The sequence below is a fragment of the Lonchura striata genome, chromosome 17, assembly GCF_046129695.1.
Source record: "Lonchura striata isolate bLonStr1 chromosome 17, bLonStr1.mat, whole genome shotgun sequence".
Lineage (NCBI taxonomy): Eukaryota > Metazoa > Chordata > Aves > Passeriformes > Estrildidae > Lonchura > Lonchura striata.
This window is the reverse complement of record NC_134619.1, coordinates 9380489-9515579: the sequence shown is the minus strand read 5'-3', so window position 1 is coordinate 9515579 and position 135091 is coordinate 9380489. Positions and strand designations below refer to the sequence as shown.

Here is a 135091-nt window from a genome sequence, read left to right as displayed (position 1 = left end):
CAGGCGGATAAGTAGCTCGTGACTGGAGTTCCAGTTCACATAGTTCAATTAAATCCCTGTTAATCTTGTTCAGACCTAATTTACTTTCATTCTCATACACAGGCCTCTCTCAGCAGAGGGATTCTGCTGAGGTTCCCTGCTGACAGGACTGCAGAGCCCCAGGCCCATCAGACACTGATGTTTGCAGAGTAGCCCCTTGTCGAGTCAATAAACTCAGATTATTTCCCAGCCTGTCATGAAGAATGAAAATACTCCTTCAGTGCCTGGGTTTAGGGAGGGTAAGGCTGTCTGGCAATGGTGGAGATGATAAGGAAGCTGTGGGAAGGGAGGACCTGCTCAGTATTTGCCACGGCACTGCTCAACCATTCCCCTGTGTGTGTTAATTTTTGGACAGCTGGGAGCTGGGGTGCTGGACTTCTCTCCTGAGAGCATCTCTTCCACACTGATACTTCTTTCAGGCAGAAGTTGTGTTGTTCACAGCCTGTGGCCTGCAGGGATTGAGATGACTATATTGATTTAGTTGTTTGTTTATTAATCTCATGAGGCATCAGAGACTGACTGCAGTGAGAAGATGAGATGAGGCATGGAGAGTGCTGGAGTACAGAGCATTGCTGTGTGTTTGATGATTAGCTCGATTGCTGGCCTTGGCACTGGGAAGGGATCTGACCCTCCTGTTCCTCATGCAGCCATGAGGGATGATTTGTTTGGGAAGCATTCCCTTTCTCCCTGGCCACACATGTGGGCAGTAATCAGTGTTTGCATTGCTCCTCCAGCTGACAGTCGCTGCAGGTCCAAGGTCCAGCTCTTCTCTGGCAGCTTGTGGCTCTTGAGTGGTGGTTTGTGAGGGTGTTTTCTGCTTTTTGCTACCCAGGCCACTGTGCAGTAGCTGCTCCAAGTGTCTCTTGCTTGGAGCTGGCAATTGCAGGGCAATGAAATTGGCTTCCTGCCTCTCCCTTGAAATTCAGCTGATTTTCCTATTTTGTGATTCTTCTTCCCAATTTGTGGCTTTTCTGTCACCATGGATCACTGCTCTTGTTGCAGCCTTTAGACTCATGTCCACTGCAGTAGTTCAGTCCTTGCAGACACATTTTACCTGCCAGTGACAGTGGGCATGACCTGCTGTTATCAAGGACTGATACAAAGAAGGAACAGGTGCAAGAGCACCCAGGATGAAGAAAGGTGGCCCTTTGTAAATTTTGGTAATGACTTTTTCAGCAAGCAGATGTAACAGCCAGGGAGAGAATTTTCCCTGCCTTAGGAGCCCCAGGTATGCGTGGACAGCTGTGCCAAGCACATCATCCCTGAAAGCCATGAGGAGCCAAACCCATCACACACCACACTTCTGAGCTCGTGATGAGTGGGTGCTGTGGTGCTGCCTGTGCCCCACACCACCCCTCAGATCCTGCTCCTCACCAGCACATGCAACATTTGTCTTGTGCAATCCCAAACCTCTTGCAGTGCCCACTTCCCTCCTCGCAGCTTCCCTGGTTTCATTTGCTGCCTGGAGGCCCCAGCGTGGCTTTGATGCTCCTTGCACTCTGCTTGCCTTCCCTGGCAGAACACAGTCCAGGTGAGGACTCGGCGATGCAGAGCAGGGCCTTGGAGCACAGAGGCTGATGGGCTCCCCCATGGTTTCAGTCCAGCCTTTCTGGCTGGTGGGTACAAGGTAAACCTGCTTTGGGTCACATCTGCTCTGCTTTTTTAAAACATCTGGTTAATGTCTCTTGTTGTGTGAAAGGAGCTCAACTCCCCAATGGGGGAGCTGTGGCTGCAAGGGTTGAAGGGCTCTCACTTCTCCCTATCTCCAGCTCCAGGCAAGGAGCTGTGTCTTCAGCATCATGCTCTGCTGGAAGTCCTGTTTGCACAGCATTCCTTCTGTGTGAAACCTGCACTCGGGACAGCTCCATGCTTCTTGCCAGAGGCTGTCCCAGCCCCTGAGCTGCCAGCCCTGTGTCAAGTTCAGCCAGTCCCAGTGCATGGACTGGGGCCATGGAAGGCATCAGCAATGGTCTGAGACATTTCCTATCTTGCCCAAGCTACAACCCAGGTGTCCCTGGCTCCAAGGCTTGTTCCTGCTGCTTCCCATTGGCTGCTGCTTGTGCAAAAGCCATCCCAAGCTTATAAATTCACCTTGCCATGAGCCAAAGTCCAGAGTACAACAGACACCATCGAGCTCTGCAGGCAAAGCCTCTCTTGCAGCTCCAGGAATCAGCTCCAGACGTTTCCTGCTGTTATTTGTGCCTCAGCTCTGGCTGCACGGGCAGGATCCATGCTGGGGCTGTGCTGCTGGTGGGGAGCTTGTGGGGTGGCATCCCTCTGGCTCCCTGAGGGCAGCTCTTGCCCAACACTGCAGCTGCAGGGCTGTGTGCAGGAGAGGGTCCTCATGGCTGTGGTTCCACAGAGCAGCTGCTTGTGATGCTGTGGTGGCTCCTTTGGTGAAGCAGATATCCCCCAGTGTCAGGCCTGGGCAGGAGGAGCAGATTTTGAGAAAAGCTGCAAGCAGTTCTCATCCCTACCTCCCCCCTCACTTAACTTGTTTTAAACTGAGCTGGGATCCAAACATCACATGGTTTAAGTTTTCCAGATTCAGACTGTGGCCTCCTTCGCCCATCCCTCGCTCCAAGGACCAAGACTGGATGATTAAGGGGAAACACCCTGGTGTCTGCTCCTGCTCTGCCTGCTCAGGCTGCAGGCAGGCCAGCAAGCAGCCGGGTGCTGGCAGGGAGGGAACATCCCAGCCCTGGGGCAGGGTCTCCTGGAGGTGGCTACCAGAGCTCTGCACCAACCAGCTGTCCCCTATTGCTCTGCTACCAAATCAAGCCAGAAGCAGGGCAATAAATCTCGTCTGCATGAGCTTCCCTGAGTTTTTCTGAATTGCCCTTGTCTATGGATACTAGACTGGCCAAAAAGCAGAATTTCCATGCTGGGAGATGCCAACATCTTGTGTGTGGCTTTCATGCTGAGCTGAGGCAAGAAGCAAAACGAGTCAGATTTTTGCCCAAACGAGCTTTTCCAAGATACTTAATTCAGATTGTACCAAAGCATATTTTATCAGTCATAAACCTGACAGGAAATGTTGTGCCTTTATTGACCATGCAGATAATTTCAGCCCACAGCTGTTGAACTCAGTGCCTCCTTATTAAATATTTGCATGTCACCGAGTCAGTGGTTTCCCCTGCAGCCCTTTCCCCCAGGGAATTTTGCAATGACACTTCCTGACAGGAGCTAAGGGCCCCTTTTGCATAGCAGATTGTCACCACGATGGGGGACACAACAGGTCCTGAGTCCTCCTGGTAATTTCTTCTCAGATAAACCTTTTTCCTATAACCTGCAAGATGCTGCTCGGCTCCTGCAGCTCTGATGCTCAGTGTGGGAGAGAATGGCCAAAATGAGCATTTCTAGCATGAAATATTGCCAAATGGCTCGTGCTGCAGGGTTATTCTGGTCAATCCCCCTTACTAAATCAGCTCCTGAGCTTGAAACTGCAGCTTCCCTAACAGGGCTGATGGTGCTGATCATTTCCCATCTCACACCACTATTTGCAGGGCTGTAAAGCTCAATGATCATAAAATCTCAGGGCAAGAGCCACGGCTGCCTCTCTCTCAGGCCAGCATCTCAAACACAACCATTACATTACTAATAGTAATAATTCCTGCAACTGTATTTGCAATTTGCAGTGAACAAAGTGCAGCCTCAGGAACAGAATCCAATAGACAAAACTTATTCACGCGTGCCAAGGGGATGCTTAAAAATAAAGCTGGCTGGAGATGAATAGATGTTTTGTTGTAAATCTGCAGTTACGTTAGGGAGCTCAGGGCTCAGATCAAATACTGGACACAACGAGCACCCTCTTACCTCACAGGAGGATTTTAGGAGCCCTGTGGAGCAGTTTGATCTGCACACCTGGAAGGGAAGGAGCCACGTACTTACTTACTTACTCATGAGCATGACAGCATCTGCCCACAGTAACTCTCATTCTTCTTGTTGCTGATGAAACTCGTGTAAAGGTCAGCAAGAAAACACAGAAATACCTGAGCATGTCTTAATTTCTTTTTCAAGTATCATTTCAAGACGTCCTGTAATAATCGAGCCACTGGAAATACTTGGTGCTACTTTTTGTTCAGATTGAAAGTACCTGGTTTTCAGTTTCTATAACCCGCTTCCTCTCTCTGGGGTGGGTTTTATCAGCGCTATTTAAAAGTGAAGAATCATATCAAGAAAATAAGTTTCGGACAAGAGACTGAAATCCCTGGTTGGGTGAAAAAAGCATCAATTTGCATTAGACTGCTTAAAGATAAGTATTTGGAGAGAGGCAGGAGGCAAAGGGAAGTGGGTGGCCAGGGGATATCAGGCTCCAGACCTCATGTCCGAGCCAGGAGTGTCCTGAGGTGAGCTGTGTTGCTTAAATGGTCTTAAATCACACTATCACCAGCAATTCGTGTTTAATGTCAGCCTTGTGAGGGCACATTCCAGCATTTGAGACCAAAAGATAAGAGTCTGGGTTTAGACAGTGTCTGTTTGTAATTTTGGATTTTCACATTGGCATCATCTTAGAGGAAGAAGAAGAGGTTGTGTCGTGGACTTGGTCTGGCTGTTGAAAGGCACAGCGCTGTGGGTGTTTGCCTTCCAGCCATGGGCCGGCACCGCCAGAGATGGGAACTCCGATTGGGAGGACAGCCTGGAGAAAAGAAGTTGATTGCAAAAGAGAAAAACAAAATACAAATATTTATAAGTCACAATTGCATCTTAGATTTGGGTCTGGATCCAGCAGAGGCTGAGTCATCCTCACCGGCTCGCCCGGGGCTGGAGCACCCGCGGGGTGCTCTCCCCTCCGGCAGAGCTCCGGGCTGGAGTGGGTGCTCCTGCCGTGGGGAGGGACAGGGGAGTGTCCCCGTGTCCCTGTGCGGCGCAGCAGGGTGAAGGTGACCCCCTCTTTCCCCCACGTTACAAGCAGAGCAGTTCCCTGACTGCCCCACAGCACGGGGTGAATCCATCGCAGAGCGGATGAGGAATCCTCCCCTCCACAGCTGAACAGCAGAGGGGCTGGGCTGAGAATTAACACCCCCGAGCCCCGGAACCAAGCGGGCTGCGGTGGGATGCTCCGGCACGGAGCAGGCAGGGCTGCCACCCCCCCGGAGCACACACGCCACGGGTGTCCGGGGAGCCCGGGCGGCCTCGCCCAGCCCTGGGACGGAGCCGAGAGGGAAAGCGGCTCCTGCCCGGCTGGAGGGACCTTATCGGCGCCAGCTCCTCCCAGGGAAGGGCCCCTCGCAATGCGCTGGCCACGGGTGATGGATCGGCGCGTGCATGACTCCTTGTTCCTGGTGACTCATGGATTCGCTGGCCTTCGCCAGTGTCATGGGAAATATTTTTTTAATAACTCAAAAGGCGGAGGGGGAGTGGGAAACAGAAATTTAAAAAAAAAAAAAACATCACCACCATAGTTCTTTAAAAGTTTTTAACTTCCCAATTTGTTTCTGAAATGTCGGATCTTCCTCAGAGGAAGGAGGGTTTTCAGAAAACCCCCGCGGAGTGGCTGCAGGGTTGGTCGGAGGGGTGGGCAAGGATGGCAGAGGTGGTGCTGGCTGTGGAAATACAAGGGTCGCTGCAGCCGGCCAGCAGCCGAGCGTGCCGCATAAAAGACCTAAATGTATGTGGGTTTAAGGAGTGGACTGCTTCACCCCCTTTCTTCCTGGAGGGTAACGTGACAGGGAACACTTCAATGGATCGCCGGTGGCTGAGGTGGGAGGGCTGCCAGCGCCGCTGAGCTGGTCGGGCAGCCCCGACGGGCTGGGTGCAGGCATCGGGGCACCCGGCTGAGCCCTGAGCCCGTGTGTGCACCCCGGAGACAGGGCAAAGCTGGGCATTTCCCACCTCCTGCTGCTGAGGAGCAAGGGGAACGACGGGTGGAACTGTTCCCGCGTGCCCACCTGCCTGAGTGGAACTCGGGGACACACACACCTGAGGGGGTGATGCTGCCAGCTGGAGAGTGCCCTCCCCAGGAACACCCGCAGCTCCGTTCTGCCTTGTTTTGGATCCGGCACCGGCTTCAGGGGCGACCGGGGCTGGGAGATGTTAACCCCTAAACCCATGGACGCCCCAGCGGAGCACAGACACCGCTGCGTGCCCGTGCTGCCTCCAAAGGGCCCCACAAAGTTCCCCGGGTTCCCAGGGAGGCCCAGGACGTGGTTTATCTTTGCCCGCTTTTCCATCTGAAGTTTTGCCTCCTTCCGACTTCAGAGAAGGGGGAACGTGGGTTGCAGCCCTCTGGGAAGCCGAGGTGTCCCTCCTGGGGATGGGGAGGAACACAACCTGACAAAACAGCATTTCCCCTGCAATTCGCCGTGTGTTAGAGCTGTTGAATAAAGCGAACCGCAACCCAGCCAGGAGGTTTCAGCCTCCTGAAAATCACTTTTGTGTTACCAGCTCCTGCTTCCAGGTAACACGCCGAGCCAGCCCGCCGGGACGAGCAGCGCTGGGCTCGGGTGGGAGCACCCCCAGCCCCTCACCCGCGGGGGGACGCGCCCTGAGGACCGCGGCCGCCGCTCCCACGCGTGTCCCCGGCGCAGCCAGGCGGTTCCCCCGCCGCGGGCCGGGACGCGCCGGCAGCGCCGGCGGCGGGGGCGGCCCCTGGCCCGTGCGCGCCCCGCGGAGCCCGGCTGCCCGGAGCCTTCTCCCTGGAAAAAAAAAAAAGCCACGGAGGGAGGGGAGGGGCTGCTGCTGCCTTTCCCCCCATCCTCCGTTTCCGGTTTGCTGCCATATTACTCTTTTATTTTTTTTATTTTTTTTTTATTTTCCCCTCCCCGTGGTGCTGCCCCCCGCCCCGCAGACGGGGTGAGCGGGGGCGGGCGAGGCACCAGCGCGCCGGGGCCGCGGCGCTGCGCGATGCTGCTGCCGGCGGCGCAGCGCTGAGCCCGGCCCGGCGCGGGGCGGCGCGGGCACCGAGCGCGGCGGCGGCGGCGGCGGCGGCGGCGGGGGGCGGCGGCCGCGCCCCCGGCGCGGAGACAAAGCCGGGGCCGAGCGCTGGAGGCGAGCGGCGGGGCGGCCCCGTCCGCGGCCAGGCGGAGGTGAGCGGCGGCGGGGCTGCCCAGCTCGGGGGCAGGCGGCGGGGTCCGGCGGGGGGTGCCTGGGTCCGGCCGTGGATCCGGCGGGGGATGCCCAGGGTCTGCCCGTGGATGTCCGCAGTGGGGAGCGGCGGGGCGGCGGGGCGATGCCCGCAATGGGATGCCCGCAGAGCAGTCCGGCGGGTCGGCGGGGAATTGCCCGCGGTGGCGCGGCTGTGGGTCCGATCGGGGATGCTGGCACTTCGGCAAGGAGGCGGTGGGTCCAGCCGAGCCTGCCCAGGCTGCCGTGGGGCAGCTGTGGGTCCGGCAGCGTGGGATACGCTGCCTGCGGATCCCCGCAAGGATGCTGGCGGTCTGGCGCCGGGTGTCAGTGGGGCGGCTGTGGGTCCAGCGGGATGCACATGGTGTGGTGGGTCAGCCGTGGGTCCGGCTGGGGGTGGCACTGCCTGGCGGGGCAGAGCTGGGGGCGCGGGGGTCCGGCGGGGCGGCCCCGCCTGCCTGCAACTCCCCTTTGTTGTGCTCGGGGGCTGTGGGGGACCCCCGGGAGCGCAGGGCGGGGACAGCTGGGCTGTATGTAGGCCAGGACATGAAATATTCATCGCCCCCCTGCTTTGATGTCTCGTGATCCGCTTCCCTTGTTGTGTTTGTTCACCGGTGATTCTGGGGCCAGTGTCCAGCCCTGGTGGACCTGGCAAGTCGTGCCCCTCCTGTGCCCCTCGCTGTGCCCCTCGCTGTGCCCCTCCTGTGCCCGCCTGGCTCAGTTGCTGGGGGGCTGCAGAGCTCTGGTTTCTCCGATTTAAGACTTCATCCAGTCGGGAAGTTCCTCGTTGCAGCCTGGGCAATCCGGCCCCCATGCGTGGCTGCAAGTGGTGGCAGTGGTGTGTTCCCACTGTCACAGCCCCCAGTGCCATGGAAGAGCACCGTGGGCTTTGCCCTGAGCCACACTGGGGTCAGGATGAGGTTTTATCCTGCTCACTGCCCAGAGAGGCTGTGCTGCATCCTGGGGCCACTTGGGATGGACACAGGAGGCAACCTGCAGGGATGGAACTGCTGCACAGGGCTATGTGCACGGGGACAGGTGTGGTAGGGGGCTGGCATCTTGTGGCACTGATCCTGGCATGGTCCTCTCTGGTGTCGGGCATCATGTCAGGGAGCAGAGCAGTCTCGTGTGAGACCTGCTGGACTGAGTGGGGATCTGCTCCACCTCCCTGTGCCCTGCACAGTGCACTCTCCTCTGGCATTTCCTCACCCCAGTGGCTGCTGTGGTGTGCCAGGGCTCAGCCCTGGACTTGGTGCCAGGAGGTGACTGTGGTCCTGGTCCCAGTCCCAGAGATGTTGAGCAGCAGTAAAGGTTGTAGGTGGCAGGGAGCAGGTTGTGCTTCCCTGTGTGTGCCATGGCCCATCCTCTGGCTCCCCAGAAGTGACGCAATGGAAGGGACATGATGTGACATGCAGCCAGGTGTCCCACAAGACAGGGGCATTAGGAGCTGGGGGCAGTGGAGGGTGCAGAGCACAGGGTTCCCTGAGGTGAGCTCCTGCCTGTGCAGCACAGAACATATCCAGCAGTGCTCTATGAAACTGCATGAAGGCAGTAACAAAAGACTTGATTTTTCTTTCTCCTGCCCATCTGGTGCTCCCAGAGGAGGAGGTGCTGGGGGTCTTTGTTGCTCTCCTCTCAGCCAAGGAGATACCCACTGCCAGCATGACCAGTGCAAGAACCGAGTCGTGACGAACCTTCCCAAGATCCAGCCATTAGTGATGGGAATCCTTTTGTCCCTGCTAGACTTGGAGATGCCCCTCAGAATCCAGTGGCTCAATGTGAGCCCAGGTCCCCCGTGCAGCAAGTGTTGGTCAGACAGTCACAGGGCTGCCCAGGAAGGTGTGAGGAAGGGGATATGGAGGATGACATCAGCAATATTGCACTTTAAAGAAATATCCTTTCTGTTATTTTTACTGTTGGGCTGCTCTAGACACCTTTGCCATAGAGCTTACCTGTGCTAAGCCATCAGCTTCAGCTGGCTCCAGATCCACCCAGAGCAAAACCGTGGCACTCGGTGTCTGAGCCGAGGCTTGTGTGCTGTGTCTCTGTAATCATTAGCCAGTTAATGCTGATATATCACGAAGGAACACCTTTGCTTAGGAGACGAGGGTCAATTCTCACTTCCAAGCTTTGACCTGGGAGCAGCAGGGCAGGGGCTCCTCTAAACACCTCCTGGCTTCACCAAAACAGCCCAAGACAGGATTATTTATGGGCTACACAGCAGCAGCAGCAAAGGGAAGTCCAATGTTCCCTGTCTCGATCGTTAGTGGCCTTGCAGTGCTCCCTGTGTGATGGAGATGCCCTAATGATAGCTCTGCCCTTTAATGACTTTGTGCCAGAGTGATGGAAAATCAGGGAGGTTCCGAGGGGAGGCAGAAAGGGCCATCCCAGCCCCTGGCTGGGGAGCAGGGGATGAGACGAGGAGAACGCTGCGGTGACCAACCAGTGTGGTGGCTCTGCTGCAAAGACAAGAGGGTCCTCTTCTGTCTTGGTGGCATGGAGGGGACATCAGCTATCCTGAGACAAGGTTGGCCTTTAGCAGCACGGGCAGGTCCTGCAAACCAGCATCATTTCACTGGACTCACTGAGGCAAGCAGGGGATGGACCATGGGACTCTCACGTCTTCAAAATCCCATCTGTCTCTCCCTGTTACTGGTGTGGGATCCTGCCCGGCCTTTGAAGTCATCACAGAGCTAAACTCTTATCTAATGAGACCTGAAGGACTTGGTCTCCAGCCTCTCATTTAAACAACCAGCAAACGCCTGTAAGATCTTGAAAGAGAAGAGGTAGGAGCAAGCAAACAGCTTGCACCTCCTCCCAGCATGTCTAAGCAGGGCATCCCTGGGACAAAGCACTGGACTCCTGGCACGGCTGTGGGAAATTGGAAAGCCTATCTGAAGTGCTATTGTTTCCTGTGCTGTCTATTTTGCAGCTCGGTTTCCAACTTGTTTCTTTATCTCTTGGAACACTTTCCCATCTGAGCTCACTTCCGCAGTGCTCCGCGTCTCGCCCCGAAGCCCGCCCGGAGATGTGTCCAGCAGGCATCCCATCGGAAACGGCCTTGTCAGGCAGCAGCACACCCGTGCACCTCCCTGCACAGGGCAGCCCCCGAATCCCATGCCTGGAGAGCAGCTCGGACCTCTGGATGGAAATAACCACCCGGGCATAGCTGTTCCTGGGACAGGAGCGCAGTGGGTTGTCACTGTTTCCAGTCCAAGCTCCTCTTCCCGACTGCCTGTAGCTGTGGGTGGTGCAGTCCAGCTCCCCAGGGCTCGTGTCTTGCTGAAGTTTCCACCCATCAGCAAAAAACACGCCGTGTGTCACGGGGCTGTTTTAAAGCCTTTGGTTCCTCTTCGCTTAAATGGGCAGCAGATTGGGAGATAGTCCAGTACATCACAGAATCGTGGGATAGTTTGGGTTGTAAGGGATCTTAAAGCTCATCTAGTTCCAGTTTTCCCGATCATCTAGTTCCAGACTTGCCCAGAGTGTGCTTAGGAGGTCCCCAGCTCAGGTTGGCACAGTGACCTTGGCACTGGCTGTGTTGGGAACCGGTGCTGTGCACATGGCTCTGCACACGCGCTTTGCAAAGAAAACCCTGAAACAGATTTCAGGAACAAATGTGGTTTGAACCCGGGCCAGGAAGCAGGACCTGCAAATCTGTGTGTTGCGCTGACTTCCCTGCAGGCGATGGATCTGCTGGCTGCTCTCACTGGGAGCAGGAAGGCGTTTGCTAGGGCTGGGGGCTGGCCAGGCTGCCGGGGGCATCGGCTGCTGGGCAGGGCAGGACGGGTCATTGGTTTTAACTCAGCCCTTAAACAGATCTGCCCAACTCTACGTGGTCTCAGTGGAGATGCAGCATCTGAAATATCCATAGGCTGGCACGTGGGATCAGTGGGCTTGTCTGGAGAAATGTGGAGAGTAGAGCTGCCTGGGTGTTTAAAGTAAAAAAATAAGAAATGGGGTCCATGCATAGCAAGTCTGCTCTCACCTCACAGCTGTGGGGCCCATGCAGGAGGGCACTGGGATGGCTTTGGGGTCTGCAGCCCAGGGGGACATGTGTGCAGGGACATGTGTGACTTGGGCTGTGCTGTGGTTCTTTCACTGTGCTGCAAGACTCAGAGGCTGGCCCTGAGTTTCCCAGCCCATGCTTGACCTGTTGTGGTCTCACTCTTGTGACTGTGAGGTTTCAGCTGGCCCTGAGCCCCCTGTGCTGAGGATGGATGGATGGATGGATGGATGGATGGATGGATGGATGGAAACCTGACTGCATGCTGTGCAATAGCTTCCACCCAGTGCAGCTGCTCCTATCCTTCCTGACTGGGGTTGGCAACCTTGGCCACCAAAAACCTGGGCAATGAGGATAAAAGCCATTGCTGCATTGCTCCCTCCACCATGGGAGAGGTTAACAAGCCCAGCCTGTCCTGAGCAATGTGTTCTCCTCCCATGCCAAGCACCACTTTGGGGGCAGCATGAGAGGGTCAGGTCAGTGCTAAATTGATCCTAAAAATATCTCACCTTGGGACACCCTTTTGCAGTAATTTGGGGTTGGAGGCGCAGCGCTGTGTCTGGGTTTCACTTCTCCACTTTGCTTTCCCACTGCATTCCTCAGTTTCCCCCAGGAGCACCTGAGGAGAAGCTGTCATTGGGATTGGTGAGGTTTTACACAGCGTGTGCCTCAGTTTCCCCTTCTTCCAGCCCTAGCTGCACTGCCCTACTCCATGCACACACGATGGGTAAAGCCTCCCCTTAGGCAGGGCAAATAGAGTCTGATCTCCATGAAGCACAAGCACCTTCCTCATCCTCAGCTGCAGCCAGTGCCAGCAGCAGCGGGGTCAGGCAGTGCTCTCCCTGGGCTTCTGAAGTTCCTGGGTTGAAGCATGTGCTTGCTGACTTATGCAGAAAACACTACACAAAAAGGCTCTTGGAGACACTCCCTGCTCAGACGGGCCCTTTCCTTCCCCTGCCCATGGGGCAAGTGCTGGTGGGGCCCTGCTGTGCTGGGAAAGGGATTGGGAATCCTTGGAACAGTGGGAGGGAGCTTCCAGTGAGCAGCCTGCTGCGTCAGGCAGGGAGGGTGACACGGGAGCAGGAAGGGTGCAGATGGAGCTGCAAAAGTCACTGTGACCAGGAGGAGTTCCATGCTCCAAGGCCATGAGCAGTTGAGCTGGGAAGGGTGTGGGCTGGGAAGGCTCAGGCTGCTGGGACCAGTGCAAGGTGGGCTGGGCAAGGAGGGCAGCTGACTGCACACCTGGCTGCCTGCACAGGTGTGGGTGTGCATGGGGGTGTGCACGGGTGTGTGCACACTCACCTGAGCCCTCTGGGTGATCTGGGGATGGGCACAGCTCTCATGCTCCCATGTGTGGTCCAGGAGGGCTGTGCTGGAGGCACCGTGAGCCACAGGTGATGGGAAGCAGAGGAGACGCCCTGCATCCCTTTGTCCCTGCATCCCTTTGTCCCTGCATCCCTTCATCCTGTCCCTGCAGGGCTGGAGAGATGCCTTGGGAGGGTGCAAGGTCCACATGTCACTGGCCACACCCTCCTTGCCCATAGTCCATCTTTGCTCCCCACCACAGCTGCAGTAAGCAGTGCCAGAGGTGTGCAGAGCCCAGCTCTGCTCCAGGAGCGACAGGGATAAAAGACACCAGCTCAGCATTTTTCTTTGTTTTTCATCTGCTCAGGTTGTTGATAGTGAGCACCATCAGGGGCTGCACCTCCCAGCCGGATCCTCTCTGGTGTGAGCATCCCACTCACCCGGGGAGCAGCTGGCAATCCAACACAGTGTTTTGGGCTTGGAAAAGCTTCCTGGGGCTGGCTGATCTCTGTCTGCCCCTCAGGACCCTCCCTGGCTGCTTCCTCTGACGCATCCTGAGCGATGCTTTGTTTTGGTGGTGCAGATGGGAGTGGCTGTGGGGACCAGCATCTCTCAGGGTTCTGTTGCCAGTGATGTCCTCAGTGTTCCAAGGCCAGAGCCACAGTCCCTGCTGTGCTCACTCGTGTGGGACCTGCTCCCAGTCCCATCCATGCCCACGGAGGTGAAAGAAGGAGCTGAGTGTGCATTGCTGGAGGCTGACCCTGACCATCCAGCCACACATAGTGTGTGTATATGAGGGCTGGTGGCCCCATGGTTCCCCAGAGTGGGAGGCTTGTGCTGGGCATAAGCCCCAAAGTCCCAGAGCAACACAGGAAAATGATCAGCATAAATTTGCTCTGTGGGATTCTGCTTATTTATTTGAAAATGTTCGGGGGTCTGCAAAGTGGGAAGTGCTTGAAATCCATGACAGAAGAGCCTTGGCCTCTGCTTGGCTTGTCCTTCATCCCCTCCCATTGCAGTGAACCCCAGCATGTGTCCTGCCAAGTCCCTGTGGCTCCAGCTGGGAGAGGGGCAATTCTCAGCTCCATGGTTTGTGTCAAGGGTTCCCATACCCACATACCCTCCCTGCGTTTTCCCTTTTTTCCCCCATCAGTGTTTCAGTTCCTGTTCTGTGGGAGGTTTCCTGCCATGGGGGTCCTACAGGACCCCTCAGCAGGGCTGATGGGGCTGTGGCTCTGGTCCTGGAGGGCCAATGGAGCCCTTGGAGCTCCTTGCCTGGCTGGACTGGATGGGCTGGTTTCTCTGAAAGTGGAAATGTTTTAGCAGTGACGCCAGCGTGGCCAGGGGTGGTTGTAACTTGCTCAGATGTGGAGCTTTTCTGCCTCCTGCGTTCCTTGCCCCCTTCCTCCCCCTGCCCTGGAGATTTGCCGCCTGCCTGCACTGCTGTCTCGTCCGGGTCAGGATGGGTGTGTCAGCCCTGCAGCCATGGCAGCCGCAGGTGGCACTACTGTTTTGTCCGGATCTGAGACACCTGTGAGTCACAGCAGCCTCCTGCTGCCACCTGCCCCTTCCCCAGGAACCAGGCAGGGCATGGAGTGGGCTGGGTGCTGCCACAGCTGTCCCCCCAGAGCACCCAGGCTTGATGTTCACTTCCAGAAAGCAGAAGGAAACCACATTTCCTGGAGCCTGAGGCTGCCTGTGCTGGGAGAGGTGCTGCAGAAATGGGGAAGAGAAATCAGCCCTTCTCCTCCAAGGGCCAGCTTGGGTCACCAGGTCTCCATCACCCTCTCCAGTGGGGCCAGTCCCTTGTCCTGGTTCTTCGCCTGGAGGAGGATGGGAAGAGCAGGGCTGTGATGGGCCACTGGAAACTAGAGAATTAAGTGGCTGGCAGTGGGAGCTCAGAGGTGCCAGCATGGCCAGGGGCCAATGTTAAAAGAGTACATTTTGAGGAGTGCAGAGCCACAGGGCTGTTCTGGGGAAGCATTGTCCCATGGCTCCAGGCAGTCCTGGTGGCCAAGAGCTCCAGCTCCTAGTGCCATTCCAGTTCGACATCAGAGTTTCCCTGCCCAGCATTGTCTCTTCCCAGCCCCACGGGCACTCCTGCCCTTGGAAGCATTTTCTTTCAGTTTTCTTCTCCTGGACTTGGCAGGAGGAGAGCGGTGTCCTCATCACCTGCCTGGGAGAAGCCAGCTCAGGTTAATGCAGGCCAAGGGCTTTGTGTGCCTTGGAAAGCATTTGCTGGAGCTGGTTGGGCAATTCCTGGCTTTGGCTGGTGTCCTGATGGGAATGCTGGAAGTGCAGGCTTGCATCAGGCTGGGAGGTACTGGGAGGCATCCCTGCTCTGACCTGGAGCACTGTCAGGCTGCACAACACCCAGCCAGCTTTGAGCATCTCCTGCTGGGGATCCCACCACCCCTCTGGTCCCTGTTCCTGTGCTGGACCACTTCAGGGTGAGAAAGCTTTGTTTTCCCTTCCGTGATTGTTGGATGCCCTTACAGTGCAGAAAGGATGCACCCACATGCTGACAAGATCCAAAACGTGGTCCTGTCAGTCCCCAGGCCTGCTGCAATGCAGTGACAGGGATGTGACAAGGTGTGGCAATGGCCACCTCCCCTTTTCACATCTCTGAGTGCAGAAAAGGCTTAAAACTGAGTGCTCAGCTCAGCACCAGCAAGCACAATGTGCAGCACTTTCCACTTCCTGCATCCAGCTGCTTGCACTGTTTCAGGGAGATAAGGCTTGTGGCTTTCTCCTGCCAGCCTTATGCAGGATGGTGCTTGGGGGTGCCCAGTGTCAGGATGCCCCTGTCCTTGCCTGGTTTTGGGGTGCTGTGGGGGTAGGGGGGGCACAGCCTGCAGCTCTCTGTGGTCACTGATGTTGGCAGAGCCACTGCCCATCGCCCCAGCAAGCCAAAATCTGCCTGTGGAGGGGCTGACCCTGTGATGGGTGGGAGAGCTCAAGCTCCCTACATGCTCCCAGTGTGCATGCTTGGAGTTTCCCAGTTTCTTGGCCACATGAACATCCAGAATGCACTTTTGTGCTTCTCAGGGAATGTTTTGGTGTTTTAAACTCCCTGTTTTGACATGTCTTTTCGGAGGCGTTTTGCATCACTCCTAACTGTGACTCTCCCCCATGCTTAGGGGGAGTGAATTTCGATGCTTGATCTAATTATCCTTTCCCCTTTCATGATGCACTGGCCTCTGCTGTCTTGGGCTGTGGAGCTTTAATTAAGATGGTCTTAATTTTAAAGGGAGTTGAGAGGGTCAGAGAGGAGGAGTTGGGACTTATATCTGTGGGGAGTGTGTAGCTGGGCCCCCACACAGCAGCTGCACTTCCTTACTCCAGCCATTCTTTCATCTGGAAGAGCTCTCCATCAGCTGGGGGGAGCCAGGGGAAGGCTGGACTGCTTGGCTCAGATGCCTTCAACACACTGAAGCAGAGATCAGGACTGGGGACACCTGCCTGTGGCTGCTCCTGGTTGGAGCTGAGAGATGAAGTGAGCATCCCTGCATTGTTCCTCCTGTTTCAGGAATCAGTGCAGGTGAGAAATGAGTGTCCTTGTGGAGGAGAAGGGCTGCAGGTACAAGCCAGACGTGTCCTCACTGCGTCAGCCGGGCAGGGACAGGGTCTGCAGCATCACACCCCACCTGTGGGGCTGGGGCAGCAGCTCCCCCTTTTCACAGCTCCTGGGACTCACCGCAGTGAGGCTGGTCCCAGCCTGGCAGAGACGAGCCTGTGTTCCCTGTCCTGCACTGAGCAAAGCCTGGTGGCATGGGCAGGGGACAGGAATTGTCACTGGCTGGACACAGTGGCTGTGCATGGGTGGCAGAGGGATGGTGGGCTGAGCCGGGGCAGCGAGGCTGTCCCCACAGCACCGGGGCTGTGCTGCTCTCGCTGGTCCCCAGCTGTGATGCTTGCCGTGGGAAAGGGCAAAACCGGGAGCATCCTCTGGGACAGAGGGGGAAGCTGTTCTGCGAGCATATCCGGGGCTGTGTGTCCTACTAAAATGTGGGGAGGGAGCAGAGGGCAGAGCAGGGAAGGGGACAGGGTGCCACCTTAAGATGATTAAAAGACCACCTCGCTGTGGCTGTGGCAGCAATGACCAGGCTGGGATTTCACCCACAGCACTGACCCCCACGCTGGCAGGGGCAGCCCCAGCAGGGGACAGGGGGATGACAAAGTGCCCTTTGACTGCTCCAGCCCGAGACCTCTGGTTTAATGGCCCCCCTTGCGGGCAGCTTCCATTGATCCCGCACGGATCTGCCCCGGCTGGCCCTGGCCCTGCCGGCAGGGGCTGGTGCTGTGCCAAGGGGATGGAGAGGCTGGCTGTGTTTGGGACCGCTGCTCTGTGCCTCTCCCCGTCCCCGGCTGCCATGGGCTCGGTGCCGCCGGGCTGCTTTGTCTCGCCCGCTTCATTTTTCAGTCTGCTGCGAGACAGTCGCCGTGATTAATCTCAGCGGGGCTGTGCGAGCGGAGGGCACGGCTCAGCTCGTCTCCCTCCATCGCTGGGTGGGTGCTGGTGCTCCCAGCCCCTCGCTGCCTCTCCCCCAGCACCCCCATCCTGCTGCCGGCAGTGCTGCTCAGCACCCCCGGCTCTGGAGCAGCTCCAAGGACAGTGCCTTTACTGCCAGAGGTGTTTCCCTCCCCAAAGCTCGGTGTCTGGTGTTGGGCCCCGGCTTGTCGCGGCATTTCCCAAGGTTTCTGCCTCTGCCGTGTTTTGTCTGCTCCCAGTCAGTGTCTTTTGTTGGTGTCTTTGCAAAGCGATAAAATCGCTTCCCCTCCGCTGCCAGCCCTTCCGTACCACGCCATTGTATCCTTGAGCGATCCGGGCAGAGCGACCGAGCAGCGGAGCGGGGCTCGCCGGGCAGCTGCCGCTTCCCTTTCCAGGGCATCTCTCCTCGGGGAGGTAGGGCAGAGGATGGAGCCTTTTCCTGCCACCCATCTTGCCAGTTAATTTTTGGGGGGAGGCAGCTTGGAGCGCGGGTGTTGGAGGCGCGGGCAGCCCAGGTGGCATTGCCAGCGCCGGCAGGGGAGGACGGGGATGCCGCTGCCTGGCGTTCCGTGATCTGATCCGAGCTGAGGTGTGCAGCCGAGTGTGCTTCATTTTTAATTGCTTTTGGAGAGGGTAGGACTGGGTTGGCCTCTCCTTGCTGCGGCCTCTGCCCCGGGGCAAGTTGCATGGCTGAGCTCAGCCCTGGCACCCTCCCTTGTGTCTAGGGAGGAATGGAGGCTGGGAAGACCCCAAAAGCAGAGCCAGCAGCTCACGGAGATGGGTGGGGATGGCAGTGCTGGCCATTGTCTGAGCCTGGCTATGGCCATGCCAGCGATGTGCTGCTGAGGATGGCAGCCCCACTGCCAAGCGCGCAGCAGGAATGTGCCAGGTTGTGCCAGATGTGCCAGGGAGTGCCAGGCTGCTGCCACAGCAGCCACCTGCAGCCACCAAACAGTCAAATCAATCAGTGAGGTTGCTGGTGCATCCATCCACCCAGGGACCTGCCATTCCCCATCAGCGGACCTGGCACCCCGCTGCTCAGGCACATGGCTGACCCCAGGCTGAGGCATATTTGGATTTTCCTCATGACATTTTTGGCTCTTTTTGGTCTAATCATTGTTGTGGGCCATGTCACAGCATGCCTGGGTGGCAGGGACACAGGCACCACGTGTGTACCCAACACAGCTTTATTTGTATGTGCTGCAGCCTGGAGTTGGGGCTGCAGCTTCCCCCCTGCATCCTGCTGTGCAATCATTACCAGCCAGTATTTGTCAAGTACAAATTACAAACCATTCAACATCTTAAAGGGCTGTCAGTCATCTCCCACTCATTATCCTAATCAAATGCACTAAAAATAGTGACAAAACTTATTAGTAGGGGGAAGGGGAGGCCATGAAAACAAACCTGTGGTGGGGGCACGGCCCCTGCATGCTGACACTGGTATATTCCCCTTATATGAGGTGTGAAACCCAGGATGTTGCCCTTGGATGAGGTGTGAAACCTGGGCTCCAGCTGGGACAGGAGCATGGTGGGATACTGCTTGGGGCCTTGAAGTAGGGTCTGAATCCCATCTGTTCAGGAGCAAAAGCCCCTCGGGGGTGGCTGAAGCCTCTCCCCAGCGCTGGTTGAGCAGGGCAGGTTGGAGGGATAATTTACATTCTGTAGAAGAAGAGGGAGCAGTTCCTGTAGGAGCTGGGGCTGGGAAAGGGTGGCAAAGCCAGGTGAGGGGCTGGCCTGGCTTTGTGAGCCCATGTCCTACTCTGCTTTCCACCTGAAGCTCTGCCTCGAGCTGCTGCTGCTCACTAGGGTCCCCCCATCACTCACACTTGTGACAGAAAACCGTCCTTTTTGAAAAATGTAGCTAAAATATGCTTTTCTGGATGAGTCAGGGCTTGAGCAGCACAGGCTGCTCCCGTGCCTCGTGCTCGGTTTGTGCCGTAGCTTTGTCTCTGCTCCTGGAGCAGGTGACTCCTCCCGGGGGACGAGGTCTCTGCTTGGTGGCCGACCATGCCTGCCGCAGGTCGTGGCTGTGCGGAGATGGAGCAACAGGGCTGGAAATGCTGGTGTGTCTGGAGGAACTGGCTTTGCTTTTCCCCTGAAAAATCCCTTGCTGGGCTGGGGGTGCCGTGCTCCCCTTCCACTCTGGGACGTGGCTTGGGGCGGCTGCAGCCGCCTGCTCTCCCGTCGCCAGTGGGGTGGTGAAGTGGGGCAGGGAATCGTCCCCTCTTCACACAGCCGGGATCAGGGCGAGCGGCTGCGAGCTGCCGGGGGGATGGCGAGGAGGAGGAGGATGAAGGCAGCCCTGGGCACTGAACCGTGCCGTGGGGGGAGGGTGTCGGAGCTGACGCTCCCTCTCCTCTCAGGCTGCAGCGGGAGCTGAGCCGAGTCCGCCGGCAGCCCCTCCGCACCCCGCGGCGAGGCTGTAGCCGAAGGCAGCGGTAAGAATGGCCATGGGCAGCGGGGAGTGGCTGCTCTGCCTTCCGGGGGGCTGCCAGCCGCGGCCGGGCTGGCCCCGAGCATCCCGGCGCGGCTGCGGCTGCGGGAGGCGCAGCCCTGCGAGGCATCGCACCTCGGGCCGGGGCTGCTTCGAGCCGTGCCCTGGCACTGCCCCCGGAGCGGAAGGCAGGAGTTCCTGCAGGCTGCGACGTGCCCGGGGTGCTAATCCCCGCCGCAGGAAAGCTGCCTGCCCGCCCAGCGCAGGGAGCCCCAGCCCTCTGCACAAGCCTTGCGAGGGCGAGAGGGGCAGCCCTGCTGCAAGGCAAGGCACGCCGAGCCTCCCATGCCGGCATTGTCAGCTGTGAAAAGCACGGCAGCAGGGCAGAATCCCACCGGGCATCAGCCAGGCTGCCCTGGCTGGATGCTGGTGGTGCTGAGCATCTCCGCAGCCTGCTGCATGTGGAAATGCTGTATTTATTAGACATAAATTTATTAGACATATACACGGCATAGCTCCTGGCAGTGGGTATTTTTTGCAGTCTGGCTGCTGTCCCACAGCTCCCAGTGATGTTGCTGGGGTGTGCTGGGAGCCACCACACTTCCTCCTCTGTCCTCTGACTCCAGGGGGAAGGGTTCATTGGCGACTGTGCCAGAGGCAGGGGGGTCTCTCCCTGGTGCCTCCCGAGGACCTGAGTGCACAGCACATTCCTGCTGTCATTAATCACTCCTTTGCCAGACTCTTGCACAACCCTGCTTTCTCCCAGGGGAGTCTGCACCCTTTCCTTTCCAGCTGCCAAGGGGATGTGGGAGCTGCAAGGGTTTTCTCAGGCCCTTCTCCTCCCTGGGGACAGGTGGAGAGCCACAGGGCTAAAGCCACATGGTCGTGTTGGCTGAGTTACCTGGGACTCTGATGGGGATGGTGTGAGGCTGCCAGTGCCCCTGGGCACAGTTTGAGGCTGCCAGCCTGCATTTTGCACTGGCCAGATTTCAGGCAGTTCGTGTAGGCATTCAGATGCAGCAGGAGAGCTGGGAGTGGGGCTCTGTAGCCCCTTCCCCAGAGAGCTGTGGGCTCCTGCCTCCTCCTCCTCCTCCTTTGTCTTTGGCTCCTACAGCCAAGCCCTGACAGCTGGATTGGGCCCTGTCAGAGCATCGTGTCCTGGTGACCAGCACATCCAGTAAAGCCCTTGCTGGGGAGGGTCAGCACCCCAGGGCAGGGTGGGAGCTCTCCCTGCCCAAACTGCTGCACCAGGAGGGATGAACTCACAGTTCATGGTATTCCTGGCCAGGACATGCCTGGAAGTTGCACATCCTGTGCCCACAGGCTCTCAGGTGTGAAGGTGAGGACCCCCCTGTTTTAGGGAATTGCCTGGGGGATCCCCTGTCCCCTCTCTGTGCTCTGCTTCTGGCTAATCTCTGGCATATTGACTGTTTTATACTTTGATTTCCTCAGCACACTGATAAATAATTTTCTGACCCAAGCCCAGAAAATGTGCTTGGGGGACACTTGTGTCCCCAGAGTGCTGCTAAATCCACCACCCTGGCTGGGGTGTTTTCCTGCCTGGGGAAGTACTGCTTCCAGGGGAAACTCTGAGCAGCTCTACTCTTGCTCATGGTCCCATGGGGAGTCACAAGCCACACGGTCACAGCCCTGCCATGCTCCCACTTTTCTCCCTGCACTGCCACTGGAGTGCTGCAGCCCCGGGCAGAGGTGAGCAAGGGGCTGGCTGGGGACAGGGAGGTGGGGGCTCCTTGTCATCACTCCTCAGGTCTAGCTCTCCCCTGCTGCAACAAACTTTTAAAGTGCATTTATTTATGGGACAGACTCCTTCCCCTTGGCTGCAGGAATCTGCCTCTGGATTGCCAGAAGTGGCCATTTGCAAGTCCAAAGCTTTTATTTGACCCTTATTTGGTTTGAGACCCCCCAAAGCCTGGCACGGATATGGGTGGACTAAGTAATGTGGCAGATAGAGGCATGGTACCTCCTCATCACCTGCATTCCACAGGAGGAAGGACAGCTCTGCTGCCCACTGGAGTGGCTGCTGGAGTCATACCCAGCACAAAAAAAAAAAAAATCAGTTTATTACATTTCCTAAACCATGGCAGGATCTGAGCCTGCCGGCATGGGTCACACAAGGACACTGCTGGTGCTCTGTGCAGTGTGGGAGCTGGAAAGCAGTAGATGGAAATTGTGTCTTTTGGGAAATAAGCCCTGATCGTCAGTCAAAGCCCTTGCTGTGGGAGGGGAGCTGGGGGGGGACAGGGAGCAGTTTGTGCCTGGCACCCCTAAGCTTCCCCAGAGCAAGAGCCAAGGGCTTTGCCCCAGTGACACTGGGGCTGTGCAGGCTGCTGGGGCTGCCCATGGCTCTGGGGGGCTCGGCCCGAGCTTCTCTCCAAAGCTGGGCTAGAAAAACCCTCAGCTGGATGGGGCTGAGCCCTCCCAAAGCCTCACGGATGCTGCATCCAGGTCTGCACCCTGTGGGCAGCAGCTGCCTGCTCTGCTGCTTCCCTGCTTGTTTTCTTATCAGAGATACTCTCCTCCCTGTTGTCTCCACCTCCCTTTTCCCTCCTGCCATGCGTGATCTTGCCTAAATATTTCCTTCCATAGCTTCAGGACACTGCTGAGTATCCTGCCATCTTTGGAGATTGCAAATAATTCCCTGCCTTCATTTATGTCATTACCTTGAAGGTATTTATAGAGCGTGGTCTTGAGTGGAAAGGAAGGCTATATATAAACTATTTGACTATATATAAAGGCGAGATCCCTTGGTCCTCAGCTGCAAACTGCCTGAAACTGCTCCTGATTTAAACTTTCATCCTGTTGGCTGCCTGTTTTGGACTTCAAAGGTTCATCTTCAGTACTTAAATCCCCATCCTGGTAGAAACGCATGTGTAAGAGGAAATACGTGGGGACTGAGCTGTGGCAGGTGCCTGGCCCCAGAGCTGCCACAGTCTCAGCATGTCCAGGTTCCATGCTCAGCATCTTTGCTCTGCACTCCCACGGCTCAGAGTGCTTCCCTCTGCTCCCAAAGCGTGTCCTGGCAGTTTCACTGGCTGCTGTGGCTGCACAGGAGGTGTCTCCATGTTAATGAGGGGCAATGATATCCCAGGGCAAGGGCAGGATGGCCAGACTGCCCAGCAGCTGCTGCTTGAACAGATTCCAGGGGTTGTTTCGTTTCCTGGTGGGCAGGCATCTGTCACTCGAGCCCTGGGAAACAACGTCTTATTATAAACAATAATAATTACAATAATAATAGCAATAATAATAATAATAATAATAATAATAATAATAATAATAATAAAAGAAGCCCTCTGTGTGTCCTCCAGCCCGGGACCATGGGGAGCAGCAAGAGCAAGCCCAAAGACCCCAGCCAGCGCCGGCGCAGCCTGGAGCCCGCTGAGAACGCCCACCATGGGGGTTACCCAGCCTCGCAGACTCCCAGCAAGGCGGCTGCCCCCGACGCCCACCGCACCCCCAGCCGCTCCTTCGGGCCCATGGCTGCTGAGTCCAAGCTCTTCGGGGGCTTCAACACCTCGGACACGGTCACCTCGCCGCAGCGTGCCGGGGCGCTGGCCGGTCCGTGGGGCTGCGGCTCGGCGGGGTGGGGAGGGTCTCGGGTGCTCTGGTGGGTTTGTGTCCGGCTGCTTGGCGTCTCGGGTTTTTGAGGGACTCTGGGCTTGGGGGAGAAGTAGATCTGTGTTACCAGGATGGTGGGAGGGCAGTGTCCCTGTAGCTGTGCCCCTCCTGAGCGCTCTTTGTCGCAGGGGGAGTCACCACCTTCGTAGCCCTCTACGACTACGAGTCCCGCACCGAAACGGACTTGTCCTTCAAGAAAGGAGAGCGCCTGCAGATCGTCAACAACACGTGAGTGTCCCTGCTGTCACCTCTGTCCCTCCTGTGGGGCCCCCAGCCCAGCCTGGCAGGAGCAGCTGTCCCAGGGATGGGTGCTCAGAGGGATGTGCCAAAATGCACACAGACACAGTGACTTGTCCAAGGACACTGACACTGAAAGCAGTCGTTTGCCTGCTTCCTCATCCTCCTGACCCTGCTGCTGGTCAGAGCCACATCCCCACCAGTCCCATCTCCATCCGTGCTCAGCTCCCTCTTGTTAGCCTGGACACATCCCTCAGCTTCATGGGTGCTTTTCCCTGTGCTTGTATGCTGTCTGTGGTCTCAGCTTCTCTCTTGACTCTTCTTTCTCTCCCTCCATGCTCTCGTTCAGGAGAAAAGTGGATGTCAGGTCTGTATTGCACATTCTTATTGTTATTATAAATAACTTCCATGATGAAAGCCTATCTGCTGCCCACTTGAGGGCAGGTTGGATGGAGCAGGGCTGGGAGGAGATGGTCTCCAGATGGTTTTGTGGTTGGTTGCATTTGTCCTCTTTAAATGACCAGAACAGAGCAGGGAGTCCCTTTTCATGCTGGGGAAATGTTCCATCCAGAGCTGTGTCTGCACCTGGGGGCTCTGAACCCATCCCCTTTCCTTGTCCATGTGTGGCTCCCCTCTGCACTCTTCTTTCCAGTTGGCTCTTCCCTCCCCCCTGCCCTTTGCATTTTTCTTTTGCATTTTTTAATTTTACTTTTATATTTCATGAGTAGCTCTGGCGATTCAAGTATTTCCCCAGGGCTCTGACCCCTTCGTTAGCTCCCCATCCTGGTCACCATAGCACATCCATCCCGTGCAGGGCAGCATGGGCAGCTGGAAGATGCTCCTAAAAATGGTCCTGTATTAACCCCATGTGTGGTCTGTCCTGACAGGGGCACACACAGTCCAGAGCCCTGCTGGCAGAGCCAATGTCCCCAGTGTCCCCAGCTATGGAGCTCCCACAGGGTCCTGGGGGTCTGCAGCTCCTACTCCCGTTCCACTGCTGCCTTCCAACCTGGGCACCCAAAACAGCAAAATCAAAGGCTGGAAAGACAAGGGAACATCCCAAGAGTGAGATTTTTCCTGCAGTGCAGGGCAGTGTGGCACAAACATGTTTTCAATCTGATCCTTGTTCTCTCAGCAATGTGTGAGCTCCATGCTTGAGTTCTGCTGTCTGGATGTTGCAAAGTGAGCTCTGCCTGTGGGGGTCCAGATCAGGTCCATATTATGAGGGGGTTTTTCTTTTCACCTTTTATCAATTCTGGGGTTTCCACACACTTTTTCCCCCCTCTACCACTATTTGCCAAAGGCTCAGTCAGAGGGAAGGCTCTGTCTGTGATGGGCTCTGCAGCATCCTGGGGAGCAAAAGGGCTTTTTTTGGTAATGCAGTCCTTTGGTGGAGGGTGCAGGATGTAGCTGCCAACCTTCCCAGTGCCTGTGTGGGTGAGATGTCCACAGGGAGAGAGGTGGTGGAGGAAGTTGGGCAGTCTGTGCAGTGCTCAGGGGTGAATCACTCTTCTCCATGACCTCCCGGAGATGCTCACACAGTCTGGGAACAGCTCGGGCTGCTGCACTTCGGGGACAGCAACAGAGAGATTGTGATGTCTCCTTCCTCTGGACTCCCTGGCAGGACTGTCAGTGCCCTGGAGCTGCAGGGAGGGGACTTGGGTTCAGTCCAGGAAGGGCTGGCAGGTGCTGGGCACAGCAGGAGCCCATGGCCAGGGTGGCTTTGCAGGGTGGCAGCAGGTTTTGGCTGGGGTTGCTCAGGATGAGATGAAAAACCTCTACAATGCTCATGTCCCTGCTCTGGGTCATCCTCCCAATCCACCCAGTGCAGAAGGACTCTTGTGCTACCATTTCCAGTGGGAAGAAGTCTCCTCCCAGCCAGCAGGCAGCCAGCTGGGATGTGGTGGGATATTTTGGGTAAGATTATGCAGGGAATTGTTGAAATGCTTTGTTTTGTTGCTGCTGATTATTATTATTTTTTTCTCCACTGAGACATTTTTGGAATAGTTTGTTTTGCTGAATTCCCAGCTTGTAGACTTGCAGCCCAAGCTGGAATAAAGCCACAAGTCAAAAGCTGGGCATTTTTCAAGCAGATGTTTACTATGGTCCTGTGGGAAAGGAGCCCAACCAGCCTCCTGTCCCCTTCAGAGCCACCTCAGTAAAGGTGACTGGGGTAACAGCCCTGGCTGAGGAGCACAACCTGCCTGCCACGAGATGTGCTGGGGCTGGAAGAAACTAAAATGTCATCCAGGGCTGCTGTGAGGCTGTTCCAGGGGCAGAGCTCAGCTCTGTGAATAGGAAAAGATGCCTGGAAGGTCCCCTCCATCTCTCCACCAAGTGACACCATCACAGGGAGCTGGGGGCCATGTCTGGGTTATCCCAGTGCTTTGAAGCATCACTGGTTTAACTGGGAAAAGCACGAGTCACAAGCAGCTGGTGAGTCTGAAGCAAGGATGGAGGTTTACACGTCTGCAGGGTCAGGGATGGGTCTGGATGTGGTCTGGAGATCCTTGTAGTGGTGGCTGAGGTTATTGGTGTTTTTCTGTAGCTTGTTTGTGGAGGTTGTCCTGCCAAGTTCTTGTATCCTTACGGGGCTGTTCCCACGAATCTGCCCTTTTCCCGTAGCCTCGTCTCCCTTGTGGTCAGGATGAATTCAGTGGCTGTCTTTGATGGGCAAGAAGATGCAGGTGGTGGGAGGAAAAGCCCTGCTGTCCACAGGAAGGGGAAGCCACCTCCTGCTGTCCTCTTGTTCTTCTCTATTTGTTGTCCTTTGCAGCCCCATCCGGAGCAGGAGCGTTGGGAAGGAGGGCAGTTCCTGGGGACTGCCTGGGGCCCCTGTGCCCGGGCCAGGAGGGCTGGATGCTGGCTCAGCCACAGGTTTTTAGGGACAAGGAGCCTCCCTGGTGGCTGTGCAGGCACAGCCCTCGCTGGGGCAGCAGGAGGCTCAGGGGCAGGCTGGAGCCTTGCAGGGGCTGGGAATGGGACACCCAGGCTGGACAGGTCCTGCTGCATCCAGGCTGGACACCCCGGATGGGCAGGGCTCAGCCCCTGCCCAAACCTCAGCCCCGTCCTGCTCTTTCCTGCAGCCTGTGTTTAACTAACTCCCTTGGGTTTTCGTGGTTCCTTTTTCAATTGCTGCCATCGTTCTGTCGCGTTTCCTGTCCCTCCCCTTGCCTGCTGCTCCCTGCTGCCAGGACCCCCAATGCCCCCCAGCCTCCAGCCAGATACCCTTCCCATTCAGGTGGCTCTAAAGGTATTTTGGCTCGCTGTCTGCCCTGCCTGATTCAGGTTTAAAGCATTCCATATGTGGATGGATGGCTCCAGGAGTGGAAGCTCACCCAAACAGAGCCACAGGCGGGGCTGGCAGCAGGAGCTCTCCTGGCTGGGCTCTGGCTGTGGGGCTGGGGGCTGTGGGGCTGCACCTTTTCCCAGTGGGGCTCTGTGCTGGCTCATCCTCCCCTGGTGCCTGTGGGCGGGTGAGGGGCTGGCCGGGGGGCTCCTGGCTTCACACTGAGTGTGTTTTGGTTCTCTTGCAGGGAAGGTGACTGGTGGCTGGCTCATTCCCTCACTACAGGACAGACGGGCTACATCCCCAGTAACTATGTCGCGCCCTCAGACTCCATCCAGGCTGAAGAGTAATTGCCATCTTTTAGACAGTTTATAGACAAGCGATAGCAAACACACCCTGAGCACTCCCCCTCCACCCCTGCCCCAGTCCTGGGAGAAGCCTCCAAGCCCTCTGGGATTTTCCTTTTCGTTAGCTTTCCCCTGTGAATGTGCAAACCAGCCTTTCTTTAAGGCCTAAGTGCAGTGCTGCAGCGTGCTTGCGTGGTGGAGGGGTGAGTGGTGGCATAGCAGGGCTGTGGATGCTTTTGCTCTGGTTTTTATGGAGAGCCTGGAGAAGAGAAGGCTCCAGGGAGATCTCATTGCAGCCTTCCAGAACTTAAACGGAATTCTTAAAAAGAGAGAGATGTTTTACACAAGCAGAGAGGCCTGGGAAAGGACAAGGGGGAATGTTTTTCAACTAAAAGAGAGATTTAGATTAGATGTTAGGAAAAAATTCTTTACCCAATGGATGATGAGACCCTGGCACAGGTTGCCCACTGTGGTTGCCCCATCCCTGGTAGTGTTCAAGGCCAATTTGGAGGGGCTTTGAGTAACCTGGTCTAGTTGAAGGTGTGGCAGGAAGGTTCCAACCCCTCTGGAGGCAATGCCCAGCCCAGGCTGTATGGGGACGTGGCACACACCGAGGTGCCCGAGCCCAGACACAGCCCCTGGTCTCCCAAACCTGCAGTGGGTGGGCCAGGCCTGAGCCCCCTGCTTGGGCAGGCAGTGGGGGAGTAGTGCCAGGGGCTGAGCCACTGCCTTTGTCCTGCAGGTGGTATTTTGGGAAGATCACTCGCCGGGAGTCCGAGCGGCTGCTGCTCAATCCCGAAAACCCCCGAGGGACTTTCCTGGTCCGGGAGAGCGAGACCACAAAAGGTGAGCAGGGCTGGGGGGGTGCTGGCTGGGAGGAGACCCTCCCTGGGGGTGTGGGGGTACCCTGAGTCCCCTCACTGTCTCCTGCTGGTCTCCAGGCAGCCAGTGCTGACGTGGCCATCACATCAGCAGTGACGTGCCTGTGCCAAAGGCACTGTTACACCACTGAGCTCGTGGGCTGCAGGGATGTGGCCACTTCTCTCCCACCACTGCCCACCCAGTGAGCACCCTTCTCAGAGGTGCTTCAGCTCATGGCAGGGTGGAAGCCAGGTGTCTCACCAACTCTGGCAAGACCACCAGGCAGGATGGTCTCTTTTCCCATTTGGTTTTTTTTTGTCGTTGTTGTTGGTGGTGGTTTATCTGGGTGGGTTTTTGTACACCCCCAGCTAGATGTTTTTTTTGGTTTTCCCCTGGTCCCTGTCTAGTGACAAAATCTTGAACACATGCTTCCTGGGCAGCCAGGCCGAGGGAATGAGGAACTTTAGTCCTTTCAAGTCTGACACTTCTGAAAGTGAGAGTTGTGATCTTTGAGGTTTGACTGCCTGAGGATGTTTCTTACCTGGTTTCGTTTGGCTCCAAGTGTACCCTTGGGAAAAGCTCCTTGATGTTCCTTTCTGGTTTTATGCCTTGAACTTATCACTATTTGTTTTATTCTTATGGAAGCAGCTTCTTCAAGCAGCAGCATAAGTCTTGCCCTCTGCTGTCTGTGGCCCTGGCCACACCACATTGTTCTCATGTGGGCAGAGCAGAGCCAGGCTCCTGCAGCGATGCCTGTGGTCAGACTTGTGCAGGAGGAAACTGGGCCCACCTGCCCCTGAGCTCCTCTCTGAGACACTGAGGAGTTGTTGGCCAGCAGCTCCCGCCAGCCTGGCTCCTCTCCCCATGTTAGCACATCCATAGGATGGCTGCTGGCAGAGCTGCTGTGCAAGCAGAGGGCAGCTGGAGGCTGTGATGGTGTGGCATGGCTGTAGCTGGGGGATGTGTGCCATTCCTCCCCGCCACCTGGTGCCAGCTGGTGCAGCCAGGAGCTGCTGCTGCCCATCCTGTGCTTTTGGGTGAAGGCAGCACCTCCATGCCCAATCCTGCCTCCTCCATGCCCTCCCTCAGTGGGACCCCATGGGGAGCACCCATCCAAGGCCCATCTGCAGCCCCTCTGTCCTGTGCTCAGGTGCCTACTGCCTGTCCGTGTCCGACTTCGACAACGCCAAGGGGCTCAACGTGAAGCACTACAAGATCCGCAAGCTGGACAGTGGCGGCTTCTACATCACCTCCCGCACCCAGTTCAACAGCCTGCAGCAGCTGGTGGCCTACTACTCCAGTGGGTAGCCATGTGGGTCCCCTTGGGGTCTGGGTGGCACCCTGGGTGCTGTCCCTGCCCTCGCTGCAGGGCGGGTGCTGCACTGGGGGACACCAAAGCAGCTGTGGGGACTGTGGTGAAAAGCTGGGGCTCAGGGCAGAGGTGAGGGTTTGGGTATGGGTCCCCAGGGTGTTTACAGGAAGGATCTGGGGTAAAGACATCACATGCCTAAGTACCCATGTGTCACCCTGCTGTTGTCCCTTCCCATGCCAGAACATGCTGACGGCCTGTGCCACCGTCTCACCAACATCTGCCCCACGTCCAAGCCCCAGACCCAAGGCCTTGCCAAGGATGCCTGGGAAATCCCCCGGGAATCGCTGCGGCTGGAGGTCAAGCTGGGACAGGGCTGCTTCGGAGAGGTGTGGATGGGTAAGGACCATTCCCACCCTGCTGTCCCCTCTGTGTCACCACCTGCATCCTGTCCCCCACCACTGGCAGAAGCCTGGAGCCAGTGGTGGGGTGGGGGAGCAGGGGAGGGACACAGCCCCCTGCCCCATACGTGTGTCCTGAGCAGCGTGTCCTGTGCCACAGGGACCTGGAATGGCACCACCCGGGTGGCCATCAAGACACTGAAGCCTGGCACCATGTCCCCAGAGGCCTTCCTGCAGGAAGCCCAGGTCATGAAGAAGCTCCGACACGAGAAGCTGGTGCAGCTCTACGCTGTGGTGTCAGAGGAGCCCATTTACATTGTCACTGAGTACATGAGCAAGGGTGAGCACGGGAGGGACACTGAGGGGGCAGCTGATGGGCCCTGCTCCTCCATATTGCTCTCACCATGGTCTTCCTCACAGGGAGCCTCCTGGACTTCCTGAAGGGTGAGATGGGCAAGTACCTGAGGCTGCCCCAGCTCGTGGATATGGCTGCTCAGGTGGGTTTGCACACCCCTGGCCTCCCTCATTCCTTGTGGGGGCACTGGCTGCCTGAGCCCCTCGCTGGGCTGTGGTGGCTGTCACTGCTCAGGCAGTGGGGTGCTCTGCAGCCTCGCTTGGGTGGGTGCCACTGCTGGGGCTCAGCCCAGAGTGGGGTTGCTCTCTGGGACCATCATTTTGCCCGTTCCTGTTGCTGCCAACTCTCCCTGGCCAGCAAACCCAAGTCTGCATGGCATTTCTTGAGCAGCTGGTGTTTCCAACACCTCAGCTGGCTCCCACTGCAGGCCTGTTCCCTTTAGTAGCGCCAGGCTCTCCCTGGGGACCCTCGTGTCATCCTGTCAGCCACAGTGCCCCACGTGCTGGTCCCCACAGATCGCATCCGGCATGGCCTATGTGGAGAGGATGAACTATGTCCACCGGGACCTACGGGCAGCCAACATCCTGGTGGGGGAGAACCTGGTGTGCAAAGTGGCTGATTTTGGCTTGGCACGGCTCATCGAGGACAACGAGTACACGGCTCGGCAAGGTGCGTGCCCAGGGCTGCTGGCACCGGAGCAGAGGCCGCTGGTCCCTCGGTGTGCTGTCCCTGGAGCCAGCACGTGGCTCTGGCTGCACGGGAGCCCTGGAGGCACCCCCTCACCCTGACTCTCCACCCAGGTGCAAAGTTCCCCATCAAGTGGACGGCCCCCGAAGCAGCTCTGTACGGCAGGTTTACCATCAAGTCAGATGTCTGGTCCTTCGGCATCCTCTTGACTGAGCTGACCACCAAGGGCAGAGTGCCATACCCAGGTGAGGGCTGGCACTTGCTGGCAGAGGCCCTGTCCCCATGGTGGTGCCCAACTCCAGTTGTCCATGCCCAGTGCTTGCCCCTGAGCTGCCTCTTCCCAGGCTGGATCCTGCCCCACTGGGGTGAGCAGATACTGGCCAGGATGCAGCAACTCAGTCGCCCTGTCCCTCTCTAGTCCCTGAGCAAGGTGACAGGGACAAGTGCTGCTAGGCCAGGGGTCCCTCTCTCCCTGGGCCACTGGGATCGCCCCTAAGGCGGGTCCTGGCACAACACCTTGGTGTCCCCTCTGGGACAGGTACGGTGCAGGACTGGCTCTGATCAATGCCATGTCATGCAGGGATGGTGAACCGGGAGGTGCTGGACCAGGTGGAGCGGGGATACCGCATGCCCTGCCCGCCCGAGTGCCCCGAGTCCCTGCACGACCTCATGTGCCAGTGCTGGCGGAAGGACCCGGAGGAGAGACCCACCTTCGAGTACCTGCAGGCTTTCCTGGAGGACTACTTCACCTCGACAGAGCCCCAGTACCAGCCTGGAGAGAACCTATAGACGGGGGCTCCTCCTGGCACCAGGGACACTGCTGTCCTCACCACGGGGTGCCCAGGGTTGGCCTCCCCACCGAGGGGCTGTGTTTGTGGAGCAGCCCTGCAGCAGGACAGGGCACTATCTCCAGGTGCAGCCAGGGGAGCCCCTGGGTTGGCCCATCGCTCATTAAGACTTCTGGCCCGTGTTTAACGAAGCAGCGCTGGCGAGAGGAGCCTGTGGGCACCACCAGAGCCAGCTCAGGAGGGCAAGCAGAGCATCTCCTGCCAAGAGACTTGGGTTTTGGGAGACTTTTCCCCCCACAGCTCTGGGGTGAGCCAGGAGGATTTGAGGGACAACATTGCCCCACCTCAGACACACGGTCCCAGTCTCCTGCAACCCCTTTCTAAATCAGCACAAATTTCCCTTCCCCTTCACCCTCCCCACCATCTTCCTCTTGGCTCCAGCTCTCACGAGGGTGCTGGTAGAGATGTTTTGCCACAGGGATGTCACAATTCCAGGCTGGCTTGAACGAGGTGATGTTCCAGGGTGGTGGTGGTGGCATGGGATGACAGCAGAACTCTGGTGGTCCCTCTGGCTTCACCATGACCTTAACGGCTGGTGGGTTCTGGGACTCTGAAATGTGACAGCTCCAGGCTCTGGTGACCAACACTGTCCCATCGGAGCACCCAAGCACACAATCAAATCTTCCAGCTATGTCTGTTCCTCCAAGGGACACATCTTGCCTCTCTGGGGAGCAGGACTGGGGATACCAGCAGAGCCCTCACCCTGCTGTGCTTTGTCCCACCACATGCTCCAGGTCTTCCAGCCAGACCCTTGGGAAGTACCTCCCAGCTACCCTCCCCAGCTCTGCCACCAGCTTTCCCAGCAGAGTCCCCTGGGCTGGCCCTGCCACCAAATCCAGGTCCACTGTGGTGCTTGGGTGCATGGCCCATGTAGTGTTCTGGGGGTGGGAATGTTTTGGAGGAAGTACTCGACTTTCACAGATGGTTTTGTCCACCTGGTATGTTTTTAGATGCCTTCCCTCTACCTGTTGTGTCTCAGCTTCCAGGCAGCAGTCCCCATGGAGCATCCCCAGCCACATCCCCCCTCTGGAAGTGCTGTGCCACATTTGCATCCTCATCTCCCCTCTGCTCTCTCCCAAAGGCCTCAGCCATGTCTCAGCTGTGGGTGGCTATTCCTGCCCAGCTTTATCCCACACACATCCCGTGGGGCTGATCCCAACGCTCATCCCCTGCCCTCTCCCACCCAGCACCTGCTTGTACATAACCCTTGAGTGGTCTCTGCACCATCCCACACCTTGACTCCATTGCATGTGTCAGTTTTCCCTCTCCTGTGGCTGCTGGAAACTCTTCACCATGGTGGTTCACAAAGCTTCACTCCTTCACCTCCTGGGTCCCAGAGACCCTTGCTCTTTGGGATCTGATACTCCCAGAGACCCGGGGGCTCTTTGGATGCTCTCCTGGAGCACAGAGGGTTGGGGGCTTTGGGGATGCTGTGGGGCAGGGGGTGCTGGAGGGAAGGACTTGGAGTTGGGAGCCAGTGGTTGTGTCCTCCTCTCGGTCCTCAGGCTTTCTGTGCCTCCCTATCACCTTTAGGATGGTGTTTGCCTCTGGCACAGCCTCCTTGCAGGCAGCAGACCCAACCCACCCCTCACCAGCCCCTGCCATGGTGCCAGTGTCCTACAAATGCTGGGTGGGAGCCAGGCATGGGCAGGAGGTGGCCAAAACCCCTGCCCCAGATCTCCACCAGAGCAGGATCCAGGCAAGCCACTGCCTCTCACTCACTCACTCACTCCCACAGTGCCCTGGTGTGGTTTGACCCAGCCACTTATTTATAAACCAAGTACATGGTTGGTTGTTTGGTGGCTCCTTTTTTAATAGTAAAACTTTTAAAATCAGTTTGAACAGGCTCTTCAGCAGTATGGAGAGAACATACTAGCTTGAAGAGCAGCAGCTGGTTTAATGGAATTTTTAAAAAATTATTTTGGGAGTTGGAGCCTTTTCTCCCCCCCTTCCTTTCCTAGCAGGTTTGCTGTGTTGGCATTTCTGCATTTGGGCAGGGACTCCCCAAACCTCAGTGTTCTGGGTCTTCCCATGTTTGCAGCCTTTTGGGATGGGCAGCTGCCACAGATACCCTGTCCCATGGTAGCTATTCCAAGGGATGGCTTGTGCCATAGCTCTGCCTGAATTATACAAATCCCTATCCCTGGGAGAAACCTTTTACAGCTGTAACATGTGGAAGCCAGATTTGGTCTGGGAGCTGGGAAGAGAGAAGGCAAGCACACGTGATAAGGTCTGGCTTTTGGTTGTCTGGCACATGCAGGGCCTTGGGTGCAGCAGGACAGGAAGGCGAGTGCAGCCTCTGGCTCTTTCCAGAAGGCAGCAGCTGCAAGGAGCACCCCGGGATGGATGAACTCCCTAAGGCTTTCAGCAAGACCTGGTGAAGGAGATGTGCTGGGGACACTTTAGGGCAGAGGGCAATAAGGCAATCCCAGAGAAGCCCTGCTCCAGGGGGCTGAGTGTCCACACGTCCGTGTGTCCATCTGTGTTTCTGTGCAGCGCTTGTGGTGGGACCTGGCGTCACTGGACTGGCCACCACAGCCAGCATGGCCTGGAGGCCTGGGAATGCAGAGCTTCCCCTCCATCATTGTCTGCCAATTTACTTTTTAAGCCAATAAACTCCAGAGGGGATCCCCACCTAAGGATGCTCTTTGGCTTCCTGGGGTCCATAAAGCCCTACAAGTCATTCTCCTCTGCTGTTACCATTTTTTACACAGTCTTTTGTAAGATCTCCAACTGACTATGCAGAGAACGTGTGGATCTGTGTCTCTCTCCCCAGCTTCCCTCACTTCCTCTCACCTTTTTCGGGGTCTAAGTAAAATATTTAGCTTTTTTTTTTTTTTTTAAGATAATAATACAACTTTGGAAAAACCTGAAAAGGTCCAGCTTTTTGGGTGGTGGGGGGGTGGAGATGCTTTGAAACTCTAACGTTGATGTAAATACTTTGCTATTTGATAATTAAATACAAACAGACCTCACAAAACAGAAGTGTAGCTTGTGTGTGAGAGGACTTGTTAGCTCCTTCCCTGCTAGAGGAGCTGATGCTGCCTGGAGCATGTGCAGTACCCATGTGAAGCTCCTGGTGCTTCAGACACTTTTTTTGGAAGATAATTCTGGGATCTGGTGGGTCTTCTGTGTCGCTAGAGCCATTCCCCAGACAGGCTTATGTTTTAGCACAGGATCAGGGCCATGTCTGGCATCTCTGGCAGTCCTGGAGGAAAAGCAAGTGACACAATCTTTGCAGTCAGGCCTGAGGGGTGTTCTGTGTGCCCCCAACCTGGGACACTGCCATTGTGTGGCCCAAAGCAAGCACAGGGCAGGGCAGGGGTGGTGCTTGTGCTGCCAGAACCCAGGGCATGGGGCACAGTGTCCCTGAGTGAAGCCACCCAGGCTGGGCTGGGGGGGACAGAACAGGGGCAGCCTCCCTGCAGCAGAATCTGCTTTATCAGCAACTCTAAGAAACAAGCCTGCTGTGTTAAGGTAATTAGTGGGTGCTGAATGGGATCCCTCACTTGGTGATTAAGTAATTGACATACAGCACAGTGCAGGGCATAGAGGGTTGTCTAAATTCAGAATGGATGCTGCTGCTGCTCCTTCCCACTACCATCATCACCACAGCCTGGCGTGGCTTTAGTGCCCCAAACCCCCCAGTCTGGCTGCTCTCTCTTCCTCAGACTGGTGACTCAGTCTTATCACCTTAAAAGTTTAATGCTTTAATTTTTGTTTGGCTTTAAAACAATTAAGCAAATGAGGGATCATCTCATGTGTGCAGGTCCTTTGGTCTCCGTGCAATGCGGCCGTGGCGCCTCCAGCCCTCAGATCTGCTTTGGTGTTGCTGTTTGAGAATGGGATGGCCATGGGGGGTGAAATGGATGAGGAGATGGGTGCTGGGGGAGGCCAGGGTGCTGCTGTCCAGCCTGACCCTCGGGAGGTGCAAGGGAACTGAGGTGGTTTGTGTGCAGGGGATGAGGGGACTGGATTCAGGACTTCCAAGCCCTGCCTATGGCACTGTTTGCTTCCTCCTCCCTCCGTCTTGTCCTCAGCCTCAGAGGCAGCTGAAGCATCCTAAGAGGCTATTGGGATGGGGCTGTGGCTGCCCCTGAGCAGCTCTAGTGAGGAGGCAGGGATCCTGTGCTGTGCAGTTTGTGTTGGCAATGGCCTCTAAAATGGTGAGGAAGAGTTGTTGTTTGACTTGAGCATCCCCTTCACTTACCCAAAGCTCAGTGGTAGCACTCCCCAGGAACGTGGACTCCTGGCTCCCACAGGATAAATGCTTTTGAGTACACAGGGTCAGCCCTGAACTGCAAATCCCGAGTTGTGCTGGGGGTCTGGAGTTTCTCCCACAGCCTAAATGCAGCAGATCTCCTGGGGCAGGAGCAGGGTGCTGTATGTTAAAGGGCTGGCTCACAGCAGGACTGTCCCTCTGTGTCAGGCTCTCAGGTATTTCTGGCACTGCCATCAGAGCTCCCACAGTGCCTGTTACTCACTGGTAACAAGGGGTGGACAGGAGGCTGCCAGCATGTGTTCCCTCAGAGGACACAGCCTGTTGTCACTTGGATCTCATCCCCTCCAGCAGCAGGTCTGGGTGGCACCTGAGCCATCTGTCCTCCCTTGCCCTACTACCAGAGGATTTGCCTTTGCTGGAAGAGTAGCAAAACCCTGTTGCCAAGGGGTAATCTTCAGGCTCTGGGGGGAGGGCTGAAGTCCTTACCTGACTGTGGCTTACCTCCCACGGCTGGGAAACCACCTGGTGTCAGAGAAAAGCTGCAGGGCAGGGCTACCTGTGACTGTGATCTGCCTGGCTCAGGAGATTGGCTGGACCAGCCTGGGAGACAGGATGAGGAGACAAGGCTGGGGCTATTGTCAGTGGGACTGTTCCTCCAGACTTGGCTGCCTCCCTGAGCCCACTGGTGGGTGTTTCCAGCCCAAATGGCTCCTCCATGGGATCAATCTCTTTCCTCCGTCTGCTGCTGTTTGTAAGGCCACATTGTGGACTTGTCTCAGGGTGAGCAGGAAGAGAATCCAGGCAGGAGGCACTAATCACCCAGCAAGATCCCTGGATGAGAGGCAGATGCTGGAAGAGCAGGCTGATTCCTACCTGCACCCCGAGCAGTGCTGAGGAGCTCAACTGCCAAGTATCAGATCCTAAGATGATGGACTATCATGGATATCAGCCAGATCTAAAGCTTCAAAAAAATGGCAAGCCTTGTGGTATTCCAGCTGCTCATCCTGGGGATGCTCCCTCTTCCCAGGAAGGGTTGAGGAGTATGAAAAGCCCCTGGACCCTAAAGCTGTACTGAGGAGTCCAAGGACTGCCTGAGCCAAGCTGCATCTCTGTTTCTAAGGATTGGAACCTGGGCTTATTATTTTTTTTTTTCCTTTATTGACTCTGCTGTGTCACTGTTCTTTTATGTGACCTAGAAAAGAAAATTATCTCCCCCTCATACAGAAAGACAAAGGAACAGCTTAAGGCTCCAGCTCCTTGTATCCAGGGAGCATCAGGCAGATGGACACTGCAATTCAGCAAGGTGATGACACTCACTCAGTGCCAAAGTGTCAAGCAACACTGTCCAGGCTCAGTGGGGCTGGGCACAGCAGTGGCTGTGCTCTAAATCCCACTGCTCTGAGCCACTGGTGCAGCTGCCCACCTGTGTGTTCCCCACACAGAGACTCCATGGTGCCCCCAGGATACCCAGGGACAGAGCCACCCCACTGCTTTCCTGGCAGGGAAGGGCAGAACATCTCTGTGAGCATTTCTCCACATGGCTGGCAACCGTGGCTGAGCACTCTGGCCATGTCTGTCCAGGCTCAGCCCCATCTGTGGTGCACAGGCAGGGAAGCTGTGATGCTGCTTTGCAGAAGCCATCGGGTTTGACCTGTTCTGCAGTCACAGGCTGGTTTTTCACAGTCTCTTTATGGAGAAGGATGAACCAGGCATTAGCATGGGATGTGAGACTTGGTTGGGTTCCTCCTTCTGCCCGAGGCTTTTTGTCTGACCATGACAAAGTTGCTTTACTTTTCTATCTTTACAATGAAGATGGTATCTCAGGGCCCTAAGGAGGGTAAGAGTGTCCTGGAGAGTGCTGTGTGCACATCAAAGAGTGCTCCGTCTCTGCAGCAGGGGTTGGAGGCTTCTTACACATTGAAAGCTGTCCTGCAGCCTCCCTCTTTTGAAGTGCTTTTTCTGAGCTGGGTTTCATACAAGGCAAGAGCCCGCAGCTGTACCTTGTCTTGAACCCTACATACAAAGCCCACATACAAAGGGCTTGTTCTCATCCAAAGCATAGTCTGGCTTTGTGGCTAGCACTTTATTTAAATTGCTGTAAAGTGCAACTTGGCTAGTGAGCAACAGAAGTGTTGTCTTGACAGAACAGAGTGCATTAACTTAAGTACATTAAAACTTAGAAGTTGCTCAGAGCACAGCTGTGCCATGGGTGCCCTCCCCTCTCCTTTCCATTTGTTATTTATGCCTGAGTGGATGTGACAGCTACTGGGACTTCCCTCAGCCTGACAGGTGACAGAGCTGTCACATCTATTTTTGATGTGGCACATGTTTTTTTTTTTAATCATGTAAACAATAATATGCCCTGAACTCTTTCCAGCTTGGACCTGGTCTTCAGAGCAAGGGATAAAGCCAATTTCAGCTCCAGCAATATAGCTCCCACAATCTTTTAACACTCTCAGGTGCTTCTGGGCACTGTTGGATCCCACAGTCTGTCTCTTCCCGTTCTACACAGGGGCATGGCCAAGGCTGGGCAAGGGCTCACACCAGCGTGTGTGCCCTCCTGGATGGCTGGTGGCAGCTGGGCTGCCCTGAGCAGAGGGACAGGCTGGGGTGATGTGGTGTCATGGGATGGGCTTACACCACGTGGGCACCCAGCAGACACTTTTACTGTGGGCGTTGGGGATTAGCAGCTTCCAGGACACAGCTCAGGGGTTTAATTTCTTAAGCAGCAAGAAAAAGGGGAATCTGTCACATAAGTGCAGACACACACGACACAGGAGGCGCTTCTGGTTGTGATGAGGCTGTTTAGGAATTGCCAGTCTGGCTCCCAGTCAACTCTTGGTGAGCCTAAACAGTCAGGAAGAGTCAGTACTGGGAGCTACAGGGCAGACAGGCTCTGCCTCTTGCTGGAGACTGCTGGGGGTTGCTGTGCTGGGAACAGAACAATGCAGGGACACGTGATTGCTGGGCTAAGGCATCCACAATGAGCAGCCAATGCATCATGCTGGGCAGGAGGCCATAGACCAAAGTTTATAAAGCTTTATTAAACGTTTTGAACAGCTGTGCAATGAACAAACAATACTCTGGAAGTTTCACAACCTCATAGCTTGAACTGCCTCAGGACAGCAACAGCCACTTCTGCTGCTCTCCACCAGAAGACTGAAGGAAAGACAAACAGATGGCAAAGGGGAGGGAAATCTTCAAAGTTTAGAGGTAAGTGTTTTGTGTCAACCTCTAAGGTTTCTCACAAACCAACCTCTGCCCCAGGGCTGTAGGCCTGATCCACCAGCACCGTGGATTCTTGACATCCTTCTGCCAGGAAGCTGGAGACACCAGGCATCAGCCTCTGCCCTTTTCTAGTCAGTAGAACCAGCACTTCTGTCACCTCTGGCCCGAAACCATTATCTCTGAAAATGGCTGAAGCATTTACTGCTTCAAGCCATACCTCCACCTCATGGATCCTCTCCTGCCCTGCCCACACCCAGCCTTTCAGGCTAGCATGAGTTTTGTAGGGTAAAGTTCACAGTGACTTCCAAAATCTTGTGTCTTGCAGCATGCTGGTTCCTTCTCCCAACAGTCAATACCTTGGTAAACCTGGGACATGTAGTAGGAGGGGAAGAGAGTCTCTACTGCCTGTCAGGCTTTATAAAAGCAGCAGCATAACTGAGGCTTTCAGGCTGGGATCTTGGAGCAAAGAGTTCAGAAAGCACTTCGGCAGTGCACACATCTCTTTGGCAGGCTGAGCAGGAGGAGATGACTCAACTGCCTCTGGCTCCAGCAGCTTTTGGCCAAGTCCATTTGTGAGCTGTTGCACTCGCCCTTGACAGCAAGGTGGGAAGGCTGGCTCCCCACAGAGAGAGACTGAGAGAATCTTGTAGCTGTTCAAGCAGGATCAGTGGGCCAAGAGCCCTGAGTTAGACCACCATGGCCTAATGCAGACAAGTGACACACAACTCCAGCACTTCCAGCTGGGCAGGGGCCAGCAGCTCAGGCTTCCAGCAGTTCTCAGTTTAGAGGGCTGGTGTCTGTTCCCGGTGATACGGGAAAGAAAAAAAAAAAAGATTTCTGCTTCTAAAAAAGCAGGTGGTGCTGCCAGAGTTCACACAGTAAACAAGTTGAATTTCACAGGCAGAGTGGGAAGAATTTACCACTCCAGTCCACGCACAGTTACAAGAAATAGGTTGTCCTTACACCAGTCCCACACCCAACACCCCCCTCCTTCCCAGCCCCACCCCTTTTTTAAAAAGCAAGAGCCCTCAGCAGACTGGAAGATTATGATTTTCTAGGTGCCCACTATGTTGGGATCATGAGCTGATTCTGGCAGCTGGGATCCTGTGCAGTGATACAAGAAGCAGTTCCCCCAGCAGCTGTAGCAGATGAGGAATAGAGCTGCCAGGAAGACCAAGGCACAAATTGTGCAAGGTTTCCGTTCCAGGAGAAAACTGAGCAGGTAGAATCCCATGAACATTGAGTGACTGAACCACAATGCTGGGTTGAGGGGCTTGGGTATGAGCAGGACAGGTAGCAACCACTGAAGGCAGTACATCGTGGCTGGCTGGGGCCTCGTTGGCAGTAGCAGTCAGATGTGCTCCAGAACAGGCTCCAGCAACTCCTCCGGAGGGCAGGCTGCTCTGTAGGGAGGAGGAAATGTCAGACTCTCAGAGAAATGCAGGGGAAAAATCAACTGACATTTTTCTAAAGCTCCATTCATTCCCAAGCATCATATGCTGGTGGTTGAACTCCCAGTACTAAATTCTAGTGTGTCTTGGAGCTGGTGGAAAGCTTCCTGCTTTCCTCAGCTGGGGACAAGATCAGCTAAAGCTGGTACAGAAGTGTATCCTGTCCTCTGTTCCTCAGGCTTTTATCCAGGCTAACAAGTGAGACCCTTTTAGCACAGTGCAGGAACAGAAAGAGAGAGGTGGAAATGGGAAACAAGCTGCCACAGCCTTCCCTGCACACATTGATCCATGACAGTCCAACGGCTTGAGAGATGATATAAAGAAATACAATTGAAGGGTAATCATTATTTGGTGCTACAGAGAAGTGCTAAGGAAGCATTAATATAAGGAATTGTTCTGCACACAAACAATAAAGTCTTCCAGCAGGACAGCACCAGAGCAGCTACACATCAAGCTACCCAGGAAAGCCCTAGCAGCATCCAGGCTGCAAAACAAAGGGATGGACAGTCCCAGCTTAAAGATTTATAATCCTTGCCAAACAGCTAAAGTCAGATAAAATAAAGTATGTGAATAGATCAAACCGGGGGGACAGGCTCAAAATGGCAATTTCCGTAAGTGCTGTAAACACAGGATTTCCTCACTTGGATTATTATAAAACCCTCTGGAAACTGAGCTTTAAGGGCTTTCCTAGGCAGAGATGGCAGCTCACTACAAGTCCAGAAAAGCTGCTCCTACCTTAGCAATGACATTAAGTGTGTGCTTTTGTTTTTTCCTTTAAAGCACTACAAACCCCTTCAAGAATTTCAAATGGCTTTAAAAGCAATAAATGCCTCACCCCCAAGAAGAGTCTGGTGGGGACAGCCCCTTGCAGAAAGCCTTGTATCTGCAATTACTCAATGGAGCAGTGCTCCCTCAGAAGGATGAAGGGCTCAGCCGAGCTTGTTAGGATTACAGCTGGGGGGTGGGAAGGTTAGTAGGATGAAGGAGTGAGAATGTAAACAAACAGCACATTCCACTGGCTCCTGTTGGCAGGAGAAGGGATTTCCTGGCAAAGGGAGGGAGAATGAGGGATTGCAGAGAAAAGCCAAGAGAAAACCACACGAGGTTCTCTTCCAAAACAGCACTGAGGTCAGACTTGTCTCACAGGTAGTAATGGGCTCTGCTGTCAGCAGCAGGAAATGCTGCCATCCTGAGCAGCATGATCTATTTTACTTTAATGTTAGCAGGACAAAGCAGGCAAACATCCCCACCAGCACAAATATTATGTGGGGAAAGTACATTGTGCTGGTGCTCCTGCAAGGGAGTGTTTTCCAGCAGAGAGAGCAGCTGGAGTTCAATTAGTAAAACTAAGCTACAGCTCCATAGCCAAAGAGTAAGGAAAAAGTTATTTTATGCTGCAATACAGATAAAGCCAAGTCACAGAAATAAAGCTCCCAACGTTAGTCCTGTTTTAGGCAGGTCACTCACATCTTTAAGGGCAAGTCTAGTCCCAAGCCTTTCTCCCCCCCATCTGTAAACTGGAATTAGCTATTACTCATTTCATAGCAAAACATGCTGTCTCCTTGCCTTTGTGAATTGCTCAGATGTCTCTGGAGTAAACAATACCACAGAAGTACTAGAGAACGTTTTTTCCAACAGGAAGAATGGAGAGAAAAAGACCTAACAACAAATATTTGAACAGGAAGGTAATTAAACCCCATCACCCAACTTTTCAGTTCAGATTGCATTGAATGCAGCAAAGTTTCACTAAATCAATGATCTGCAGCTCCCTTAATCCCCCTGAAATGTTCCCTTCTTGAAGTTTCCTGCAATTTTTTTTCTCACAAGTGCTCCAAACACCGAGCATTGAAAATCATTCCCTAAACAACATGTTATGTTTTTGCTAGATCCAGCCCTAAGTTGCATCAGCTTGACTTCTGTGGCAATTTGTGTCACCTGTTCTTGAGACTTTAAAGTGCCTACTTTGCTTCGGATTTCTGTCTCTAGGGTAAAGAAATGGGTAAAGAATGTGTCTGTTAAGTAGCACAAGGCTGAAACAAAGAACTAGAATTTTTCAGAACTAATGTCACAAATCTCTCAACTCTAATAGAGTCATGTGTCACTATTAAGCCTTTAACCCCAAACTTTACAACTGACCACAGTTAGAAAATAATTATAATTTGTGTTTTAGCTATACTTTGTATTTCATAGTCTGGCCTTCTCACTCCTACAATGCTCTTGAGAATAACAGTCTAAATACTGAGTTGATTTTAAGTGTCTAAGCTTTACTTGTGCAGTTCCTACAAACACAAAGCCATCTCACAACAAGTTACTAATTTTTAAATATTACTATTTCCTGCAAGAACCAGTTGCTTGTAGCAATCAATACAACCACTGCAGAATAAAGAACCATTTAATAGTAGTTATTTTTACTACGAAGTTTCAATGCCAATGCACTTCAACCTGCAAACCTCTTGGATTTCTGCCAAATGCAGCCATTCAAACAGCTGCTCTTTGTATCTGTAAGTCAGTTTGCTTTTGTTCTCACATCTCCCTTCACTACCAACCAGTTAAAGGCTGAGGACCCTTTGCTATATCCCACAGCTGATCGTAGACCAAGTACTTACTCCTGGAGGCTGCTACAGCTCTGTCTCCCTCAAGAGACTTTCCACCAGTAAGATACGTGCTCCTCGCTGGAGACTCTCTGTACAGCTGGCACTGAGACCGAGTTCTCTTTACACTCTATTGATCCAAGAGAAACAGCACCTCCTGCTATCAGCTCTTTACTGAGCAGGGAACATTCTCCTTCATGCCCAGGACAGGCAGATCCTTCTGAAAGTCACAACAATATTTGGTTTTGCCTGGTTTCTCAAGCAAGGTGAAATCTACAAATTAAAGATTCCTACCTTGTTGTCTTTGTCCCCTCCTCACAATCCAAGCCAAACATTACCATATTACCACAGAGCAAATAACAACCTGTCACCCAACATGACTGGTTTCACAACTGCATCCTGTTTTCCCTCAACCAGTTGCTCTTGTTCTCCCCTGCCTGACTCTTGCCTCAGCCAGCCCAGTGTCCCGCTATCCCCAAACCTGCTCCTCATGTCACCTGATTTGGTGGCCACTCATGTTTACCTGACAGCTCCTTCCCACCTCCTCCTTTCACCCCTCCACAGCTCTTGGAGCCACTTGAACTCATTTCAGACTGCTCAGCAGCAGAGCTGGTGATGCTCCCTCTGTGGCCCAGTCTGATCTCCACGTGCTGCCAGAGCCTCCTCCTGCCAGATCCTGCAGGCAGAGGAGCAGCCAGGGGAGGTTCCCTGCACACCTCCTTAATGAGCAAGCACTAATACTTTTCCACATGCTTATTAGTTGGCTTCCATTGCATTCCCAGCCCTCCCTGCTGTCATCTTCTCTCCCAAAAACTTTCAGGTCCTACTGGTGTATGTTTGTGCGGAGGATTTTGGAATTCCAGTGCAAAGGCAGCAGCAGACCTTTCCCAAGCAGAAACAAAACTTCAATTATGACAGGTGTAGCATGAGTAGCACAGTGCACTGCTTTGCAATGGATCAGTCATGTTTTGGAATAAATCCATCTGAGGAGCTAGCAAGCTGTTCCTTCATATTCCACAAACTAAGCAATTAACACACTGAGATGTGTTCCTACACCATAGGTTTGACACCTCAGTATGTCAATACCAAGTCTGTATCTTTCTCAAGAACGTTTGAATTCTTTAACAGTACATTTACCCTGGAAGGGGAGAATAATCAGCCAGATTTTCCTAAGCACTTCAAGGGTAAGCTTGTTCAGACCTTACAAAGGCAGCCTTTAAGCCAGTGCTGTCCACAAAGAACTCCCCCAGCAGATGCTACAGAAAGACTTTCCCAGGCTGAGAGCTGAAAGGTCTGCAATAAAACACTGAGTAACCTTTTTATTGGGGTGTGCTGGAATCATCCTCCCCCCTTCCCAAAAGCTGAAGTCTCTGCTTGTGATGAAAAGCCACACTGGTTAGATAAAAGTCTCTCAAGTTATCCAGTGCACATAAACTGAAGAGGAAGCCTCAGGGATGTGTTTTTTACCTACAGTGTTCACCTGTCTGCTTAAAATTGTTTTAATCAAAAACCCTGCCACAAATATTAACTGATGGATGTGAGCAGTGCTTCACACTGCCAGTGCGTGTTCAAAACCAACTCAAATATCACATAGTACCCAAAACAGCTGCTGAAAAATACACATCTAAAGCACTGGGACAAAAAGAGAGGTGAAGAACTATCAAGTGACAAGTTTGAAGAGTTCAGCTAAGAAAAGTAACAGCAGACCAGTTTCCCAGATGCCAACCCTCTGTCGTAAACCCAAGAACCATAACTGCTCAAATTTTAAGACCTATTTGCAGCAGGGATTAACTTCTCTAGGGTTTTTTTTAGCCTTGCCACTATTATTTCAATTTTTTAAAAAGCTTTATCTGCTGGTATGACTCAGCTGGAAAGAGTGAGTCTATACTTTTTGGCAAAGGCCTTACCCTAGTCTTGGATCATGCCTTGGACACTTGATGCAGACTCAGAAATAGTGCAATGTAATCACAACAGTTCCCAAAAAGGCAACAAATCCTTTCCTAACCAAGACTTTGGGTTAGTGCTCTGATTTCTCAAGACAGACACAAGCCAAAGCAACTCACTTGGTGAAAAGTGGAGGCTCTCTGTTGAGCCACTCTTTTCACCACTTCCAGAGACATGTCCACTCCATTTGGACTGCAATGCCCTCACAGCACCAGAGCGAATCCTTCTCCACCCATGAGCAGGAAGGCAGAGGAGAGATCCAAACCAAAACTAATTGTTTTTCTCAGAGAGTTTGGAATGGGCCTTGAAATCATCAGGAATCAGAGGAGCAGAAGCTTAAGTCAGCCAGCTCTGTGATGGGAAGAGATGTCAGCAGTCACAGATGTCATCTGAAGTACTGCTACTTTCATTTGTACAAATTCATTGATTTTCAGAGGTCCTCATTCCCACCTTCTACTTTTAACTGCCAAAGATCACAACTTCCAAGCCCATTCCAAGATCCCTAAGAAAAGTAGTTTTAATTTGGACCTCTTCTCCACCTTTTGTGCCTTCAGCAGGCTTCAGAGGTCCAAATACAGCCTGATAAGGGTGAATTTTCTGCATCTCAGATCAGGAAAGGCAAAAATGCTGTTTGAGCAGCTGTGAGGAGTCATGACCTACAGTTTGGAAAGACAAAGGTGACTGCACCACGACAGTATGACAATACTTGCAAGGTCCATTGAAACGTTTCAGTACCAGGGAAGTGTGGGAGAGTTCAGCATGAGCATGTTGTGGACTGCGTTTAAGAGCTTGTTTTTTCTCTTCTCTTGCACTTGCGTGTTTGGGATATCATGAGCAATGTCTGTATGACAGAACAGCTTGTAAACTCAGTTTGTAGCTGGCTCAAAGCACGTATGGGTGCTCGGGGAGGGTGCCTGGATAGTTTATGAATACAGCTGCAGAGCGCTGTATTCATAAACCATCACAGAATACCCCGGGCTGGAGGGGACCCACAAGGCCCACCCCAGCCCGGCTGTGGGGACAAAAGCTTGCCAGAGCATTGTGCTGCCCTGGGGAGGACCTGGCGAAGGTTTCCTTGCAGAAGGCGCTAAGGAGAGCTACGGGAGCAGCAGGCAGGGAGGGCAGGGCACGCACAGCGCTGTTATTTCCATGCTGGCCCGAGCTCAGGGTCGGTTGGAGCCTTTTCCACCGCGGCGCACGCAGGGCCAGGAGCGCGGGGCTCCTCGGAGCAGCGAACCCTTCCCCCGTTTCCCCCGGTTCCCCCGGTTCCCCCTCGGGCCCCGCAGCGTTCCCCGCTCCGCCGGCCGGGCCGCTCCCGGCCCGTACTCACCGCCGCCTCACGCCGCCATCCCGGGGCCGCCCGGCGGAAGGAGGGAGAGGCGTGGGGGAGCCGGGGAGGCCGCGCTGTCCCGCTGTCCCGCTGTCCCGCTGTCCCGGAGCGCTGCCGGCCGCGCTGCTGCGGCTCCGCCGGCGGGCGCGGGCAGCGGCCGCTCCTCGGGCGGGTCCGGCAGCGCCGCGCGGCCGCGGGAGCGCCGCGCCTGCTGCGCCTGCGCCGACCGAGCCGCGCCTGCGCGCGGGGCCGGGCTCGGCCGCGGCTCGTGAGGGGCTCTCGTGTGGGTGGGGTCGTGTAACGGGGCACGCTCGGTGTGCTCAGCCTGGAGCAGAGGAGGATAAGGGGGAGGCCTCAGCGCTGCTCACCTGCGAGCGCTTGGCTCTCCTGACCAGTGACAGCTCCTGAAGAAATGGTATAAAGCTGAGACAGGGCAGGTTTAGGCTGGATATAAGAAAAGGATTTTCACCCAGAGGGTGGTCGGGCACTGGAACAGGCTCCCCAGGGCAGTGGTCACAGCGCTGAGCCTGTCTGAGCGGTTTGGACACCGCTCTGAGGCACAGGTGGGACTCCTGGGGTGTCCTGTGCAGGGCCAGGAGCTGGACTTCAGGATCCTCGTGGGTCCCTTCCAGCCCAGCATATTCTGTGGTTATTATTAAATGCTGTTTGCACGCCCCATTGCACGCCGTGCTGTGCTGCCTCAGAGGCACGGAGCACAGCGGGGCTGGCAGGGAGCACTGCAGGCCATCGCTCACCCCTGCTCCGCTGGGTCCCCTCGAGCACGGCGCTCTGGATCGTGTCCAGGGGCACGGGAATATCTCAGTGGCAGCCTGTTCCACTCACCCATGCAGTAAAGTTCTTCATGTGCAGGTGGAACTGTTACCTCATCCCACTGTTCAGCACCACGGGGGAGAGCCTGGCTCCATCCTCGCAACACCCTCCCTGCCTGCTCACAGGCATTGATAAGCTCTCCTCTCAGGCGTCTCTCCTCCAGCCTAAACAACTCCAGCTCCCTCAGCTCCTCCTTGTAAGAGAGAAGTCATCTTCACAGTTTGCCCCTGGACTCACCTTGGGGAGCTCCATGTCTCTCCTGCACTGAGCAACCCAAGGGAGGCCAAGGAAAGGAAGAAAAGTAGTCCAGGAAAAACAAAAACCCCAAAGACCAAGATATGGCATTTTCACAACCATTTAAAACCCACCCAGCCACAGTTGCAGGACCACCCGCATTTCCCACAGTTTTCCACATGGCAGGCCTGTGCATTTTTGATAATTACAATAACACTTGCTCTCCCAATGACCCAACAAGCGTGTATCCAGCCCAGGATAGTTTCCCTCTTCTCTGCCATTATTCTGGGCTGACCTCTTTATGGGGTGTTTAAAATTCCTGGTTTATGGCACTGCATAGGAGTGGCCCTAAAGCCTTTGGCTGGTGCCAGCTCTGATGGCTCATAGTAAAAATAACTACTAGATGCCAGCTGATGATCGCCATGGCACTCAGGGGATTTTCAGGATCCTACCCAACACCAGCAGCAAGCAAGCTTCACCAGGGAACTGGGCTGCTCTGAGCTGCTCCAGTACATGCTGCTGATTGCAGTCTGCAGGATTGATGATGGATCGAGCCTGACACAACCTGAGGTCTCCAAATCCTTTTGCAAACTGCAATGTGAACCCTCATGCCTAAGACTGCTGTGGGAGCTGCCTGCTTGCTTGGGTTTTGGTTGTAGTTCCAGCTTTCTATAAAGAAATTCCATTTTGCACTTGAAGCCTGGCTGGCAGGGCTGGGAGCTCCCAGCCCCATAGCACCTTTTTCAGCGGGCAGGAAGAGAGAGGGATCATCCAAAATTTGTATTTCAGCAGGCTCCAGTGAAGTGGATCTGTAAGGAGCTGCAGAGTAAAAAGCATCTCTGGCATGGAAGGGAAAGGTAATCCCAGGCTAGTGGGAACAGGTTGTTCTGTGCAGGACAGGAGGCCACGGGGTTTTTAGGGCCTTTCTGTTCAAGCAGAAGCTTTTAAAGGACCTCTGGCTGTGCTCTGCTTTGGTTCTGGGGAGTATTTCTTCCACTTATTTCCCTGTCCTTTGTTTAGCTGGCTGTAAGCAGTGTCTGTTGCAATCACAAAAGCCACAGCTGAGATGGAAAGGGCGTACCCCTGAAAGCAGCACTGTCAGAGGCCACACAGCACCACCACTGACCTCCCGCTGCTGTGTGTGAACCACAAGGTGGTAATTTGTATTTTGAGAAAATAACTGAGGAGCACAGTGGTGCCAGTGCATTCCTGCATTCCCAGCCCAGGGCTGGCTGCAGCTCAGCACTTGGGGTCTGCTGAGCCAAGGCTCCCCAAAGCTCCAGGGACACTGTGGGTGCAGAGGAGAATCTTGTGCTGTGGCAGAGGGGTGAGCAGGTGGAGAGTTTCAAAATCCTCCAAATAGAAGCTGTGAGCAAGAGAAGCTTTTGCCTTTGAAATAAATAAACCCTTGCTGTTGGTGAGGGAGCAGGCATTGACCGTGCCCAACAATTAATTTGCAAACTGGCTTCAATGTGGCCAAGTGTGACAGGACACATATGTGAAACATGGCAACTGTGAAAGGTGAGATGGTAGAGCAGATGAATCCCTCTCTTTTCTCCAGATCAAACCCCCTTGCCTGGTCCTGCCTGCATCAAATCCCAGCTGATCCAGGCAGTGTGCTACAGATGTGGCAGCTCAGTCTTAGAGGGTCAACTCTGCCCATGAGCTGAGAAAGCAAAACCAATCAGGAGCAGCACAAATGTACAAAACACTCCAGTTTACTTCCAGCACCATTCCCAGCATGTCAGTTAACCTCTCCCAAACAGAAGTCTTTTACTTTTCCCAGTCCCACAGCAGTGCAGTTCAGTAGTCAATGGGCTTAGAGCCATTTCCCATCTTAGCAATGGAAGTGATCTCTCAGCCTATTGGATCCCAAAGAGAGTTCCCAGCAGCAAAACAGAACAAGCTGCTTCCAGCAAGACAAGAGGCAGCAGTGCTCTGCTGTGTGTCTCCCCACAGAGCCCAGCAGGCAGTGCTGGCTGCCCTGGCTCCTCTCAGAGTGGGGGTACCCCCCTGAATTTTCGGATGAGATTGGCCAGCCGCTTGGCCAGCCTGCCCCGGCTGGGCTCCTCTACGTGGAACGTTCTGGTCAGCAGGTTGTAGAAGGAGCCGTAGCACACGGCCACCACGGTGCAGGTGAGGCAGATGACGTTGTAGGGCATGCTGAAGTCTGGTGTTGGCAGGTTTACCAGCAGCGGCTCCGTGTACAGGCGCACAAAATAGCTGGAGCCATCGGAGGAAGGAAACCTGGAGAGTGGAAGAAGGAAAGGCGGGGTCAGCCTGCACAGGACCAGTGCTTTGTGCTCACCAGAGAGGATGAGAGCAGCCCCAGCCCACAGATTGTGGCACAGCCCCACTTCCCAGCACCAGCACACTCACAGCGAGGCGAAGAGAGGGCTCTGCTCCACATCCATGTCCTTCATTGCAGTGACACTGGGCACCAGGGCACTGAGCACAGATGAACTAAAAGCACAAAGAACACCCCAGTGTCAGTCCTGACAGCAAAGACATCTCCAGAGACCTGGGCAGTAAGTCTTACGCAAAGCCCAGAAAGAGATGAGGAGCTGAGGAATGTCATTACCCGACATAAAAGCCATGATTGGGGTCAGGTGGGTACTCTGTCCACTTCAGTAAGGCCCTCTCAAACTGGATTGTGATCTTGGTGACGGAGTTGGCTGGCAGCTGGATCAGCATTTCCAAGAGGTGAGGCCGTCTCCGGTCCTGGGCTGGCTGGTAGTGGATGTAACCTAACCCCAAAGAGATTTCAGCAATGGTACCAGGGGAACCATGTCCAATCTCACATTGCCTGGACATCTCCCATGAGGTGGGTGCTCCTGCTTCCACTGCCCTGAGAGAGGTTTTCTGGGCAAGTGAAGATGTATCCATAGTAAAAAGCATGTGTTAAAGCTAAATTTAGTTGGTCTTCAAAGCTACTGACCCATGACAGTCAGGTATTCATAAGGAAAGGTATAAATGCAAAATAAAACCCAATCATCAGTTAGCTTCCTGTGCTACAAAAATTAATTCATGTTCGTTTAAACCTTATTGGATTATGAAATACCATCCATGTGCCTCTTATAAATAAAACAGACTTAATGGTCTCATCTGCTGTGAGCACTGAACTTGGGGCTAGGAAAACATCTTAAAATGTTTCGTTTGACAATCCAGTTTCCCAGTGATCACTGGGGCCTGAGGGAGGGACTAAACCATCTTTGGAATGAGCTGCTCATGCCAAGGGAATTGGGTGGCATGTCCTGCTTGGAGAATTCACTTACTCGGCTTGTTTTCCTTCCCTTTGGTGATGATAGTCAGGGTGTGCACGTAGAGCCGCAGGTACCAGGGCACAGTCTCCAGCAGGATGACGGGGAAGGCTCGGTAGGGGTGGGTGTTATAGATGAGGGTGCAGATCTCCCCGGTCTGCAGCCCATACCCCCCCACGTAACGCTGAGCATGGAGTGTGGGAATGGGCATTTCCGCTGTGGAAGAGGAAGGACAGGAGTGGGGTGATTTTCAGCCCTGGAGCCCTGGCCAGTGGTGCAGATGAAGTTCTGCTCACTCACAGCTGTCTTGAGGCCGCTTCCACTTCAGCTGCACATTGAGGCTGCGAGATGTGTTGAAGAGCGAGGGGCTCAGCAGGTCATAGACAGCATAGGTTTTCTTTTCTCCTTGGACAATAGCTTCATGTACTGATGTTGGAGGTGGGGACACTTCCAGTAGCTCCTTTTCCTTAGGAAAGCAAACGGACTGTGACCTTGAAGAAACTAGCAGCACTGGGCAGAGTCCCTCCAGGTAGCCCTGAGCTTTGCCACCCATCAGCCAGATCTGTGCTCTTGCTAATACCACCAGGCTCATCCCCTCAGCCCTGCTCAGAACAAGGAAATCACCTCCCTTTATTAGCCCCTGAGAGGCCAGCCCATGCAGAGGTTGGAGGAGAGGATGTTTCAGAGCCACATGAAGTGGCTGACCTGAGGGAGCAGAGCATCCTTTCTGGCCCATGAGCTTACCTTGTTCTTAGGGGAAATGTCAACGTAGACTTTGCTCTGTGATGCCAGAGGACACGTGTCAGTCAGTGTGCGAGAGAACATCTTAAAGAGGGACCAGTCTGTGGAAAGCAAGGTCAGGTAGCAGGTCAAGTGCTGCAGGCTGGGACCACTCGAGCACAGCCACCATGTCTTACCTTTCTTTCCTTGGCCACTGGAAAAGAAGTCAAAGACCACAGTGAGGGTCTGTCTGAGCTCCCAGGATACAGCCAGACAGGAGGCATCCTGGACAAGAGACAAGCAGCTCTGATCACACCTTCTGGAGGGGGAGGACATCAGGATGGAGCTGGAACTCCACCAGGACTGCAAGATTTCCCTTGGGGTTACCAGAGAAGCAGGATGATAGCTGTGTTAGACACAGTGAACCCATCACAGGGTAGCTGGGCAAACCAGTGTGACACCTTGCAATGTGACAAGTGGGGTTTGAATTTTCTCTTGGGGTGTTCAGGGAGGGAGCTGAGCCCAGCACTTACCCTGCAGATGGGGCGGATGTGCACTGCCTGGGAGTGGTAGCTGCTGTGGAACAAGCGCTCAGCCTTCAGCAGCACAGCGAGCCCAGCCTGCAGGGAGCAAAGGAGGAACTCAGCTCCTGCCCTGTCCTCTGCTCCCACCGAGAGAAAGGCCCTGAGGGACCTTCCCAGTGCATACTCCCAGATTGCTGCTGGGAGCCCAGGTCCATCCAGAGTGGCCCATTTAGGCAGCAGGACTTATCTTTACCTTTGAGCCACATGGCAGCAGCTTCTTCCAAGGGGTGAGGTTCTCTGTGCAGACGACTTCCCGGGGCAGGACAGCGTAACGCAGGAGATGGTGATCCGTCCCTGGGCAGGGAGAGGGAGCTCAGCAGGCTGGGATTGCTACAGGCATCAGCACAGCAGCAGATCTGTTCCACCCCCAGTGTGTACCCCACATCCCACCACCCTCTCAGTATGCCTGAAATGCCATGAGCTCCACCAGAAGTAAATCCCACTCTGTTTGGAGTGATTGGAAAGAATGGGTAAGGATATATCCTAGCAGATCTTTTTTAATGAGTGCCTTAAATCCTGTAGTCCTCACTGTTTCATAAAACACTTTTCATAGAGACAGATAAGGGCCTGGGAGCACCTGCCATGTACTCCTTGTGGGTTCTTCTGTTTAAATCCAAGCCTTGTTTGTAGGGAGAGGAAATCCTTCCAGGGAGAGGTTAACAGATGCTGTTGTACACACCCAGACCCAGAGTTGTTGCAGGACCTGCACCTGGAATGCTGGCAGTGGCACAGGGCAGAACTGAAGTGAGAGGGCAAAGCCAGGCTCACCATTGGCTAAACCCAGGGGTTTGAAGGATGCTGTTGGAATCACTGTGTTGGTCGAGTCAATGAAGTTGAGAGAAGCACAGAATATTCCCGAAAGGATGTTACTCAGTTCTTTCCAGGCTTTGTCAACACTGTGTGAGAACAGACACCAGAGATTACTCAGCAGCTCAAATCCTTGAAACAACAAATGTTAAGTCAGTAACATTCAGAAAATACAGCAGGGTGACCACACTGGATTACCGAAGCTGCATGGAGCAGAGAGACTGCTGGGCTGGCACTCCCCAGCCCTCTTGGTATTTTATTCTGACACATGAAATTTAAGGGACACACAGCAGGGACTCACAGGTGTCACACAGCCAAGGGACATGATGGTGGGCACAGCTGGCATGTGAGGAAAGAGGCCAGGGGAACAGGGAGCATGCAGGAGGTGATGTGTGTGAATGGGGAAGGGGCTGTGAGACCCAAAGCAATGCCTTGGTGCAGCTCCAAAGGCTGACTGGACCAGCCGACAAGGAATGGGACACTTGCAGGGAGGAGAGAGCGCTGTGAGTCCCCTCAGGGCTGCTACAGCTTGAACAGGGGTGGTGTGCTAAGGGAGACGGTGACAAGTATTGGGTGAGAGTCCAAGGAAGTGAGTCATGGATGAGAGGTCAAGATACAGCCCCACTGTATTAGTGCAGCAAAGGGTCCTGCAATCCCCTCTGAACCCTCATCCCCCATGCTGTTTTCTCACGATGACACGCACACCCACTGCTTGGTTAGATCAGTGTTATTTCTCTCTGTGCCACCGCTAAGTGCTTGTCATCACAGAGCCCACAGGGGAATTACTTGGGCCTCTAGTGAACAAGGATTTGCCCTCAGCACCACATCCTATCCTGTGAACGGATGGGGTATGTTCTGTGGGCTTTTTAGAGCTACTTCTGGGCTCTTTTTTCCAGCAGACATTTTCAAGCCAGGAGGCTCACTCACACACCGTGGCTGCCTCAGGAGAGGCGAGCAACAGCTCCAGTGGCCACAAAGGGGACCCAGAGGGACAGATCCACGGCTGGGGTACCTACTCGGTGACCGTGGGCTGGAACCAGACCCAGAGCTCAGCGCCAGCGGGTGCCTGGAGGGGCGGCTGCCCCCAGTAGCGGGTGCGCCAGAAGCCCTGGGTGAGCGCGAGGTGGAGCTCCCGCACGCCCAGCGCTGCCACCAGCCGCCCCAGCGCCTTCGGGAAGAGCCTGTAGTGAGAGACTGCGGGCAGCGTTAGCCCCTGCCGGCCTCATCCCCCGATCGCCTCCCCGGACATCACACCCGGCACTGCTCCTGCCTGCGCCATCGCGCACAGCCCGCGCAGCGCACCCGCACCCGTCACCTCACCGCCTCTGACGTCATCGCACCCGTGACGTCACCGCTCGAGTCAAGCCATCACGTCGCGTGGTCCCTCCGCGATAGCCCCGCCCCTGCGCACCGCCCCAGCCAATAGCGGCGCGGTCCGCCCCCGGGCCGACCAATAGCGGCGCGGTCCGCCCAGGCCGGGCCCGCCCTACCTGCGCCCCGCTGCAGGTCCGCGTCCCAGCGCGTGCGGAACTGGAAGGTGGCGGCCACATCGCCGGTGGGCAGCGGGCTCAGCAGCAGCTCCTCCCGCAGCGCGTCCCGCCGCTCCCGCCCCGCGTCCGCCCGCCCGGGCCCTGCCGCCGCCGCCAGCAGCAGCAGCAGCACCGCCGCCGCCATCCCGCCCCGCCCCGCTCCGCTTCCGCTTCCGCCCGCGCCGGCAATGGCGCTGCTTCCGGGGGCGCCGTGGAGGTGCTGTGCGCGCCCGGGCCGCGGGGCTGACCCGAGCTGGCCCGGGAGCTGCTGAACGGAGCGAGCCGGGAGCCCCGCGGGGAGAGGAGCCGGCCCGGCTGTGCCTGCGCCGGCCCCAGCCCGGGAGCGAGCGGCAGCGCTGTCACAGGCCCGCAGGACAGCCTGCGTCGGGAGGGACCCGCAGGGACGATCGCGGCCAGCCCTGGTGGCGTGAGAGGCGCTTGGACGCTCTCCGAGGGCTCCCTCTGCCACTCTGAAATTGGTGCTGCAGGGGAGGCAGCTTGGGTGGTGCCCTGCGGGCCTGGCTGTGCCCAGGACGCTGCGAGGACTGCGCCTATCCCCAGGTGGCTTCACTGCTCCGCTCTGCCTCGGCTCCTCTCCGGAGGGCAGCGCCTGTGTCCGGTGCAGAGCCACCCGGGAGCTCCCACACCGCCAGCCCGGGGCCGCCCCGGCGGGAGGGAGCGGCAGCCGCAGCAAGGCAGCGCCGGCGGTGACGGTCCGATGGAGCCCACAGCATCTCCTGTTCTCCCGGTGATGGTTTGCTCCAGTAGGAAATAAGCATAGAAATTATAGCAGCGTGTGGTTGCCCCTTACCAGCTGCTATACCTTGTTAATTACCCACTTACTTCCTCAGATCTAAGGTCCTCATGCAACGTTAACTTACAACTGATAATGTGATTCAGTATTTGTGAAGAATAAGGAGTTACTTTATATCTCTTTTTACTCCTCTTGCTAATTAATTACATCACATAAAACCAGCAAGTCAGCATGCCCAGAAAAAAAAAAAAGGTCATATTTACATAATATTGTTGGTTTTGTTGATTTTTTTATACTGGGCAGCTCCTTGCAACAGGATACTAGTAGGTAATAAAGGTTTAGATGCATTTTGGAAGTGATGAGCCAAATTAAAGGTAAAAACATCCATCCAGAGCTGTTAAGTACCCTGTACCTAGGTAGGGAGGTCACTGTCCTACAAGCTGAAAAGTCATGAAGCTTGGCCCTTTTTTCTTGATCAATTTCCCAGCTTAAGGCAGCACATGCAACACATTTATGCTGCACTCAGATATGGAGCACTCCAGCTGGTCCCACACAGTGTTGGTTGACACAGGAGCAGTGCAGTAATGTCTCAACACCCCCTGAGAAGCAGCCAGGATAAGGAGCATTCCCTGGCTTCTGTTCCTTATCTCCCAGACTCCTTTCCCCGTGGTGGCCACGGCTGTGCTGATGCAGGGGCAGGGACAGCACTTTCCTGGCCTCTGGCCACTGATGGTGGCAAGGGGCCTCTGGCCAGCTGTGTGCCCAGTTCCTCTTGGCCTGGCCTGCAGGGGCTGTAAAGTGGCCTCATGGTGAGGAGTGCAGCACTGGGGGAGCAGCTGCTGCTGTTCTCTGCTCGTTTGTGTGGGAAGTCCCCACTGTGCTCATGGGGAGCACCCCAGCCCTGCTCAGGCCAGCTGTGTCTGTGCTGGCTCTCTCTGCAGAGCCCGAGTTGCTCCCCATCGTGCCCTGCTGTACCAACAGCCCTTCTCTGCCATGGTCTGTGCTGTCTGTTCCTGCCCTGGGCACGGGAGCCATCCCTGGGCTGTGCAACAGGAGGCACAGTGAGCACACTGGCTTTGCACTGCTCTCCATCCTGCAATCCCCTCTGAACCCTCATCCCCCGTGCTGCTTCCCCCAGTGACACACACACCCACTGCTTGGTTAGATCAGTGTTATTTCTCTCTGTGCCATCGTCGAGTGCTTGTCTGGACAGAACTTTTGTCAGTAGGGCAGGGGGAACTGGGTTCTAAGGGATGGCTTTCTGGAGGTGGTGGGGCTGTGGGATGCTTAGCATGTTGAGGGGTGGGGGGGGTTGGAGCAGGGAGTGTTAGCAGCAAAGCCTGAAGAGTTAATTTTGGGAGCTTACAACACCCCTTTCCTTCTCCTTCAGCTGCCAGGAGAACACGTGGAGGGAGAGGAGGGGAAAACCATCTCTCCCCTCTGGCAGGGCAGCAGTCCAGGATGGGGTTTGCTGGGCACCAGCAGCTTTCCTTCTGGGCTGGTGAGTCCGTACAGAGGAGGCTGGGAGCAGGGCAGAGCTGCCTGCTAGCTTCTCACCACCTGCTCTTTGGGACTGTCCTCCTGCAGGTCCTCCTCATCCGACTGCACCACGGGGGTCTCGGCCCCCTCCTCGCTGGTGTCCAGGCTGTTCAAATCCGTGGAGGCAGAGGACGTGGAGGAAATGCGAGACTTGCTCTCAGCTGCGTTGGGCACTTGCAGGGTGATCTCCTCTGGACACTGGCTGGCATCTGCCCCTGGAGCAGAGAGCAATATGAGAACGAAAAAGGCTCTTGGGGGTTTATTGCTGCCTAAGCTTCCTGGATAGCCCCTCCAAGACTCACTCTTCAGTGGGCTGTGCACTCCTGACTGCTCCCCATGTGGCTGCTGCAGTCATTCCCACCTCACACCCCCAGCTTGGCTCAGGGCAGTTGCTGCACATTCCTTCCCTGTTTTTGGCAGTGGATTCTCTTCCATCTTGCCTGAAACATGGCTCAGAGCCATGCTGTGTGAGGCTGTTGGCTGCAGCAGGCGAGGAGACTTTTGATTTGACCTCACTACAGTGTGTGAGTGGGGAGGAATGTGCTGGCACCCCTTGCTTTCCCTGCAGACCCCAGCCCAGCTCCCTGGGGTCTGGCTAGGAGGTGGAGAGGTTCTGCAGCCTTCCTGCTCAGCACAATGAGCTCTGCAGCATGGAGGGGACCTTGGGAGTTGTGACAAGGCCCTGGGTGCTCCAGAGAAGCTTCAGAACAAGGGAATTGGACTCACAGTCTTTGGAAAGTGCCTGGGCTCTTCTGTCTTCTGCAGCACAAGGAATTTACAGGGGTCTGTATGTCTGGGCTGTGGAGGTGGTTACTGATGTGGAACAGCCCAGTATGAGGGTTGTTCACACACCCAGCACCAATGTCTGCCTTTGGGTGGATCTGCCCACAGGGTGGCTGGGGCTGAGGAATGACTCAGTGTGGGCACTGCGGGCAGGAAGGGCTTCCAACCTGGCCCACAAAGGGCTTGGGACTGCACATACCTGGCAGAGACCCAGCAATGCTGCTCTCCTCTGTCCCACAGCCCAGAAACACATCCACAGTGTCTTGGTCTGACAAGTCCAGCACATCCATCTGCTCCAGCATGTCCACGTTCACCTCCATGGAGGAAATGCTGCCTAAAGGGGCTGCAGAGACAGAGACCAGTGAAAAGGTGAGTGATAGTTCCAGGAAAAGGGCACCATCAGCTCTGTGCAGGCAGGACCCTGAGGTGGGAGACCAGCCTTGCCACAGGGAACTGAATTCTACTTGCTGATAAGAGGTCCCAGAAAAATCATGTTTCCTTGAAAAATCCCTCTGGAAGCCCCTGCTGTGTCACTGCAGTCCTTGTCCCTGCTCCAAAATGCAGCCAGACTCTACAGGGCACCAGCCTGGGTACCCATGTGCCTTCGGTGAAGGGGTGTGAGTAATCCATGGCACAGCCACACACAGCCACTGTGGTCCCGTCTTGGCTCAGGACATGCATGTCCTGTTTAGATGGGGGTGTCCCTCCGATCTCCAACCCTGTGTCACTGTCCTCTGGAACACCCCCTTTACACTGGGGATGTCCCTCCAATCTCCAACCCTGTGTCACTGTCCCCTGAAACACCCGCTTTACACTGGGGATGTCCCACCAATCTCCAACCCTGTGTCACTGTCCCCTGAAACACCCACTTTACACTGGGGATGTCCCACCAATCTCCAACCCTGTGTCACTGTCCCCTGGAACACCCACTTTACACTGGGGATGTCCCACCAATCTCCAACCCTGTGTCACTGTCCCCTGGAACACCCCCAGCCCCATGCTGGTGCCCACAGCACGTACGTCTCCGGTGCTCGATCTGCAGGTGAGACATTGGGAAGAAGAAATCCACATCATGCTGGAAAACCTCCTCAAAGAACTTCTGCCGGTCCCGCAGCTTCAGCTGCTGCTGCTGTATTTGCTCTGCATCCAGGTTGCGCTGGGCCTGCTCCATGTCAGCTGGGGAGAAAAGGTGAGGAGAGTTGAAGCAGGCAGGGCTGTCTGAGCCCTTCTGCCTGCCCCAGCTCACACTGCATGGCTGTGCTGCATGGTTGGTGGTTCCCTTCTGCTCTGCTTTACCAGCACACATTGGTTTAGTCACTGTGGATAGATGTTGCACACCAGAAGAGCAGCGTCACCAGCACTTGCTGTGCTGGAGCCTCAGATCCCTCCCCTGAGGTGCAGGGCAGCCAGGAATGGAGAGCTCATCCACTGCGCTCACAACTGCTGAAGGGAATTATCAAGGGGGAAGGGGAGCTGGTGTGAGATCAGCCGTGGTTTGCACACTTCTAAGTTTCAGTTTCCCTGCTACCAAACAGAGGGTGTTCGTGAATGCTAACGAGCAGGGGAACTCCCAGGGTCAAGAGCTGGCCTTAGTGCTCCAGGCTTTCTGGGCTGAAGGATGTATAAGGAATGAAAGGAACTGGCAACCCTGTCACCCCTACGCATGCACAGCCTGCCTGTGCACACCCCCGCCACCACCGTCACTATAAATGCAGCCGCACCCACGCTCCAGGCTCCTGCTCACATCGCCGCTCACAGCCAGCTTGGCTTCTGCCTGCACAAACATTTTCATTCCTGTAATTCCTCAAGCAGTTCACTGCCGGTGCTTGTGTCCCCAGCTCACGGGAGGGAGTGATGGGAGCCCTTGGGCTGTTGTTGAAGGAGCTTGTTGCTGCATCCCCGGTCTTGGTTAGCTTCCTTTTGTGCTGGGTACCCAAAATAGCAAGGACTCAAGTGGCACAGAGAGGCTGTGGCTGGTGGCCCCAGCTGTTCCCAGGCTGGTGCTTGACCTCAGCCATTCCACATTTCCTTTCTGCTGCACTTGGCCCAACCAGCACAAGGAAAATGTGATTATTGGAGCAGGCAGTGTAATAACCAAGGAAACCAAACAAACATCCTGTGCTTTGCCTGAGCACGACCCAAACCCTCTGCTCCTCCAGGCTGGGGAGGAGGGAACAGAGGGAGCAGCATCCCCACCCTGTCTGGCAGGAATAGGGGCAAGGACAGCAGGGGAGCTGGCTGCCAGCAGCATGGAGCAGCACAGGAACCATGTAGGACAAAGGTGCTGAGCCTGGTGAGATGTCATGGAGATCAGTGTCACATCTTCCTGAGAGCTCTTCCAGGGCTTCTCTGCATCCTGTTTCTGGGACATCCTTCAGTGAAACCCCATCATCTGCAGGTGCCTGCCCCGGCAGGCTGGGCTGTGCTGGCAGCACCATGTGGGGATGCACCGTGACTCAGGGCGACTCACCACGCACTCTCCAGAAGAGGCTCTGGTCCTCTTCTGGCTGCTCAGCGTCTTCCTGCAATGCCTGGGGCAGCAATCCAGGCTGCCTGAAGGGCTCTTTGCCTTGGTGTGTCTGACCAAAGCACCGGTGCCTGCTCTGGTGCCGAGGCTCAGTGCAGGGCCCAGGATGGTGGTGCCAGTGAACCTTTCCTCCTGGGAAAGCCAACTCACCAGGCTGCTGGGCTACAGCAAAAACCTCTGGCCTCCGTGTGCTATCTGCAGAATGAAGCCAGGGACAAGGAGGGGGTGATCAAGGTACCGATTATGGAGCTGTCTTCCTTCAGCAGCTGGCTGTCCCAGGCAGAGCTGTGCTCCCCAGCCCAGCTGTGCTGAATCCATGGCAAACTGCCGCAGTTCACCTCACCGAGGAGAGCCCATTGGGCTCCAGCTGTAGGGAGGCTGGGCTCAGGGCAGAGGCTGTGCTGGCTCTGGGATTCAGGGTGACAGACCAGCTCTCCACGGGATGTCCTGCCAAAGGGATCTCGGTGTGGAGGTAAGGAGCAGTGTCCATATCCCTCTGCAGTGCAAATACAAAGTGAACCAGAACGCTCTTGGTTTCTGTTCTGAGTGCCATGAATATGGCTGATCTGGGTGTTAATTCTCTCCCCAGCATGTGACCGATACTTGGAGTAAGTAAGTGTGCTTGGGGAGAGTGATGACGGCTGCTGGTGGCAGCATTCCTGTGGGCGCCAGGGTTTCTCTTGAGGGAGAAATTAGCAGGACCTGTTTATGAACTTGTTTTCGAGCGCTGGTCGCGGAGCTGGGCACGAGCACTGAGATCCCATTATGTAAGGAACGCCGGCAGCGGGAGTCAGCAGCTGGGGCTGCGCTTGGCCCTGCCTGACCCGTGACCGCGGTGAGAGTCGGGGATGGAGCCTTCCCCCTCGCACGGCTCTTCCGGGCCCAGGGCGAGCCAACAGCCCTGCCAGTGTGGCTGCCCTCGGCAGCCTCGCCGGGGACATAAAGGAGCGCGGCGTTCCCTGCCGCGGCCCTTCCCGTGTGACGGCCGGTCACACTGCGTGGCTGTCAGCCGCGGGATTGTCTCATCCCGCTGGCATGTTCCCACCGCGGGACACGTTAGCACACACAATGCGGCCCCTGTGCACCGTGGGGGATCTGTCGGTACCTGCTGGTGGCCTGGCTTTTATTACTATTGTCATGGTTATTACTACAGCCCGCTCAGCCGAGGGTCGGAGGCTGATCAGCATTCCGAGCCAGGCTCTGCCCCGCTGGCTGAACCGCCCAGCGCGGCTGCGGCGGCTCCGAGCGCCCCGCTGCCTTCCGATCCTTCCGGCTCTCACGGCTTCTTCGCCAGCGCTGCTTGGACAGGAGCTGGGGCCAAACACTGCTGCAGAGTTTGGGCGGGCAGGATTCCCCGCAGGAAGGGCAGGCAGGGATTTCCTTCTCACCTGCTGCTAGGCAGATGGCCGCAGGGTGGCTGTGGGCAAGGACGATGGCCTCAGTGGTCCCTCTGCCCTGCCAGGGCACACCAAGAAGCCACTACTCCTCGCGTTGTGTGGGCTTGTGGCCACGCTGTGGTGGGGAAAGGCGTGGGAGGCTTGGGAGGCAAAGCTCTGTCAGCTCTCCCATCCACACCTTCGCCAAAGCAGGCTCGGGAGAGGAGCAGCTCCTGGAATGCACTTTGGATGGGGCAGGGGCCGGACGGGGCTGGAGGATGCTGGGAGCACCAGCTCAGGGTGTACCTTTGCACTGGGAGGGAATGTGCTTTTCATCCCTCATGGCCGTTGGGATCCTGGCACACCCACTCTGTGCCGGTAAATAGGAGGGGTGTGTTTGGGTTGGGAGAAGGATTGTTAGTGAAGGCACAAGGCCAAGAAAGAATGGGAATGGCCTTTTCTTGAGGCCACAGCTCTGCAATATCTTGCAGAGATTTCGAGGGATTTGAAGAAGGTCCTCAAAAATAACATGGGCTGTAGAAAGGAGCAGCAGGTGCTGGCAAGGTGAGCAGAGTTTAAGTGGGAGGTTGCTCCAAGCAAAGGTCAGTTCTCTGATTAATGAAAGGGCTGAAGTAAGCTGGCTTTTGCCCTTCTCCCTGAGCCTTCCTGGAGCCCAAACCCCTGATTCTGTTCCTCCAGAGAAGTCCAGTATGCCCCACTGCCCCCAGCTTGCCAGAATGCACCTTCCCCACCCCCCAAGTTTGTAAGGAGATAGGTGGGGGACAGTGCAGCTCCTCAACTGCCTCGGCATCTTCTGTGAGGCTGTGCACAGTGGCAAGCCCTTCCCTGTCACCCTGCCTCAGCACAACCCCTGCAGAACAAAGATAACTCCCAAGGGCTTTCAGCTCCCTCAGCCTTGGGAGAAGTGGCTGGAGAGGAGAGCTGGGAAAGCCCAGACAATCACGCAGGGTCAGGCCATGCAGAGATGGGATGCTCAGACGCCGGCTGCCTGAGTGTTAATGCCCTGCACAGTTCTCCATCGGCACGTCTGACCTCGTGTTGCAGCAGCACAGCAAAAAATAACCGTAGTCCTGATGAGAGGAAATGCACCGGCCGAGTGCGAGGGAGGCAGTGGTTTTGGCAGGGCTGCTTGCTGGGAAAAGCAGGAGGGGGTGGGGGGAATGGGGGAATGGAGAGAGGACACGACACCTCGTAACCCCTGTGTGTGCCGTGGTTTCATCGCCCGCACTCCTCCGAGCGATCTCCAAATCCCCTGCGTCTCAGCACTAAAAATATCCTTCCCTGCCGCCCGGAGCTCTTCCCCGGCAGAGGCTGTGTCATAAGACCCTGCTATTTGCGGGGCCCTGCTTCCTTTCACGCGAGGAGAAGCATGAGAAGGGAGCAGCGCGGTGCCCGAGGCACGGCAGGCGCGACCCGGGCACGGTGCCTGGCAGGCTGCCCCTCTGCAAGCCCCGCTCCCCCGGCTGCCGCTCGCCCCGCCGCTCGCCACGGAGTTTGCTCTGCCCAGCATCCTCAGCCCTGCGGGTACGGGGGGATCCGCTCTTTCCGGGAGCCGCGGGGCTCTGAGGGCTGCCGGTGCCGCTCCAAAACAAGCCCGTGACCCAACAGGTTTCCGAGCTCTGCCACTTCCCAAGCAGGTGTCCCTCAAATCCCCCCGCTCCCCGAGCATCCCCGTCCCAGGCACGGAGCTCCCCGCGCAGCCCCTGCCCTAAAGCAGCGGGGCCGGCAGCAGGTTGGTGCAGCGAGGGGGGACGGCCGGGACCGGAGGCTCGCGGGGCGGCGAGCGGGGCACAGCCGCTTTGCCAGGGGCATCAGGTGGGCGCTGCGGGGAGGATGGACGGGATGTGGCATCCGAGCCCTGCCCGCCCGCCCGGCGCGGTGCCCCTCTCCCATCCCGCCGAGCCCACCGCGCGGTCGGCGCTTACCGGGCAGCCGCCGGCTGCGGCTCTGCGCGCCGGGCCCCGACATGCGGCTGCTGCGAGCGGGCCGGGCCGGGCCGGGGGACGGGGATGAGTGCGGCCCCCCCGCCGCCGCCGCTCTCCCAGCCGCGCTGCGGGGCGGCGCTCGGCGCGGGGCGGGACCGGCGCGCCCATCACCGCGGCACCGCGGCCGCGCCTCCCGCCTGCCGCCCGCCGGGGTCCCGCACCGCCGCTCCGGGGCCGCCGGGAGTCCTGCGGCGGGGATGGGGTCTGCCGTGCGCAGGCAGAGTCAGAAGGTCCCCGGGAAGGGTCGCCAGCCCCCTTGGAGAGCAGGGTCCCCGTGCGCGCTACCCGGTCCTCTCCGGTGCTCACGGAGTGCCCCCGTGCAGGGTCCCTGGCCCCGAAGAAGGGTCCCTGCAGAGGGTCCCTCCCCAGCACAGCCGCCCCAGCAGAGATCAGCGCAGTGGTGGGCTGCAGGTGCCCTGCTCCGGCAGGAGCTGTGCCCCGCGTGGCAGGAGGTGGGCAGGGGGAGGCGGGAGAGGCAGGGGCTCTGCCTGGCCAGCGAGAACAGTTACCATTCATGCTTGCTTTTTCTTTGCTTATCTTCTCAAAATACCCAGTTCACGCATTCCCACGGGAGAGAGGACAGCATGATGTACTGATAGGCCCTCCCCATCTCACTCCTGGCCTCGTGAGACCCTTATCCCCGGCAGACCCCACTCTGGGGTGCTTTCTCCCACGTTCAGCCTTGCACATCAGGGCTGCTCCTTGGCAGGGCCAAGGACTTGGCCGCCGCCTCCTTCCTGTGTCTCAGCAGGGTGAGTCAGTGCCTCGCCGTGCCCAGCGCCAGCTCTGCCCGGAGCCTGGTCAGTGCCAAGCCGGAATGGGGGACATCCACTGTGCCCTTTGCTGTGACTGGAAGGGAGTTTCCAGTGTCTGTGGTGTGTCCCGCCTGTCCCGTTCTCAGTGTGTTCCCCTCTCTGACTGCATAACAAAAGATAACTGGGTATTGTTTGTGTCCCAGCTCTATTTTGGCTACTGTTGCTCTGCTGTCCCCCCTATGTCTCCTGGGACCTCTTGTTGCTGAAAACCGTCTTTGTGCTGGGTACCCGGAGCCTGCACCCTGGTGCTGGCTTCAGCTTTCACGGTGGTTTTGAATTTTGTCCACGTAAATGTTTCTCCCTATCCATATGCACTCCTAGTCTTTCCTGCTTGATGTTTGCACGTGGTGTGGGATGCCAGCACTGCAGTTTGGGGGGACCAAGCTGGTGTAGCACGAGGGGGGGGGGTTATGGTCTCTGAGCATCTGCATGACCAAATCTCTGCTGGGTACCTGCCGGCACTGGCTTGTTCACAGCTCCGTGTGGCCTCGGGGCAGCATCAGCCTGTCGGCACCGTCCCTGCTGCCCCCCTGCCCTGCCCTGCCCTGGCCGGCCCTGCCAGCAGAGGGGCGAGGAGGCAGGGCCGGGGAATTAGCTCAGGTCTCTGCTATGTGACACGTCTGTGTCTCTTGGCACCAGGCGCTGCTGCGAGGCGTGGAGGCTGTTTGTGCGCACACGAGTTTCCGGAGCACCCCGAGGTCCCCAGAGCTCACTGCATCCCGAATCCCGCTGCGGGGACGGCGCATGTGGGTGCTGCCCGTGCAGAGTGACACGTTCCCAGATCCCTCGCTGTTGTGGCCCCTTCATCCTGCCTTGCCGGGAGGGCGTTGGAAAAGCACTGATATCATCGGCACAGAGCCTGACTCATCCTGGCTCTTCAGCACAAGCCGTGCCGCTCAGCGGGGCACACATTTTATTCCAATTAAACCATTGCAGGCAAGCCAGCTCTACATAATGATTTTTTTTTTTTTTTTTTTTTTTTTTTTTTTTACACGTAGCAAAGCGTGCCTGCTCCGGGCCAAAAGGTGAGAGGGGACAGAAGTGATGCTGGAGTCAGTGGAGAATCTCCACCTCTGGTACGGAGCCCTAAGAATAAGTCTTGCCAGAAACCTGCAGGGTCTGTCTCGGCTGCCGCAGCATCCCTGCCTCCCCTGTGCCTCCAGTGCAAGCTCACAGCACTGTCTTGTGTCAAGAGCCCTCCCCTTATCCAGGTCACAAGCCCAGGTTGGAATGTCACCTCTTCTCTCCACGACACGCAGTCCAGCTCCTGCCAAAAGACCCCGGGGGGGGCAGCATCAAAGTGCCCCTGTCACTGTGAGAAAATGTAAGGTGACTTGTTCCTCCTGCCCTTCCTGCTCAGGTTTTTCCCCTTTATTAGAGGTTTGGGAGGTGAGTCAGGGAGCTGCGGGGTGAGGATGGAGCTGCGGAGGAATTGGCAGCTAAGGAAAAGGCAAACCAGTTCCAGGCACAGGTGAATCACTTGCTGGTGAAAATACATCTTATTCTCTGGGAGGCATGCGTGGATGGGCTGGGAGTGAGCTGCAGCTTGACTCCATCAGAAAATTGTGGAGTCAAGGAAAAAAAAAAAAAACAAGGCAAGGCAAGGCTGCTTTTCCAGTAAATGAGGCGATACATTGCAAGGGAGCAGCCTGCAGCCGGCAAAGCTCCAGCAGCCCGTGGTCCTGTGGCTCCCTTAAAAGGGGCGATTTTAGCCTGGGACAGCGGGGAGACAGAAAAACCATAAACACCCTCAGAGGAATGTGGCTGCCGAGAAACGAGAATCTCCGCAGGCGAGGCGAGGTGGGGGGAGCCTGGATGGGGTTTGCACCACCTCTCCATGCTTGGAGTCAGCCGGTTCCTTGGCCATGCCCTGTCCCGAGGGAAAACCCCCTGTCCCAGTGCTGACAGTCCCTGTGTGGTGCTGGGAGAGGCTTCTGCCAAGCCCCAGGGGTGTTATGTCCCCATGTCCTCAGGCCCCATGCCATACAGACATTCCTGATTGCCAGCTGCTGGCAGGAGAGTAGGTAGGGCTGGGAGGTGCTGTGCAGGCAGCAGGACACCAGCTTCGGCCACAGAAGGAGCAGGCACGGCTGATAGAGGGTGCCTGTCCCAGAGGAATTTCCTCTTCATCATATCCCACTTGTTTATGGGCAGCTGAGTTATTCTCCACAGACTTTGCTCTTAGTTCCGTGGAGCAACCCTGTGTGTCCTGGGGCATTGTGCAGGTTCTTGGGAAGAGCCCTTGGGGCTGGCTTGACCCTGCAGGTAGCTGTGGGCATGTGGTGATACCTCTGGGCCAGGCTCTCCCCTACCTGTCCAGACTGGTAGCAAATGTGCCTGACTGAGATGACCATGCTGCTTGCTTTTCTTCCAGGACTGATGAAGCTGCAGCATGTGGCACTTGTCTGTAAATAAATGCTGTAGTTCGTTGTTTTTGTTGATCTTTCATAAAGAAATAGTATTTGGTTTTCACACCCCAGCTCTTTTTGCATTAGATTTGGGTACATGCAGTGTTTGCAGAGTTGTGGTTTCCAATTGCTCCGGGTTCCTGGGGCTGGAGGTGTCTGGCTGTGGTGGCACAGCTGCCCCGGGGGTGAGGGTACCTGTGCACAGAGCAGTCCCACTTATGAGGGTCCTGGTACTAGTCATGTTCATGAGCTGGTGCAAAGCAGTGTCTCCAAGAACAAAGCTATCCCCAGCAAAGAGAGGGGGCTGACATGACCAGCCTCCACAGCAATGCCACCAAAGCAGGCAGGAAACTTTCTGTTCCCCTTCTTGCTGGAGCCAAAGGGATTCCTGGAGCAAGAGCTGGGATCAAGCCACAGACATGCAAAATCCCAAATAATGCCACAAAGGCCATGCAGCCTTGGGAATTACTGAGCCAGGGTCTGGGCAGAAGGTTTTGGAGCTGTAGGCTCTGATGTTTAGTCTTTTGACCTTTCAAACGCTCTGGGTTTTGCTTCCCACCCTTCATTGTGTTCTCCTGTGCTGTTCAAGAGACTCAAGCCAAGCAAAGAGTTCCTTGCCCTGTCCGGAATCCTGCTGCTGGCAGCGGGCACTGTCCCATGTCCCTGACTCTTGCCGCACCTTGAGTGGGCAGCAGCGGCTGTGGTGGGCAGGGGGTGGGGGCCTTTAGGGTGAGGGTGCTGCTAGCGGGGCGCCGTGGGCGCTGGTTCCTGGAGGTGGATGCAGAGTGTGGGCAGCGGTGGATGCTGGCAGAGCCCCGGCGAGATGCGATGCGGGGAGGTGCGGGGCTGCGGGATCGCGGGGCGAGGGGCCGGGGGTGTCCCTGGACGCTCGATGGCCTCGGCCCAGCCCCCTCCTTAATTAGCCGCGGCCGAAGCCGCTCATTAGCGGCGACTGGGGACGGGTGCCCTCCCCGCGGAGGCGGGAGGGAGGGGAGCGCCGCCGGCCCCGGAGGTGCGGGCACCGGCACCGGCACCGGCAGCGGAGCGGGGCTGGAGCCCGAGCCCGGCGGAGGGATGGGACAGCGGCGGGGCCCGGCCGTGCTGCTCCTCGCTCTGGGTGAGGGGATGCCCGGGCGGGGGGACCGGGCGGTGTCCGGGGTGTCCGCGGGGAGGGGGCGATGCGATGATGTGTCCCCTTCTTCCCTCCCTCTCTGCCTTCGTCCGGGCGGGGTCCGCGCGGCTCCCCCCGGCGGCTCCCGCTGCCGGGGCCGCTGTCCGCCCCCGCCGCCGCTGTCCCCCGCCCCGGGCCGGGGGTGCCGGTGTGGGGGTGGCAGCCCGGGCTGACTGGGCTCGGCTCGCCCCGTGTCCACCCCGACAACGCCGGGCAGAGCCGGGCGCAGCGGGGGCTCGAGGCTGTCCTGCGTGGAAGGGGCCGCTCGCCCAGCCGGGGCACCCGGGGAGGGGTCCCCAGAGGTGCCGGTGCTCACTCCGCTCCCCCGGTGCTGGCAGGGCACCTGGCCGGGCTGCTGGCAGCGGGACCCGCTTGCGCCGACGCTTACCGCGGCCTCTCGGACTGCGTCCTCAAGCTGGGGGACAGCATGGCCACGTACGAGGAGGAGGAGGGCATCGAGCTGCAGGGGCTGCACCGAGTCTGCAGGTGAGTACGGTGCGTGGCCAGCCTGGCTTTTGGCAGTCCTGCCCTCCTGAGTCCCGGCGTGCCTGCACACACACATGTGCTCCACATCTCACTCCGGTTTCAGACTGACACAGCGAGCTTCTTTTCTCTGTCTGTCCACCCATCCATCTCCTACTTGTCTCCCATCGGAGTTTGTATCCCTGGTCCTTGGCAGCAGCTCTAGCCCCCAGCACTGATCCCATCAGCCCCGGCATGGCTGCAGCCAGGAGGAGCGGGGCTGGAGGGACCCTAATCGCTCTGCATTCCAGGAAAATCTCCCCTGGACCCCGCTGCTCTGCCCCAGCGCCCAGGAGCAGCCTGCACTGGGCACCACATGCGGCCCAAAACAAGCCTTCTCCCTCCCTGTCTAGACCCTTCATCCTTCAGGCTTGGATTTGTCCCAGTCCTGGTTTGCCCAAGTTTGTAACAGTGTCCTGAAATGATGATACTGGGAGGATGTTAACTTTAAAAGAACTGAAGAAAAGCTGGGCAATGAGGGGTTGTGTTGGGCAGATTTGGGGAAAGGTCTGCTTAAAATGCAGACGAGGTGAAGCAGCAAGGCGGACGTAAAATGTTTGCAGAGATAAATGGAGGCAGCTTTGCATCTCCAGAGTAAGTTGTGGGGAGTAAGTTTTAAGTTCCTTGTAACAGGAGTAACAAGGAAATGCAGATGGAAATGAAAGGAAAACTCACGTGCCTGGGGGAGGTGGAAACCAGGCAGAGCAAGGTGGAGGGCTGAGTGCCCGGGGGTGATGCTTTCTGAACTGCTGGAAACCACCCTGCAGGCTGTGACCTGCTCTGTATTCCCCCTTCTCCAGGAGACAGCCTGGATCAATATAACCAGCCTCTATGAGGCCTGCCTAGGGTGGGTTGAAATGGGAATTGCTCTGGTCTGGACAGAATTGATCCTTTTTGGTTTGTTTGGGGTTTTTTTTAAAGGAGGCTTCTGGGTATTAGAAAACACCCTAGCAGTCAGCTCAGCCCATGGTGCTGCTGGCTGCTGGAGAAGAGATTCCTTTGCTGAAGCTCATGTGAAACATGTGAGCTGAGTTTTTCCTGCAAGTCAGAGGCACAGACCATCACCAAAGAGGTCCTGGGATCTTCCCTGACAGGAATCTGATGATGTCCCAGCTTCCTGCCAGGAAGTATTTCTGAATTATTTGCCTTTGATGCTCAGCTTTATCCACTGCTGCTTGCATTTCTGGAGCTGGTCCCCTCTCCAGGAGGGTGGGAGGGATGGACAGGGAAGCAGAAGTTGCTGTGGGGGGCTGATGGTGTCCCAGCTCAGTGTGCAGAGCTACCCCAGAGCCGGCCAGCAAGGTGCTTGCCAGCAGCCTGCCTGCCTGAGCAGATGGGGGCTGTGAAGGGTGAAACACTGGGAATTGCCCTCCCAGCTGAAAGCAGATCCAGGCTGGAGCTGCCATTCTCCTTCACCTTCCCGAGCTTGTCTTGCCTGAAGACATGGGTCAGGTTTAACTCTTACCTGTCAGAGCTGCTTGCTGCTGCTGCAGATCGGGAGCGAGCGCCGGAGGTTGCCAGGGTTGGCACCAGCTTTTCTCATTATCTGGGGACGTTTATTCTGCCACAGTGACTCAGTTTAATGAACTCCCTCACAGCTGGCGTTCTGACGTAAGCCCCGGGTCTAAGCAAGCAGAGTGCTCAGGTTTGCCTGTCTGCACAAAGTGTCATCTCCAGCACAGTGCACTCAGCACCGTGCTGTCCTTTTCAGGTGCACAGTGTCCCCTCTCAGCCAGCTGGACTGTATCCCCTTCCTGACGGGTAACATGTGTGCCTGTGTGTTGGCAGACACAGTGAAGGTGTCAGAGCAATTGCTCCTGTCCTCTAGACTCCTGTCTTCCAGCTTGCAGGGAGCTGGGCATGGTGCCCAGCCCCAGCCCATGTGGGACAGAACAGCAGAGCAGCTCCTGCTTTATTCCTGCAGGACCACAGGTTAGCTTTGTCTGTTTTGTCTTTTCCCTCTGGTAGTCTCCAAAAGCCTCTTTCCACTGAACAGCTTCTACTTGTGAAAGTAATACCCAGCAGATAAATGGAGATGATTCTAATGAGAACACAGTGAATAACTCCTCCTGCCCCTGCCCGTACCTCAGGAAAAGCTGAGACAGCCTGTGGGAGCTCTTGTCCTTCTCCGTGCTTTGTGCTCCCATTTGCCCTTGACTCTGCTTGGAGAAAGTGATGAATGAGATGTGCTGGGCCTTTGTTTGCAGCCTGTGTGAGATACTCAGGGAAACATTTGTTGATGGAAAATAATGGATTTTATTGACTTCCAGAGAAAAGCGGGGAGGGGAGAAAAAAGGAATAAATAATTTCAGTGTTTTGAGATTTGGAGTTTTAGCCAAGACGCTCTGGCAGATGATGGAGGGGATGAATAGTCTGGGAAACTTGCACAAAACACAAGGGTTGCTGCTGCTCAGAGGGCAGGCTCAGGGCAGCAAGGCTCTGCCTGGCATCCTGCACTCTGGGAGTGCAAAGGGGCTGACAGTGTGGTGTCTCCCTGGCTGCAGGTATTGGGATGAATTCCACACTTGTACCCTGACAGTGCTCTGGGAATGCCAGAAGGAAGCAGCAGCTGTCTGGGAGATGCTGAGAAGGGAGTCCCAAAAAAACAAATTTCAAGGCAGCTTGTTCCACCTCTGCAGCCCCAGCATGGCCCAAAGCTCTGCCTGGACCCGCGTTCCCAACATTTCCATCCTCAGCATGCCCCTCATCGTCACTTGGCTGAACTTATAAACTGCAGCTCTGTGAGTATCCCAACAAAAGTGGTGGCAATGTGTGGTGTGGCACCTTTCAGATCTATTTTCCAAACCTTTGAGGAATACACTGCGTGGAGCTCAGAAACTCCTGGCTCCATCCTGCGCCTGTGAGACATGGAAAAGCTTGGCAGCATCTCCAGGGTGTTGAAATTTCTCTGTAATTTGGAATAACTCCTCTCCCACTTCTGCCTCAAGGCACGGGCACAGATCTGGCTGTCAGGAGATTTGGGAACTTGTAAATACAGGGCACAGGACTTGGGGAGAAATGATAAATTCTGGAAAAAGGATGAATGCTGGATACTTCTGCACTCTTCTGTGGCAACTGAAAGGAAATCTGTTTATTTTGCTGACTCTTTCCACCAGATAAACTCTCCAGGGTTTTGATTTGGGCACTCAAAAAATGGGTATTTTCCCCACTGCTCCATGAGGTACAGGGGATGGTGTCTGTCCTGTACTGGCCTTCCTTCTTTGAGGACAAGGTAAAACCCCTGCTGAACAATAATCACAGTTGCATGACTTCTCTTGCACACATCTGAATTCCTGAGTAACTTCTGTGTTATGTGTAAATCCCTGTTCTGTGGACAGAGGTGAAAAATACTTGGGGGGAGTATCAAGCTAGGAGGACAAAAGGGATTTATAGCAACTCTTCTGCTTTAAAGCTTTCCCCAAGGTACCTGTAAGCAGCTGTGGGTAGAAGTGTGTAATTCCAGAGTATTAAAGTTTGTTGTAGAGCCAACAGCGTGGCAGAAGTTATTTTCCTGGCTCTTGCTCGGCATCACAGTCTCCTCTTGTCTCCTTTGTGGCTCAGAGTGCTGTCAGTTTTGCAGCTTCAGCACAAGTATGGAAGTATGTGGAACAAAGGGGTGTTTGCAAGTGATTTCTGAGCATGTTGGAGAAACACAACATTATTGGTTAGCCCAAGGCAGTCTGTGCTTTAAGGATGCTGATGGATCTCTGTGTCCTGCCTGGATGCACAGGGCCATGGGGTGTGTGCTCAGTATGAGCAGGGAAACAGGGCTAATCCACAGATCCTACCAGATGCATTCCAGGCAGTGGGCAAGCTTCTAGAGCAAAGGATCTTTTTCCTAACAGTGGTGTTGGGTCATGCTGCTTTCCTCTGGCATTCACGTGTTCTTCCTCTTACCTTCACTATCCCTCACCCCTCTGCTCCTGCAGCAGCAGCAGGAGATAATGAAGAAATTGGGGCAAATTCCAAGAAATAAGCCAGGGCAGAGCAGCTGGTGTTCAGATAGCACCTCAGTGCACGAGTTGTTGCTTATGTATTCAGTACTCAGCATCTGGGGCACAAAGCCTTAGGGCGAGCAGTGGAGAAAGGGTAAATCAGAGCATGGTAAAACCTGGAGTGAACCACTCGGATGCTTCATTTCTTTCTTTGTACTCCATGCCAACAGCACTGTTTGCTGTTTGATCCTGTTCCCCCTTCCCCTGTTAACTTTAGTGACTGGGGGAAGCTGAAGCAGGGGAGAATCATGTACAACCACGACTGGAATATTTTGGCTCCAAATCCTGTACCTGTTCTTTGTTTAGAACAACAGTTTAATGCCGTTAAGAAAGGACAAGTAAGCACAGCCCCCTAAAATCCCACAAGCCTTGCCTTCTCTTTGACTTTGGCAATTCCTCTCTTAAAATTTTCTACATTGAAACAGCTTTGGGGAAAGGAAAGGTAAAAGAATCAGATTGGCAAGAAATCTTTTTGCAAAACCATGGACGCAAATGGCTGACTGCCACTGCCACTGTCTCTGAGAAGAACAGGTCTTGGGACATATCTTCCCTGGAAGCAAATCCCTCAACTATTGCACACAAAAGATTCATTGATAAACAAAGACCATCTGCCACTGTTCTGGTATGGAGCAGCAGAATTTTTTTTTTGTAAGCCAAAGGTGCTTCTAAATCTGACTGAAAGCATGTGAGAGAAAACTAGGTCTCACAGTATGAGAGTGATGAGTTTCCTCAATCAGTATTTCATTTTTAGCAGAACTTCCTCTATGACTAGGACAATTAAAGTAGAAGTCCTTAAAAAAAAAAAAAAAAAAAAAGCAATACACAGATTCATTTTTCCTAGGCAGTCAGCAGCCTTTCAGAAAGATTTCTCATCCTGCAGCATACTTCATGCTGATGCAGTGCAGCTCCTGGGATGTCCTGCAGGCTCAGTGTTAAAGCCCCATTTGTCAAGGGTTCTTCTCATGGCCTTGCTGTGAGTTTCTCCAGATACAAAGCTGTCTCCAGATTTCCAGATTCACAGCGTATCTCATGTACTCAAAAAGAAATAGGTTAAGGATTCTTTAGTCCAAAGTCTTCACCTCTGTTCTTGCAGGGGAACAAAGGTGGCAGCTGTGTTAACAGAGACCCACAGCAGCTCTGGAAACAGCTGGAAGAACGTGGCTTTGTCTCCTTGCTCTTAATTTCACTGTAATTAATCTTCAGTTCCCGCTTGCCTCATGAACAGCCCTGAACACAGGAGTGCACACAAGGCTTTGGTGTGGTATTAAGCCTTGAAGTGAACCTGCAAGCTTTCCCTGTCCCTGCAGGACTGGGATGTTCTTTCTCAAGAATAGCACCAAGAAGCAGCAGAGGACAAAATGACCCCAAAGGAGTCTTAAAACATGACTAACAGCACGCCAGTACTTGTCACCCCGAGGCAGCACTGCCCTCTGCTCCACGCCCTGAACCCAAGCACAGCACTCTCCCTGCTCCTTTCTGAGGGAGATACTGGCACCTACTGGAGACCAGATTACATCCAGGCTGAGGTGACTGGGATAAAGGCAAGTATTCTTGTACGTGAAAAACGAGCAGATTTTGAGAAGGGATGGATTGTCTTGCTGCAGGGGCAGCCCTAGGAAGTGACCTCGGGGTGGCCTTCCAGGCTGGCTCCTGTCCAGAGAAACACTTGTGTAAACTCTTCCCTTTGAAAGGCTGCTGCTGTTTGAAGCTCTGCTTACAGGGGCTTTGGTCAGGATGGGCTCCTGGTGAAATCCCCCAATATAAAAAGTGCTGGTTACATTTGTTTAGACAGAAATCCTCCTCTGGAGACCTGCTGAGAATGTAAAGCAGCAGGATGTCATCCTGCCCCCATTTACAGTGCCTGAGTGCGAGAGCAGGGATTGAAATACAGCTCAGCTGCCTAGTAACAGAACTCAAAAGAGCAGCTTCAGAGTTTATCAGTCTCACATCATCACACCACTTCTCAACAAACTGAATTAGCAAACTATTTATGCAAATTAAAACTTACAAATATTAACATACAAAGGAAGCTACTGCAGCAAGATGCTGCACAGGAGAAAAATCTGACTCTAGACCAGGCTTTGTCCTCGTTTGGGGCTGCACAACATGGCCATCCCTCTGTGGAAACCAGGCTGGATGTGTGGCTGCTTGCTTGGGCTGTTGGATCTGGAGGAATCACCCAACTCCAGACCCTCAGCAGTAAAGGGATGTCCCTGCCTGGTGAAGTTTATTTGAAGGACCTCTAAATATTCAAGAAATAACAACAGTCTCTTACTTCACATCACCTCTACCAGGCAAGACCTGTTGCAGGACTGCTGAAGCCTGATGGGAAAGCTCATCCAAGGGGGAAGAGCATCATGGCTCCAGGACACTTTTGCAGGTTTCCCCAGGGCAGCTCCAGGCTCAGGCTGGACATGTGGAGATCCGAGATCCTGAACTGCTGACACTCCCTCTGAAGTGGGGTTATGCCAGCTGACTTCCCAAGACAGCACTCAATGATGCCTTCCTTTCAGAGCAGAGGTATGAAATGTTTATTGTAGGAAATTTTATGTGCCCCAGATAGCGGGCACCTTACAGCCAAGTGTTCTCTGGCTGCATCCTTCTGTTGCCATGATACAACACTCGTGGTATTTCTTGAAGTGCTCAGCTTCCCAGGAGAGCCGTAACACTCACAGCAACATTATATTTTTATTATTACAAAAGATTTCTTCAGCAAACTGCTGTCTGTCACCTCTATGTATCAAACATGGAAACAGCAAACAAACCCATCTAACATTGCAGGTTATTATTTAGTGTCTCAGCTGGTGATTCAGGTAAGTAAAACTATTGTCTTTCTCCCCATCCATTCATTTCCTTGACTCTTTCCCAAGCAAAGCCCAAAGAAGTCACAGATTGGAAGCAGCAGCTCCCAGCCCCACTGCTCACTGTGCCAGCTCCAGCAAGAAGAGCTAACCATCATGTTACCCATTCAGGGTACTCCCACATCCTTAAATTCCAAATGCTCCTCACACACCGAGTTTTGCTACCTGGCTTTTAACAGTCTCATGAGCGAAGAGTTTTAGGGCACACTCTCCATACAGTCATATTAATACTTTGTGTTAACAAAATAAACATCTGCTCCTCCCCCGCTGTCAGCCGATGCCAGAGGAGACGCTCACACTCATGCAGTCACTGAGGTCCAAAAAACCAAAAAAAATCATAAAGTCTAAACAGACCTGCTGTGCTTCTTCAGGGATGATTCTGAGGCATCGGATGCATTGTGCTGGGAACAATGACAAACGCAGCGTGGTGTTGCCAGAGGCAGGCAGTCTATACGTTGGATTTGGGGGCGGAGTTGAGGGGGATCTCCCGGAGCTCGATCCTCATGCACAGGTACTCCCCGATGGCCGCCATCAGCGCCGTGCACACGATGTGCACCAGCCACCACGTCAGCGTCGAGGGGAAGCGCGAGTTGTAGATCCAGCAGCCCAGGAGGTGGAAGAAGTGAACGGTGACGGTGAAATCCAGGCACTGCTTCCCTCGGCGGATGAAGTACAGCAAGCCCAGAGCACTGCAGAGTGAAGGCAACAGATTAATGAACTCCACCAGACCTATGGGAAAGGTGCTGCAGCAAGAGCTATCAGCAGTTGTCAGTGCTCATTATGTAGTGGGTTTAAAACTACTTCAAACATTTTAAGAATAGGTTGTTTCTGACCTCTCTCCTGGCTGCTGCAGCAAGACTTACAGGCTTACAGCTTTTCAATTACATGGTGGCAGGAAAATGAGATTTTAGTGCAGAAAATAGTTTATAAATTCCTGCCTATCTCCTCTAGTAATCTCTGTGCAGTGGCAAAATACATTAGTGTTTATAGATCAGTGTTTGCTGAGATCCATTAATTCTAAATTTTAGTAAAATCTCCCACAAAAGCAAGTCTCATTCCCAGCAGGGAAACTGAGGCAGTGAAGTGAAATGACTTTTCCAGGTTCTAGAAAGCCAAGTCAGCAGCTCCCAACTGCACTTGGCAAACATGCTTAAGAAGGCACAGGGATTTTGGGAGGTGTTTGGAGAGAGGCAGTACACCACACTGAATTCTTTTACAGCTTAATGGTACAAAAGGACAAGATGCAGGTGCTCCAGCTAGCTGCAGACTTACCAGGTGAGTGCATTGAGGATGAAAGCCATCATGGAGAGCCTCCCCGGCGGGGTTGAGAAGCCTAAAATCTACATGGGACTATTAGTAGGAACCCGCGGCACAAATCGCAGCCCGAGGGGCACAGCCCTGCATGGATCAGGATCTACAGGAGCAGCTGGACATGTCTGTCTGTCTGTCTGGGGGCACCTACGGGAAAGGTCTGGTTCTGTGCTGAGGGGAACCACTAAACTGGGGGTGGAGGCCGTGTGTCCATACTGGGGTTATTTCTAGGGGGTAGGGGAGCTCTTTATACCGGCAGTACCTGTACAGGGTGTCTCTATAAGGGGGTATCACCTACAGAGCGAGGTGCTCTCTCTCCACAGGGGCACCACCTGTACAGGGTGTCTGTCTCTATATGGGGGCTACCACCCGCCATACACCGCAGTGCTGTCTGTACCCCGGGGTACACCTATTCAGAGGGACGGCTTTACCTGCATACTGGTAAAGCCAGACACTAGACAGCAGGTCTGTGTGCTGGGGGCTGCTACCCGGGCAGCACACCGGGTGCTGCCTGGCGGGGCTGTCCCCGGCCCCGGCAATGCCCACACGGCAGCGGCTCTGTCTGCCCAGCGAGCCCCCCGCGCCAGGGCCTGTGCCCACGGCGCCGTCCCGGGGCGCGCCCTCACCTCGTCGCTGAACACCTGTTGGAGGGAGGGCCCGGTGCTGCCCAGGGTGCCGAGGAGGGCGAGCCAGAGCCCGAGGGAGCTGTAGTATCCCGCCTGCAGCAGCACCATCTGCGCCACGATCAGCGCGGGGTCCCACACGTAGCTGCGGAACTGCGCCGCCATCGCCCGCCCGCCGCCCGCGACGGAAGCGCCCCGAGCCGCGCCACAGCGCCCCCTGGCGCGGCGGAGGACCCGCTGCCGCCCCGAGCCGCGCCCGCGGCCCGGCCCCGCTCGCTCCGGTCCCGATCACGATCCCGATCCCGATCCCGATCCCGATCCCGATCCTGATCCCGATCCCGATCCCGATCCCGATCCTGATCCTGATCCCGATCCCGATCCCGATCCTGATCCCGATCCCGATCCCGATCCCGATCCTGATCCTGATCCCGATCACGATCACGATCACGATCCCGATCCCGATCCTGATCCCGATCACGATCACGATCCCGATCCCGATCCCGGCCCCGCTCGCTCCGATCCCGATCCCGATCCCGATCCCGATCCCGGCCCCGCTCGCTCCGATCCCGATCCCGATCCCGATCCTGATCCCAGCCCCGCTCGCTCCGATCCCGATCCCGACCTTATCCCGGCCCCGCTCGCTCCGATCCTGATCCCGATCCCGATCCCGATCCCGATCCCGATCCCAGCCCCGCTCGCTCCGATCCCGATCTTATCCCGGCCCCGCTCGCTCCGATCCCGATCCCGATCCCGATCCCGATCCCGATCCCGATCCCGGCCCCGCTTGCTCCGATCCCGATCCCGATCCCGATCCTGATCCCAGCCCTGCTCGCTCCGATCCTGATCCCGATCCCGATCCTGATCCCGGCACCGCTCGCTCCGATCCCGATCCCGATCCCAATCTTATCCTGGCCCCTCTCGCTCCGATCCCGATCCCGATCCTGGCCCCGCTTGGTCCGATCCTGATCCCGATCCCGGCTCCGCTCGATCCCGATCCCGATCTTATCTCGGCCCCGCTCGCTCCGATCCTGATCCTGATCCCGATCCCGGCTCCGCTTGATCCTGATCCCGATCCCGGCCCCGCTCGATCTGATCCCGATCCCGATCTGGATCCTGATCCCAATCCCGGCCCCGTTCGATCCCGATCCCGGCCCCACTTGGTCCGATCCCGATCCCGATCCCGATCCCGGCCCCTCTTGCTCCGATCCCGATCCTGATCCCTTTCCCGGCTCTGCTCGATCCCGATCCCGATCCCGGCCCTGCTTGCTCCGATCCCGATCCCGATCCTGGCCCTGCTCGATCCGATCCCGATTCTGATCCCAGCCCCGCTCGATCCGATCCCGATTCTGATCCTGATCCCGATCCCAATCCCAGCCCCGCTCGATCCGATCCCGAACCCGATCCCGACACCGCTCGATCCGATCCCAATCCTGATCCCGATCCCGACCCTGCTCGATCCTGATCTCGACCCCAACCTCTCTGGTGTCCCCAACCCCACTCAGTCCCGATCTCGATCCCGATCCCTATCCCTATCCCAACCCTGCTCGATCCCGACCCCGGCGCTGTCCCCGACTCGCAGTGCGACCCCGGCCCGGCCGCGCTCCGTGCCCGTGTCCAGCCCCAGCTCCCTCCCGTGCCTGCCAAGGGCGCCCCCGCCCCGTCCTGCCCTGCCTCGGGTCCTTCAGGAACTTCCACAAAAGTCATTACAAAGAAGCAGAGTCCCCCGTGCTCCCCCGTAGCCCTGCTGCCATCAGCTCTTGGCTGCGGCGGCTCGGTTTGGTGGCCTCGGTGAGCCGCGGTGTTTGCTCGGCTGCAGGTATGAGAATTGTCACTGTGTGAACAGTGAAATTCCCAGGGCTGTGTGGGGCAGCAGAGGATTTTGGAGATAAGGCTTCCCCAGCTGCTGTCCCTGCCCATCTGCACTGGTGTCAGTGTGTTCAGTAACTTGGCTGAGCAGCCCTTGCTAAAGACACAAATACCAACCATACAAGAAATTATTGTCCCCGGGTATTTCCTTTCATTTCCAGGCCAGTTCCTGTAGGGGCTGAGGCTCCTGGCAGCTGCTGCCCAGCTGTGTTCATTTTAGATTTAGGCCATCGGGTACCAGGATGTTGTTCTGAGTCCTGGTGTGCCCTGGCAGCACCTTTCCTTTACAGGGCTGGGTTGACTTCTTTTGGGAGGTTTCTTCTGATTTGTGCTGATTTCTTCATGAAATGGCCAGGTGCCAGACACCCCCATGCTCCACTGTACTCTTTCTATGAGCAGCTCTTGGCTGCTGGGGCTTGTTGTGAGCTGTCCTGCTTGCTTGGCTTCAGGTATAAGAATTGTCACTGACTTAATAGCGAAATCCCCAAGGCTGTGTCGACAACGGAGCATTTTGGAGATAAAATCTTTGCTGGAAAAAGAAGAGGAGGCACCCCCGGGCTGTTTCGGTCGATGGGGAGTTGCCACAAGAGTCGATTTCACCTGGAAAAGAAGAGAAGACATAAAGAGGGGAATCCAGGTTCTGAGGGAGGTGGTAGGCTCACATTAGCCGTGGGTGTGGAATATGGTGGCTATGGGAACACAGATTATGATCTCTGACAGGCTCTCGTGACGTTTTTTCCATGCCTCTTATGGGAAGTTCCCTATGCAGCTCTGCTGTATGTTTTCCTTTCCTCATTCTGTGAATTTCTGTGCTGAGCCAGGTTTGACACATTTTGTTCCCTCTTCCCGGAGCATCTCCTAGGAAAGATTGTGCAAGGCAGAAGCACATGTCTGGTGGACATGGGCCACTATTGCTGGGTTTTCACTTAGGCCTTTGGAGAATTTATCTTTGCAGGAGCTCCAGCCTTAGCCAGTGCAGAAATGAACAGGGGAAAATCCCAGCTTTGTCGGGGCTGTCTGCTGCCAGCACATCGCTGAGCATAAATTGTGACACTCAACACTTCCTCTCTTAATTTTTAGTAGAAATTGGTTTCCTTTCCTGAAATCTGCCATGATTGGCTTTCAGAGATAGGCAAGCCATGGCTTAGATATTAATTCTCACTTACCTCTTTCTTGTATAGTTCCTCATAGGACTAACTTTGCCAAAAAAAATTTGTCAGTTTAGACAAAGCTAACTAAAACTTCAAGCTAGTGTAAGGTAAGACTGTTGGTATCATTGCTGGGTATCTTTCCCCAGACAAATATCTGACTTATCCAAAAGTCCATGGTATACACGATACAAGCAGGTGTTTTGGGAGGTGTTGAATTGTGTTGGAATTTGAGGCTCCTCCCTGCTCGGTTGCTGCCCTTGTGACTGCAGGTATGGGATGGCCAGAGCAGCAGCTGGGCCTGAGGTGGGGTTTGGGGGTCCCTCCTGCCCTGGACAGGCAGAGTACCCACATGGACACGGGGAAGTGCTGTGCTGCAAAGACATTTTGCTGTGGTTCAGCTGCAGCCCAGTTTGTGAACTTGTTTCCTGTCTGACTTTGTGACAGCATTTTTCATGGTCGTGTTTGTTCGTTCCTGCTCCTGATTTGGCTCTCTCTCCTCTCCAGGCTGCTCCAGCATAGGGGAGGGAAGCATGTGTCCTTCTCCTGGAAAAGAAGGTGTTCTCCCTATGGGCTACCTTGTCCCCCCACTCCTGCTCTGTGGAATAAGGTTTAAAGTGGACCTGGAAAACACACAGTATTGGAGAATGAAACAGCTTTCTTAATTTCTCTTTTCTTCCCCTTTAGTTAAAAAAAAAAAAAAAAGTTGGAGACAGCTGTGAAGGAAATGTGTTAAAGAGGAAAAGGATGTTGAAACACAGAGACCATGATTTCTAGGGTGCCACAGTGGGTGCTGCTCGCCTGACTTCTGGTTAGAACGTCCTTTTCAACCAATGCCTGTTGTGTGTGTGCCACCTGCGTGTTGTGAAGAGCAGCAGGTGGAAGAAGCAGGCGATACGCCCAGGACACAGCTGATGACTTGAGGGCGTACCCAGATCACATGAAACTATTGTGGTCACTTCTTTATCAGGAGTGTAGAAAAAGAGTTCCCTATTTAGCCACAGATTCTTTACATAAAAAATAGCTAGGAGCGTACTGTTTTCCTCCCCAGGAATCACTGCCTAAAACAGGAAGCTGTTTATTTAGGTGGTCTGTATTTTACCAGCTGGTGTACAAAGGGTGGTGCTGTCTGAATGACCTTTGCTGGAGTTCATTTCCCTCTTGACTGGAAGGTAGGAGTTGTGCTAAGGTCACCTTTGCTAGAGGGACAGCAAGGCTAAGAGCACACATTTCCAGAATAATTCAACATTAAGTGGCTCAAACCATGGGATGAGAGTTTTCATTCACTCCTCTTCCTCCACCCACGTGGTGTGCAGCTGTGTTTTTCCAAAGAGTTCTGTGTACTGAATGGATTTTGGAAGTTGGGATTTTTTAAAACTCTACTTAAGGTTTCCTTTTGCTTGATAATCCTGCTCTAACCTATTTTTTAAAAACTTGCTGTAGGAACTGGGCTGAGCTTGACTAGAGAATCACTTTTCCTGATTAGTGCAACAGAATTTATGATCAAGTTGTTTAAAGGGCCTTGTGTGTGGTCTTCTCAAGACTATCTAGACATTTCTTGATGTGCCATGTAAAAGTGAGATTCCCTTCACACTCCAAATGTGTTGTATTTGGACACTCCATTCCACTTCCAGCAGTTTGTGTTGTGTTGGTAACTGACAGCAGTTTATTTTGATTTTCAACATGAGGGTTAGGTAATCCTTCACCGTTAAGCACTAGGTTAGGAACAATGGTGGCCAGCCTGTGTTATTTCTCTGCCAGCTGTAATTTTTATATGGAGAATGCAACTGGCACACCTTGAATGTGAGAATTCATTGCCCAGAACAAATGTGTTTCTCAACATTAATTTTATTTTGCTTCTGCCTCTCTCCTTTGTGGTGAAGTTTCAGGAAAGCACATCTCAGTGGTGCATTTTTGCTCTCCGGGCCCATTTGTCTTGTTGCTCTAAGTGTCATATACCCACAGATTTTCTGCATTATTCCAGAGAGTAGAATGTCAGAGGAGAATGTCTTGAAAGGAAACGCTTGAATGGTAAAATGAAGGCAGCTTTGAGACCATGAGTTTAGAATCATATTATGATTTTTATGACTGCATTTCCTCTTATTCTCTTGAGATACAGTCACAGAATGTTTCTGTGTGTGTGAGGAAGTGAGGTGGATGTACACAATGCACTTTAAAGTTACAGGAACTTGTTCTCAAGGTTGAAAAGTACATTAGGGTTTAGTTTAATTTTCTCTTCTGTTTCCAGAAGCCCAAGATCAGTTTGCCTGAAGGATTGTGCATGCAGGTGTGAGATGGATGTACAATGTCTGTGGTCCCTGGGCCAGATTGACTCCTCTCCATCCTATCACAGCAGAACTTCCCTGCAAGGGAAAACACTGTCCTGTGCAATGCAAGGTGATTTTTTTTGGTGGAAAGGGTATGTGTTGAGGGATATGATTACCAGGAACTCAGCATATTGTGCTTGTTTGGAGAGGAAGTTAACAGGTGAGAGAGCAGTATTTTGTAGCCACAATACAGAAAGCTGGTTTTGAAAGGATCTTTGTGGTGGCTGCTTTACCTGGAAGGACATGTAGAGAGGTCATGGCCACATGCACACAAATACCAGTGGCATTTAGAGGGTTTAGGGGCATGGAGTACTTCTGGCCACCTTGTGCTGCTGAGGCTGTGTCCTGTCTGGCAGATGCCATGGTATGGACCTCTCTACACATTTGACCCAATCTGTGTGCTCTTGTTCCTCACCATCTACTGCTCCCCATCTCTCCTGAGTGTCCAGAGCTGGAGATTTATGGAAGCTGGGCTCCCTGGCTGCACCAGCAGTGATTTTTATCAGTTCCTCTGTGTGACGAAGTAAGGGTAATAAGGAAGGGTAGTAACCCAGCTCACAGCACAAATCCCTCCCTCATGGCCTTGGATGCTGAGGTGAGCTAAAGGGTTAGTGACACATGTCCCGAGCAGAGCAGGTCAGCAAACTCCCCCACAGCCTGTTCCAGGTTGGTTCCTACCATAGCCCACATGTGTGCTGCCTTCAGATCTGAAGTATTTTTTTAAGCCCTGAGCAGTGCTCCTTGTCACTTCAAATTATGCCAACAGGCTCCACAGCCAGATCAGCACGGATCCCTCCTGCCTGTGGACATGTGCCTAGGCACAGTCCTAGCAAACATTGAGGACACGTCTAGATCTCACTTCACACCCTCTGCAGCTGTTTATTCCCAAAGGAACAGGCAGTTGGGAAAGCTGCTTCACCTTCGGGATCTTTTTGGTTGGAGGTGGGACAGGGGGAAGGCTACAAGTTCTCTCCGGTAACTTTGTAGTGCTGGAGGAGGCTGAGAACCAGACCGAGAGGAGCTGGCATTCATTCCTGGCAGGTGGGATCATGGCACATATGCTTTGCTATGCATTGCTTCCCTGCTAAGAAAATATTTTTTTGTCTACAAACTAGAACCCAAGTGCAAATTGATGTGGCTGCAGCATGAGCACGGGGCTGTAGTATTATGGTGTTGCAGGTGCCCCTCGGGTCAAGGGGCCGAAATAGATATTGTCAAGCAAATTCTTATAGCCAAGCAAAGTTATTAATGTGAGAAGAGAAACGGAAATAGTTAAACTGTGCTGTTGGGTTCCCCCCTCGCGCTTCTTTATCAGTGTGGGTTTTTGCGCTTGCCGCTTCCACAGAAGACTGAGGGAGCGGTTTCGTGTTCCATCCCCGACGAGAGCCGTGATGCAACACCCCGCCGGATAACCGCGGCGGCGACACGCTGCCAGGGACAGGATTTTCTGTAAATGCGAGATTGTCACTTGTGGAATGCTGCAAAAGCGCATGCTGTGTGCCCGCTCCCCCCACTTTCTCTTTTCCTCTTTCTTACCCCCGCTTTCCCTTCCCTTTTTTCCTTTTCCCCCCTTTTCACTTCTTCCCCCCCACTTTCGCTTTCCTTCCCCTTTGTCACTTCTCCCTCCCCTTTCTCATCCTTTTCCTCCTTTCGTTTTCTCCTGACCCCTTTCTCACTTCCTTTTCCCCCTTCCCTCGCTTTTCTCCCCCCTCCCCATTTCTCCCCGCCGCTCTCTTTCCCTCTCTCCCCTTTCCCTTTCTCCTTTCCGCCCGCTCCCCCGTAACGCAGTGACCGTGGCCGCCGGCAGTGCGGGGGTCCCGGCCGTGCACAGGGGGTCGCGGGCCGTGTCCCGCGGTGTCCCGGCGCGGTGTCTCGGCTGTCAGCCGCACGGCGTGCCCCGGGGCCGGTGCCGGGGCGGCTCTCACCCCGGTGCCGGTGCCGGTGCGGGGCGGCTCGCACCCTCGGTGCCGGTGCGGTGCGGCTCTCACCCCGGTGCCGGGGCGGTGCGGCTCTCACCCCGGTGCCGGGGCAGTGCCGGTGCGGGGCATGGCGGCTCTCACCCCGGTGCCGGGGCGGTGCGGGGCGGCTCGCACCCTCGGTGCCGGTGAGGGGCGGTGCGGGGCGGGGCGGGGCGGCTCGCAGCCCGGTGCCGGGGCGGTGCGGCTCTCACCCCGGTGCCGGTGCCGGTGCGGTGCGGCTCTCACCCCGGTGCCGGGGCGGTGCCGGTGCGGGGCTTGGCGGCTCGCACCCCGGTGCCGGGGCGGTGCGGCTCTCACCCCGGTGCCGGGGCGGTGCGGCTCTCACCCCGGTGCCGGTGCGGGGCGTGGCGGCTCTCACCCCGGTGCCGGGGCGGTGCGGCTCTCACCCCGGTGCCGGGGCGGTGCGGTGCGGCTCTCACCCCGGTGCCGGTGCGGGGCGTGGCGGCTCGAAGCGCCGGTGCCGGGGCGGTGCGGCTCTCACCCCGGTGCCGGGGCGGTGCGGCTCTCACCCCGGTGCCGGTGCGGGGCGGTGCGGCTCTCACCCCGGTGCCGGGGCGGGGCGGGGCGGCTCGCAGCCCGGTGCCGGCGGGTGCGCGGCCGGGGCATTCCCGGCGGGGCGGGAGCAGCGCCGCTCCGCCCCCGTGCGCTCCGCCGGCCCTATAAGGGCGGTGAAGCGGCGGGGCACGGCCAGAGCTCGCTCCGGTGGGACCCGCCGCTCGTCGCTCCGCGTGTCCCGGCACAGCCCAGCCCGGCCCGGCCATGCCGCTGCCCCGCGTCCCGCTGCGCGCCGCGCTGCTGCTCGGCCTCCTCCTGCGAGCCGCCGCCGCCGAGTCGGTGAGTCCCGCCGGGGGACAGCGGGAAAGGGGAGCTCTGCCCCGGCAGCCAAGGGCTCCCGGTGCCCGGGGGATGGGTGACCCGCGGCTCTGGGGCCCCGCTCGCCAGCAGCCTGAGAGCCGCTGCCCCCCGGGCGGTCTGCCCCCGCTGCTTGCCCTTCTCCAGGGGAAGGGAAGGGTGGGAGACGGCCGTAGGACGTTCCCGTTCTTCCTCCGGTTCCCTTGGCTCGGACGCTGCTTCCTCCGGCGGATGCCAAGGCAGCGCCGCGCCGGCCCGGCCGTGCCCGGTGCCCGCTGTCCCCGCGGCTGTGCCGCTCCTCACGTATCCCGTTCTGCTCGGGGTGCTGGGCTTGCAGCACTGCAGGGGCCCCGGCTACCTGCTGGATATCAGCTGCTCTCCATTGCGATTTTAATCTTCAACTTCGGGTCGTGAAAGTCCTTTAATTCTTTTTTTTTTTCTTCTTGGATGCGTTACAGTACCTCGATAGGCTTTCCAGCCGTACCTGGGTAGGCTTTCCAGCCTTACCTGGTTGTGCTGGTACCTGGTGTCTGTGTCTATCAAACCTTCCTCGCTCCCACATCGGAGTGAAAAGTGATGCATTACCCTGGAGAGTTTAAAAATCTCTTAAACATATAATGAGGGGAAACATTTTGGATGCTTCAAGACGGCACATGTGGGGTCTTCGTGGTGGAGCAGAGATCTGGGGATTCTGGCTTCCCTGCTGTTTGTTTGTTTTTGTGTGTGACCATCTTGCTGATAGTGCAATCAGGGCAGATTCCTCTGTTAGTGTGAAAGAGCTGCTGAGATTAAGGTAACTGCAGGAGATCAGGGATTCCCAAAGTAGGTTTAATCATCCACATTGGTTTCTTTTGGACTGAAGGCTGGGTGGGCAGATCAGAACTGATAAGGCTCTGCTGCTTTCTAGCAGGGGCACGGGGCTGGGGGCTGCTGACTGTAGAGCAGGAATCTCCCACAGAGAGCATCTGTAGTAGTTGTCAGCTACTCTCTAAAACCAAGCAGCCCAAATCCACTTAACTCTAATCTGGTGTGTTTATCCCTGCCATTAAGCACGTGAATCGGTCGTTTGGGAATTGGCCCAAACTGGTAGGGCAAACCTTTGGGGCAGACAGCATCTGGAAGTTGCACTGACCATGTTTGGTATGAAATGCAACTTGGTGTCCCTGGGGACTGGACTGGTCTGCAAGCATCGGGTTTCTGCAAAGACAACAAATTTTGCGCAGATGTGGTGTGTAAATACTTTTATAGAATTTACGTGGAATATTTATTCGTGTCTTTTAAACTACCTAAGCTTGAGTGGATGCTTGAGCAGTAACACTGGCCTACTATAAAGCCTAATCCAAACAAATTGTTTGGGTTACACGCTGCCGGGGAGGAGAGAAGGATGACACACGGCTTGGGAGAGGTCTGCTGGCACTCCTCCCGTATTTTTTTTTTTTTTTTTAATAGCACTGCCAAAACGTGCAGGGCTGCACAGCATGTGGCTCTTGGTTTTTCTATGCGGGCAGGGTGAAGACAGGTAGCTGTTTCTTAACAAGATGGGGATTGTATTTCTTGTGCTTATGTAAGAGCATGGATGTTGAGAGTGATTCGGTGCTTGAATATTTCCCCAAGCCTGTACAAACAAAAGTGCCTTGGCTCTTTTCCCCTTGAGCAGCTTTCTGGTGTAAATGGGATTTCTCCGTGTGAAGCAATCCTGGATGTGTAAGAGGGTGGGGAATATTACTGAAGTGCCTCAGTGTGACGTTGGAGCTCAGGCTGTGGGTGGGTGGGTTGTGTTAGGACAGCCCCGCAGCTTTGTGTGAGATCATTGCCTTCTTCCCGTGGGGCCGGGGGGCTGGAGCTGGTGCCCGATGTCACCAGGTGGTCCCCAGCCCTCTCCGCTCGAGTGCCATGGAAAGCAAAGGATGTGTGGGCAGGATGCTCCCCTCTGTGCTCTGCGAGGATGGGCTTCCTGCAGAAGATGCTTGAGGGGGGGATGGACAGAAAGTCACCAATGCATCCAAGATGTGGCATCAGTGGAGTTAACAAAGGCTGTGAGGTCTGCCTTGCTTGGACAGAGTGGTGTTGCTGAGCTTTCCCTGTGCATTTAGCATCCAGCAGTGTCCCTGGCAGCACGGGAGGGGAGCAGGGGGTATTCCCCCATGGTAAAGGTATTCCCTCTGCTGCAGGCTTGGGCTCTGCTCAGTTTGGGCTGCAAAAGGGCCGAGTGCCCGGAGCCCAGCAGGGCTATAGCAGTGCTAGTGGGCTGCAGGCTTGTTGCACTTGTCCTACTTTTGTGCCTTGAACTATGCAGAAAAAGTCTTCATGCAGCACCACATCGTGTTTGTGTGTCCTCAGCAGGACAGAGGAACACAAATCCAACCCAGAAGCTGCTGGCAGAGGATTGCTTAGGGAGAGGTGGGGGAGGCTTTGTGCTGTTTGTGGGCTCTGTTTGCTGGTCTAAAGCAATCATGCTCAGAGGCCTCCTGATTGGCAAAGCTGGTGTCTTGTTGATGATAGCTGTGTTTGGAAAGTAGTGCAGCATTATTAATGTTAAAACCGGTTTGGCTTGTCCTGCTGCCATTGATCCCCGAGGCCTGTTCTTTCTGCTCTTTGCCCGGTTTCTCATCTGTCCCTCCCAATCAAATCAAGACATTGCTATCTGCGTGTTTTACTTTATTTTACCTTTATTTGCCATGCTCGTATCTAGAGCAATTCTTTGCTTTGCTTCAGTCTCTCTAAAACACAGAGCAGCAAAATGACAGTGTCTGAAGGAATGTCCCTTAGCCCTTAAGGAGAAGGAGCTCATGACTTCTGAAGTCAAACCTATAGTTGTTGGGATGAAATGACTGTAATGTGTAGGAAAAAACAACTTCTTTAGCACCTTGTACTTTCTTGAACTGCATGTGCAGCTCCTGGGTTGGGGTTCAGGGCTGCTTGGTCCCTCCACAGCTGAGCACCTTGGATGTGTAGGTTCCCATGGGTAGGAACAGTCACCCTGCAGCACTTGGGAAAGGCACTGCTGCCCAGCTCTCATCTGTCCCAAATGCTGCCAGCTCCCATGCTGGAGTGCTTTCCTGTGCTTCAGCTCTTTCCCGAACATCTTGCGCAAGAGGCAAATTGGGGCTGAACTTGGTACTTTTCAGAGTTGTGATACCGGAGGCTCATTCACCCTGGGAAGTAAAGGCTGTTAGCCAACCTCATTGCCCTCTTTCCTGCCCCTCTGATTGCTCTCTCCCAAGGTCTCAGCACTTTGACATCCTGCGAAGGCCTGCATCCAGTTTAGTAACAGGGAAAATGTTTTTCCTATGTGTCTTCCCCTCTTCCTTCCCTTCCAAGCCTCTGTTAATGGCTGTGCTATTGCCTTGAGCTGTTTGAATGGCTTGGGGCGGGCATTTGCTAGCAAATGCCTGAACTAGAGCCTAATGTGTCCTTGCCATGATTTTCCTGTAGTGTCGTACTGCCTTTTCAAAACGCTTGTGTCCATTTCCACCACAAGCTGGAAGCTGCTAACCTGACTTTCCAATTGATGATGGGGGGGGGGGGGGGGGCACACTGACTTGCTGCTCAGTTTGCAGGCTTCAGCACAACTCCTACAGCTACTTTTCCTTCCCTTTGGACTCCTGGAGTTGGTCAATGCCCTGTTAGAAATATCCTGGTTGCTTGAATCCTCTTGACTATAAGGTACCACTAGATTGTATTGTATTTTGTGTGTAAGTTGTTTTTCCTCAAGTGAATGGATTGATGGACTCAGGTTTAAAGACTTTTTGATTAGTGATAGTATCTGTACCTGTAAGGGTGGCATCGTAGCCTGTGGTTCCACGGTCTGCCATGTAAATTACTTGGGTTGACTTGTAAGATTTCTTGATGAAGTTATCGTGGCTCTGTGATGCTGCAGAGCTCCCCAGTGATCACTTTGGCCAGACTAAACGCAGCATCCATCCTTCAAAACACTTCCTAACTCTTGAGTTCACATTTATCCTCTTGAACCTGCTCTTAGGTCTCGCAGCTGCATTCTCCCCTTCTGCTCAGTACATCCTGTTCCTTTATGCCCTGTAACAACAGCTGAGCTGTGCTGCTTTTGCAACCTCAAACGAGAAGCTGATGCAGTTGAAGCACTACAAAACCGAGGGGACAAACCCTGCACACGCCTGACCTCCGGGCTGCTGTTGAGGAGCATGTGTGGCTGTTTGTTTGAGACTCGCTGGAATGCAAATGCTTGAGATTAAGAATTCAAATGATTTGCACTAGAATGAGACTCTTGTGATGGGACTGGGCTTGGTGGCTCTGAATAGACAGGGCAGCCTAGTTAAAGAATTTCACTTGTAATAAGCCTCTGCTCTGAGGGGCTGTAAAAGATCCTACACTAACAAACAGTTAGGGCTGTGCTGCTAGATTAGTTCAGACTTAACTTTTTTGTATTTAAGTGTGTGCCTGAATGTTTGTCCAGTAAATGCTGCTGGTCAGAGGACCAGCTCTGCTGTGTGTCACCCTGACTTGCAGCAGTCAGGCTCTGACTCAGGTTTCTGGCATTTGGCTTGGCATCCCAGCTCCCGGGGACACTGCTGTCACCCTCTGAGTAACGGCCCTGGCCCCTTACCCAAAGCAGTGACTCAGGCTTCTGGGGCGGAGGTGGATCTCTTCTTCTGGGGCTAGAAAAGGGGTGACAGGCAAAACTGGTGCTGCTGCCTGGCACCCAGTCTGTGCTGCCCTTGGCACTGAGCGCCTTTGCTGCTGCCTCCTGTTTAATCTGGTTGTGCCTTTGGTGGGCAGAAAAGCTGTCAGGCTCTGACATGTCACTGCTGCCAGCATCCCAGTTGGTGTTGGCAAAGACAGATCAGAAAATGGCCCTGTCTTGAGCAGCTGTAACTTGCTCTGGCAGCCCTGTGGTTCCTTCGTTTTCAGGCAGATACTGCTGGAAACAAGAGTTGCATGGGAGACAGGAAAGCAGCAGTACTCTCTGAAATGACTGAAAGCATTCAAAGCAAGCTAAAGGAGTGTAAAGTCTCAAAAGAGGGGGTTAAATACTTAATCCTGTATCTGGAGAAAATGTCAGCATAGGAGGGGAAAGCATGCAATACATAGCTGTGTGTCTCTCAGTTTTTGAAGGCTGGCTGACTCGAAAAGTATGCTTCTTGTAAAAGTCTTTATTTTTGCTGGAAGTATGCACTCTTGTCAGTTTTAGCCTTAAATCCGTTTAGGCTCAGACTCTGCTTATGAAATGCTAAGAGGCTGTTGTTAGACAAATTATTGGGATAACTTAAAAATCAAAGCAGTTAATTAAAATCTCAGGGAGACGCTCCTTGGGGCAGGAAGGAGACTGGGAGACCCATAGCACTGTTACCCAAGCAGCTGATCTTATGTCAACCAAAACCACGGCTGCTTCTTGCTTAAACAAATCCTCTTCTGTCAGGAAAAGCAAAGCTTTTCATGGGAAGGATTCCACTTTTGATGTTGCTCTGCCTTAGCTGCTGAAGGGAAAAAAGTATCTTCAGCACGGTTCTTCTAAAACTGTGCTGCTGTCAAACTTGAATACAAAGAGATGTGGCTTTGCCCACTTAGCTGGCTGTGAGGCTGCCCTGCCTCCTGTCCTCTAGCTGCTGCTACAGTCAAACTAGAGCAATGAAGAGCAATGGTAATGTCTATAAATGCCTGTGAAAGTGCTTGGGCTTGCTCTGAAGTGGCCTGCACAGCGCAGTAGCCAGAAATCTCTGTGCAGAAGGCAGAGTGACTGAGAGGAGCATGGCTGGAAGGAAGGCGCCAGGTGTGCTCCTGTGCTGGCCTGGAGAGGAGCGAGACCCATAGGTGGAGGGACAGATCCTGACTGGTGTGGTGCTAGGAGGGTGGCAGAAGCTGCTTTAGTGGGCTAATGTCCCACTTTAAAAACAGAGAAGCTTCTACTCTCCTCCAAATGGAAATAGAGCCCTTACTGATGTCAGGAGCTTTTGCTTGGAAGATTCTGTTCCCCAGCGAGGTAAATATTTATTGCAAATCCACAGTGTGCAGCGGAGCAGAGTCTGGAGCCAGGATCTCGCAGGAGACTGTTTATGTGCGGGCTGTTCTTGGCGCTAATTCCAAATTTCCTGAGGCTGAGTACGAGGAGCTGGTCCTGCGTGTTGGTTGCTCACAGACTCGCTCGTCCAGCCGAGCGCGGGCTCTGCAGCGCCGGGCAGGAGTGACCAGAGCCATGGCTGGGTCCCCGTGCTCTGCCTGTGGCACTGTGGGCACACAGATGTGCTCAGGAAGGGCTGGAAAACTGCTGCTGTGTGCTCAGCCTCTGCTCAGAGAGGGGAAGGAGCCTGCCTGGGAGTTCAGAGCCCTCAGAGGGAGGAAAATGCTTCTGGAAGTGACAGGTTTCCTGAAGTACAGCTCTATTATCCCCAATAGCACGTGCTGTGTCTGCTGCTTTCTGGGCCCAAGCCAAGCCTTAAGTAGGCAATATCTGTGTGAAGAAACAAATTAAAAAATCCCCACCAAGCCTCACACACTGAAAACCCAGCCTCTGGTGCTGCAGCTAGCCAGGAAAATCCCTGCTGTTGAAATGTTTGTTTGTATAAATGCTCACACGGGTACGGCTGATAGCACAGCGGCAGCACTCACCGTCTCGAGTGCTTTTGTGCCGATAACTTCCTCTGCTGCTGTTCTTTGCTGGCACCTTTGCCAGCAGAGCAAGGCTTGAAATAGCAGAATTGTGCTGGCAGAGCTCAATGGCCTGGGCTAAGCCGAAATCTTTGGGCTACTACTTCTGATTAGATTAAAAAGGATCGTGGGAGGGGGAAGCATTTGTAGGGCACAGCGTTGGGAATCTCGACTGTACAAACAAGCTGAGATTAGCTGCATGGTGAGCCCGATAGGAAGGGCACTCTTTGAAGTTGGGTGTCTGCCTGGCTTAATTTTGCTAACGCTCTGGCATGAGGGAGCAGAAAGATCCCAAAAAGGCACGTCACAGATTTCTTGCCAAGTAGAAATTCTGCTTGTGTGCGTGTTCGGGAAAGCATTGGGGTGTAGCTGTATTCTAGGAAAGGGCAGTGAGGGCAGGCTTCTTCCTGGCATGTGGGGGAAGTGTGACATGTGAAATATCCCAAGTTTGAAGAGTCAGCATGAAAAATCATCCTTGATGGAAAAGCTGTTTTGCTGGGGCACTTATATCCTTTTTTTCTTCCACAGATAAGGGTGCAATAGAAACATTTTTTATAGACTAGGGCAACTCAATGAGTTGTGAGCTGGAAAAACTGTGAATTCCTTTTTAAAGCTTGAACAGAATTTTCCAGCTTTTGAGCTGAGCTCTGGACAGTGAAGCATATGAACTACTTATGATTAGGTTTGTAAATACCATTAAAAAAATTGCTTTATGAATTAGGTGTGTATCATGGCCTGTGACCGGGAGAGCCCTTCAGGGGCGTGAAATGTTTGTCACAGTTGTTCTCCTCTTGAGTCACATGAGAGCTCCTGCTTTTTCCTCCTGTAGTTTTCCTCCAAACTTTTTTCATTTGCTTCAGGGCAAGTGATGGACACACAGCCATCTGCAACTATCTGCTGAGTGTTATCTCCCTGAGCTGGAGTGGGGAGTGGTCATTCCTTCCTGGTCAGGCTCTGGAGCTGGGAATTGAGTGTGGAGCTGGGAATTGAGTGTTCAGAGCAGCTATTTTGCCACCATTGCAGTAAACATATCTGAGCATGTGCCTGTCTGGCAAAGGACTCGATCTTTATGGCTTTGCTCTTGGCTGATAATCGGGCAAAAGCAGTTAAACAAGAGTTCATTCCTTTTAAATCTCTCTGTCCTGCTTCTGCTGCGTGGCCGTGCATGGTGTGGGCTGGAGGGAGCAGGCTGTGTGTAAGCAGGAGCACAGCAGCTCAAAGCTAGCTGAGGTTTGACTTTGTAAGTGCAAGGAAACCTATTTGGAGCAGGCAGGCCCGGGAGGATTCATGCCTGCTGCAGGGGAGGCACCTGTGGGATTACAGCGTCCTTGCCATGGGGGATTATGGCTCTGCTGCTGCTTGTGGCCACACGGCTTAAAGAATCACCCAGGGACTGGGCTGAGGGGGGAGTGGGCTGGGATAGGGCTGGATGTGCCTTCTGCACGTGGGTGTGGAGGGTTAGCACGCTGGGAGATGGAGACCTGCTAGGGCAGGCTGCCCTGAGCTCCCCTGGGACAAGTGATGCTCTAACCACCTGAGCAGTTCCCCAGCCTGTGTGCTGCTTCTGCTGTCTTATGAAGCAAAACACTTTTTTGCTACTGAAAGTAATTTTTTTAAAAATTATTTTTCCTCTCTTTGGTAAGAGGCACGGTCTGTGCAGTAACTGCTGTGGGTACTGGAGCTGCCTGCCAGCCCTGGGCTGTACTCCAGTCTGATTTCACCCTTTCCTCAGAGCCATGGATTTACCTTCATGGGTCACTGTGGTGGGAGTGCAGGACAGTGGCTGTCAGAGGAGATGGGCAAGGCTGCCTGTGGCCCTGCTCTAGGACTGCTTGGGAAGTGTTGAGCAAAGGTAGTATTTAACTATGTCTGGAAGCCTCAGGTGATCGTGTCATGCAACTAAAGGCAAACATGCCTGGATAGGAGCTGTTTAACTTTTGTCCCTTGGCACAAAGGCCAGTGCAGGCCTTGTGTGCTGCAAGTTATGTGGGACAGACTGACCAGGAATGGGTGGTAAAATGATACCTCCAGGCATGGTCACAAGGAGGTGGCACAAGTGGGTTTTTTGTATTATTTTACTGTGGCTGGTGTGTTAAGGGAGTTAGGTGTGACTTGATTTGAAATGCTGATATTTGCTTTGCTCTCAGGACTAAAATGACTTTTGTGTATTTATTTTCTTCTCCCTTACATGGAGCTGAAAGCATGGAGTGAGAGAAGGGAGTGAAGGAAGGGTATTTTGGCAGGGAATATAGACCTTTCCCTTACTTGTCTGGAAGGAGCTGCCTCTGCTGAAGCTCATCTCTCTTCTAATAAAGGTTTTCTAATGCTTATTCAGATGGGAAGATAGAGCAGTCTGCTTGTTGTCACTGCACACCTCTCTCCTGTGGAGATCAGCTTTGTTTGGCCGTTTCACACTGATTTGAGCTGCCCTGTTTCCAGTGCTCTGTGGCTCCTCTGCTTTTGGGGGCTTGGGGACATCAAGGGGGTGAGCTTTCTCCTAAGCCCTGCTCTTTCACATGCTTGGCCTGAGCTTTAAAACCTTCCTGGTTTGTGGGCTCCTGCAAGAGCTGGGTGGAAGTGAACTGTATGGAAATCCCCTCTCTTGGGCTCTGTGGTTTACAGAGCTCTGCAGCCTTGCAGCTGCTCATGTTGTTCAGGAGCCCCTCCTGGTTGTGCTGATAGCTGTGCACTGTGGTGGTGTGGGGTGACATCTGTCTGGGGAGGATATTTTGTGTGTTGCTGCTTGCTGCAGTGGCATGAGGTGATCTGTACCACTGACTCTGAGTGCAGAGCACCTGAGAAGCCCTGGGAACAGCTTACACCCATCTGTCCCTGCAGGCTGCTCAGGGTTAACAGGTCTGTGCCTCTGCCCTCTGCCAGGCTGGCCCAGCTCCATGTGCCTTTGTCTAGGAAAGGTTGACTTTCACCTTGTTCCTGTTTACTCCCAGGTTTATGTACACAGTGCTGGGGAGGGAGACCAGGAGGAAAAACGCTGGATCTCCATGCCAAAATTATAAACTTGATAAAGGGCTCTGTACACTGTGAATGCTCCAGTCCCTGCAGGTCTGACTCCCTTTACAGCTTGCTGGCTGTGACCCTTCAAAGGAGCTTTTAATGAACTCTGTGTTTGATCAGGGACGAGGGACAGCTGTAAAAGCCAGTTCCATGTTTGGAAAACTTTGTCTCTGCCCCAAAACACCATTTGGGTTTTTTTGAAAGGGTTTGCAAAGGTGTTGGTGAGGATGTGTACGCTAGGGCAGGTGAGCTGCCTGGGTTTATTATTTCCCAGGAACTTGCCAGTGGCATGGGGAAATTCACACATTGCACAGAAACTTTGCTTGCTGCCTCAATAAATAGCTGATCTTGCTTTGAGAAGAGGTGAGTGGTATTGTGGGATTGTAAGGGAAAACCCCAGGAGCACGAAATAGTGGGATGGTTTAGGGATGGAGCACAGCAGGGCTGCCTGGAGTCCCAGGGGTGCTATTCCTGTGTCTCCAATGAGCAGTGTCTGGCTTCATCCAGTAGTCTCAAAACATGAGGCCTCTGTGCCCAGCTTTTTCAGGAATGACACAGTTCACGTGTGCCTGATGTGCTGGTTGTCTGGGCAGGGAATAAACTCTTTTTTTTTTTTTTTTTGGGCCACTGGCAGGCACGAAAAGCTTCTGCTCCCCAGCATGCTGTTTAATCTCCCTTCATGCTTACTGGGGATAAAGCTGCTTAACATGAGGAAGAAATCCTAGAACTAGACTCCTGCAGGAAAGGTTGATTCCTGTACAGACTCCTCCTAGAGAGGAGCATATTAATTGTAAGACTCCAGCTGCCAGGGTGAGGTGGGGCTGTGCAGCCGCCCAGGCTCTCCCAGCAAGTCCCTGGCCTGGCTCCAGTGCAGGGAAAGCAGGCTCAGCTCAGCACTGGTGCCCTTCTCCAGCTGGCAATTGCAGATGGTGTTAAGCTGGATGTGGCCAGGGATGACTTGGCAAGGGCTGACCATCCTCTTGTGGTCATCTCGGGGCTTTTCCCTCTTGGCCACAGCCTGCAAGCCAGGAGGAAGTACAGGCACCCTCCGAGGTGCCTCCTCACTGGGCAGCAGAGCCGCAGGGAGGGTTGCATGCTCTTGGAAAGGGATGTACTTTTTAAAAACAATACACCAGGGAGCTCTTTATGTGGCACTTGGGAAGCCCCAGAGCTGCTGCTCTTGAGTCCTCTGAAGGTGCCTGTGTGCCCTCTCACAGGTGTGTATGTGAGGAATGTGCCTGCTGCAGACCTGCCCTGTGAGCACAGCGCTCCAGTGTTAACTCTTCCCAGCCTGCCCGTGCCCCAGCTCCCAGGCAGGGCTGCTTCCTAGAAGTACATGCCTTTAAACCTGGAGAGTAATTGAGGTGCCCAGCAGCCCTGACTTCCCTGTGGGATGAACCTGTGATGCGAGGCCACTGCCCACAAGAAAAGTTTCCTGTATGGTTTGCGAAGTTCTTGCGGCCTCCAGGAGCTTCCCCATCCTTGCTCAAGAGGATGATGAAGAATGAGTTCAGGGAACGCTCCCATATAATCTTATTTATGCTTGTGAGTCAGTAATTTCCTTGTTACGTGCCCTGCTGGTAAACACTGTCTGTCCTGATTTAAATAGGGATTTTTGATAGCCAGGCCTGGTGTGTTGCACAGCGTGCACTAATCACTGTGGCTGTGTGCCACCACTCAGCTCGTGGCCGGGCTGATCTGATATGGCCAGTGGGCTGTCCAGCCACTCCAGGGCTTAAACCTGGGTTTTCTTGAGCTGCCCTTGTGTGGACATTTCTGGCTGTGACTCATGGTGAAGTACAGGGTGAGCTGGCACTGGGGTGTGGCTCGGCACAGCACTGGCCAACACCAATCTCTGCCTGGTACAGAGCTTTTTCGGATCTGCAGCAAATGTGCTCCCCAGCCCCAGGAATTGGGTTGTTCCTGACCCTCAATGAAATGGCAGAAGGTGCCCTGGGAACAGCTACTGCATGCTGGCAAGCAGTTTCCATTGCAGGACTGGCTGTGGCTGTATTTCACATATCTTGAAATGAATTTGCCTTGGAGCAAGTGATCCATAACGTTAGGAATGCCTGATTCCAGGCTGCAAGAGGATTCCTTCCAAGCTGACTTTCCTCCCAGCCCACTTCCCAGCATCTACTGCCAGGCTTGGCACAGCAGAGAGAGGGTCTGGGAGGAGAACTGGCTTCAGCAGTTCATGCCCTCTGGGCTGTTCATCTGGTTGTCCTGTAGTGGAGTTGCTGGGGAAACCAAAAATGCCTCAATAAGCAAGGAAAAGCACATCCAGTGCCACTGCTCCTGGTGCAAAAAATGAGAAACATCTTGTGCTTGTTTGTGGCCAACCCTCTGTGTGCCTGTGGGCAGGGGAATGGGGCTGGAAGCAGGGCTGGGGCTGTGGGCAGAGGAAGCTGACACATGGCTTGTGGCTGATTGTTTGCCTTGGTTAGAATCAATAGCGGATGCAATTCATCACCTCTGGGCTGTGGGATGGGCCACACCTGGCCAGGTGAGCAGGGGGGCTTGGTGGTGCTGCCATCCAGCTCAGTGTCCCCACGAGTCTCTGATCCTCCTTACCCCAGTGAGGCTGTAGTTTGGTAAGCTTGTACATTGGGAAAAACCCTGAGATGTGCAGGACTGTGGAATGCTCTTGTGGGTAGACAAATCTTTGTCAAGACTTCCCAGTTGTCCTGTGAGGACACCATGAAATAATGTTGTCAGCTTAGCCCCCAGCTAAGGGACCTGTCCATCTGCATTTGTGCCCCTTGCCTGGGGGAAGGGGTTGAGTCCCCCTCCATGGGGATGATTTTGGGTTCTGGAAGCATCTGGAGTCTGTGGGGTGGTGTTGAGCAACCCCCAAAGCTCATACCTGTGGTACCCTCACTGGCCTGGCCCCAGGGCGAGGAGAAATAGTGCTGGGAAATTGCATAACTTTGGTGAGGGCAGGAGATTTGGGCTCGTGGCTCCTTGAAGGTCCAAGTGCAAATGAGCTCTGGTATGCTCATGTTGTGTGTGTGCACAAATTGCCATTGTGGCCAAACAGCTGATAGCTGGGAGGCTCTCCAGCTTTCCTGCTGGAACTGCACTCCTTGGGCCTTTGGATCCTGCAGATATTTTATGGGTTTGTTTGTTTACATGCTTTTAAAGCAGGTGATGCAGGGGAAGCTCTTCCTTCAGGCAAGTAATTATTGATAGCAGTGCTCTTGAACTCAGCCTGTATTGCACTGCAATTCAGCTAAACTGACAGACCAGCTTTTAACCCTTGGGTGATAAAATAGGCTTGTTCTCAGTATAAAGAATGAGGAATTGCTTTGGTGCTATGCAAAAAACTGGCCTACACCCATCAGGCTTTTCCTGGGAATTCCAAGTCCTTCCAAGCTCTCCCTTATCACAAGCTCAAGGCACTGCTTTAACAAATGCTTTGCCACAAACTCCTGACCAAGATCCTTTTGTGATATTTTCACCCTGTGTGTTTGGGTGAACCTCTTCAATCTGTAGCCCTCAGGAAATTCCCCTCCCAGCCTGGCTCTCACTTCTGTTCTGAGAAATTCTAGGGAAATCCAGCTGATAAAGGTAAGGCTTTTGGTGGAGAGGAAGTTCAGCATTTAATATTTTTCTGGTAGAAGTGATGTACTCAGGCTCTGAACCTTCTGTGAAATGCTTCTGGAGAGTTGTTTCATATTTAACATGTCTCCACTCCCATTTACAGGTGAGAGAAACTGAAACCATGGATGCTGGATGGCTTGACTACCCTGCCTCTGGGGACTTGCCAGATGATGAAGACATTGGTGATTTCAGGCCTCACTTAACCTCTGATGGCTTAGATATAGATGAGACATCTGGGTCAGGAGGTGAGTGGGGAAGTGGATCTCCCTCAGCAGCTGCTGTGAAATTTCTTTCAGCACCAGCCCTCGAGTGATAGGCTAAATCACAGCCAGAGCTCCTGAGAAACCAGTGTCAGGTGGAGATGAAAACTGTGACTCGTAGTCACTCAGATGAGAACAGCGAAAGTAGTGGTGCTGTGATGTTGAATCACTCAGGGGAGGACACATGGAGTCCAGCCAAGCTTGCTTTGCTGCAAATGAAAAGGCCTTGTGCTGGCTGGATCTTTTTCCTGTTGAACTCCAAAGAACTGCTGAGAAACATTTAAAAAAATAAGCTATTGTTGAGACAGTGTTAAAAGGCCTAAAGTTAATATCTCAGTTGAGGCCAAACAAGGTAAAGGACTAACTGGTGTTCAAGTGAACTCTCTGTGACATGCAAAGCTCCCTGCCCAAACCAGTTTCTGTAGCTCTGTGTCTCTTTATGTGAACATTTGTTCTCCAAAAGTAAAAGAACAAATGGTGAAATCAGTGCCTGACATGTTTGGGCAGATCTGGAGGGTTGGTGAAGGATCCTTTAGGGGTGGGCGGTGGGAGCAGTGCCCTCCATTGGCATTACCTTATATAAGCTGTGGCAGACCTACTCTGCAGGGTCAGTGGGTCCAGCTGAAGATCCCTCCCAGTGGAGAGGTGCTGGTTTCAAGATTACATCTGGTGGTCTTGTGCAATCCAAGTCATTCAATGATAAATAGTACCAGTAGATAAGAGGGAATTGTAGAGGACAAGAGTCCTAGTATGTGCAGTTGCTGGTATTGCAGGAAGGGTTTGAATCCTGTAAAAACAGCATGTAATGAGATAAAAACTTAAGAACCCTTTCTATTTTTTTTTTTTTTTTTTTTGCTCCTTCTGCAGACTACCCAGAGTCTGAAGATGGCTTGTATCTGACCACCATGGATACCCCTGCGGTAGGTATTGCCCCAGTGTGTCTTTAAGCAGCATGTAGCTCCTCTGCTCTGTCTGTGAAACTTTCTGAGCACCCTCCCCCCTGCAGGACGTGGCATCAAGACAGATCCACCTGCATGAGCAGGCACAGTGTACTCGTAATGCACTGAGCAAACTTTCATTCCCTGCACACCCTCCTGCTTTCAGCTGTGGGTAGGCTGGGTGCTGCTTGCTGATGGGTGTGGTTTGTCTGTGTTCTGTAGATATCTGACAACTATATCCCTGGAGATACTGGGAGAAAGATAGAAGGTGAGAAGAAAAACACAATGGTGGACAATGAAATCATTCCAGACAAAGCTGTACCTGTCGAAGAGAACCTGTCCAACAAGATCTCCATGGCAAGCACAGCCAACAGCAGCATCTTTGAAAGAACAGAAGTCCTTACAGGTAATAATCCACCATGTCCTGGTAAATCATTAATACTGAAAAGCTAAATGGCTTCTGTTGTTCCCTGTTTCTCTGGGGAGCAGCTCCCTGCAGACAGGGGAATGAGTTGCTTTACCACTGTGGCTACGTGTAGCAGGGTGGCTTCTGCCTCCCAGCCCTTAACAGCAGAGCCTGTTGCTGTCTTTTCTGGGATAAACAGCTTATTTTTGAGCCTGCCAGCTGACTGTTGGCTTGACTCATGTGGCAGCTGCTCTGCACCCAGATACTGCCTCAACAAGAGGTGTTTCTGGCCATAAAGCAGTGACAACATAGACTTTAATATCAAGTACAGGTATTTTCCTTCCAACCTCTGCCCAAGTTCTGCCTTTTTTGAGCTTTGCCAGGAGCCAAGCCACCCTTCTAAGGGATTCCAATGTGTGGTCAGCTGTAGGAATCGGAGTACCAGTGTCTAGAGCAAAACCAATTGACTGCCTTCCCCTCAACATGTGGGACAGGTCGATCCCCAGCAGCATATTGCTGCTTCAGGCACTTGGCCTGATGGTCTGAGTAGAAACCCTAGTCCTTTTTGCTGAGCTGCAGTCGGAGAAGAGACTGGAAGAGTGAATTGCAAAACCATTTAGCCAAGAAGCTGATTTAGTGCAAGCAATAGGTGTCACAACAAGGAATACGTGTCAGTGAAGCCTTGTGGTCATACTTGGTGTGAGGAGAGAGGAAATCTTAGTAGCTTTTTGCAGGTTTGTGGGTTTTGGTTCTTGGGGTTTTCTGATTTTTTTTTTTTTTTTTGAGGGAAGTGGTGTTGGTAATTGGACGTTGATGAATTGAGATACAGAGTCCCCAGGGTGTGCTCACACAGGTTAACAAAGCATTCAGATTGGAGCTATACCACTTTCCTATGGGTTGTGGTGGGGCATTTTAGGGTGGTTTTTTTTTGTCTCTATACAGGGAGACAACATCATCTTGTCAACATTTCTTTTTTGGACTAAACTGGAAGATTAGCTCAAACTGGTTAATGTGGAACATGTGATTATTCTGTGGTTGGACTGGAAGCAGTCCTGGCCTTTGCCAGTAACATCTGCTGTTGCTGAAAGTGCCAGCACATGCAGTGACAGGCACATGGACGCTGACTCTGGGGGCTGCTCCTCTTGAAGAAGCAGTGGTTTGGAGTTGTCCAAGACTTATTCCAGTCTCTCTTTTCTCCCCAGCTCTCATTGCAGGAGGAGCAGTGGGTCTCCTGTTTGCCATCTTCCTGATCCTGCTCTTGGTCTATCGCATGAAGAAGAAGGACGAGGGCAGTTACGACCTGGGGAAGAAACCCATCTACAAGAAAGCCCCCACAAACGAGTTCTATGCCTAAAGCTCAGCAGCACCTTGTGCCCATCAAAGGACAAGCAGACTGTATGGAAACACTGTGCCCTCAGATGAGATGTGCTGAACAAATGCTTTTTTTTATTTTTTGGATTGAATTTCAAAGTGACTTTGAGAAAAAACAAACTTCCTTCGTGACCCTTCCCATCCCGCTCAGCTAACAAGGGCCCAATGAAATACAAAGAGTCTGAAAAAAAAACCTCAGTGTATTTTTTTTCTAAGTTAGTGTAAAAGGAATAAAGATGCCAAATTTTCTGCTTGGTTTTATAGAGGGTATATAAACACAAACCAGACTGTATGGAAGCAAACACCATGTGTTTGCATCCAGCGTGCTGTGCTGGGATTGGCTGCTTCTATAGAAGATGGCTTTTTTTATAAATCTTGCTACTAGATGTCTTGCAGCAGGCTGTTGATGTGAAACATTTTTGTGGAGAACTATTTATGAATCTCTTACACTACCGATAATGTTGCCTTATCAGGGAGTAAAAGGCCCACAAGGGCTCAATATCCCTGAATGCCATAAAGGGCCTATGAGAATATCTTCCCCAGGAGACTTCTGTCTCTTCCTGTTGGCCCCAGGCAAGGGTCATTAGTCCATGAAATCAGGACAGCCAGTGGTGTTTGGCTATGGCAACACCCTTTCCTTGCCTGCAGTCTCTTACCTTTTTTTAAGGATTGCTTGTAGGATTTTTTGTAACAAAATTTAAAAGAAAATAGCCTAATGTTTATATAAAGTTTGTAGAAATTGTTTTGAAATAATAAAAAAAAATCTACTTTTTTAATTTCCTCAGATTTATTTTTTCAATCCCTTTGTGTTTCCTTTGGCCGGGCATTTCTCTAGAGATGCTGTTTTATATGATTTATATTCTGAACTGAAGCAGCGTTAGCTACAGAGTGTTACAGGTTTCTTCTAGTTCTACAGCAGCTACTATAGAGGGTAAATATATTTATGGTTTTCTCATAACTTTTCTAGGATTTTTTAAAATAGAATTATTTATAGTTTCTGAAATGGCTGCTTTCTCATTTGGTAACTTTTATCCTTTTTATGTAAAACACTAATATAATGAGTCTCTGTGAAAACTATTTAAGCTTTATTCTGTGAATTTCAATTACAAATTCAAGGCAATAACTTCTGTATGCAAAGTTGGATGCATAAATATGATTGAAGTAGGGAAAAGACAGGAGTAATTCTAGGCTGTAATATATTACAATCAGTCCTATAGAACTATATATTATATATTTTACTGAGATATATAGAGATGAGAATGAAAAGGCTGGAGTTAATTCTTCAGCAGCCTTATGGTGTGATGTGTAAGAGGCTTTTGATCTTGTTTGTGCTGCTGTTTGTCCAATGTCTTGTGTGGAGCACCAGGGGTTTGTGCTTGGGAAGGAGCCTGGGGGCTCCATGGCCGTGTCCAGCTCCTGCAAGCAGCCAGGATGTGCTGGTTGGATGCACAGAATCATAGCAGAGATCCCCACCTTGGGCTGCCCTTTGGAGCAAGCTTTGGATGCTTTCAGGGTGGAGGTGACAACTCTGTCCCCTGCAGTGCTGTGCCAAGCCCTGCCTCAGGGGATCTGAGCTCTGCCAGGGTGGCATCTCCCACCGGGAAGCACCGAGCTTTCATAGGGGCAGGCTCTGAACTCCACTGTGGCTCTTTTAACATCCCCTGTTCTTGGCCCCTACCTCCACTGAGGGTGGGACCAGCCTCCCAGAGCAAAGGGTGCTGTGTGTCTGGTGCCAGCGTGTCAGGAAGGTGCTACAGAACCACGAGCAAGTTGGCTCCTCCTGCATCTGTGAGTCTGTGACGTGGTGTGAGACAAAAATCTGTGTGTGGGTCCCCAAACTGAGCACCTGAGCAGGCAGCACTAAACCAGGCAGTTGCAAAGGCTGGTTGGAAATCTTCATGGCTCCTGAAACCTCCTTCCTGAGGATTTGCTGTAGGCTTGAGGCCAAATCCAGAGAGATGATAGAAGAAAATGTGTGGGCAGGAACATGTGTTGAGACATTGGGACAGAGGAGAGGTCCTCCTCCGGGTGACTCAGTCCCAGTACAAGTGTGTTCAGGGAAACTGGGCTCTGGGAGGCTCTCAAAGCTGCACAGAGTTCACAGGAGGCTGGAGAGGAGAGGGAGGACTGTACTGCCTGTGGACAGCACTGCCAGGCAGGCAGGCGCTGTGGCTGCTTCTCGGGATATTCAGATTCTCTTGTGTAATGGCTCTTGGGAATTTTCCACTGTTACTGGTTTTGTTTTGTTTGGGTTTTTTTTTTTTTTTTTTGGTTCCTCAAATAAATGGTACTTTCTAAAGCTGGCTTTTTAGACTGTTTCTGATCTGAAATTACTTTTGGGAGCTGGATAACCAGGAGCTAATGTTTGTGTAACTACTTGGTTTACTGAAGGGGTGGCACGCTGGGACTGGCGCGGTGGCTGCAGCTCAAAGGGGCTTTGTCAGCAGCTCCTGAGCTGCCTGCAGTGCCCCACCCGTGCACAATTCCCATAGCACCAGCTGCTCTGCGTCTCTGGAGCTGCAGAGACAGCACAGTGCCATGGGCTGAGTGTCCTGCCTTGTGGTGACACTTGGAGAGCGCTGTCCCCTTGTAATCAGGAGGAGCAGAGGGAGGTAGGAAGGCCTGTGCCTTTCCCCTCACATGAAAGCAGTGCACTGGGTGTTTTGCTTGAACAAGTTTCAAGCCAACCCTCTTTAAACCAATGTAGCCCTTCCAATAGGTGCAGAGTGGATCAGCTGCTCTGGGAGCAAGTCCACAGGTGCCTTCATGCTGTTTGGGATTGAACAGCTACACTTTCAGGCAAATTCTGGAGGAAGCTGCTGTTTGTCCAAACTCCTCTGCTCTGTCAGTTTGCTGCTCTCAATGGACAGGACCCACTTCTCTCCTGGCAGGTGGGAGAGCAGAGGCTGTACAGGGAGCAGTGCTGAGGCTCCTCAGAAGTGCTGTCTTTAAATGGATTATCATCCTTGAGAAAATCTAATTCCCTTCTCCCTGGTGGGAATTCCTGCTCCAGGTGGTTTGGATTAGCATGGACAGAGGAAACAAACTGGGACTAGTACACAGGCTCCCTCAGGGTGAGGGAGTAGCACGTGCTCTTGTGCTCCTTGTTGCCTGCTCTGTGCCAGGTGTGCTCACAGATGTGCTCTGAGAGTCTCATCAGTGCTAAGAAAAGCAGAGCCCTGTGCTCCCAGGGCCCTCCTGTGCTCCTGGGAGCTGCTGTTTGTCAGCACTTTGCTGACGTCCTCCTGCGATCTCCATGTTCTCGTGGCTGAGACAGGTTCTTGGAAGTGCTGCTTGGAACAGCCCATGTTTGTCACTTTTTTTTTTTTTTTTTCTTTTCCCTTTCTTTTCTCTCTTGGGCTTCGTCTCTTGGTTGCAAGAATGCTGTGTACTTTCCAAAACTGCCCTCAGTGTAAAAGTGCCTTGTTTTTGCAAAGCAATCTGGACGGGTAGTCTGCAAATCCCCAGAGCACAAGCCTGGCTGCCTGCCTGTCCTTGCAGAGCTCCGGTTCCTGAGATGGATTTGTCACCATTCCCTCCGTCTGCCCTTCTAGCCTGCCTGTACCTGGTTGTGTGGTGAGAGGTACCATACCATGAGAATTACTGGTCTTCATCTCTGACCTCACAGATGGCACTTTTTGGTTTTCTTCTTAGTGCTGAAGATCTTCTTTATCTGGCTTGAAAATAGCTGGAACCCTCCCAGGTACTGATGTGATTGAGCAGCCAGTGAAGGTCTGTCATTCCCAAATGCTCCCTGAAGGAGGGACATGGAGGAGCTGGAAAATTAGGTGTAACCTTGCTGACCCCCTTTGCTTTATGGCTTCCAGGGGGTTTTGAGGTGATGTTTGTGGGTGTTTGGGTCCCTTGTTTTGCAGTGTGAGCTGAGGCACTGGGCTGTGTGCCAAAGGTGCCAAAGTGGCTCACAGCAGTGATGTGCTGGTGATTGTGGTGCCTGTCGCCAGCACCTCGAACCTGCAGAGTCTGGGAGGGCACAATTCCTGCACCCTGGAGGTGTGGTGTTTGCCATGAGCCTCCCCCAGCCCCCTGGGTACTGAGTCAGGTGCACAGCTGGGCTCCCTGTGGCTGCAGGCAGGGTCAGGGTGAGCCCAGGGGATGGGAGTGCTGGGTACAGCCCTCCCTGCCCTCTGGGGCTGGAGTGGGGCATCACTGGCTCCAGTTAGCTGAATAAGCTGGAGCTGTGTGGGAGGTAACAGAGCAGGTTTTCTTCGGGACTGGGGTCTGCCAGGTGAAAACTTTCCTTCCTCTGGTATCACTGGGTGACCCTTTGCTGTAGGGATGCTCTGATACTTGGGGCTAAAACCGGTCAGTTCTTCCTTCCCTGTCCTCTGTCCCAACTTGCTTGGTGCCAGTCACGGTGTAGGTGGTGATGCTCAAAGTTCTGGTCCCTTTGGGGGCTCCAAGCCTGTCCCCTGTGCCAAAGGGGCTCTTGAAGGGTTGTGTTTCATAGAATCAGAGTATGACTTGCTTTGAAAGGAACCTCAAAGTCTGATCCTCCAACCCCCTGCCAGGGGCAGGGACAACGTCCACAAGACCAGGTTGCTCGGGGCCCCATCCAAACGCTTCCAGGATTGGGACAGCCGTAATTTCCTGGCAGAACGCTGCGGCATCCCCCCGGCCCCACCCATTATCCCAACCCCCTCCGTTATCCCGGTTCTCCCCCTGTTATCCCAACTTCCCCCGTTATCCCAGTTCCCCTTCCCCATTATCCTGGCTCCTTCCCCATTATCCCAGCCCCCCCGTTATCCCGACTCCCCCCATTATGCCGGCCTCTCCCGTTATCCCGGCTCCCCCCGTTATCCTGACTCTCCCCCTGTTATCCCGACTCTCCCCCCATTATTCCAACTTCCCCCATTATCCCGGTTCCCGGCCCCCCCGGTAATTCCGGCCCCTCCCGTTATCCCAACTCCCGCCGTTATCCCAACTCCCCTCGTTATCCCAACTCCCGCCGTTATCCCGGTTCCCCCCGCGTTATCCTGACTCTCCCCACGTTATCCCGCTCCCTCCCCGCGTGTCTGCTGCCCCCTGCTGGGCACGCCCGGCACGGCAGGCCCCGCTCCCCCCGGCCGTGCCCGGCTGCCCGCTGCTCCCGCCGCCCTGGGATCATTCAGGGGCTGCCCTCTGCTCCCACCGCCCCGGGATCATTGAGGGGCTCAGGGGCTGCTCCCGCCGCCCCGGGATCATTGAGGGGCTCAGGGGCTGCTCCCGCCGCCCTGGGATCATTCAGGGGCTGCCCTCTGCTCCCACCGCCCCGGGATCCCTGAGGGGCTCAGGGGCTGCTCCCACCGCCCCGGGATCCCTGAGGGGCTCAGGGGCTGCTCCCGCCGCCCCGGGGCACTGAGGGGCTCAGGGGCTGCTCCCGCCACCCCGGGATCATTGAGGGGCTCAGGGGCTGCTCCCGCCGCCCCGGGATCATTGAGGGGCTCAGGGGCTGTTCCCACCGCCCCGGGATCCCTGAGGGGCTCAGGGGCTGCTCCCACCGCCCCGGGATCCCTGAGGGGCTCAGGGGCTGCTCCCACCGCCCCGGGGCACTGAGGGGCTCAGGGGCTGCTCCCGCCGCCCCGGGGCACTGAGGGGCTCAGGGGCTGTTCCCACCGCCCCGGGATCATTGAGGGGCTCAGGGGCTGCTCCCGCCGCCCGGGATCATTGAGGGGCTCAGGGGCTGCTCCCACCGCCCCGGGGCACTGAGGGGGCTTCTCGCTGCTCCCACCGCCCCGGGGTCTCTTAGGGGCCGTCCCTGCTGGTCGCAGGCTGCCCGACCGGCCCCGCTGCGGGTGGGAATTCCTCGGCGGCCGCGCTTCTGCCGTAGGACTGCGCTCTGCGGTCTCAGTAATGCTGGTGAATCCTGCTGGATGAGGAGTTTCTTTTTTTCCTTTTCTTTTCCCCCCTTTCCCCCCTTCTTCTCCCCCTCCTTTTTTTTTTTTTTTTTTTTTTCCTCCCCCATCTTTCTCCCCCTGCCCCTTTCTGCCCGCGGGGTTTGCCATGGGCAGGGATGGATACGAGTCCCCATGGATGTCCCCATGGGTGTCCCCATGGATGTTCCCATGGATGTCCCCGTGGATGTCCCCATGGATGTCCCCGTGGATGTTCCCATGGATGTTCCCATGGATGTCCCCGTGGATGTCCCCATGGATGTCCCCATGGATGTCCCCATGGCTCTCTGAAGGTTCGGGGTGTCCCCAGTGCCAAAGGCACCGGCTGACCTGCGGGCCCTGCCCTTGCTGCCACAGCATCGCCCTGCCAGCCCTGGGTAGGGCAGTGGCTTGGGGCATTTTGCCCAGTATTGGAGGGAAAAGGCCTGGTTTTTAATCACAGGCTGGTTATTTTGGTATTTTGGGGAAGCGGGGGGTGCAGGAGGTGGTCTGGCTGCTGGAGGCACATGGAAGGGAACAATGGAGCCACTGTGCAGCAAAAGGCCCCGGCTCCCGTCAGAAAGGTCCAGCGAGGGGTTTTCAGCACGTTTCTATTCCGCTGCTCAGGTATAATTACACGGGGAACAAAGAGCCCTTCAAAGCCACCCGCTCCCCCAGCACAGTCCGGGGCTGTGGGCACACACACGTGTCGGCTCTTGGCAGGGTGTGAGGGGCTGGTGACCATGCACACCCACCAGAGTAGCCCAGCGGGGCTGGTGACATTGGGCAGGGGCTTGGGAACAAGCTCTGGGTGCATCCCCAGCTTCCCTGGGAGCCACAGCTGCAGTGGGAGGGAGGCTGTTCTCCCAGAGCCACACTCCTGGTGAGCACCCCAAGGCAGAAAGCAAAGAGCAAATCTCACCCTGCCTCTTGGCACCCATCCTGCTCTTGCTGTTCATTTAGATATTAGGTTTATTAAGTGCCTTTCCTTCTCCCTCTGGCCAAATCTGCTGCAGAGGTGAGGGGCACCAGTGGAACTGCTGGGGCTTCACCTCTAAGCTGTTCCAGCCCAAACCAGCCAGGGCAGGAGGCTTGATTTAGGATTTGGGGCACGGGGGTTCTTGCAGGCAGCAGCACCATGCAGCTGGGTGCCAATGTGCTCCATGCATGGTACTGCACAGTCCTGCCTGCTCCTCACAGTGCTCTGGGCAAAGCCATGCCAGGCTCCTGCCAAGCCCCACAGCCTTGGGGCTGTGCATGAGCACCCAGGGGTGCTGCTTAACTCATCCATTGGCAGCTCCACTGATGCCAAATCCCCCTGGCCTCACAGGGAAGGAGCTGCGTCCAGTCCTTGCCTTCTCAGTGCTGATCTGTTACTGCCTGCCTGGTCTGCACCCTAATTACTGCAGCAGTGCATGGGAATCAGGGCTGTGTTTTCAAGCCTAGTTGTTTATTTAAGCTGTTTAAAAAGCTACTTTCCTTCCCTAGTGAATCCTGAGTAAATGATCCCTGTGTTTCTTTTGAGAACAGGATGAAAGGAGGTTGCCCTCCATCCAGCTCCTGTCACTGGATCCCCAAACCCCCCAGCAGTGCTGCAGCCTGGAACTGACCACAGGGAGCCCAGCACTGACCCTACACCCCTAATCAGGCCACTGAACCCCAGCTTCAGCCTTGGGGCAGTGGCCCAGCATGCAGCCCTGTGGGACACTGCTGGCCCCTGGGCTTGGTCTTTCCCTGAGTTGCAGGGAGTCCGGAGCTTGGCGGGAATTAGCTTGTTTTCAGCTGGCTTTTAGGGAAAAAGAAAAAAAAAAAACAAACCAAACCAAAACAAAACAAAAAAAAGCCACTGACAAAAAGGAAGCCTAATTTTCCACCGGCTTTTTGGCTGCATGGGCAGGGCTGAGTGCCCAGGGCTGTGGGCACAGAAGCGTGGCAGTCTCCTCCCCTGAACTGCCCATCTCAGGCCCGGGGCTAATAACACCCACTCCTGGCACTGCTGGTGACACGGGCACCCACGGGTGCCTCGGGCTCACTCTGTCCTTGATGCTGTTTGGGTTTATTTCAGAGCCTGGCCAGCAGGGCCACACGCTTGAGCAGTTCCCGATGTGCTTGAAGCCTCTTGAGCAGGTAATTGTAATTCCTCAGCAACCCAGCTTGGCTTATTTTGGCCCCAGCATAGTTTTGCATCCTGAGGCCCAGCTGGGTAATTTATAGCTCTGTCAGAAAAAGGATAAAATCAGCACAGGGTTTCTGGGCACTGTGCAAATCTGTGTGCTGGGGCCAGGATTGCCCTTGGTGGGGTGCTCAGGGACCCCACTGGGGTGTGTGGGTAATGCTGGGACCAGGCTTGGTAGGAGAGAGATTTTATGGCTTGTGATGCAGGAACTGGCCCCCTGGTTCAGTCTGGCTGGCTGGGTCCCTTTTGTGCACTGGGCACATCAACACCTTGAGGGCAGTTTTCAAGCAAAGGTTTCTCCCTGCTCCTTTCCTCTGGCTGATGGGCAGAGCAGCATCCCCACATCCCCTGCTCCTGCAGGCCAGGGATGCAGACATTCACACTGAGCAGCGCGGGCTGTGGGCCCCCTGACCCTCCTGGAGCCTGGGCCTGGGGGTGTGGGGCAGGGACAGCCCCAGGCAGAGGGCTCAGAGCAGGGGAGACAGGCTGCTCTCAATGGCTGCAGCTGCTCATCCTGGTACAGATTCCCTGGTGATGCTGGCCTAGCCTCTGTGCTTCTCCACAGGGGATGGGCAGGGACCTGGGACAATGGCCACACTCCTGTCAGGGAGGTGACCAAGTCACAGCTCAGCAGAGGGATCTGCCCAGGGCTGTCCTTGCTGCAGCAAACACCTCACTGGTACAGAACAGCCCCACTTCTTACAGCCCCCTGGCCAGCTCCCCCTTCGCCCACCCCTTGCACTCAGGGGTTGAAAAACCCCTGCTTTAACAGAGTTTTTCTGGTCTTCCTGCAGGTGTTGTTACAAATTGCCCTACAAGCCAGCCAGCCCACCTGCCACCTCAGTGCCAAGAGTGGTGTCACCAGCTGGATGTGGGCTGAGTGAGCAGGGAAGGGACATCGCCCTCCCCTGTCTGAAAAACACTCAGCCAACCCAGTGGGAAACCTGCTGTGTGATGTGGGGGAAAATGCAGTGCAGTGGCTGTTTAAAAAGCACCCAAACTATTTGATTCGGGCAGAAGATGTGCCCCGGAGGTGGCCGGGGGTGGCCAGTGTGTCCCCCGGGCTGGCCTGAGCCCGGGCAGCACGGGCAGGACGGGCAGGACGGGCAGGACGGGCAGGACGGGCAGTCCGTGTGATCGCTGGGCTGGCTTCACTAGATGGCAGCAGCTTCTTCCAAAGAGCGCAGGGACACAGCCCGGCAGGGCGGGAGGCACCCGAAACGGGCTGAGTGCTCCTCTCACTGTGGGAAAGCCAGGGTTTCATTTTCTTTTTGATGTTTTTAAAGGTGATGCTCTCCTCTGGGATCCTGGAGTGGCTGCTTGATGTGGTGGGGCTGCCGGCAGCCCCAGCTGCACCCTGGATGGTGGGAGCAGGGGATCCCCATCACCTTCGTGCCTCACCATCACCTGGAGATGCTCGTGCCACACCACATCTTACATGAATTACCCCCTGCATCCCTAAAGCATTCGATGCTTTTCCTAAACCCCCAGCTCTCGGAGCCATGTAAAGGTTTTTTTTCATGCTCGATTTTATACCCACCCATGTTCCTGGCTGCCTGGGGGACAGGGAGAAGCTGCGGGCAGAGCTCAGGAGCGCAGAGCTGTCAGACGGGCTCCGCGGGCAGCCCAGCTGGCCAGAGCCGTGTTTCCTTCCCGGACACATGCTGGGTTATTGTGGGATCCGGCAGAGACAGGCGCTGCTGACTGCCGAGCGAGAACATGCAACTGGCTGGCTGGCGCCTGTCCGAGACATTTGTGTTAATCAGCGATTATGCAAATAAACAGCTCTGCCACGCTCCCAGCCCCGCCGCGACGTGGAGCATATGTTCCTCGTGGCAGGCAAGTGTCCCCTCCAGGAGCTCAAAGCTCCTCGTTCCCAGCGTGGGACCTGCTGTGAAAAGCAGATTAAGGCAGCCTGTGGCCGGTGGGGGAGGCAGGAGCCCCGGCAGCCCCCCAGCCCGCCGCTGCCACCTCTCCCTTTTCCCCATGTGGCTTGAATTACTGCGGCTGTTTGCTTAATCCATCAGCCTTCAAGAATGAGCCACTCAGTGCTTTCTTGGCCTCTCCATCCAGCAAAGTGCTGTAAACATAACAAGGCAGGCTTGTTCCAAGCTCCTGAAGTCAAGAAGCAGTGCTGCTCTTGCCCTTTGGGTCTGGGTTGGTGCTAAATATAACCCAGGGTTCTTTCCATTCATAAAATGTGAATTATGCCCTGGCCTCTGAGGGCGGGGAGCGGGTTGAGGAGTGAGGGCTCCGGTCACTCCTGGTGCAGGCAGCAGCCAAAAGGCTTCACCCCACCCTTTCACAGCCCTCCAGCTCTGCACTGAGGAGATGGGGGAGGAATGCTTTTGGGGGAAATATAGGGGATCCTCTGTTTGGGTGGATTATTTCCTTGCATCTCACCTTTAGGGCTGGGGTGGATTTGCTGGGGAGGTGAGTGCAGAGGATGGTGAGTGTGGGCTGATGGGGTGGCCCAGGCAGCAGCAGCAGCACAGGGGAAGGCCCCACTGCCCTCACATCTGTGCCAGATATTAGAGCATTTTCCAGAAATGGGAGCAGTAGAGTCTTGTACCACTGCTCCCAACTCCTAATGAGCGCATTAGGACTTTGCCTGCTGCTGGAGGAACTTGCTTTTGGATCCCTGGTGGATCTCCGTGTGATCACCCTTCTTCTTCTCCTCCAGCCTTTTCCTCCACCAGCCCTTGGCTGTTGGCATGTGCTGTAACATTCTCCCAGCTTTTCCACAGCAGCTCCAGATGCAGAGATGTGCCTGCCTACAGCTTTTTACCCTCAGTGAGGTTCCTGTTTAGGGGAAGAAGGAACCCCATCTCCTGGTGGAGTTTAGGGAGGTGCTGTTCCCTGGGAAGCCCTTGGATTAGGATGCTGAGGACCCAAGCTCTTGTGTTTCCATGGGAGCCAGGGACAGGTACAAGCTGCAGAGGGAGAGGGCCAAGACTCCAGGCATGCCTGAGCATCTCCCTGCTGGGTGGTGTGAGGATGTAAGTCCTCTGCAGCCCCAAATTCAGCATCTGGAGCGACAGTGAGGCATGGGGTGCACGCAGCAAGGCTGAGGATGGGCTGCATGCAGGGCAGTGCTGCATCTGAAACATTCCAGATGACAGAAAACACGGAGGCAATCCGGGTGCTGCTCCAGGGATGCATGTGTGTATCCTGGGGTGCTGCAGGTCACGGGGGGGCTGTGCTTCCCCTGCTCTCCTGCCCACTGCCCTGAGGCCAGGGTGGGTTGACTGCCACTGTAGTCTGGCTGCTGGGTTGTTTCAAATCCCAGCTGAGAACTGCCAATCCAGAAGGTTTCCAGGTACACCATGGGCCTTTGGATGCCACGGAAATCTAAATAAAGCCTTTAACACCCACTCTGCAAAATGCTCATGTCCAGCTCCAGAAAGCTGGTTCTTTTTATGGCATCTAAATCAGCAGTTTGCTGCTGATGCCAGCACTGCATTTCTGTGTGTGTCAAATTGTGTAAAACAACAGAGCTTGGCAGAGCCAGCTAGGGAGGAGCTGGATTTCACACTGAAGTTTTTTCTCTCTTTTTCCCTTTTCCTTCTTAAATAACCCCATTTGGGCCTCCAATAAAAAAACAAAACATCTGGTGCTGGGTATTTGGCTGCTGGGAAGCAGCTCATGCTGAGCTGAAAAGCACAGCAGCAATGCAGGGACTCCTGGTATGGATCAGTAACACTTAAGGTCGCATTTGGGCATTATCCCTGTCCCTCCTGGACTTTGAATATATGGACTGAGGACACTGAGGGAGCTGTGGTGCTCTATGCCAGCATGCAGGTAAATCATGAAAGTCAGTCAAAAGGCAATTGAATCAGTGAAGAGTCCTTCAAGCCTGATTTATTGATGCTCTTATGTGAGATCTCAACAGTGTCAGATGCTGCCAGGAAAAAGAGAGAAATCAGTAAACCACAGGAGCATGGTGCATGTTCGATGAGCAGGGAGGACCCTTTGGCAGGGCCTCCCAAGCCCTGGATGAGCCCCCCATCATGGCTCAGGGCTATTCCCCTTCCTGTGCCCACCCAGCCTGCTAGGTCTGCATGAAGAGGTGGAAGTTGGTCCTGGTAAACTCCTGGTGGATGCTGTCGAGTAATTTGTCCGAGTCCTGGGGAACATCTGAGAGGACCTGCTGTCCTGGGATGCAGCTCTGCTCCGGGGTGTAGGTAAATGTGAATGAGCTGGAGTAGATGAGGCCATCGTCCCTGATCAGCAGGAGTGGGACCGTGATGGGATATCGCAGCCACCTCCAGTCACTGCCAAAGGCAGAGACGTCAGGGACGACACACACAAGGGACTTGGGGCTCCTGGCAACAGTGCAAGAGAGGAAAACATGCATTAACTGGGGAAGGTTCTAACAGGAGCAGCCAGCAGTGAGTGACTGCACTTCTCCTCCATCCTGGAGCTCAGTGTGAAGCCTCCAGCCAGTTCCCTCTCTCCTCCCAGTTTGTCATTCCTCTCTGCCAGGGTTGCTTGGTTGTTTGCAGTTCCCTGAAATCCCTGTTCTCCCCCACCCATGGCTATCCCCAGACTGCAGCCAGGGCAGAGAGCAGGCACCAGACTCATTCCTGCCTTTGCTTGCAGTGCTCATGCTTGCTCCTGCAGGATGGGCAGTGCAAGTGTGCTTGTCCCCAAGGTCTACAGCCACATCCTTCCCAGATCTGCCCTGCACAGCCCACACCTGGCTGCTGTTCCCTGCCTCCTGCCCATCTCCCCTGTCCATGTTACCTGTACATTGTCTCTGCTTCCACATCTCCGAACCAGACCTTGAGGTGTGCATGGAAATACTCCCCCTGCACCTCCAGCATGGCCACATCCCCACCACCTGTGAGCTGTGACAGGCAGAGAGCGTGGCAGGGTTGTGTGGGTTATGAAGCCAGACCCCTTGTCCCACAGGATGCTCTGCCTGTGCATCTCATTCCCACAGCATCCCAAAACTGGGAGGTGCCACGGGGGTGCAAGGGCTCAGGAGCAGGTGGCACGAGGCAGGCAGGTGACAGAGAGGGGCAGGCAGGTGACAGAGAGGGCAGCCCGTGGCTGTGCCCACCTGCAGGGCAGAAATGAGTGGCACAGGGCTGACGGGCTCACGGACACACGCCAGGCTCTCACTGAAGGTGTACTCCACCGTCTCCGTGCTGATGATGGTCCAGCACGAGCCGTCGTTCAGCAGCTCCCGGTTGGCTTCCTTTGGGCAGGGAGATGCCTGTGGAGAGTGTCAGAGCTCCAAACACGCTGCAGGGGAGATGGAATGGGGCTGGGATGCCTGGCTTCTGCCCTCAGTGTCTTGGTTCCAGCAAGTGACTGCTGTGCTCATGGGGAAATGGGGATTGTGATTTCTTTCCAAAGACCTCAGTTCCAGCGTCCCCATTGAAGTTTTGCCATGATTCTGGCCTTAGTTTGGATGCAAGACCCCTCCCAGTGACACGCTCACCAGCCTGATGCAATACAGGAGATTGCAGAGATGACAGCAAGCACCCTGGGCTCCTCACCTGCCCCTGCACTGCCATACCTGGAACTGGATCACTTTGTCTGTGGAGAGACACAGGTACATGCGGTCACTGCCCTGGAGCTGGAAGGCACACTTGTGGAGCTGGGAGATGGGCTCATCCACGTCCAGCATGGCATACTGCTTCATCACCTTCCGGATGATCTGTGGGCAGCAGCATCCCCGGCGTGGATCCCAGGCATGGATCCCAGCATGGATCCCCAGCATGGATCCCAGCATGGATCCCAGGCATGGATCCCAGCATGGATACCCAGCATGAATCCCCAGCATGGATCCCAGGCATGGATGGATCCCTGGCATGGATCCCAGGCATGGAACCCAGGCATGGATCCCCAGCATGGATCCCCAGCATGGATCCCCAGCATGGATCCCAGGCATGGATCCCCAGCATGGATCCCCAGCATGGATCCCCAGCATGGATCTCCAGCACGGATCCCAGGCATGGATCCCCAGCACAGATCCCAGGCATGGATCCCAGGCATGGAACCCCAGCACTGATCCCCAGCATGGGTCCCAGGCATGGATCTCCAGCACAGATCCCTGGCATGGATCCCAGGCAGGGCCCTGCCACTCGGAGGCGTGGGACAGCCAGCTCTGTGTGCCTGACACCTATCACTGGCTCGGGGACTGTGTACAAATCATGAACGGGATGGGGCTGCTGAGGAACGCATCTCGATCTGTTTATTTTCCAGCATCAGTCTCATTACATGGTTATGACAATGGGAAGATGCCAGCAGCTCACATCCCAGGCAGCAGACAAAGAGCTTAATGTTACAACTCACTTTAAAAACTTTTTGACTAATCACACAAAGCAAAAGCATACTGCCAGCACTGACAGTAGTTCTATCCAACCACTATAAGCACACGTACCTTTGGTTAAAACAATGCTTGCTTATTTTGGATACAATACCTGCTTGTAAGCCTTAAGATACAATGCACAGAGCTCCGTTATTAAGCTTAGAACTTTTTAATATCTCACTAGATATACTTTTCTGTAGCTTAGGGAGTTATTCTAGCCAAGCATTTATACACTGACCATTGTTCTATTTGTCCTTACTTTCTACTTCTTGTATAACTTTTCTGCTGACAAACCTTATGGCTACTGCTTAGCTCTAATGGCAGTTCTGCTGTCTCTGGGGCTTGCCTTTCGCAACTTGCCCCAAACCCTCTGATTTTAAGGATTCCCAGGACCCCCGCAGGGCCGGAGCTTACCAGGGGCGGCAGGGTGACGCCGGTGGCCGTGCAGACCAGCTGGACCACGGAGCCGTAGCGGATGTACCCTTCCCGCAGGGGGAACTCGCTCCGGGGGCAGCGCTCCTCGGCTGGCCGGGAAGCAGAGAGGCAGAGTCACCGCCCGGGGGGCTGCTCAGCCCTGCTGGGCACAGCTTCTGCTCCCACTGCTTTCTTACTGCTTTATCTGCTCGTGCTCACTGCTTGGAGACACCACCATTCCCTGGCAGCCTGGCCCGGGAGAGCAGGATGGGGATGCAGTACTTTTCAGGGAAGCAATGTGGGCAGGAATACAGTTGGGCTCTGGCCTCTTCCAGGCAATCCTTTGCTTGGATTTGTAAACCTCCAGACCAGTACAGCCCTGGCCACAGCCCCTGTGCCCTCAAAACCAGCGGGAAACGTCCAGAGGCACACCAGGAATGCTGGCCAGAGGTGCAACTGAGCCAGATTCCTGCATCCCAAGCTAATTCCCGTGCCTTTTGCCCCCAGGAACTGCCTTTGCAGGATGGCAGAGCCAGGGCTGGAAGCAGGCAGCCCTGGCCATGGTGGCATCAGTGTCACCCGAGGTTTCTTACCCAGGTGGAGGGTGAAGGCTGCCCACTGCCTGGCGCTGGCGGTGAAGGCTCCTTCCTCCACAGACAGGTACCGGGTGCTGACGGTCTGGGAGCGCAGGCGGTTGAACAGGGACACTTTGGAGCCTGAGGAAATGCAGACTGTGGGCAGAGGTGGCTGGGTTAGTGCTCGCCAGAACTGAATATGGCTCTGTCAAGCCTAGAGAGGACAAGCCCTGGTTCCTGGGGTACCCAGCAGCCAACACCCTCCCCACAGCCTTCCCTTCTGTGTGAGTGCAGGTGAGGTCCATGGTGTGGGAACCACACTGGCATCAGGGCTGGGTGAACCATTTGGAAATGAGACATCCCTGTGTGAGACACATCCTCTTTTGGGAGTTCCCATGGGCTTTGGGTCCAGGCTGGACCACTCCAGAGCCAAGCTGTGAGCAGAGAGCATCCCATGCTGGGCTGGCACCCACCTCCCTCCCCACAGAGCCACTCACGGTCCGTGTTCTTCAGGGACTGCTTCTTCTGCGAGGGCTTGGAGATGACCTTGATGAGTTTGCTGTGGAAGGTGCCGATCTCCTGCCCGTTGCTGAAGAAGAGCTTCAGAACCAGGCGGAAATGCTTGCGCTTGTCCGTGTCCGAGATGTACAGAGCCTTGGCACAGCTGAACCCCTGCCAGGGGCACGGAGGGGCTGCCAGCAGCTCCAGCCCAGCCCCACCAGCCCTCCTCTCCCTCCTCACCACCCCACCAGGACATAATAGTGCCCTTTCAATGAGCCCCGGGTTCATTTAAAGGGAGAAACAACCAGAGATGTTATTACAGGTGGAAAGAAGACCTGGGGATCGGCAGAGGCTTTATTTACACTGGGGGCAGAGTATTCCTTATGGAAATGAATGTTCATGTGTGATTTATCCCACATAACATGAGAAATCACCCTGGGTTTATGGTTTCCCTCATCCTGGCCGATATGCTGTGCTTTAGCAGCAAGGCAAGCACTGTGGACAAAGGCTCTTTCTATGAGGTTCCTGGCCTGCCTCAGACTCTGTGCTCTTCAGGGACCCCAGAAAACGATTTTTCTCCCTTTTTACCCCTCCAATCAAAAGATGCCAGAGCTCTACTGAAGGATTTGAACTTTGGGATCAGCTGGGGCATTTTTTAAGCTGTTCAGCTGCAAGTGAAGGACCAGGCTTTCATTTTGTAACAAGCAGCAGAGCTGCACATCAGGAGAAAGAACCAGGGCTGGGGGAGCTGTGCAGATTTTGACAGGCTGTCGGCCTGAAAAGATGGTTCCAGAGAAAGACAGGGACCTTTGGGCTGCCTGCATTGCTTCACATGCCACAACAGGCTGGCAGAGTGGGAGTGGGGAGTTATGGCTTGGAAGAAAGAGCCGTAACATTCTGAGGATGGGGAGGGTGTGACATCCCAGGGTGTGGGGTGTTCTGGTGACAGCCCAGGCCCTGCATGAGGGGGATTCCCACAGCCCCAGCGAGCCACAGGCTTTACCTTTGCATCTGGCTGCTCCTCAAAGCTCAGCTTCTGGGTCTCCATCAGGCTGCTGCCCATGCTGTCCAGCCCCATGTACCCACACACCCGAAATCCAGCCTCTCCCAGGTCCCTGGCTGGAAGAGACAAGCAGAAGCACCTTCCAGCCCCCTGCACAGGCTCAGCTTCTCCAGGAGCAGAACGTGACCAAGCCCCAGCCCTCCCTGAGTCTGGATTTCAGGGGGCTTAGGCTTGAGCAGGAAAGGAGTTTGGGGAGCCAAAATCAACATAAACAGATTCCCTGTCCCCTTTGCAGAGGCAGAGGGCAGCTCTCCTTGGTGCAGGAAGGGAGGGAGGAGAGGTCCAGGGCTCTGCTCACCTTTTATCTGCTCCTGCTTTAACTTCCATCCCGGCCCGCTCAGGTAAACACAAGGTGGGGGACAGAAAAACCTGCAGAGACAAGAGGGCATTTTCTCACTGTCCTTGAGCACCCTGAAAAGGTGCTTGGGAGTGGCTGGATGGCTGTGCTGAGAGCAGAGACCTTCACTGGAGATCGCCAGCACTGGGGGTAACCCTGCACCCCCGGAGCTTAGCAAGGGGCTGGGGACCCTCTGCCCTGCACCTCCTCCAGTGCCTGGTTCCAGCCTCAGCAGCTGCCACATCTGGTGGTGCCACTGGTGGCCATGATCCCACCAGTGCCAGGATGGGCCTGGGATGGGAGGACAGGGACCCTGGCACCCCCACCTCCAGCTCCCCCAAAGACAGGGAGCCATCAGCCCCTGCCTCTGCCTGACTGCCACGTGGGAGTTTCAGCAGGCTGGGAACAGACTTTGCATTCACAATCAGTTCTGGAGCCCAGTGCAAATAAATCTATAGCCAGGAGTTTGGAAGCCCATTTTCCTGTGTTTTATTTGGGTTTCCACTGTCTTTGCACTTGTGTGAATGGTGTAAATTCATCCTCTATTGATACTGGGTAAAGCACTAGCAGAGAAAACACCAGTGCAGGGGGTTGGATATTTTGGAGCCCTGGAGGTACAAGTTTATTTAAACAACTCAGCCACAGTGTAGGCCCCTGACTCCTATTATTAAGGAAAACGGCAGCAGCACCTCCAATCTTTAACCTGGGAGCTCTGTGCAGGTTTTTCTCTCCCTTTTCAGACCTGGCATCTGATTTTCATGCTCATCCCTTGTGTGGGGTAAGAAGCAGAGGAAAGAGGCTGTGATGAGAGGGCTCCCTCCTGGCTGGAAGATCCAGCCCTGAAATAACTTCTTTACCTGTGGACCAGCAGCTCCTGGCAGGAGACTGGATGTGGTGAGAACTGTGTAGGCACAGCCAGCCCATCCCAGAGCTGTCTCCTGGGGTCGCTGGGGGCTGGCTGGTTACACCTTGGAGGCTGAGCTCGTCACCTCATAGCTATTCCATACTCGGTAATAACAGAGCAGTATTTATATCCCAAGGATTAATGAAGGATTAATTACATTGCAGTGCCGCAGTCTGATGTCACTGCCAGGGAGGGGCAATTTTGGAGATTCAAGCCAGAACCTCAAGGTGTTTTTGCAGTGTGGGAAGGATTTTCAAAAATAGCAGCTTTTTGTAGACCACTGGAATTGATGAAAACGCCCCAGTCCTTGCTGTGGCCATGCAGATTTTAATACAAGAGTTACAGGGCAGTTAAAACTCTAGCCTTTCCTTCTTGGGGGATGAGATTTGAATAGAATCTTGAATTCTTTTACTTTGTCTTTCTTTACCACTTCATGGCAAGAACCTACCACTGAGAATATTTTGCTGGGATGGATGCAGGCTGGAGCTAATACCTTTCTTGTGTTATTCAGTTCATGGAGACTAAATGATGGCTTTGGATGTAAAGATGTCATGAGTGAATGCAGAGGGGATAATTTGCTTCACCAGCTTAGATCTGTGAAATCCAGCAAGGCTGAAATCAAGCTTTAGGTAGTTGGGTTTAGAAGTGGCTATCAGGGAAGCTGGGGCTATCTCTTGTGGCAGCAGCTCTCTGGCCACAGAAAGAAACACACAACTTTCCAGGCATTTTTCTGGGAAGTTTGTGAGAAGATCAGAGAAAAGAATGAGAAACAATTCTTATCTCAACTTGCTGCACCTGGTATTGTGAACATGCGGAATGTGTTATGGAGATTTTTTTACCAAAGGGTGGTTTCTTAATTGACCAATGGTGATGGTGTTTGGATTGGAGGACCAATTAGATCAACCTGTAGAGAACTAGGGTATAAAAGTGTGGGTTTCTTAATAAATAATAATCAGCCACATGGAGACAATGTCACTAATTGCCCAGTCCTGGCCCGTTGTGCTGACAATCTCCCACCTTTTCTCGTTGCCGTAGGATTTCTGTGCGACTTTGGCGTGCAGGATCAGCACTGTCTGGTCTGCTGGCAGCTGCAGGTACCTCCTGACGCCGTCCTGGAGCAGGCTGCCTTGGTACGGGTTGGCTCTACAAGACACAATTTCCCTGGCACTGTGGCACCAGAGCCAGCTCTGCCCAGCCCTGCAGGGGCAAGGAGCTCCCTCCATGCCCAGCCTGATGGGGTGGGGAAGGTGGAAAGGCTTTTCCATCAGAAAGAACTGCAGTTCAGCTGCTCTAAGAATGGGGCTGGCAATGAAAACCAGAAAGTTTGGAGAATGGAATAACTTCATCAGTTTGCCACCCTAAGACTTCCAGCCCCATGCAATAGTGGCTGAGCTCTAACTGATTATGAATTTCTTTTTCAGCCTGATGTGCTTGCTGCTGTATGGTTTTTGTGTGAGCTGGGACGTGATGCTGCTGAGCTGTGAGTGCAGCTGAGGAGCTGTCATGCGAGGTGGAGCAACTCGTTGCCTTCTGCAAGGGGTGTTGGGTGAAAATAGCTGCATTTTTCTTTCAGACCTAGGGAGTAGGTGGTTCTGCTGATTGTTTCTGCTCTATTAACTAGAATGAGTTCCCAGGCACCTGGCATTTAACTCTGCTAACTCGGTAGGTTGGGTGTTAACCAGCTGGAGAGAGATGAGGTGGGTCTGAGATGCCCTGCTCTGCCACCTGGGACACGTGTGCAAGGACTGGGGAGTGCAAGGGGGGAGAGCTCTGGAATCTCATCTGTGGAGCCTTCAGAGGAGCTGAGACCACTCTCTGACAACACCAGCTCCTGCCCTGCTGACAGGCCCTAAACCCCCTGAGTCTGGGACAGGAGCATTCCCTGAGTTTGGGATATTTGACTGGATAAGATGAAACCAGAGGAGAAGGAAGAGGAGATGCCTGTGTAGGAGTCCCTCCTTGGCACATCTGTCAATGTGGCCACCAGGAACATTCTCCTGTAGAAAGTCCCAGCCTGGTTAATGACTCTCCTATCTGAGACAGGTGTAAGCAGTGGCCAGAGAAGGCTGTGAAGCCTCAGCCACAGTGGAAAACACAACACAGAGTAACTGTGAGAGAGCATCTGGGGACTGAGGGCAGCTCTAGGGGATGACTTGGAGGAAAAGGGGTGACACTAGGGGCATCAGCCATGGCCACCCAAGGAGGAACTTGTAAGAGATCTGCAGGGGAGCATTCCCTTTAAACACAGTCTCTCTTCCTCTTAAGTGGGCTAGAAATTGAGAAAAGTTGAGAGCATAAATGATCAGAGGTGTCAAGAGAGGTAAGTCTGCCATCACCCCAAGACAGGCTCCTTGTGGTGAGCTCCTCTGGGCTCAGAGGCCAGAGCAAGCTCCCAGGGAGAGAATCTACAAGCAGTCATCCCAAGCGACCTGCTAGAAGAGCTTGCCTGCCAACTCTGCTCTTCCCAGTGCAACACTTTAAAAAGGCTGTGCCCCTTACAGCTTTTAGCACCCATGTTGCAATTCACTTTAAACACATATCACTTCAGTGCCAGCTTTCCCACCCTTGGATGGAGCTGATGCTCTGCTGTTGTATGAGGAAGAAAAACACTTGTCCCATACAAGCAAACACATACCCCGTGTGTTCTCTGAGCAGTGCCATGGGGACCTGACACTTTGCACTGCACAGACGTGCTCTGTTGGTCACAGAGGGGCAATACAATCTCCTGCCCTCCTTGTTCCCAGTTCCTTATCCTAGATGTGTTAGCTGGATCACCAGTAAACATAAATCAACAGAGCCCTGCCAGAATCAGATTTACAGCCAGGGCCAGTGTCAGTGCCACCCACAGCATTAACTGCTACTCTGTGCCTGGAAAATGAATGTTTTATGGCCATTCCTGACTGCAGAGCACAGGCTGCCACCAGGCTCTGCTCTTGTGGCAGCCCCAGAGCTGCTGCCAGCACAGGGCTCTGGGCTTAGCCCTGGCTCACCCCACAGCACTCATGGCAAAGCAGGAGGAGCTCCTTGGCCAGGGCTGTGCCTGTTCTCTCCATCGAGGTGCTGGGAGACTCCTGCTCCAGCACACTGAAGCAGATTTTTATCAACCAGCATCCCACCGTGGCTGCTTCAGGGTGGGTCACTAGTATTGCTGAGGTTTCACTCCACTTTCTAGCCAATTTATATCTTTCAACAGCCAAAGTGATCCCATAAGAAAGTTATTTAATCTTTTTCCATAATGGCAATCTGCAGCTGTTTCACTCCTCGGCTGCCAAGCAATGGTGTGATTTCAGCTTTGATCCGCCTTTGCTATTTTTCCCTTCATATAAAAGCACTATTTGGGAATCTCTCAGCAAAAATGTGGGTTTGTTTTGGGTTTTGCCTTTTTTTTTTTTTTTTTTTGGTTGGTTGGTTGCTTTTGCTGTTTTTTTCTTTCTTTTTTTTGGGTTTTTTTTTTGTTGTTGTTGTTGTTTTTGTTTTTGTTTTCACAACAACTAATTATGATTGGGATAAATGTGGAAATGTATCAAGGAAATTTGCCTGACCCTGGATACCCTTTTACACAAATGCAACATACTGTTAAATGAGTACTGAACCTTGCTGGCTCCATTCAGTAGCATTTCACCCTCAGTTTGTCAGAGACAACAGGCACACAGCAGGGAAGAACCAGGCTGGGTGTGTGAATTTTTTCCTGGTGAGTCTCATCGTTCAGTGTGCTGTGTAAAATTAGGAGTATAGCTTTGGGTCTTTGTGTCTCAGCTGCAAAGTCACATGCTCCATCCCTGCTAGTGTCACCAAAGCTGTCACCACTCCCCATCCTAGAGCTTGGGGTCTCCCTGTGGGGCTCCCCTGCCATTAACCCCTTGGCAAAGTATGGAGCAGCCTGGCATGGAGGGCAGGGAGTGTTCAGGAGCAAATTGCCAAAACCTGTGGATTAAGACGTGTGCTGACAGCGTGGGCAGCAGCAATGCCTGCTCTGCAGAGCCTCCCACAGCACTGGCTCAGGGCAGGGCCAGGCTTGTGCACGTATCACTGCTCCCTGCCACCCATACATAATTCCAGAGGCACGTGGGTCACTGCCTGGAGCTTATTAAAGAGCCTTCTGGAACAGCTACCCATGTGCTACCTACTGCTTGAAGGGGGAATGTGCATGCCAAAGGCAGGCAAACAGACAGGAGCTCTTCAGATTTGATGTCCAGCTGGAAGAACAACTGCCTAGAAACTTGGCTTTCTTTTCTTTGTCCATTCTCTGCAGCCCTTGCCTTCCAAATTTGGGGGCTAAATTGTGTCAGTGACACACTTCTGAACAGTGCTTGCCATTCTACCCACAGAGGCGACCACCCAGCATCCATCATGCGGTATAAATTTATCTTCAGAGAGTCAAAGGGCTATTGCTAAAGCAGCCCAGTATGCCCACTTGGCTCCTTCTGGCACCTACAGCCTCCTCAGGGTTACAGAGAATTATTCACTCCTTCTGACATTTATTATATTAAATTATTAAAATGCTTAGGTTGTAGTGCAGTGTTAGTTCAGTGTCATGTTAGCAGCACCACACGGGCTGGGCTCTTACAGCTCTCACTAAAAGCTGCCTTTTCAGAGCCTGAGTCTTGGCTGGGGCTCAGCTGCTCTCCACACAGTTGGGCATTATGTAGTAAAAGGTGGGGGGGCAAGGGGGGATCCACCACCTTTCTCCTACACTGGTTTCTGTAAGCCTTTCCCCTTCCCTGCTCAGCCTGGCACTGCTTACCAAGGCTTTCCCTTTGCTTTGGGTCAGGATGTGCCTCAGGAGAGGGTGAGTGCGTTTGTGGTACATCTCTAGGGTGGCTCTGCCCTGCTGCTTGAGGCGGGAGAGACCCAGGGTACCTCAGGGGGATTTGCAAGCCCTGGCTGGGTTGCTGTGCCCTCTCCCATGGGAAATGAAGCAGAAAAGGAGGAGTCTCTGTGTGCTTTCCACAGGAGACACACAGCTGGACCACCTTGCAAAGGGCTGTTTCATGTGGGCACACAGGGAGTCCAGGCAGGCGCCGAGAGGCTTTGCTAAGGTTGGACCCCACAGTCCCTTTGCTGATTTTAGGAGAACTGATGTTTAACTCCACAGCTGAAAATTATCCCTCTCCCTGCCAGCAGCAAGTGTTTAGGGGCATCACTCAGTGCTTTGTCCTGCCTCCAGCTGGGGAACTCTGCTCCCTGTGTGGGACATACCCTGCTCCACACATCACCTTCAGTGTGCACACCCTTGGGCAACCGCAGCAGAAGAAAAAGTGCTTTACAGGCACTGGGAGAAGCAAACTGCCCTCTGCCCTGCTCCTTTTCAGTTCAGTGAGCTCCACCAGCTCAGGAAGGCATCTGATATATTTGGTCCCCTGGGAATGAAAGTACCCAACTCTGGAGACCAAAACACAATCCTGGCAGCTATTGTTTAAAAACTGGGTCTTCAAATCACCTCTTTATACAAGAACTGTAAGTCACAGTAACAGTGTTCCCAAGTGCAGGTAGCACTGAATTAAAATGCAGAAAATTAACTTGCTGCTTTTCCCCCCAGAAAAGGAGCTGTGGTTTGCTCAGGACACAGCTGCCCTGAAGCTTGCTGGGGACTTGCTGCCACAGAGGGCAACTGTTCTTCCCTCAGTTTGGGGAAACCAAACATCCTAATAAAAAATATCCATTTTAGAGGTCTAGGTTATATTTTGTGCAGATCAGGGAAGAAAATGCCTGCAGTGCTCTTGGGTATGGAGTCAATGCAATGTTTATGCAAAAGGAAAAGCCATTAGAAATCACAGAAATGAGAAGCCTGCAGTTTCTGGCTTCCCTCATTTTTCAATACCTCCTTTAATCCAGACCAACCCAACCCACAGCCCTTGTATATGCATGGGTATTTATAAATCCTGTATTTTCCTCACTGCACACACAAGTGAAATTCAGCCTTTTCTAGGCCTGGGGGATTTATCGACCACACCAAGAGCAAACAGCGGCCGAGAGCAGGAAGCACAAAAAGCCAGTGGCAGTGAGCTCTGCAGGGAGCAAGAGCCAGCTGGGGTGGGCACCCCAGCAGCACCAGCACCCCCAAAATGCTCAAGTTTGATAATGCAGTATTGGCAAGTCTGCTAGAAAATTCAGACAGTGGGGGTGATTTCCTGGAGTCTCCTTTCTCTGTTCCTCGTGTGCAAGGAGGAAGGGAAGTTCTGTTAAAGTGCCACAACACAGTCCTATAAAGCACTAAAGGTGGTTCCTGCCACCACCAGATTGATCTAAGTGCTGGGAGAGGTGGAGGACTGGAAGGTCTATTTGTGGGTTTCTAAGAAGCCTCTGCTGTTGATCTCCAATGCACATCAGTTGACTTTCTTGATGGAAGCTTAACCTGAGGCTCTGCTGCCCTCCAAGCTCTGGTCTGCAGTCTCCTGGTTCTAACTCACCTCCCCACATTGCAGCCACTACCTGCTGATGTTCCTAAACTTCCAGGACATTGCAGGTCAAATGGATATTAAGTTTAGACTCTCCTTTTCCATGAACTTTTGAGTTTATGGGGTTCCCAGGTGCATTCCCCCAGCAGAGGAAGAGACAACAAAAGGGTAGAAGAAATATTTTTTAAAAAGAAGGTAATAAAAATATAAAACAAAGGGAAAAAAAGCAAAAGGAGAAAAAAATAGATAAGAGAACGTAAAATATCAAAAACATAAAAAAGAACAATAAAATAGAGAAAATAAAGAAAAAAATTAAAAGAGAAATAAAGGGATATAAAAGGAAAAATAGAGAAAAATAAAGAAAAAAGAAAACCAAAACCATAAAGCAGCAGGGCCCTCCACGCCGGTGAGCCCCCGGGCCGCGCACCCTCCGGTGCCGGCTCCACCTGCGCGCAGCTCCCGCGGGGCCGCGCCCGGCGGGGCGGGCGCCCCGAGCCCCCCGCCGGCACGGGCGGCCGGAGCCCCTGCCAGCGCTGCCCCGGGGCCGGGCCGTGCCCGCCCCGCCGCCCCCCCGCTCCCCCGCCCCGTTAAAGCCGCGGGGCCCCGCCGCCGCCCCGCACCGCCCGCACCGCGTACCTGAGCCAGCAGCGCGGCGGGGAGCGGCTCCGCGGCCGGCACGGCTGAGTGAGGGGCTCCGCGGGCAGCGCCGCCCCTGCGGGACGAGAGCAGAGGAGAGGAGGGTGCGGTGAGTCCGGTCCCGGTCCCGATCCCCGTCCCGGTCCTGATCCCGGTCCCGATCACAATCCCGATACTGATCCCGGTCCCGATCCCGGCCCGGCGCGGCGGGGCTGTGCGCAGCGCCGAGCGCTGCCGCGGGTTTTGGCAGCCTCCGAGGGGGCTTTTCCCTGGAGCGGGGCTGGCAGGAAGGGGAGCGGCGATCCTGGGCGTCAGGAGCAGAAAGCAAAGCCGGGAGGAGGGAAAGAGCAGAACCTTCGCCCCAAAGGATTTTTCCTCCCATCTGTGGGCTGGAGCCTTCCCGACCCCCGGCTGCACGGGCTTGGTCCCCGCAGCGGTGCCAGGGTGCGTTCGGTGGGGCAGCCGGGGCATGGGACCGCTCGGTGATGTGTGAGCCATGTGGACTCATCGCTGTCTGGATCGCTCAGGCTGCCTGCCCTGCTCACCTTTTGCCTACCTGTCAGGCAGGTCCCTGCTTATACAACCGAGGATCTCTTAGCAGAGAATAATAAGGTCTGGTACACCTGGGCAAAGCGTACTGAGCAGCAGGGGATCGAGGTCCTGCAGAAAGATAAGCTCAGAAGTGTACCCTAACTTTGTTATGCACCGTTTCTGCACGACTGGAAAATTGGGTCTGTGCATACTCGTTTGCACAAGCAATCACCCACCTTCAGCTTATCATTCCAACTGTTTCACAGGATAAAATTAGCTTTGGGCACTCCTGTTCCAAGCAATTGCATGGGAAAAGTTGTTTGGAAAACCAGATTATTCTGCACTCGCCGCATTTGTGCGGACACGCATTCAGTGAGCAAAGCGGAGCTGAGCAGACACGCCGTGTGGTGGTGTGTGCTCTGCTGGGGTTTTGCCCCTCATTCTGCAGGGACAGCCTTTGCTGTGGAGCAGAGAGCTGCTGAATCCACTCAGGAGGCAGGCTGCAGAGTGGGAACTGGTGTGGCTGAGGAGGCTGGCAGGGAAATGGGACTGTCCCGTGTCAGTGGAAGCCACCATGTGTGCAGTGGGACTGAGGGGAGAAGGGTCCATGAGAGGGACCTGTTCTCAGCCTCAACTCTGAGACAAGGCACAGGGATTTACCTCTTTTGCTTAATCACACTGGATTTTTGCTTCACTTAAACCCACATTATTTATAAAGTTATGATGAAGTTCTCCCTTTGGGACCCCTCCCTGTGGGACCCTCTGTATCATCTCTTGATAGTAAAGATTTTTATTTTTTCAAGGACAGGAGCAATTAATCCCAGGCAGTGAGTGTGCGGGTTCTCAATAACAAGTAGAAATTGCATTTCATGGGCAGAATTTCACAAGTAGATTCTTGCGATCGCTGCAGGAATTCATTAGATTGCTGCTGATAGCAGCAAAAAGCCGTGTGTGGGGAAATCTCTCAGATCTCAGCCCTGATATTTGCCACCAGGATATGGATAAATTCAGCCTCATCCAAAATGCAAATTTCCCTCTGGAAACCACAGGGCCGATCTTGGTGTTTTGCAGTAAAATTACACTTTTTATCGAAGCAGGCTGGGTATTGCTGCATCCAATGGGAAAAAGCTGTTGTTGATTCTTGTGGAAGTTGTAACTTTTGTTTGTTGTTGAAGAATTAAAGAAACCGTATGTGCTCAGTACAAGATGGGCTCGGGAGCTGCCCTGGTTGGCAGCTGTAGCAAACAGAGGAGCTGTGGCCAACAAGGCAGCCCGTTGTAGCAATCTGTGGTCACAGAAGATGTTTGTGCTCCCATTGCTCATAACATAGCGTTTCCCTTGAGGTTGGCATTAGGGGTTAAAGGTTTTCAAGAGAAGTCTTTGTTTAAACATCTTTAAAGTTTCCAATAGGGGCCCCTTTGTTCGCTCTGGAGCAGCGTGCCTGCCTTGTTAAAAACTCAGCACTCATAAAATGCCATTTACAAATGCCTGATGAATAGGGCTGAAATATGGAGGGGAGATAAGTAATGTTTGTATCTACACACACACGGGACTTACGGACAAGCCCTACCGTGAGTGAATAAATGGGACCTAGAAAAAAAACACAGAAAAAAAAAATAGATGGAGTGGTGCTTATAAAGAAACTTATAAAAGTCAGCTACTGCCCCTGCACCACTTGGGCCCTTTCATGCCAGATGTCTCCTCCAGCTGAGCCAGGAGGCTGAGTGGCTCCTGACACTTGTCATTATTTCTCAGTAATCGTGTTTTCTCCACTTTGGGCCCATACAGTAGCAAATTGAGCACTTGGGCTCCATCAGGAGCTGCCATAAGGGCTCCACTGATCTGCTGGCCATGGGGACCGTGACTCTGCTCTCCATTCCCTGCTGTGGGCTGGTGAGCATCGCCCCCCTGTAGGTACTCACAGCACAGATGTACCTTCAGGTGCCAGGTAATGTTTCCAGCTCTTAGAAGGCTTTGGTTCTCTCCTGCCTTGGCTAAATAGAAAGGGGTTTAAACCAGCTCTGTTAAAACAGGAAAGGGTAGAGGGGTATGCTCAGGAGAGTCCAGAGACTGTTTCACAGAGATGGTAGCATTTCCACGTTGGAGTCTTTGCCTGTCTGTCTGCAAACTTCTGATCCTCTTGCCTTGCAAGCCCCTGCTTGCACACAAGTCCATCCCTAGCCTCGTCCCTCTGGAGCCCCTCAGAGAAATCCATAGGGCTCTGCTGCTGTCCCTTGCAGAGAGGTGGCAGTACCTTAGTTTCTCTCCAGACTGTTACAGTGAGCTCATGGGCACTCTATTCCCCCTTCCCCAGGACCCTGTGACTCTGATCAGATAACCCTGGACCCCTCCTTCCTGCCCCAACGGGGCTGGCGGAGAGCCAGGGAAGCCCACCCTGTCCAAAGTCTGTATAGACCCCTGACATTTCCTGTTCATTCTTATTTGCCCCACTCTCCCCTTGGACATCACAGAATAAAGAGAGCTGAACCAACATATCTGGGGTAAGAGCCTCTTTTGGAAATCTTTGCCATCTCCTGATATTCCTCCCCTCACAGCCTCAGACCTCTGGGCTAGCCTGATATTCAGGGGGCTGTGTGAGGGGGGCAATGTCACCAGACTTCAGTTTTTCTGTCTCCGGGCTGTGTTGAACTTTGGCAATGTGTAAATTCAGAGTCTTGAAGTGTAGTCTGTGGACCCATAGGAGTGCATGCTGTATGACAGGAACCAGTGGGAGCAGATCTGTTGACAGCAGAGATTACCCCCTGTACAAGAGCCTGTGTCTGGGCTGGAAAATTAGGCAAGCTCCACTCATGGAAAAACACTGCCTTTGGGAATTCACAGCTTGTACACCTGCAGCTGGACTTGGATGGCTTCCCCAAAGTGTTAGCTGCTCTTCAGCGTGGGCAGAAGGGAGGCCACAGCCCACTGTGCTGCTGGTGAAGCTCTTCTCTGGTGCATCTCCTAAGGGGTGACAGCATCCCAATCCTAGGAGAGCAGATCTCCTCCTGCCAGAGGGATGTGGAAGCTGTGAAGTTAGGTGTGAGACGTTTCCTGTGCTACCTTTGAGGTTCTCCCTGTGAAAAGTATCTACACAAAGGTTGCTTTTCTGTTCTGAGGAGGGACAAAAAGTCTCCGCGTGCCTTTCTGCAGCCGCCAAAGGTTCCTCACTTTCTGCTATTTCAATTAAACACATAGCAGGATGGGTAGGATAAAGAGGAGAGGCATAAGAATATTCTCCTGGTGTGTTTTCTTATGCCAACACGTTGAGTCACATCTCTACAGTGAGAAATATGATATAAAGACATAGAGAAGGAGGTCAGGCAATGAATCTATGATTGCTGGGCTGGAATAGCAGGCGGTCTCTGTGGTTGTCTGTGCCATCTAAACTTCCTGGAGGTCAGCTGGGGATAGTGGTCCCAGCAGATCTGGGAGACAGAGGTCCTGCTAGTAACTATCAATCTCATACCAGCCCTGCTGCATCAGGAGTTTAGCTGACAAACTCTGCACCAGCCCAGTGGCTGATCTGGGCTATGGCTTTTCCTTTGTGGTTGTACATGCATATTTCTGGGGGAAAAAAATGCTAACACCTTCCTCCCAAAACAAGAACTTAGGCAATGGATTGCTGCGTCAGCTTCTGGATGGCCAGGACATCCTTCTCTCCAAAGTTTTAAGTCTCTTGGCCCAGCTCAGCTGTCCTCCAAGGCCCTGTTTGCAGAAGAGCATTTGCTTTTTAAAGAGAGTCAGTAAGGTGGATCTGTTCCCTGTTGATCACTCTTCATCAAAATCAGAGTATTCCAGTTTTGTTGAAAATAACAGTTAGGCGATGAGCTGAGCTTGCCTGTTGTGCAGCTCAGGGGACAAGTGTAGCCTAAAGGTCTTGAGTGGGACAGAGAGGAACAGAGAAATGGCACCAGCAGTCCCGAAACGGGAATCATCTCTGACATGACTAGTTGAACAAGGAGATTTGGCAGATGCATTTTCCTCTAGCTGTGCTTTCCTCTTGGCTAGATCTTAAACATTTTAATTTGCAAGTGAATGTGGCTTTTATCTGTGGCAGCTGTTGCCGAAGCAGCCCAGGTCCAGCTTGTTTCAGTGCAGGGCTGTCTGGGCAAGAGGCTTTCCTGCCCAGAGAGTGGCAGAGCACTGGAAGGTCTTTTAGAGACAGACTGATGGCAGAGAAAGACCCGTGTGCTGTTGTGGAGAACATCTAGGTGGGATGCTTTGTCCATTGCTACACCCAGCATTTCCTTCCCAAGGGGACTTCAAATGTCATCACAGTATAAACCTGCCAGGACTTGAGTCCACGAGCTGTGAGTCAAAGACATCTGTTACTGCAAAAGGACCGGGTTAAGAAATGTCTTCCTCCTGCCCTCCCTGTGAATATATATCAGTGAGTCCATAAAATGGGGAATAGGCTTTTGTGGGGAGCAAGCAGAGCAAAAGAGATGTTCCTTCTGCATCCAGCAAGGTCTTCCTGTTACAGGACTCCTGCTGATTTGCTCCTGTTGGGTTTGGAGCCTTGATGTGCTGTTGGAGAAATACAGCCTTGTTTTTCAAGCACTGTGTTCTTCCAGGTGGCACTTGGCCCAGTAAAGCTGCCATGGAGTTGTAACCAGAGAGCTCGGCGATGTCCTGGAAAGAGTCTGCTCTGCTTCTCCCACATGTGTTTGGGAAAAAACAAGGACACATCAGTCCTTAAATAGGGGGAAAAACCATTTGGGGCTAGAAATTCTTGCCATTTCCATGGTCTTGTTGTACTTGTGGTCTCTGAGTCTTCCTTGCTCTAAAAACTTCATTGCTGTCCGCTCTGATTTGCCTTTTATCACCCAGCTGCTGTGGGGGATGAGCTCTGGGATTTTGGAGCTGTGATTGAGTGTAAGGTCAATGCTGCCTGTAAAGTGGTCCTGAAGGTGGATTCGGTGCTTGTGAGCAGCAGAGGTAGCACTGGGAGCTGGGCATCTGCAAGCAGAGAGCACCTTGAGACTGGGGATTGTGCTGGGAGAAACCAACCTTTGGGCAACTCTCCAGGAGAGGGTGGATCCAGCTCCAGGCTGTCCCAGGGCTCATTCTTTCACACTGCTTGCAGGCCTTGCAAATACAATGTGCCAGCAATTCATCCATGTTTCTACAACAAATTTTGGCATCGAGATGTGCCTCCAGGATGATGTAAGTTGTCTGCATCTCTCCAGGTACTTCTGGTTGCTTCATTGTCCCCTGGGGCAAGGCACATTTCAATCTTCCTCCCTTGGTCCCACATGCATTTTTCGGCAGCCTTTCTCTCAAGCATGGACCAGAAGGATGATGACTTGCTGTCCTGCTGACGACATCACAATTTTTCTCCCCATCCTCCAGCTTGAGGGTGCTCTTGCTGTCTTTCTGCTGTTGTCTTGGCAGAACTCAGGTGTCCTAAGTGAAAGGACTCAGGGCCGGGACTCCTGGCCACATTTTGATTAGGTTTTTTGACACTTTCATCAAATAACACTGATGGATTTGAATTTCTCAAAACTGCCTGGCTGGGTCCCTGCAAAGAAAAGCTCTGCAGAGCAAAGGAGGGTGCATGGAGAGGCATATAAGGAGGGTGAATCTCAGCAACATCATGTGCAGAGCTGCTCTACCATTGGCCAAGGTCTCCAGCACAGAAATAGGTGCTGTTAGCACCTGTGGCATCAGTGCCCTGCACCCTGCCATGTGTGCCTGGGAGTGCTGTATGTGCCTCCTCCTTGCACAGCCCTGCTGCATGGGACAGCCTTCTGGCTTGGCTGGTGCTTGCTCACAGGCTCCCAGCTCTTCCCCACTCCTTGCAACTCATGGTGATCCCTTGTCCTGACTTCTTGCAGAGTCTGGAGCCAACACAGCTCCATAGCCTTGGTCCACAACCTGCTTTCCTCCCTGTGACACGATGGTCAGGGCATTTCCTGGGCTGTGAACACACTGCCACCTCTCCCTTCCCCTTCTGCTTCATCCCCTCTGCAGCTCAGTACAGAAAGCCCCATCCCTGTAGCAGCAAGGAGGGCAGGGGGCTGGCAGCACTCCTCACCCTGCTCCCTGCCATGCTCTGTCCTTTGGCCTTGCCCAAGGCAGGTGTGCCCAGGTCCAACCTGTCACCATCTGGATGAACCAGAAGGGGAATATTCTGAGTATTTCTGTTAACCTGTAGCCAGGAGAGAGCTGCCAAGGAGGCCACGCTGAAACCTGAAGCGGCTGTTTTTCCTGAGACTCAGCATTTGGCAGGGAGAGCAGACGGACAAGCGGTGGAGCAGGGAGGGATGCAATTGCCCTGGGGAGCAGCACTGCCAGTGGAGGTGCCCAGAGAAGGTGTGCTGGCTTACCTGTTTGTCTCTGGGGATCCATCTCCATGTCCTCCTTGGCTGAGGTCACGTGTAGAGTCAACAGGAGGTGACTCTTCTGTCCTTACTTGTGGCTCTCCCCTTGGTCACCCTCCTTGCATTGTGTGCAGACCATCTCCTCCAGCAGTGAAAAGCAGTAAGTGTTTCTCCCACTGCGTTGCTCAGAAATGTCAGGAATGGTCCAAGTGCCCTCTCAGCTCTGCAGGGTTCAGCTGAGCCAGCCCAGGCAGCAGCACTCACCTTGCCTGGACCTTTTTTCCTTTATAGCTCAGTGTTATCTCAAGGTCTCTGGCGCTGCAGCGGCGCCGTGTTTGCCTTACCCCGCAGCACCTGCCTGCCAGCCGCTCGCTTCCCAGCCGCGTTCCTCCCACTGCTGCCCGGGCTTGGAGGGGGTGCTGTGCACCCTCAGGGTGGGAGCAGTCCCTCTGCAGGGATGCAAGTCAGCCCCGGGGAAGTGAGGCTAGAGGGAAGTTGCCAAGTGCGGGATGGTGGGAGAAATCCTGGGGGACATCTGTCCCATCATCTTTGCTCCCCCATCCCTTTGCTGCTGGGGCAGGACTGGGCATTAAGTTGAATCAGGGACCAGGGCTCTGTCCCAGCCTGGTCTCTGCTGCCAGGACAGAATATGACTGAGCTGCCATGCCCTGCCCTGTCCAGGCAGCATCAGCCCTTCCAGCCGTGGGGAGAGCCAAGACTTCATCCAAAAGCTGAGATGATGTTAAAAATAGATCAGTTGTGAACTGGTTTTCTCCTTCTTGGTTCTTGGCCCGACAGCTCATTCCTCCCTCTGGACTGTCTTTAAAACTCTCTGGATGCTGTGAGACACAGGCTCTATAGCAGCCTGCCATTGCAGGGAGGTGTGGAGGGAAGAGAGCTGCAGAAATGTTCTAGGTGGCATAGCTCTCCCAAAAATATTTAGTGGTTTGCTTTCTCCCAGGAAAGAAGCACCACTGGAAAAGGAATCTGTTAAATAAATGGGGAAACAAAGCTGGGGGAGGAGCACTGGTTTTCTCTGCTTGCATGTGGTGAGGGGCACAGGTGTCTGGGCAATCCTGGCCACGAAGCACAGCTCACCTCTGCCCCCTGGAAAAGACCCGTCAGGCGGCTGTCCCTGCTCATCCCCTCAGCCAGAGCATCCCACAGGTCCTGCACGCTTGTGCAGGAGCTCCTGGCACTGCTGCGGAGTCACTGCGAGCCAGGCTGGTCCCGGGCTGGCCCCGGGCTGGTAGACTCTTGCCTCCAGGGAAAGGCCACGTCTCTCACTTTGAGACAGGCATTCTGGATCCCAGTAGCCTCTTGTATCCCTTTTCTGTCCTCCTAATTCTTTAATGTAGTTTTCCAGGTGTGAAAGTCTCGAGACAGTTTTAAGATGCGGCTGTGAAACCTATTATCGGTGTCCCTGCTATCAAAGACATGGTGTTCAGGGCTGCACGTAACCACTGAGCAATTAAACAGCAACCCTGGTGATGAATTACAGCTGAGACCTCCTGGGGCTAAATAAATACTGGCTGATAACTACCGATAAAATGAATTTTTGTGTGTTTTTTCATAAAAGCACCCTTCCAGTATCCGAACCCAGCCCTGGCACTGCACATCTCCTGGGGAGAGTCACATTATCTGTGGCATTTCCATCCCTAGCACCTCGGGTTTCCAACCAGAGATGGAATAAAAATAAACTAAATAAATCCATGTCCCTGCAGGAGCCAGGAAAGGCAAGGCAAGACAACACAGAAGTGAGCAGGGAGGGAGAGAAGTGAGAAGTTGAAGTTTTGGGTAACAAGTTTAAATATCTTTTCCCCCACTGATCCCACCCTAAAGACATGAAAAAACTGTTGAGGTGCAGAGTATCCCTGGGAAAAACCTTTAGGACAGGGAGAGGTGCAGAGTGCTGGTGGCAG

General features: G+C 54.1%; 8 protein-coding genes and 1 long non-coding RNA gene across 13 annotated transcripts; 4 read left to right on the top strand and 5 right to left on the bottom strand.

Moving 5' to 3' along the window:
- The first annotated feature begins 6990 nt into the window (after positions 1 to 6990).
- On the top strand, positions 6991 to 33990 carry SRC (SRC proto-oncogene, non-receptor tyrosine kinase). The gene is made up of 13 exons (XM_021527858.2): positions 6991 to 7067; positions 22668 to 22917; positions 23106 to 23205; positions 23564 to 23581; positions 26751 to 26849; positions 27593 to 27696; positions 28862 to 29011; positions 29264 to 29419; positions 29582 to 29761; positions 29842 to 29918; positions 30292 to 30445; positions 30577 to 30708; positions 31044 to 33990. Exons 2-13 carry the CDS (start codon positions 22677 to 22679, stop codon positions 31250 to 31252), a joined length of 1620 nt encoding a protein of 539 aa, XP_021383533.2. The 5' UTR covers positions 6991 to 7067; positions 22668 to 22676; the 3' UTR covers positions 31253 to 33990.
- A 4567-nt stretch (positions 33991 to 38557) lies between these two features.
- On the bottom strand, positions 38558 to 46233 carry BLCAP (BLCAP apoptosis inducing factor). 2 transcript variants are annotated; one of them, XM_021527859.2, is made up of 2 exons: positions 46078 to 46233; positions 38558 to 40164 (listed from the first exon to the last, which is right to left on the bottom strand). In XM_021527859.2, the coding sequence occupies exon 2, from the start codon at positions 40077 to 40079 to the stop codon at positions 39816 to 39818; it is 264 nt and encodes an 87-aa protein (XP_021383534.1). In that variant the 5' UTR covers positions 40080 to 40164; positions 46078 to 46233; the 3' UTR covers positions 38558 to 39815. The 2 variants fall into 2 exon arrangements, with proteins under 2 accessions (XP_021383534.1, XP_021383535.1); XM_021527860.3 differs by having other exon boundaries at positions 38558 to 40159.
- Positions 46234 to 48842: 2609 nt separating this feature from the next.
- Positions 48843 to 54226, bottom strand: PIGT (phosphatidylinositol glycan anchor biosynthesis class T). The gene is made up of 12 exons (XM_021527902.2): positions 54004 to 54226; positions 53530 to 53707; positions 52475 to 52602; positions 51900 to 52000; positions 51656 to 51742; positions 51320 to 51407; positions 51147 to 51244; positions 50703 to 50868; positions 50418 to 50618; positions 49724 to 49889; positions 49522 to 49605; positions 48843 to 49389 (listed from the first exon to the last, which is right to left on the bottom strand). Exons 1-12 carry the CDS (start codon positions 54185 to 54187, stop codon positions 49137 to 49139), a joined length of 1734 nt encoding a protein of 577 aa, XP_021383577.1. The 5' UTR covers positions 54188 to 54226; the 3' UTR covers positions 48843 to 49136.
- A 1727-nt stretch (positions 54227 to 55953) lies between these two features.
- On the bottom strand, positions 55954 to 63703 carry DBNDD2 (dysbindin domain containing 2). Of its 2 annotated transcripts, none has more exons than XM_077787026.1 (4): positions 63537 to 63703; positions 58139 to 58294; positions 57318 to 57461; positions 55954 to 56550 (listed from the first exon to the last, which is right to left on the bottom strand). In XM_077787026.1, exons 1-4 carry the CDS (start codon positions 63541 to 63543, stop codon positions 56342 to 56344), a joined length of 516 nt encoding a protein of 171 aa, XP_077643152.1. In that variant the 5' UTR covers positions 63544 to 63703; the 3' UTR covers positions 55954 to 56341. The 2 variants fall into 2 exon arrangements, with proteins under 2 accessions (XP_077643152.1, XP_021383579.2); XM_021527904.2 differs by lacking the exon at positions 63537 to 63703 and adding an exon at positions 62968 to 63094.
- Positions 62537 to 64786, top strand: LOC144247188 (uncharacterized). Its single transcript, XR_013340900.1, has 2 exons — positions 62537 to 62774; positions 64482 to 64786. It is a non-coding gene; the product is annotated as an uncharacterized LOC144247188 (long non-coding RNA).
- Positions 64787 to 67283: 2497 nt separating this feature from the next.
- LOC110469308 (neuritin) lies at positions 67284 to 71432 on the top strand. Its single transcript, XM_021527905.2, has 3 exons — positions 67284 to 67367; positions 67760 to 67907; positions 70448 to 71432. Exons 1-3 carry the CDS (start codon positions 67325 to 67327, stop codon positions 70671 to 70673), a joined length of 417 nt encoding a protein of 138 aa, XP_021383580.1. The 5' UTR covers positions 67284 to 67324; the 3' UTR covers positions 70674 to 71432.
- Positions 71433 to 74445: 3013 nt separating this feature from the next.
- On the bottom strand, positions 74446 to 76918 carry SYS1 (SYS1 golgi trafficking protein). The gene is made up of 3 exons (XM_021527907.2): positions 76737 to 76918; positions 76072 to 76139; positions 74446 to 75488 (listed from the first exon to the last, which is right to left on the bottom strand). Exons 1-3 carry the CDS (start codon positions 76896 to 76898, stop codon positions 75248 to 75250), a joined length of 471 nt encoding a protein of 156 aa, XP_021383582.1. The 5' UTR covers positions 76899 to 76918; the 3' UTR covers positions 74446 to 75247.
- A 7834-nt stretch (positions 76919 to 84752) lies between these two features.
- SDC4 (syndecan 4) lies at positions 84753 to 101905 on the top strand. 3 transcript variants are annotated; one of them, XM_021527861.3, is made up of 5 exons: positions 84753 to 84887; positions 98248 to 98389; positions 99272 to 99324; positions 99565 to 99748; positions 100951 to 101905. In XM_021527861.3, exons 1-5 carry the CDS (start codon positions 84813 to 84815, stop codon positions 101100 to 101102), a joined length of 606 nt encoding a protein of 201 aa, XP_021383536.2. In that variant the 5' UTR covers positions 84753 to 84812; the 3' UTR covers positions 101103 to 101905. The 3 variants fall into 3 exon arrangements, with proteins under 3 accessions (XP_021383536.2, XP_021383537.2, XP_077643150.1); XM_021527862.3 differs by lacking the exon at positions 84753 to 84887 and adding an exon at positions 93527 to 93557; XM_077787024.1 differs by lacking the exon at positions 84753 to 84887 and having other exon boundaries at positions 98167 to 98389.
- Positions 101906 to 113216: 11311 nt separating this feature from the next.
- Positions 113217 to 133203, bottom strand: RBPJL (recombination signal binding protein for immunoglobulin kappa J region like). Its single transcript, XM_031506578.2, has 12 exons — positions 133176 to 133203; positions 126316 to 126391; positions 120299 to 120424; positions 118339 to 118409; positions 117981 to 118096; positions 116974 to 117148; positions 116495 to 116632; positions 115902 to 116011; positions 114693 to 114833; positions 114231 to 114386; positions 113912 to 114015; positions 113217 to 113490 (listed from the first exon to the last, which is right to left on the bottom strand). The coding sequence occupies exons 1-12, from the start codon at positions 133201 to 133203 to the stop codon at positions 113217 to 113219; spliced, it is 1515 nt and encodes a 504-aa protein (XP_031362438.2).
- Between the last annotated feature and the right edge of the window lie 1888 nt (positions 133204 to 135091).

What these genes read in the sequence shown, in the direction of transcription:
- DBNDD2 (XM_021527904.2), bottom strand. Translation starts at nt 63,010, where the DNA reads ATGTCGGGGCCCGGCGCGCAGAGCCGCAGCCGGCGGCTGCCCG. An exon ending in GCAGATCGAGCACCGGAGAC is followed by an intron (nt 57,462 to 58,138) that starts GTACGTGCTGTG and finishes CTGTCTCTGCAG; the next exon opens with CCCCTTTAGGCAGCATTTCC. An exon ending in CATTGCTGGGTCTCTGCCAG is followed by an intron (nt 56,551 to 57,317) that starts GTATGTGCAGTC and finishes TCTCTGCTCCAG; the next exon opens with GGGCAGATGCCAGCCAGTGT.
- SYS1 (XM_021527907.2), bottom strand. Translation starts at nt 76,898, where the DNA reads ATGGCGGCGCAGTTCCGCAGCTACGTGTGGGACCCCGCGCTGATCGTG. An exon ending in AACAGGTGTTCAGCGACGAG is followed by an intron (nt 76,140 to 76,736) that starts GTGAGGGCGCGC and finishes AGTCCCATGTAG; the next exon opens with ATTTTAGGCTTCTCAACCCC. An exon ending in ATCCTCAATGCACTCACCTG is followed by an intron (nt 75,489 to 76,071) that starts GTAAGTCTGCAG and finishes TTCACTCTGCAG; the next exon opens with TGCTCTGGGCTTGCTGTACT.
- BLCAP (XM_021527859.2), bottom strand. Translation starts at nt 40,079, where the DNA reads ATGTACTGCCTTCAGTGGTTGCTACCTGTCCTGCTCATACCCAAGCCC.
- SRC (XM_021527858.2), top strand. Translation starts at nt 22,677, where the DNA reads ATGGGGAGCAGCAAGAGCAAGCCCAAAGACCCCAGCCAGCGCCGGCGC. An exon ending in GCGTGCCGGGGCGCTGGCCG is followed by an intron (nt 22,918 to 23,105) that starts GTCCGTGGGGCT and finishes TCTTTGTCGCAG; the next exon opens with GGGGAGTCACCACCTTCGTA. An exon ending in CTTCGGAGAGGTGTGGATGG is followed by an intron (nt 29,420 to 29,581) that starts GTAAGGACCATT and finishes CCTGTGCCACAG; the next exon opens with GGACCTGGAATGGCACCACC.
- RBPJL (XM_031506578.2), bottom strand. Translation starts at nt 133,203, where the DNA reads ATGGAGATGGATCCCCAGAGACAAACAG. An exon ending in GGATCCCCAGAGACAAACAG is followed by an intron (nt 126,392 to 133,175) that starts GTAAGCCAGCAC and finishes CTCGTCCCGCAG; the next exon opens with GGGCGGCGCTGCCCGCGGAG. An exon ending in TCCTACGGCAACGAGAAAAG is followed by an intron (nt 118,410 to 120,298) that starts GTGGGAGATTGT and finishes TTGTCTCTGCAG; the next exon opens with GTTTTTCTGTCCCCCACCTT.
- PIGT (XM_021527902.2), bottom strand. Translation starts at nt 54,187, where the DNA reads ATGGCGGCGGCGGTGCTGCTGCTGCTGCTGGCGGCGGCGGCAGGGCCC. An exon ending in TGCTGCCATGTGGCTCAAAG is followed by an intron (nt 51,743 to 51,899) that starts GTAAAGATAAGT and finishes TGCTCCCTGCAG; the next exon opens with GCTGGGCTCGCTGTGCTGCT. An exon ending in ACATCCGCCCCATCTGCAGG is followed by an intron (nt 51,408 to 51,655) that starts GTAAGTGCTGGG and finishes TCTCTTGTCCAG; the next exon opens with GATGCCTCCTGTCTGGCTGT.
- LOC110469308 (XM_021527905.2), top strand. Translation starts at nt 67,325, where the DNA reads ATGGGACAGCGGCGGGGCCCGGCCGTGCTGCTCCTCGCTCTGG. An exon ending in CGTGCTGCTCCTCGCTCTGG is followed by an intron (nt 67,368 to 67,759) that starts GTGAGGGGATGC and finishes CGGTGCTGGCAG; the next exon opens with GGCACCTGGCCGGGCTGCTG. An exon ending in GGGCTGCACCGAGTCTGCAG is followed by an intron (nt 67,908 to 70,447) that starts GTGAGTACGGTG and finishes CCCTGGCTGCAG; the next exon opens with GTATTGGGATGAATTCCACA.
- SDC4 (XM_077787024.1), top strand. Translation starts at nt 98,167, where the DNA reads ATGTACTCAGGCTCTGAACCTTCTGTGAAATGCTTCTGGAGAGTTGTT. An exon ending in TGAGACATCTGGGTCAGGAG is followed by an intron (nt 98,390 to 99,271) that starts GTGAGTGGGGAA and finishes CTCCTTCTGCAG; the next exon opens with ACTACCCAGAGTCTGAAGAT. An exon ending in AAGAACAGAAGTCCTTACAG is followed by an intron (nt 99,749 to 100,950) that starts GTAATAATCCAC and finishes TTTTCTCCCCAG; the next exon opens with CTCTCATTGCAGGAGGAGCA.